The sequence below is a fragment of the Oncorhynchus mykiss genome, chromosome 24 (assembly GCF_013265735.2).
Source record: "Oncorhynchus mykiss isolate Arlee chromosome 24, USDA_OmykA_1.1, whole genome shotgun sequence".
NCBI lineage: Eukaryota > Metazoa > Chordata > Actinopteri > Salmoniformes > Salmonidae > Oncorhynchus > Oncorhynchus mykiss.
This window is the reverse complement of record NC_048588.1, coordinates 13,947,860-14,089,504: the sequence shown is the minus strand read 5'-3', so window position 1 is coordinate 14,089,504 and position 141,645 is coordinate 13,947,860. Positions and strand designations below refer to the sequence as shown.

The following is a 141,645-nucleotide window of genomic DNA, read 5'->3' as shown; positions in this document are numbered from 1 at the left end:
TTGATTTGTTAAAAAAGTTTGAAATATCCAATAAATGTCGTTCCACTTCATGATTGTGTCCCACTTGTTGTTGATTCTTCACAAAAAAATACAGTTTTATATCTTTATGTTTGAAGCCTGAAATGTGGCAAAAGGTCGCAAAGTTCAAGGTGGCCGAATACTTTCGCAATGCACTGTTTACGTGTGTGTGTGTTTCCAGGTTTGAGAGGAGCGCCAGGTTACTCCCTGGAACAGGCCCACCACCTGCCCATAGAGATGGACCCTCTGATTGGTGAGTGTAACCCTGAGGCCAGGCCAGACCATTGTACTGAATTCTAACTAAGTTATCCCTGTGTGTGTGTGTAGCCAACAACACCGGGAATAACAAGCGTCAGATCACAGACCTGGTTGATCAGAGCATCCAGATCAACACACACTGCTTTGTGGTTACCGCCGACAACCGCTACATCCTGGTCTGTGGCTTCTGGGACAAGAGCTTCAGAGTCTACTCTACTGAGACAGGTAATACTAACTACCATGGTACTACTGCACCATAATACTACTGTGCCTACACACATAGTAATAATACTGTCTCTGTGCTGCAGGTAAGCTGACCCAGATAGTGTTTGGCCACTGGGACGTGGTGACGTGTCTGGCCAGGTCAGAGAGCTACATCGGGGGAGACTGCTACATCGTGTCAGGGTCCAGAGATGCTACACTGCTACTGTGGTACTGGAGCGGACGACACCACATCATAGGAGACAACCCCAACAACAGTAAGTCAGAACATGCTGGGCCAATTGTGCACCGCCCTATGGGACTCCCAATCAAGGCCGATTGTGATACAGCCTGGAATTGAACCAGAGTCTGTAGTGACGCCTCTAACACTGCGATGAGACGCCCTTGCATTCTGGAGAGAGACGCGCGTGCATTCTGGAGAGAGACGCGCGTGCCTTAGACCGTTGCGCCACTCGGGAGCCCCCTGTGTAAAGAGAAGAAGCTCTCAGCTCAAACTAATTACACCACCTCATAGTGGAGCTGGGGTTTATAAAGGTAGATTATTATATTAAAAGTAACATTATTTGATCAGCAGTGAAACTCCTGGTTTCCATTCTGGTATTGAATAATGGACAGAGATTAGGAGCAGGGCTGGTGCCAGAACCAATCAGTTGGACAGGCATTTGTTTTCTATATGCAGGCCCGTTTTCTTTTCTTCAAATGTTGTTAATGTGTGTTATAACAAAGACCATTGGTAGCTCGTGAGTTTCAAGTTTGTTGAAGCTTACAATGTATCCTACTATTTCTCTACCTATCTGCATGCCAGTTATTTTATTTTGATATGCACATTTTCGTGGAACACTTTCACTTTATTAATAACGTTTTAGTTTTTTAAAATCATTTTCATTTGGTTAATCATAAAAGTCTGAATGAAAATAATAAAAATGTAAAAATGCAACTAATGCAAGAGCACCAGTCTCTGTCATATGGACACATCATACTTAAATAAATTAGAGCAGCAGTAGGCCAATAACTTCCATCATCAACTGAGTCAAATGGAAACGGCTGAAGCTGACAAATTAAAACAGTAGAAAATATCCTGATGAAAATGTTTTTTTTTTTCAATCGCATTAATCTTTCTACTCTGACTGTCCGCCTCCCTTTCCATCTGTCTCGACTTGAGCTAGTTAAGTGCAACATTGTGTCAACTCAGTAGGTTACGTGCTCAGGCGTTCTCCCCCTCAACGTTATCAGGACAGAGAAACCACACACATGCTCATTGTTCAGATGGAGGAGTCCAAACAAAAGACAATGAAAAAATTGGCAAAATTCCCATTGGTTATTTAATAAACCAAAACTTGTTTCTCACAAGTGTAGCAGGTTGTGAACTCTGCCAACAACGTTTCCACTCTGAGAATGAGAACGGTAAATACTGTAATACATGTTAACAGAAATGTATGTAACCAAATGACAGGGATTAATAGAAGATGTACTAGGCCTACTAGTTACATATGCATTAAGAAATTGATTTAAAAAACAATCAAAACAATTCACACAATGAACAATGTGCAAGAATTGACAGGAGACAGCTGAGCACATTCTGGAGAGTTGAGTGCATGCATTCTGGAGAGAGACGCCCGTGCATTCTGGAGAGAGACGCGCGTGCATTCTGGAGAGAGACGCCCGTGCATTCTGGAGAGAGAGACGCCTGTGCATTCTGGAGTGAGACGCCCGTGCATTCTGGAGAGAGACGCCCATGCATTCTGGAGAGAGACGCGCGTGCATTCTGGAGAGACACGCGCGTGCATTCTGGAGAGAGACGCCCGTGCATTCTGGAGAGAGACGCCCGTGCATTCTGGAGAGAGACGCCCGTTCATTCTGGAGAGAGACGCCCGTGCATTCTGGAGAGAGACGCCCATGCATTCTGGAGAGAGACGCCCATGCATTCTGGAGAGAGACGCCCGTGCATTCTGGAGAGAGACGCCCATGCATTCTGGAGAGAGACGCCCATGCATTCTGGAGTGAGACGCCCGTGAATTCTGGAGAGAGACGCCCGTGCATTCTGGAGAGAGACGCCCGTGCATTCTGGAGAGAGAGACGCCCGTGCATTCTGGAGAGAGAGACGCCCGTGCATTCTGGAGAGAGAGACGCCCGTGCATTCTGGAGAGAGAGACGCCCATGCATTCTGGAGAGAGACGCCCGTGCATTCTGGAGAGAGACGCCCATGCATTCTGGAGAGAGAGACGCCCATGCATTCTGGAGTGAGACGCCCGTGAATTCTGGAGAGAGACGCCCATGCATTCTGGAGAGAGACGCCCGTGCATTCTGGAGAGAGAGACATCCGTGCATTCTGGAGAGAGAGAGGCCTGTGCATTCTGGAGAGAGAGAGGCCTGTGCATTCTGGAGAGAGAGACGCCTGTGCATTCTGGAGAGAGAGACGCCCGTGCATTCTGGAGAGAGAGACGCCCGTGCATTCTGGAGAGAGAGACGCCCGTGCATTCTGGAGAGAGAGACGCCTGTGCATTCTGGAGAGAGACGCCCGTGCATTCTGGAGAGAGATGCCCATGCATTCTGGAGAGAGAGACGCCCGTGCATTCTGGAGAGAGAGACGCCCGTGCATTCTGGAGAGAGAGACGCCTGTGCATTCTGGAGAGAGACGCCTATGCATTCTGGAGAGAGACGCCCGTGCATTCTGGAGAGAGAGACGCCCGTGCATTCTGGAGAGAGAGACGCCCGTGCATTCTGGAGAGAGAGACGCCTGTGCATTCTGGAGAGAGAGACGTCCATGCATTCTGGAGAGAGAGACGCCCGTGCATTCTGGAGAGAGACGCCCGTGCATTCTGGAGAGAGAGACGCCCATGCATTCTGGAGAGAGAGACGCCCATGCATTCTGGAGAGAGAGACGCCCATGCATTCTGGAGAGAGAGACGCCCATGCATTCTGGAGAGAGAGACGCCCATGCATTCTGGAGAGAGACGCCCATGCATTCTGGAGAGAGAGACGCCCATGCATTCTGGAGAGAGAGACGCCCATGCATTCTGGAGAGAGAGACGCCCATGCATTCTGGAGAGAGAGACGCCCATGCATTCTGGAGAGAGAGACGCCCATGCATTCTGGAGAGAGAGACGCCCATGCATTCTGGAGAGAGAGACGCCCATGCATTCTGGAGAGAGAGACGCCCATGCATTCTGGAGAGAGACGCCCATGCATTCTGGAGAGAGAGAGACGCCCATGCATTCTGGAGAGAGAGAGACGCCCATGCATTCTGGAGAGAGAGACGCCCATGCATTCTGGGGAGAGAGACGCCCATGCATTCTGGAGAGAGACGCCCATGCATTCTGGAGAGAGACCCCCATGCATTCTGGAGAGAGAGACGCCCGTGCATTCTGGAGAGAGACGCCCATGCAGTCTGGAGAGAGAGACCCCCATGCATTCTGGAGAGAGAGACGCCCATGCATTCTGGAGAGAGAGACGCCCATGCATTCTGGAGAGAGACCCCCATGCATTCTGGAGAGAGAGACGCCCGTGCATTCTGGAGAGAGACGCCCGTGCATTCTGGAGAGAGAGACGCCCATGCATTCTGGGGAGAGAGACGCCCATGCATTCTGGAGAGAGACGCCCATGCATTCTGGAGAGAGACCCCCATGCATTCTGGAGAGAGACGCCCATGCATTCTGGAGAGAGAGACGCCCATGCATTCTGGAGAGAGACGCCCGTGTCTTCACCACACACCTCTCCGCTTCTTGTCTTAACACTTAAAATTACACTCAAGACACCTTATCTTCACACATTTTAGATCCTTTTCACTGAGCGCCTTAACTCAATAATCATCTAGGCCTATTGCCACGCGCTGCCCTGTTTGCTGGCTTCCCAAATAGCCATATTTAAAAATAAATAAGCTAATGATCCTCTGTGTCTACGTAATGCTCTATGGTAAAGTATTTTTGAATGATTTTATTTAGACAGGAGTAATCATATAATTTTGTCAAAATATCAATTTACTTTAGGGCAATCCAGCATCCGAACATTTTTCTGTGCATCCGCCAACTTTCCTTTCTAATTTGCAAGTGGCTGAAACCAGAGATCTGTAAATAATAACGAGATGCTCATGTCTCCACCCTAACCATGTTATTGTCCCAAAGGCAGGAATGCGGGCTACAAGTTTAGGTCTGAATATTATGCCCATGGAAGCGCATTTGGCTTATTCAGGGCAGATGTTAGCGAGAGTGAAATCTCTCGCTTAGCCTCTTCCTCTCTGCTGAAACTAGCGAGCGAAACAGCGCCGCTCTGTCTTACTAAATGTAGCCCATGTATCTGATGCTGTCTGGCCGGGTAAAGTATAGCATGCCATGCTCCTTTCGTCCAGACAGCATCAGATACATGGGCTACGACATGGAGACAGAGGGGCGCTGTTTTGCTCACTCGGATGTAAGGAGGTAAGGTACGGCGGGCCAGGCCCCCCGGCCCTGACAGGGAGGTGCATCTACTATATATGCAACTATATGTGTGTGTTGCTTTATAGTCAAAATACTCCAGATGTCTTGCTATTCAGCTCCAGAGTGTGATTTGATTTCTGCTGCTCCTCTCACTTAGTTCCTCATACTCACTGATTATCTGTGTTCAAAACAACCACTTCACCATTTGTATGACTGGACACAATAACAGTGTGTGGGTGTTGGTGTGTGTGTGTACGTGCAAGTGCGTGTTCTGGGGTCACATGGGGCTGTGGTTGAGGTGAGAGTTTTCTCATGATCTTCACTGAAGCTAATTAAGAATTTCAGATTGGTTTGTTCCAATTAGTAGATTGGGGCCGCGGCACTGTACTACATGAGGAAAAACTCCAATGGTACTCACACACACACACACACACATACACACACATACAAACACACACACACACACACACACACACACACACACATACACACATACACACATACGCACATACGCACACACACACACACACACACACACACACACACACACACACACACACATATACACATACACAACGCTTTCTGTACTGTGCACCTTCCCTAACAAAGGACTGTTACTTCTATGGAGAGAACTTCTACTATTCATATTCCTTATCAATCAAACCAGGTTGTTTGATATCAGATATGTAGTCCATTGTTGACACAGTCTCAAAATGTTTTGCTTATCAGCAATCAAGTTTTCAGGATAAATATACAGAAATACAGAAATCCTCATATGATGCAAAACTCAGCATCATGTGATGTAAAACACATCAAATGGGAATGATTTGTGTATTCTGTATCTTGAAAACTTAATTGCAGACAAGCAGAACATTTTGGGACTATGCTAACAATGGACCAATGAGACTAATACCAAAAGACAGTTTTCCTTTAAGCTGCTCATTTCTATAGATGAAACACATAGTAGTCTTCAGTAGCTACCTATATTAGCTTTTTAGTTGTATGATTTATAAAGCAATGAATCACTATCAGTTATGATAACATTTTAAGATTAAAGTGAATACGTTTTGTCAGACTTCAGTGCACAGCGCTCTAGAGGCTGTAGAAATGAAAAGTTAGGAGAGTATTATATTGGACAGTGTTGATGTTGTAAACCGCAGCAGGGAGAGAACAGTGCCCTCTAGTGTTGCAACTACATCGGCCTGCATCTGTCCTAAAACCTGGGGCGTCATTTATCAAAAGTGCATGCGCACACAAAAGACTCTAAACCTTGTGCGCACCAGTTTTCCTGTGAAGGTTGCGATTTATAAGTGTTGAACGTGATGGGAAAGATCACATAGCAGCATGTAGACTAATGTGTTTATTTTACTTTTATTATACGGTGCATTCGGAAGGCATTCAGACCCCTTGACATTTTCTACATTTTGTTACGTTAAAATCCTCATCAATCTACACACAATACCCCACAATGACGAAGTGAAAAAAGGTATTTATGCAAATAAAAAAAATAAAAAAAACATACCTTATTTACATAAGTATTCAGACCCTTTGCTATGAGACCCTACATTGAGCTCAGGTGCATCCTGTTTCCAGTGATCATCCTTGAGATGTTACACAACTTGATTGGAGTCCACCTGTGGTAAATTCAATTGATTGGACATGATTTGGAAAAGCATCCACCTGTCTATATAAGGTCCCACCGTTGACAGTGCATGTCAGAGCAAAAACCAAGCCATGAGGTCGAAGGAATTGTCCGTAGAGCTCCGAGACAGGATTTTGTCGAGGCACAGATCTGGGAAGGATACCAAAAAATGTCTGCAGCATTGAAGGTCCCCAAGAACACAGTGGCCTCCATCATTCTTAATTGAAAGAAGTTTGGAACAACCAAGACTCTTCCTAGAGCTGACCGCCTGGCCAAACTGAGCAATCGGAGGAGAAGCACCTTGGTCAGGGAGGTCACCAAGAACCCAGTGGTCACTCTGACAGAGCTTCAGAGTTCCTCTGTGGAGATGGGAGAACCTTCCAGAAGGACAATTATCTCTGCAGCACTCCACCAATCAGGCCTCTATGGTAGAGTGTCCAGATGGAAGCCACTCCTCAGTAAAAGGCAGATAACAGCCCACTTGGGGTTTGCCAAAAGGCACCAAAAGACTCTCAGACCATGAGAAACAAGATTCTCTGCTCTGATGAAACCAAGATTGAACTCTTTGGCCTGAATGCCAAGCGTCACGTCTGGAGGAAACCTGGCAACATCCCAACAGTGAAGCATGGTGGTGGCAGCATCATGCTGTGGGGGTGTTTTTCAGCGGTAGGGACTGGGAGACTAGTCAGGATCGAGGGAAAGATGAACAGAGCAAAGTACAGAGAGATCCTTGGTGAAAACCTGCTCCAGAGCGCTCAGGACCTCAGACTGGGGCGAAGATGCACCTTCCCAACAGGAAAGCGACCCTAAGCACACAGCCAAGACAACACAGGAGTGGCTTCGGGACGAGTCTCTGAATGTCCTTGAGTGGCCAAGCCAAACCCTGGACTTGAATAGAATCAAACATCTATGGAGAGGCCTGAAAATAGCTGTAGATAGATCATCTCAAGCTCCCCATCCCACCTGACAGAGCTTGAGAGAATCTGCAGAGAAGAATGGGAGAAACTCCACAAATACAGGTGTGGCAAGTTTGTAGTGTCATACCCAAGAAGACTCAAGGCTGTAATCGCTGCCAAAGGTGCTTCAACAAAGTACTGAGTTAAGGGTCTGAATACTTCTGTAAATGTGATATTTATTTTATAGTTATGCAAAAAAATCTAGGCTTTGTCATAATGGGGTTTTGTGTGTAAGTTGATGCGGGGGAAAAAACGATTTAATCCATTTTAGATTAAGGCTGTAACGTAACAAAATGTATAAAAAGTCAAGGGGTCTGAATACTTTCCATGTGAACTGTATAGGCCCAAATCATAATCATACTACAGGACATGTATCTCCATTTCTGACATGACTGGTTTATTTCCGCTACACAACCAATATTAGGCTACCATTTATCCATTGCTTATTCAATAGCCAAATATGATTGAAAGTAAATAGACCGGTAGCCTATTTCAATGTAACAGTAGGGGTAGGGTACAGTACTGCTTTGCGATAGGAGCGCAATATCATAGTCTCTTTAAATTCAGAGCCTATACCAAGGCAGGAGATAGAAACACAAACGTCTATTGATAAACAAAGTATTGTACAATGTTTTTTCCCTATAAGGTGTGCTACAGCATTTACAAACGTGTAGAATGCACGGCCAGTGTTTGGCAGGTGCTATAGGCGGGATGCATTTTTAGTTTTTTTTAAAGTAACTGAATAAGAAAAAAACATTCTGCCCACACCTCCACATAAATGTGATCGTATTTGACATTGCGCTTCCTTCAGAAACTGTCATGAGTCATGGCATATCCAAATCAACGTATCCAAATCATACAGCAAATGAGGGCGTTTATTTCGCTAAAAAAGGTGAATGGAGGTCGTTTACCAGGTGGGGTTGTAACACACTGTAATGGAGACGCAGGGAGTCAGGAAGCAGGTGGGGTTGTAATGGAGACGCAGGGAGTCAGGAAGCAGGTGGGGTTGTAATGGAGACGCAGGGAGTCAGGAAGCAGGTGGGGTTGTAATGGAGACGCAGGGAGTCAGGAAGCAGGTGGGGTTGTAACACACTGTAATGGAGACGCAGGGAGTCAGGAAGCAGGTGGGGTTGTAACACACTGTAATGGAGACGCAGGGAGTCAGGAAGCAGGTGGGGTTGTAACACACTGTAATGGAGATGCAGGGAGTCAGGAAGCAGGTGGGGTTGTAACACACTGTAATGGAGACGCAGGGAGTCAGGAAGCAGGTGGGGTTGTAACACACTGTAATGGAGACGCAGGGAGTCAGGAAGCAGGTGGGGTTGTAATGGAGACGCAGGGAGTCAGGAAGCAGGTGGGGTTGTAATGGAGACGCAGGGAGTCAGGAAGCAGGTGGGGTTGTAATGGAGACGCAGGGAGTCAGGAAGCAGGTGGGGTTGTAATGGAGACGCAGGGAGTCAGGAAGCAGGTGGGGTTGTAATGGAGAAGCAGGGAGTCAGGAAGCAGGTGGGGTTGTAATGGAGACGCAGGGAGTCAGGAAGCAGGTGCAGTTGGGGAGTTTAATGTAATCGAACCCATAACGATACAAAAACAAGGAATGCGCCTGAACATGGAAGCAGAGACAATAACGCCTGATGGGAAATAACAACTGAGTGCTACAGTATAAATAGGGGGAGTAATCAGGGAAGTGGTAAGGTCCAGGTGTGCGTAATGAAGGGTTGCCCGGACCGGTGGTTAGTAAACAGGCACTGTCTGACGCTGGAGGGGAGGAGCAGGAGTAGTGGTGACACACGTTCGAGAGCTCACAAATATAGTATAGCTCTGATTTAGCAATGAAAACATGCAGATATTTTGCATATGACAGTTTGATAAATCACAATAATTCGTTGCACAAACAAATCCCAGAATCTCCACATCTGCCAGAATTTAGGGAGGAATGTACATATTTAAATGAGGCCCCTGATCATTAAAATAACTTCCAGCTCAATCCCCCTCTGCCTCTCAGGCCCAGCTCGGCACATACCACTGAAATGTGAGGCAGTGTGGGGGAGGTAGGGGTGGGGTGCTTGTGTCGCCTGGCTGGCTAAGGGGGGTTGGGGGAAGGGGGGCGGGGGGCGGGCTCAGTGCTGGCTGATTGAATCTTTTGTAGGGCAGGTGAGCTGGATGAGTCCGTGGTCTCTCTGGAGGCTTTCTTTGACACATGTCCCATCAGCCACCTCACTGCTGTCCTAGGACTGTCATGTCTGCTCTGGTCCTACTCTCTAAGGGACTGGAGAGGAGAGGGGGATGAGAGGAGAGAGGGGGGAGAGGAGAGGAAAGAGGGGGTAAGAGGAGAGAGGGATGAGAGGAGAGGGGGAGAGGAGAGGAATGAGGGGGTGAGAGGAATGAGGGGGTGAGAGGAGAGAGGGGTGAAAGGGAGTAGAGGGGAGGAGAGGAGAGAAGGATGAGAGGAGAGAAGGGTGAAAGGGAGTAGCGGGGAGGAGAGGAGAGAAGGATGAGAGGAGAGAGGGGTGAAAGGGAGTAGAGGGGAGGAGAGGAGAGGAGGATGAGAGGAGAGAGGGGTGAAAGGGAGTAGAGAGGAGGATGAGAGGAGAGAGGGGTGAAAGGGAGTAGCGGGGAGGAGAGGAGAGAAGGATGAGAGGAGAGAGGGGTGAAAGGGAGTAGAGGGGAGGAGAGGAGAGGAGGATGAGAGGAGAGAAGGATGAGAGGAGAGAGGGGTGAAAGGGAGTAGAGAGGAGGATGAGAGGAGAGAGGGGTGAAAGGGAGTAGAGGGGAGGAGAGGAGAGAAGGATGAGAGGAGAGAAGGATGAGAGGAGAGAGGGGTGAAAGGGAGTAGCGGGGAGGAGAGGAGAGAAGGATGAGAGGAGAGAGGGGTGAAAGGGAGTAGAGGGGAGGAGAGGAGAGGAGGATGAGAGGAGAGAAGGATGAGAGGAGAGAGGGGTGAAAGGGAGTAGCGGGGAGGAGAGGAGAGAAGGATGAGAGGAGAGAGGGGTGAAAGGGAGTAGAGAGGAGGATGAGAGGAGAGAAGGATGAGAGGAGAGAGGGGTGAAAGGGAGTAGAGGGGAGGAGAGGAGAGGAGAGAGGGGTGAAAGGGAGTAGAGGGGAGGAGAGGAGAGAAGGATGAGAGGAGAGAGGGGTGAAAGGGTGTAGCGGGGAGGAGAGGAGAGGAGGATGAGAGGAGAGAGGGGTGAAAGGGAGTAGCGGGGAGGAGAGGAGAGGAGGATGAGAGGAGAGAGGGGTGAAAGGGAGTAGAGGGGAGGAGAGGAGAGAAGGATGAGAGGAGAGAGGGGTGAAAGGGAGTAGAGGGGAGGAGAGGAGAGGAGGATGAGAGGAGAGAGGGGTGAAAGGGAGTAGAGGGGAGGAGAGGAGAGGAGAGAGGGGTGAAAGGGAGTAGAGGGGAGGAGAGGAGAGAAGGATGAGAGGAGAGAGGGGTGAAAGGGTGTAGCGGGGAGGAGAGGAGAGGAGGATGAGAGGAGAGAGGGGTGAAAGGGAGTAGCGGGGAGGAGAGGAGAGAAGGATGAGAGGAGAGAGGGGTGAAAGGGAGTAGAGGGGAGGAGAGGAGAGGAGGATGAGAGGAGAGAGGGGTGAAAGGGAGTAGAGGGGAGGAGAGGAGAGGAGAGAGGGGTGAAAGGGAGTAGAGGGGAGGAGAGGAGAGAAGGATGAGAGGAGAGAGGGGTGAAAGGGTGTAGCGGGGAGGAGAGGAGAGGAGGATGAGAGGAGAGAGGGGTGAAAGGGAGTAGCGGGGAGGAGAGGAGAGGAGGATGAGAGGAGAGAGGGGTGAAAGGGAGTAGAGAGGAGGAGAGGAGAGGAGGATGAGAGGAGAGAGGGGTGAAAGGGAGTAGAGAGGAGGATGAGAGGAGAGAGGGGTGAAAGGGAGTAGCGGGGAGGAGAGGAGAGAAGGATGAGAGGAGAGAGGGGTGAAAGGGTGTAGCGGGGAGGAGAGGAGAGGAGGATGAGAGGAGAGAGGGGTGAAACGGAGTAGAGAGGAGGAGAGGAGAGAAGGATGAGAAGGGGAAAGACTCCAGGTGTCCAGGACCTCCCCTCTTTAACCTCTCCCCCAGCCGTCATCAATCATGGGACAGTGTGAGGGGAGGGGAGTTGGGGAAGAGGGTGATCTGTCGTCACAATATTTAAATGACAATTAACCAGGACCTTGCTGGCAGCAGCTGGGTGGGAGTCACTCTCATCATGATTGTGGTCAGTTATTTATCAACATAACAACACATACACTCAGTCAGTTCTTGGTTCATTACATTACTTTCAGTTGCTCCTTATAAGTCCATCCTCCAGTCAAGTGCACTCTGTTGCAACAATCTCAAGCAGTTGTGTGTTGTTATTAATAAAACCCAACTGTTGTGTTCCAGGTGACTACCCGGCACCGCGAGCTGTGCTGACCGGCCATGACCATGAGGTGGTGTGTGTCTCTGTGTGTGCTGAGCTGGGACTGGTCATCAGTGGAGCCAAAGGTCAGCAGAGACAGCTGGAGTTCTCTGTTCCCTGTGTAGTGCACTTCTTTTGACCAGGACCCAAGGGCTCTGGTCCAAAGTAGTGGTGTAAAGTACTTAAGTAAAAATACTTTAAAGTACTACTTATGCATTTTTTGGGGGGTATCTGTACTTTACTTTACTATTCATATTTTTGACTACTTTTACTTTTACTTCACTACATTCCTGAAGAAAATAATGTACTTTTTACTCCATACATTTTCCCTGACACTCAAAAGTACATTTTGAATGATTAGCAGGACAGGAAAATGGTCCAATTCACGTATTTATCAAGGGAACATCCCTGGTCATCCCTACTGCCTCTGATCTGGAGGACTCACTATACACAAATGCTTCGTTTGGAAATGATGTCTGAGCGTTGTAGTGTGCCTCTGGCGATTAAAAAAAGAATAATAATTGTGCCGTCTGGTTTGCTTAATATAAGCAATTTGAAATGATTTATGCTTGTACTTTTACTTTTAATACTTAAGTATATTTTTGAAATTACATTTACTTCTGATACTTAAGTATATTTAAAGCCAAATACTTTTAGACTTTTACTCAAGTAGTATTTTACTGGGTGACTTTCACTTTTACTTGAGTCATTTTCTATTAAGGTATCTTTACTTTTACTCAAGTATGACAATTGGGTACTTTTTCCACCACTGGTCCAAAGTAGAGTACTACAGTTTAATCTCCATCTAATAATAATAATTCATCTTGTATATAAAGTGCTTTTCTCGCACCCAAGGCACTATAGAAAAGAAGTACTATAAAATCGAAGTCACAGTATTTAAAAAACATAACTATACAGAACTGTCAAATATGTGAACCAGAACTGGGAAATCAGCTTCCTGGGCATTTCTGTCACCAGCTGGCTCTGAGAACAGACTATCTCTCTCTTCAGCTAGGATCGCAATGGGTATAGTCATAGCTATTAGCTGTGGTACATGGCTCTGGTAAGGTGATGGTAATGGTTAGTTATGGTATGTGAGTTGGCTGATAGGACTGTAATGCCACAGTACATCGATATCTTAGTTAGGTGTGGAACGTTGAGTAACATCCTTGAATAGTGTGTGTGCATGTGTCCATGCATCCGTGCGTGTTCGTGTGTAACTCTATCTTGCTCCCCCTCCAGAGGGTCCGTGTCTGGTCCACACTATAACAGGGGACCTGCTGCGGGCCCTGGAGGGCCCAGATAACTGCATGTGTCCCCGCCTCATATCTGTGTCCAGCGAGGGCCACTGTATCATCTGCTACGAGAGAGGACGTTTCTGTAACTTCAGCATCAACGGGAAATTACTGGCTCAGATGGAGGTCAACGACTCAACACGGGTAAGACCACAGATACAGTTTGTGCATAGTGAAAGTCTACACACGCCTTGCACAGTCTTCACATGTTACAGTCTTAAATGACATTTCACAACGGGATTCAGTGGGTGGGGGAGGGGGGGGGGGGGGGTCTACTGATCTACAGAAACTACTCCACATTTTCAAAGTGAAAGAGAATTATAGAACATTCACCAAATGAATAATAATATATATATATATATATATATATATATATTATTAAAGTATCTTGATTGCATATGTCTTCACACCCCATGGTGGAAGCACCTTTGCCAGCCATTATAGCTGTGAATAATTTTGAATAAGATTCTACCAACTTTGCATATAGGGATATATATATCTATATATATTGTTTTTATTTTTTGTATTGCTCAAGCTCAGTCAATTTGTTTAGGAATCAGTGATGAACAGCAATATTCAAACCTAGTGTACTACATAGTGACTAGGGTCTAAACATCTAAAGTAGTTTACTACATAGGGCCTAGGCTGTCATTTGAGGTAGATGTTATGATTATCACTATGATTATGTATTTATTTGAATGTAATGTATTATTATATCATTATTATGATGTGCTCCCTAGGCCATTATGCTGAGTAGTGACGGTCAGAACCTGGTGACAGGAGGAGACAACGGGGTGGTGGAGGTGTGGCAGGCCTGTGACTTCAAACAGCTCTACATCTACCCAGGCTGTGATGCTGGTGTCCGCGCCATGGACCTCTCTCACGACCAGAGGTTAGTCCTGTTAGTCTTCCTAGTCAGGTTTCCTCTAATACAGGATCAATGGTGTGTGTGTGTGTGTGTGTGTGTGTGTGTGTGTGTGTGTGTGTGTGTGTGTGTGTCTGTGTGTCTGTGTGTCTGTGTGTGTGTGTGTGTGTGTGTGTGTGTGTGTGTGTGTGTCTGTGTGTCTGTGTGTCTGTGTGTCTGTGTGGTTGTAGAGCAGTATGTAGGCTGTAGAACACTGAAAGGGCCTGTGTGTTTCATGCTTGTCAGGGTACATTTGGGGGAATGGAACGTTCGCAGTTCAGTGAGCTTTGTTTTCTTTAAATAGAACCAGTTGCCATAGAGACAACGAAATTGCAGTGAAAGGTCCTGAAAGCGTACTTGCCTTGGAGCAATACACACAAGCGTCACTTTCCTCACACACACACATACATCCACACACACACACACTCACTCACACATGCAAACACATACACCTATTGTTTGATGTTAGTAAAGTAGATTCATGTTTGGGAAATAACTAATGAATTACAATAAGCTAATATAATTATTAATGGGTCATATATAGAGGTACATTGTGTATGTATACACTGTACTGTGTGTGTCCCATCCCAGGACTCTCATCACTGGCATGGCATCCGGCAGCATTGTGGCGTTCAACATCGACTTCAACCGGTGGCACTACGAGCACCAGAACAGATACTGAGGGTTACAGAGACAACATGGACACTACTGTTAACTACTGTTGACCAACTATACAGATTAACCGCTGTTAACTACCTATACAAGTTAACTAGGGTTAACTAACTACTTGTTTAAGTGTTAACTAACCATACAGGTCAACTACAAGTTAACTAACTAACCATACAGGTTAACTAACTAACAAACTAACCATAAGCTGTTAACCAGGTTAGTAATACAGTGAGGTCTGAATAATGACTGTATAAAATAAATCATTCAAATACTGAGCTATATGATATGTGCCAAAATTATATTTTTTTATACTAATACAATTGCGTAGAGAAAGATATTTTGTTTAACAAGTAAACATTTTTTTCTCAAAAAGGTAGGGTTCAAAATGATTGCCATCCCTAAATATTCTTATAAATTCAGTAGTCAAAAGTTTAGTATTTGGTCCCATGTTCCTAGACCTTAATGATTACGTCAAGCTTGTGACTACAAACTTGTTGGATGCATTTGCAGTTTGTTTAGGTTGTGTTTCAGATTGTTTTGTGCCCAATAGAAATGAATGGTAAATAATGTATTCTGTCATTTTGGATTCACTAATTGTAAATAAGAATAGAATATGTTTCTAAACTCTTCGTAATTAATGTGGATACCACCATGATTACAGATAATCCTGAATGAATCGTGAATAATGATGAAAGTTACAGAGGGTCAAAGATCATACCATTACCAATAACAGGGGAGGTACGCATGTCTTGGGGTTATGATCTTTGACCTTCTGTGACAATCTGAAGTAGATGTCTTCTGATAGATTACATAAAAGATACCAAAATTCTGTTAGTTATTGGTAAACTTCAAAAGTTTCCAGTAATTCCCTCCCTTTGCAACCCTACTCCTACATTTTTGAAAAAATAACAAGTATATATTACTTGTTAAACAAAATCCTTTTCTCTGAGCAATTGTATTAGTATAAAATAAAATACATATTTTTTTTATCATACAACATAGCTCAGTATTTGAAATGTTTCAGTTATACAGTAAATATTGCTCATCTTTATCGAGGGTGTCGATAATTCCGTACCCCACCGTATATCATAATGCCTAGAAACAGACAGGTTCAAATATAAGTAGTATCAGAAGAATCTCTTCAGCTGAAGAGCTTAGAAGAAGAGCTCAGTCACAGAGCTATAGTGACAGTTTCAACACTGATTAAAAAAATAACCAATGTACGATTTTATTCAACTGGTCATATTTAAAACTGTGAAAAATACAAATAAACAAACCTACAGTTAATAACATTTATACAACATTTGTATGTCAAATACATATCAAACTTGGGACACTTTTCTAGGAAAAAAAGTAAAAACTGCTGTATATAAGGATGATGTAAGGAGTTTATTTCCAGAAAAGATTTGAAAAGAACAAGACGTCTCCATTTAGTCTCCATTTTGACAGTTGAACCATAATTCTCTGTTCCAAACCGCGACATGACTCTCTCACATGAAATCTTAGTTTGCTTCCCAAATGGTACCCTATTCCGTTTATAGTTTGATCAGTTTGATCAGGACCCATATGGCCCTGGTCAAAAGGCGTGCACTGTAAAGGGATTAGCGTGCCATTTGGGACAGAGATTTAGTTGGTTAGTAATAATAGCTGATAGTTTGTCTCCCATCAAGGAAAACAGTAGTCTATCAATGTACTTGTCAAAAATGACAAATTGTTCTATGTTCATGTGATAATGTGTTTAGATGTCTGTAAGGGCAGTTTCAGAACTATACTTATCGTGCGAAATGTGTCCATTGTAATTTGTTTCTTAATCACGTCTCACATTATCAGCAGGAAGTAACGCTCCTTGTAATGATTTCTGTACCATTTCTTGTTCTGTAACTATTGCATTTATATTTCAACAAAAGTAAGGGTTTAAAATGACTTTTATATACTTTTAAAATCATTACCACAGGCTAGTCAGATTTAGCACGGAATTCTTTAGTCGTCGTTGTTTGTATTTCCAGATAATAGATTGATAAGGAAGACTGTGCGAGACGTCATTTGTAGAAACTCTGGATGATCACTAGCAATACCATGAGTTTGTTAAAGCCTGCAATCCAGACCTGTTTGGTACTAACATTCCACTCATTGTACTCCGTGTTATATGCCAAACGTGACATGATGTTTGGCATTGCAAGTAATGGAAAGGAGTGGAATGTTAGCACAAACAGCCAGGCTAAGTGAGAGGCATGTAGCTAACCTGACCAAGCACAGGCTATCGTCATCCCAAAATGATTCTTAACTATTTTGAATAAACAGAAAACATTATAAGTTTGTTTCAGTGCAACAATGTAAAATATGCCACATGTGTGAGTTGACAGTAAGATGAAAAGGAAAAAAACAAATCACAATATGCAAAGAGTTTGGGTTTCCATTGTAATGGTACAGACAGCAGCCTAGCTAAACCAGGGACACCGCATGCAGAGAGCTACAGTAGCTGGATGGAATATCTATCTTACTTTACTGCTTTGGTTCATAACACCCATCAATATGAATTTGACATACTGGGTTTATTTTGAATATTTGACTTAAATCTTTGTGTAAGGAGGATTTTGGAGGATTTTGGAGGATTTTGGAGGATTTTGGAGGATTTTGCTAAATAAATGCATTTTATTTGTGTTGACATTGTTGCTTTAAAAAACACATTTTGATTATTTTTGTAAAATATTTTGTTGATTTGTATGTAATATATTTTTGTTGATTTAAGTATATCATGATTTTACAAGTTATTTGTATGTACATGTTGTTTTTTTGTGTAGATTGCAATGTCTGAGGCATTTACCTTGTGTTTGTTTGGAGCTGTTATACATTAACTTATGACAATATATAAAGATTGATGAACAGTAACATTTTTTATTGTTTTCCTTTTTGTTGTATTTATAATAACAATAAATAAAGCAAGCTCTTATGCGACTGAATTTTCAAATGTTAATAGCAGTTGGAACACAACTAGTAGTTTGTTTTTCCAATATTCTGACATATATAATTATAACCAGGCAAGTCAGTTAAGAACAAATTATTATTTACAATGGCAGCCTAGGAACAGTGGGTTAACTGCCTTGTTCAGGGGCAGAACGAAGGATTTTGACCTTGTCAGCTCAGAGATTCAATCTTGCAACCTTCCGGTTACTAGTCCAATGCGCTAACCACTGGGCTACCTGCCGCCCCAATAGAATATCTATATGTATATTACTCATATCTTAAACAACAAACAAATCAAATATAACCCCATGCACTTAAAAGGTATCTCAATAGTGGAAACTCAACATGCATGTGTTTGTTGTTTTAGTACTACCTTATAGATCTGGTACAGATTGTCCTATACTGCCATCTACTGGCTGGATGTTGTTATTGCTGCGGCTGTGGCTGCTGTTTGTAAATCCCAGATTGTCCGATTGTAGTCCCCCTGGAACGACGCAGTACAATGACCAGGCTCTCAGATTGAGGAAGTGGTTTATTCACAGGTTTGGCTTGGTGATGACCACTGTTAAAGGGTTGCTATACAGGAACAATGACCATTCACTACCATCATCAGGAAAAAATATGTGCTACTGGTGATGAATCCCGATCAAATTGGCTTCACATGTAGTCACTAATTCTTACATATCATTGGGTATCAATACATATTTTGCATAGCAACATAATTTCAATCTGTACTTTTTCATTCTCTCACAACAGAAATTTGGACAATTACATTCAGCAGATAGATAAACTTCACTTCCTCTGTTTCTATGATTAAAACTCGGTACTAACATAGTTAGCCAACTCACTGTGCTTCTCTCTCTCTCTAGACCTGCCAACTCACTGAGCTTCTCTCTCTCTCTAGACCTGCCAACTCACTGTGCTTCTCTCTCTCTCTAGACCTGCCAACTCACTGTGCTTCTCTCTTTCTCTAGACCTGCCAACTCACTGTGCTTCTCTCTCTCTCTAGACCTGCCAACTCACTGTGCTTCTCTTTCTAGACCTGCCAACTCACTGTGCTTCTCTTTCTAGACCTGTCAACTCACTATGCTTCTCTCTCTCTCTAGACCTGCCAACTCACTGTGCTTCTCTCTCTCTCTAGACCTGCCAACTCACTGTGCATCTCTTTCTAGACCTGTCAACTCGCTATGCTTCTCTCTCTATACCTGCCAACTCACTGTGCTTCTCTCTCTCTCTAGACCTGCCAACTCACTATGCTTCTCTCTCTCTCTCTAGACCTGCCAACTCACTGTGCTTCTCTCTCTAGACCTGCCAACTCACTGTGCTTCTCTCTCTAGACCTGCCAACTCACTGTGCTTCTCTCTCTAAACCTGCCAACTCACTGTGCTTCTCTCTCTAGACCTGCCAACTCACTGTGCTTCTCTCTCTAAACCTGCCAACTCACTGTGCTTCTCTCTCTAGACCTGCCAACTCACTGTGCTTCTCTCTCTAGACCTGCCAACTCACTGTGCTTCTCTCTCTAAACCTGCCAACTCACTGTGCTTCTCTCTAGACCTGCCAACTCACTATGCTTCTCTCTCTAGACCTGCCAACTCACTGTGCTTCTCTCTAGACCTGCCAACTCACTATGCTTCTCTCTCTAGACCTGCCAACTCACTGTGCTTCTCTCTCTCTCTAGACCTGCCAACTCACTGTGCTTCTCTCTCTAGACCTGCCAACTCACTATGCTTCTCTCTCTAGACCTGCCAACTCACTGTGCTTCTCTCTAGACCTGCCAACTCACTATGCTTCTCTCTCTAGACCTGCCAACTCACTGTGCTTCTCTCTCTAGACCTGCCAACTCACTATGCTTCTCTCTCTAGACCTGCCAACTCACTGTGCTTCTCTCTCTAGACCTGCCAACTCACTGTGCTTCTCTCTCTCTCTAGACCTGCCAACTCACTGTGCTTCTCTCTCTCTCTAGACCTGCCAACTCACTGTGCTTCTCTCTAGACCTGCCAACTCACTGTGCTTCTCTCTCTAGACCTGCCAACTCACTGTGCTTCTCTCTAGACCTGCCAACTCACTATGCTTCTCTCTCTAGACCTGCCAACTCACTGTGCTTCTCTCTCTAGACCTGCCAACTCACTGTGCTTCTCTCTCTAGACCTGCCAACTCACTGTGCTTCTCTCTCTAGACCTGCCAACTCACTGTGCTTCTCTCTCTAGACCTGCCAACTCACTGTGCTTCTCTCTCTAGACCTGCCAACTCACTGTGCTTCTCTCTCTAGACCTGCCAACTCACTGTGCTTCTCTCTAGACCTGCCAACTCACTGTGCTTCTCTCTCTATACCTGCCAACTCACTGTGCTTCTCTCTCTAGACCTGCCAACTCACTGTGCTTACACCAGGGGTTGGAAGCAAAAGTATTTTCCAATCGCATCGTTTTTAACAAAACCATTTTTTTTGTTCAGTTCCATTGATCTGACCAGCAAAATAAAGTTCTGAACCGGATTGAACCCCCAAACTAGTAGCAGTTTATATTGTTCCTTTCTGTTCCTTTTTAAACCTCTGCAATCATAGTTTTAAAAAAAACATTGAACTCAACATTAAATTATTTTACCAATCAGTGCGGATATAGTAGCTTGCTACGGAGCGAGCAAGCTGTAGTTGTTTACATGCATTGGACAGACAATTGTAGGGAGTGAGATGTGACTAGAATGTTGTGGGTGGGAAGAGAGGGTGGAGGAGGAGGCTTGAAGTGCTGGGCATCTTGTTTTGAACTGCATGATTTTCCGGTTTTCAGTTCTGTTCACTGAACCGGTTCCAACCCCTGGCTCACACACAGCAAGCTGAAAACTCAGGCAGCACTGAAAGACGCTGCCATAGCACCTCTGTTCTGACATACATTCACAATGTATGGATTGTTTATAGTTAACAATAGCTTGAAAAAGTCTGTGCTGTCTAATGTTGGTAAGAGATCCAGAACCTAATTGCACTTGGTCCATTGTGTTCAGGCCAATAATCGTACTTTAAATAGGTAATTATTTCACTATCAACATATTAACATATTAACTGAAACAAGGCCAATTTTGTACAATAATAAAAAGCCATGAAAATGGCTGTTAATACTCTACCAAATACACAACCTTTTTCATAGTCCATTACATGAGGACTGTACATGAACTGGCACACTGGCATAACAGTCATGGACAAAAACATAATCAATCAACCAATAGATATGGTATCGCAGAATGCCTGGATAGCTTCCAGCGCCCCTCTCTGGTCCTCCATAAAGTGTGTAGTATATTATGTCTACAACAGCACCAAGAACTGGAGAATAGCTGAACACTAGACAGTTGGATAAATAAAAGTGGACTGGACATGACCGTAGCCACATGTCCTTCCAGACACACGTAGATTATATCTTCACGGTACATCATCTTATTGAACACTCGGAAGCTGAGATCTTTCCACTTGGAAGTGTTTTTCTACACAATGAACTGTACACGTTGTAATGAATTGGGTGCAATATAACTTCACACAAATAGATACCTGACTTGATGCATACATTGTCAAAATGAATAATAATACACGGTATTTTGTTTATGTAGCACTTTTCAAGGACCCAACGTCATTATTATTATCATTATTATTTTCAAAATGTATGTTTAATCACATAAATACTTAAGATGCCCTATTTAGGGCGTATGAGGTCCCGTCAAGTCAAATGGAAGATTTTGATCTGTAGGTTAGTTGTGTTGCAGTTTAAACTGTCCTGTTAGCAGGTTGGTTGGCCTGCAGTACTCACTTCCCAACACCAGGGGACCTCAGTGGATCATTATTCAGTATTTGCTGAAATAAGGCTTAACTCTTGTATGTCTGTGTGGTGTCTTAAAAAGATAAGCGGATACAGATTCTCAGCCTTAGTAACCTCTCAGGGCCAGAGCAGAACCCATCCAGAATACACCTTTAACCTTGACCCTAACCTCTACCCTTTAACCCTAACCCCACCCTAACTGACCCCTATGCATGGCTCTGACCCCAGTGTATCTTAGGGTAAACTGACACTGTAGCCGGAATGGAAAATCAATGTTTAAGTAATTGGCAGGCATCTTGACAGAGTGTCGTCGTGAATACAGGGACATGGGCTAGTGTTAGTACAGGGATACGTGCCCCCTATCCTTCCTCGTTCTCCCTCCATCCTCCTCTCCCCTCTCTCTTCCTTCAGGGTCTAGAAGGGGGAGGTGGGGGAGCGGACGGTGTCAGCGGAGCTAGGAGAGGTGGGGGAGGGGCTGGGGGAGTAATCTTCTGACTCTGAGGTAAAGTCAGCGGGAGAGAGGGCAGGGTTATTGGAGCTGTGGGCAGAGCTTTGGCTGGCACTGGTGGGGAAGCCGGTTGGTTGGGGGCAGGGGCGGGGCTTCAACCTCACATCCTGCTGGTGTCTTAGTCTGAAATTCTGCCGCTCCTTATCAAGAGGGGTGGTCTGAGAGGGAGAGGGGAGAGAGAGGAGGGAGAAAGAGGACAAAGAGAGAGAGGCAGAGAGACGGGGATAGAAGGGCAAATAGAGAGAATCAGAGAGAGAGGAAGAGAGAGAGGAGGGAGAGAGGCAGAGAGACGGGGAGAGAGAAAGGGGGATAAAGAGGACAAAGAGAGAGAGGCAGAGAGACAGGGGGAGTGAAGGGCAAATAGAGAGAATCAGAGACAGGAGCGAGAGAGGAGGGATAGAGGCAGAGAGAGGGGGAGAAGGGGAGAAAGAGGCAGAGAGAGAGAGAGAGGAGGACATGCATTAGATGTCAGGGTTACATGTGAATAACCTAATGTTTTGGGCTGTACACATTCTGAACAGTCCTAAACACCTACACAGCCGTGACTAAGAATGACTAAGGGGGATCCTTACTGTGATAATAACAGTGTGGTGTGGTGTGATGGTGTGTGTGTCCCTACTGTGATAACAGACACTCCAGCAGTGGTGTTGCAGGCTTTAGGACCAGTGTTGAAGTGTTTCTTAATCTTCCCAGCCACAGAGAGCTGCTGGTCTTTCACTAATCGCCCATCATCCTGGAACACAGACAGAACCTCTGATAGAGCTGGTCAAGGAACACACACACAGGCACGCACGCAGACACGCAGACACACACACGCAGACACACATACACACAGTAGAACCTACCATATGTATGTTCTATGAGGTATGTTTTAGGTACTCACATTGACCCAGGGGTGATCCAGAACCTGCAGAGCTGCGTATCTCTGTTCCACCTTCACCTGCAGCATCCCAGTAATCAGCTCCTACAATAAATAAACTTGCTTATTTGTATTTATTTTTTACAAACATTTGTCAATAAGTGCAGGGATAGAACCATAGACCAACCTTAGCAGTGACAGACACGTTGTCCCAGGACGGGGAAGGGAAGTCTAGTTGTCCCGTTAGAATCTGGTCCAACAAAATCTCCTGGTCCTCACTGTTCCTGGACAAACACATGAAAGTAAGTAATTATCATCAGTATTATAATGTGATTTTCTATCTGGGTATACTGAAATACTATGAGCAGCACACTAAAACTTCAGCCGACATCAGAAGCTTTTACTATGAATGCGATCTCTGCAAACATATGGGTAAATGCCTTTAAACAGCTTATTGTCGGTTGTCTAGTGCGCTGAGTTAGAGCATGTCTGGGATTGAATCCCAGCCTATGACAAATCAGACATAGAGCAGTACTGACCCACTGAAGGGTTATAATGGTATTGTCTAGCTAGGTATCATAGAGCAGTACTGACCCACTGAAGGGTTATAATGGTATTGTCTAGCTAGGTATCATAGAGCAGTACTGACCCACTGAAGGGTTATAATGGTATTGTCTAGCTAGGTATCATAGAGCAGTACTGACCCACTGAAGGGTTATAATGGTATTGTCTAGCTAGGTATCATAGAGCAGTACTGACCCACTGAAGGGTTATAATGGTATTGTCTAGCTAGGTATCATAGAGCAGTACTGACCCACTGAAGGGTTATAATGGTATTGTCTAGCTAGGTATCATAGAGCAGTACTGACCCACTGAAGGGAGGGAAGCCACACAGCAGGATGTATGTGATTACTCCAGCTGCCCAGATATCAACCTTCAGCCCGTACCTGTCAGAGGACAACACACACACCTGTTAGATGACAATACACACACCTGTCAGAGGACAACACACACCTGTCACATATAGACGTACCCTGTCTCAGCGATGATCTCAGGTGCTACATAGGTGGGGGTGCCACAGACCAGGTAGAGGAGTCCATCCACCAGGCTAGCCAAGCCAAAGTCTCCCAACTTCAGAGACTTACTACCATCCTGATGCTCATACACCTGGGACATACAGTGAAGCATAGGCCGGGATTCAATGGAGGGCGCGTTACAGACTTTTAAAGGTCATCTATGGTTGAGTCGACATGCACAGCATTTCCCCTGAATGCAATCTCCCTGAACGTCAGGCGTTTAAAAGGTGCATTGTATGGTGTGCCGCACTTCAACACACCTTGCATTGAATCCCGGCTAGATATAAACATAAATGAACAAACACACAAAAGCATAATGTGTACACACACACACACACACACACACACACACACACACACACACACACACACACACACACACACACACACACACACACACACACACACACACACACACACACACACACACACACACACACACACACACACTCACCAGCAGGTTCTCAGGTTTGATGTCTCTGTGCACGATGTTGAGGCTGTGCAGGTACTTGATGGCACTGGCCAGGTTATACAGCATCCCACTAGCATCTCTCTCTGTGTATTTACTAGAGGAAGTGATGGCATCAAACAGGTCACCCCCCTGTGGACCGATACACACATTACACCTCACAACACGCAGAGTTGTAATGAACAGAACTGCTTGACTCTATCCTTAACAGGGTGTAATCTTTGAAACGCATGACCAGGTACAGCTCATCTTGAGCAGCTTGCCAGGGTCTAAGCTCAGAACCACTCAGCCCACTGTCTGTGCCCTTTCCTCTCTGTATCCCTCACTAAACCTGTCTCCAAAATCTACTGTTCTTCTCGCTCTCCTCAAACTCACCTTGACCAGCTCCATGACTAGGTAAAGCTCGCTGTAGGTGTCCATTTCCTCGATCAGCAGAACGATGTTGGGGTGTTTGACACGACGGAGGATGGACACCTCGTTCTGGATCATGTGTTCCTGGGGAATAACAACAAGGAATGGTCAGGTTACAGTTATTAATAGTATTCTTAATAGTACTGTAGTACAGGTAATAATAATATAACAATACTACTACTATCAAACTACTGGAGACCATGCAGTCATTTTCATTGGGGGGAGGATACACAAGGAAATATTCAGCGACTTAACGGTCTGCTACTATGAGCTGAGCAAGTCCCATGTTTATGCAAATTGACAACCATTCGGAAGAGGTAGGGTCTCACTAGCTCACTTTGACATCCTGCTTGATAGGCATTAGCGAATGTCATGTGTTCCGAAGATACACCCACAAAAAGAGAGCTCTGTGATTCCTTACTACTCTGTAGCTTTCGTTATAACCGGGCTGATATTGGAGTAGTTCTCACCTTTCCCCTACATTTGCCTTTGTTGATGATCTTCAGGGCGTATTCTCTGCCGGTACATCTCTCCACACATTCTTTAACCACAGCAAAGGTACCGTCACCTAAAGTCCTCCCCACCTTGTACCTCTCAGCGATGGACGGAGGGATGGAGGGACATTCATCACTCAGCAGGTTCAGCTCCGCTATCAAACCAGGCAAACAGGAGAGTTCGGCCATGTTTGCTACTGCACTCTCCTCTCCACAGTCCCCAGACTAATAATGGCTAAATGAAATCTGTATCGAGGAAGATCAGTGCTATAGCCGACAAATGCAGCGTCTACCGTAAATGCAGTTTCCGTGAGCGTGGGAGCATTGCCTTTAAATGTCAGTTGCGCTATAGTGCTGATCTTCTGCGTTATGGATTGAATCTAGGACTAAGTCTCTGTCCCATAGGCACCATATCGCCTATACAGTGCACTACTTTTACTTACTTTGTTTACTGACTTTTTTCTGCACTGGTCAAAAGCAGTGCACTATAAAGGGAATAGGATGCAATTTGGGACACTACCAATGCCTTCTAGCGCATGCTCAATGGGAAGACTGCCAATGCCTTCTAGCGCATGCTCAATGGGAAGACTGCCAATGCCTTCTAGCGCATGCTCAATGGGAAGACTGCCAATGCCTTCTAGCGCATGCTCAATGGGAAGACTGCCAATGCCTTCTAGCGCATGCTCAATGGGAAGACTGCCAATGCCTTCTAGCGCATGCTCAATGGGAAGACTGCCAATGCCTTCTGGAGCATGCTCAATGGGAAGACTGCCAATGCCTTCTGGAGCATGCTCAATGGGAAGACTGCCAATGCCTTCTGGAGCATGCTCAATGGGAAGGCTGCCCTTTAACATGTATGCAGTATGTCCTCTCTCCTCTCTCCTACCTTCACTTCCTGCTCCGTCTCCCTCATCCATGGAGCTACACACCTTGGTGGAGGCTAGAGACAGGGACGAGCCACTGTGTTGGGACCCCTGAGAGAGGGAGAGATCATAAATGCTTTTTGAACACATGGATGTTGACAGTTAGGGCATCTATAGACTATCTCTGGGGGACTATCTATAGGGGACTATCTATAGGGGACTATCTATAGGGGAATTTCAAAATGGGACTATCAATGGAGTATTATATATAGGGGACTCTCTATAAGGGACTATCTACAGGGGACTATCTATAGGGGACTATCTATAGGGGACTATCTATATGGGACTATCTATAGAGGACTATATATATGGGACTACATATAGGGGGCTCTCTATAAGGGATGTTTACATACACTTAGGTTGGAGTCATTAAAACTCGTTTTTCAACCACTCCACAAATATCTTGTTAACAAACTATAGTTTGGGCAAGTCGGTTAGGACATCTACTTTGTGCATGACACAAGTCATTTCTCCAAAAATTGTTTACAGACAGAGTATTTCACTTATAATTCACTGTATTACAATTCCAGTGGGTCAGAAGTTTACATACACTAAGTTGACTGTGCCTTTAAACAGCTTGGAAAATTACAGAAAATTATGTCATGGCTTTAGAATGGCTAATTTACATAATTTGAGTCAATTGGAGTTGTACCTGTGGATGTATTTCAAGGCCTACCTTCAAACTCAGTGCCTCTTCGCTTGACATCATAGGAAAATCAAAAGAAATCAGCTAAGACCTCAGAAAAACAATTGTAGAACTCCACAAGTCTGGTTCAGCCTTGGGAGCAATTTCCAAACAATAGTACGCAAGTATAAACACTATGGGACCATGCAGTCGTCATACCGCTCAGGAAGGAGATGCGTTCTGTCTCCTAGAGATGAACGTACTTTGGTGCGAAAAGTGTTAATTAATCCCAGAACAACAGCAAAGGACCTTGTGAAGATGTTGGAGGAAACAGGTACAAAAGTATCTATATCCACAGTAAAACCAGTCCTATATCGAGATAACCTGAAAAGCCGCTCAGCAATGAAGAAGCCACTGCTCCAAAAACGGCATAAAAAAAGACAGACTACGGTTTGCAACTGCACATGGGGACAAAGATCCTACTTTTTGGAGAAATGTCCTCTGGTCTGATGAAACAAATAGAACTGTTTGGCCATAATGTCCATCGTTATGTTTGGAGGAAAAATGGGGAGGCTTGCAAGCCAAAGAACACCATCCCAACCGTGAAGCACAGGGGGTGGCAGCATCATGTTGTGGGGGTGTTTTGCTGCAGGAGGGACTGGTGCACTTCACAAAATAGATGGCATCATGAGAGGGGAAAATGTTGTGGATATATTGAAGCAACATCTCAAGACATCAGTCAGGAAGATAAAGCTTGGTCGCAAATGGGTCTTCCAAATGGACAATGACCCCAAGCATACTTCCAAAGTTGTGGGAAAATGGTTTAAGGACAACAAAGTCAAGGTATTGGAGTGGCCATCACAAAGCCCTGACCTCAATCCTATAGAAAATTTGTGGGCAGAACTGAAAAAGTGTGTGTGAGCAAGGAGGCCTACAAACCTGACTCAGTTATACCAGCTCTGTCAGGAGGCATGGGCAAAAATTCACCCAACTTATGCTTGTGGAAGGATACTCAAAACATTTGTCCCAAGTTAAACAATTTAAAGGCGAAGCTACCAAATACTAATTGAGTGTATGTAAACTTCTGACCCACTGGGAATGTGATGAAAGAAATAAAAGCTGAAATAAATCATACTCTCTACTATTATTCTGACATTTCACATTCTTAAAATAAATTGGTGATCCAAACTGACCTAAGACAGGGAATTTTTACTAGGATTAAATGTCAGGAATTGTGAAAACTGAGTTTAAATGCATTTGGCTAAGGTGTATGTAAACTTCCAACTTCAACTGTATATGGGACAATATATAGGGGACTCTCTATAGGGGATTATATATATGGAACTATCTATAGGGGACTATCTACATGGGACTATATATAGGGGACTATATATAGGGGACTATATATAGGGGACTGTCTATAGGGGACTATATATAGGGGACTCTCTGTAGGGGATTATATATATGGGACTATCTATAGGGGACTATCTATAGGGGACTATATATATATGGGACTCTATAGGGGACTATATATATGGGACTATCTATAGGGGACTATCTACATGGGACTATATATAGGGGACTATATATAGGAGACTGTCTATAGGGGACTATCTACATGGGACTATATATAGGGGACTATATATAGGAGACTGTCTATAGGGGACTATATATAGGGGACTCTGTAGGGGATTATATATATGGGACTATCTATAGGGGACTATATATTTGGGACTCTATAGGGGACTATATATAGGGGACTATAACTAGGGGACTATCTAAAGACAGTCTGTAAGATACTATGGGCTCTGTTCAATCAGTTCCTTTTTAGCCGACATCCGCATATCGGTGGTGTTGGCGGTGTCGGAGGTGGAACTGCGTTAGAGCTGTCAAATCTACAAGCGACTCCCGGAATTGAAAACTAAAGCCGACATTGCCCTTGGCTGCATGGAGTCACATTAAGAGAAATCCCATGCAGCCTTGTTTACAAGTTCAAACACTGGAATGTGGGACGTAATCTACACCTTGATTAGGCTGATAGAAATCCTCATTATTATGTTTAATGATTTTCAGTTTCAGCGTCATTATTTCTGTAGGCTATAGCCTACACTTTCTCGTTCTGAGCTTCTAATGGGAGTGGGACGGGTGTGACTTTGTGGCAATGATCAAGAGCAGCTCCAATGCAGTTACACCTCCAATACCGCCCAGAACATTAGCTATGTGGGTGGCAGCTATAACCGGTTAACGCTTGATCCGATTGAATATAGACTTATGTTAATAAAGCGTTGTGATTATATTAGTAAAGCATTGGGTGGTCCTACCCTGCGTCGTTGGAGACTAGCAGGACTGGTGGGAGAGGGGCTGGGGGACTTCCCTGAGCGAGGAGTCGACAGCTGACTGCCTGCCGTCCCATTGGCTACAGTACAGACACAAGAGGTTAGAGGTCAGTGAAAGACACTGCTCATTCAGTTGGTTGCTGATAAGAAGGGCAAACACACATTGCTGAAAAACTACAGATGTTGATTCTGCAGGTGACTTATGCACCCACGCACGCACGCACAAAAACACACACACTCACAGGGCCATACCTGAACCTGAGCTTCGGCGTGAGCCTCCTCCTCTGGGTGAGTAGCGTCCCAGCAGAGAGGAGATCCGACCGTATGACGTCGACTTCACCACCCTACACTCTGGAGGGAGAGGACACACAGTCAGATATACCACACACACACACACACCTATACACACACACACACACACACTAATTACTCCCGTGACATTCTAATTGAAATGTTATGGTACTGTTATCATAATTATCTCACCACTCTCATCTAAGAGGAAGTCATCTTGGTAGCGAAACTTCTCTGGACCACAGGCCATAAAGATGTCATCGTCACCAAAGAAGTCCTGAAGGCATGTCACCTGGAACAGACCGACAGATAGGCAGTGTCAGTCACCTGGAACAAGGATACCACAAACAAACTAGTCTTCACATGACTTTATTATATTTATTATTGATATGACACAGACAGGTAGCCTGGGTACCAGACCTGTTTGTGCTATCATTCGAATCATTGCCACTCCTTGCCATATGCCACACTTCTGATGGTGTTTGACCTATGACAAGGAGTGGCAAGGATTGGAATGACAGCACAAACAGGTCTGGCACCCAGGCTACCGGTCTGTGTCATATCAATAATAAAGATAATAAAGTAATGTGAAGACTAGTTGTTTGTGGTACAATAGTACGCAATTGTACGCAAGTGTAAACACCATGGGACCACGCAGCCGTCATACCGCTCAGGAAGGAGATGCGTTCTGTCTCCTAGAGATGAACGTACTTTGGTGCGAAAAGTGCTAATTAATCCCAGAACAACAGCAAAGGACCTTGTGAAGATGCTGGAGGAAACAGGTACAAAAGTATCTATATCCACAGTAAAACGAGTCCTATATCGACATAACCTGAAAGGCCGCTCAGCGAGGAAGAAGCCACTCCTCTAAAACCGCCATAAAAAAGCCAAAACTACAGTTTGCAACTGCACATGGGGGCAAAGATCCTACTTTTTGAAGAAATGTCCTCTGGTCTGATGAAAAAAAAATAGAACTGTTTGGCCATAATGACCATCGTTATGTTTGGAGGAAAAAGGGAGAGGCTTGCAAGCCGAAGAACACCATCCCAACTGTGAAGCACAGGGGGTGGCAGCATCATGTTGTGGGGGTGTTTTGCTGCAGGAGGGACTGGTGCATTTCTCAAAATAGATGGCATCATGAGGCAGAAAAATGTTGCTGGTACAGAGACTAACAGACTGGGTCTATCTCTCTCTGAACTGTACTTCCTCCCCCTCCCCGTTTAATCTGAGCCTAGAAGAAAGTCTTTGTCCTCCCTCCCCATATCCCTCCCACTCCTCTCTCCCCCCTTCCCTGTAACCCACTCCTCTCTTCCTTCCCTGTATCCCTCCCCCTTCCCTGTATCCCTCCCCCTTCCCTGTATCCCCCTCGTCTCTCCCCCTTCCCTGCCTCCCCATCCTCTCTTCTTCCCTTTCCCTTTATCCCTCCCCCTACTCACTCCACGCTTCTCCCACCTCCTCACCCCCTCCTCCGTATCCCTCCACTCTCCCTACTCGCCCTGCCCCCTAACTGTTAGAACTGTTAAGACTCCATGGATTGAGGAGGAATTGAAAAACTGTATGGTTGAAAGAGATGGGGAAAAAGGAGTGGCTAATAAGTCTGGCTGCATATCTGACTAGCTGACTTACGGCAAACTGAAAAATGCTGTGACTAAACTCAACAAATAGAAGATAAAACTGTAATATGAAGCCAAGATCAATGATATAAAGAATGGAGTACTTTAAATGAAATTATGGGCAGAAAAACAAATTCAACTCCATGTTTCATCTAATCAGATGGCTTATTCGTCAGAAAACCATTTGATGTTGACAAATATTTGAATGATTATTTCATTAGCAAAGTGGACAGACTTAGGCAGGAAATGCCAACAATGAACAGTGAGCCATCGTACTCATACATTAAAACAAATTTTAAAAATGAATAAGCATTGTAAGTTTGAATTTTGTAAAGTTAGTGTGGGGAAATGATTGTTATCGATCAATAATGACAAACCTCCTGGCATTGACAACTTAGATGGAGAGATACTGAGGATGGTAGCTGACTCTATAGCCACTCCTATCTGTCATATTTTTAACCTGAGATTAGAGGAAAGTATTTGTCCTCAGGCCTGGAGGGGAGACAAAGTCATTCCGCTACCCAAGAGTGGTAAAGCGGCCTTTACTGGTTCTAACAGCAGACCTATCCGCCGGCTGCCAGCTCTTAGCAAACTGTTGGAAAAAATTGTGTTTGACCAAATAGCCAGCAGCATACCACTGCTGGCTTGCTTATGAAGCTAAGCAGGGTTGGTCCTGGTCAGTCCCTGGATGGGAGACCAGATGCTGCTGGAATTGGTGTTGGAGGGCCAGTAGGAGGCACTCTTTTCTCTGGAGAAAAAAAATATCCCAATTCCCCAGGAATGTCTTTCGGATGGGATATTAAATGGGTGTCCTGATTCTCTGAGGTTGTTAAAGATCACATGGCACTTATTGTAAGAGTAGGGGTGTTAACCCTGGTGTCCTGGCTAAATTCCAAATCTGCCCCTCAAACCATCACGGCCACCTAATAATCCCCAGTTTATGATTGGCTCATTCACCCCCCTCCTCTCCCCTGTAACTATTCTCCTGGTTGTTGCTGGAAATGTGTTCTCAGTAAACTTACCTGGTAATATAATGGATTTAAAAAAAATACAATGCCATTTCTCTGTAACCAAATGAACAACAGACTTATATTGACGGGTGTTCAACATGTACTCCACCGATGATTGGCTGAAAGAAACTGATAATAAGATTGTGGCAGCTTGTACTGTTAGATTTCAGTGCAGCCTTGGACATTATTGACCATAACCCGTTGTTGAGAAAATGTATGTGTTAGTGCTTTTCAACCTCTGCCACATTGTGGATTCAGAGCTATCTATCTAATAGAACTCAGAGACTTTTCTTTAATGGAATCTTCTCTAATGTCAAACGTGTAAAGTGTGGTGTACCACAGGGCAGCTCCTAGGTCCTCTACTATTTAATATTTTTACCAATGACCTGCCACTGGCATTAAACAAAGCATGCATGCTGATGATTCAACCATATGTGCATCAACAACCACAGCTAATTAAGTCACTGAAACCCTTGACAAAGAGTTGCAGTCTGTTTTGGAATGAGTGGCCAGTAATAAACTGGTTTTGACCATCTCTAAAACGAAGAGCATTGTATTTGGTACAAATCATTCCCTAAGTTCTAGATTCAGCTGAATCTAGTAATGAATGGTGTGACTGTTAAACAAGTTGAGGAGACTAAATTATTTGGTGTTACCTTAGATTGTAAACTTCCATGGTCAAAACATATAGATTCAATGGTTGTAAAGATGGGGAGAGGTCTGTCTGTAATAAATAAATGCTCTGCGTTTTTGACACCACACTCCACTAAGCAAGTCCTGCAAGCTCTAGTTTTGTCTTATCTTGATTATTGTTCAGTTGTGTGGTCGAGTGCTGCAAAGAAAGACCTAGTTAAGCTGCAGATGGCCCAGAACAGAGCGACACATCTTGCTCTTCATTGTAATCAGAGGGCTGATATAAATACTATGAATGCCAGTCTCTCTTGGCTAAGAGTTGAGGAGAGACTGACTTCATCACTTCTTCTTTTTATAAGAAACAATGCGCTGAAAATGTAAAAATGTTTGCATAATCAACTTACACACAGCTCTGACACACACACTTACCCCACCAGACATGCCACTAGGGGTCTTTTCACAGTCCCCAAATCCAGAAAAAAATCCAGAAAGCGTACAGTATTATGTAGAGCCATTATTGCATGGAACTCCATTACATCTCATATTGCTCAAATTATCATGGTTTCAAAAAACAGATAAAGCAACACCTCACGGCACATCGCCTTTCCCCTATATGACCTAGACAGTTTTTGTGTATGTCTTGATATGTAGGCTACGTGTGCCTTTTAAAATTGATGTAGTTCTGTTCTTGTCTATTAATGTTCTGTAATATGTCATGTTTCATGTTTTGTGTGGAACCCAGGAAGAGTATCTGCTGCTTTCGAAACAGCTAATGGGGATCCTAATAAAAAAAATATATATATAAAAAATACCCCCTCCTCCCCACCTCCTCTCCGTCCTCAACTTCCCCACCTCGCCCTCTCCTCTCACCCCCCTCCCCACTTCTCCCACCTCCTCACCCCTCACCCATATCCCTCCTCCTCGCTCCCTGACCCCCACCTCCTCTCCCCCCCCCCGTCTTCACCCTCCCCCTCCCCATCTTCACCCTCCCTGCATTCTCCTCCCTCCCCCAGACAGTCATATAGGCCTAAAGTAAAGCATGCAGTCCTAATGGATGTACATGAAAAATACTGACTCATACTTACAACATTCCCAATGGAATGAAATGCCTCCCACTCAGAGACAGGCTTTTATAGAGACAGGCTGTTTCAGAGACAGACTTGTTCTAAGACAAGCTACTGACAGGCTGTAGGGCAGGAGGTAGCCTAGCAGTTAAGAGTGTTGGGCTAGTAACCAAAAGGTCGCTGGTTAAGGTCCCGGAGCCGCCTAGGTGAAAAATCTGTTGTGCCCTTAAGTAAGGCACTTTTAAATGATTTAAAGTATGTCAAGATGGGGAATGTATTCATATCAATAACAGGTACAAATAGTCAGGTTGAATATGATTACAGGAGCAATCAGTAACAGAATATTAATGTACTGTAACACTAATCAAACAGACTAAGTAATCATACCACTATGTGTCTGGATATCTGAAATGAGCCAATAACCAGTATATAAATTTCACTGGGTGTTTATGAAGAGCAGAGTTCCAGCAGGCTGCTATATTACTACAACAGCATCGCAAATGGCACCCTGTTCCCAAATTAAAAGTAGTGCACTATTTAGGGAATAGGGTGTCATTTAGGACACAAGCCTGCAGCTGCAGTGGAGGAGATAAATTATGACTGGCTTCCGAGCTGCAAGTCAGCACAATATAGCTCCATTACTGTACTGTAGAAGCTCCCTAACCCACAGTTACTGTGGAGTCAGACACTTAGCAACACTACATGAAGCAACGCTCAATTCATCACTCAGCTTACATTAGTCCAGTATTCTCAGCCTGTATTTTCACCCCAGACAGATCACGTCAACAGGTCAACTTCACAGCTGATGTTCAGAAAACATTCAGGATTCAATCTGTAAAACGCTGTCAACAATTAGGTTTTTAAAGGCAATGTCACCACGTTTGCAGATATTGCATTCGTAGTAAATGTAGACCGGCTCAATTAGAATTGCTTTTAAATCGCACATTGTCGACAGTCGCGATCAGATTGAATCACGATCCTTGTCTGGCACTGTCTAAACAACGACAGAGTCCCTTTCCCAGTAAAAGGAATTGCTTTACTGTGCAGTAATAAGACAGCAACAACACAGTCATAACAGCAACAACACAGTCATAACAGCAATAACACAGTCATAACAGCAACAACACAGTCATAACAGCAACAACACAGTCATAACAGCAACAACACAGTCATAACAGCAACAACACAGTCATAACAGCAATAACACAGTCATAACAGCAATAACACAGTCATATCAGCAACAACACAGTCATAACAGCAACAACACAGTCATAACAGCAACAACACAGTCATAACAGCAACAACACAGTCATAACAGCAACAACACAGTCATAACAGCAATAACACAGTCATAACAGCAATAACACAGTCATAACAGCAACAACACAGTCATAACAGCATTAACACAGTCATAACAGCAATAACACAACAGCATCATCTGATCTGTCCATCCATGTTAGAAGACGAGAGCTGCTGAAGCCAAACATCGACAGGCAATAAACCTCAGGCAGCAGTGACATCTCTACCACATCACACCGGTGTGTGTGTGTGTGTGGATTGATTTCACAATCACCAATGAGAGGCCCAATCAAGGTCAACAGGCACACACACACACACCTAACAGTGAAACAACAGCCAGACAGAGTTGCCAAGCACTGTATAGTATAGTAGATCAACCCTGATACCCACTGTATAGAACTGTACTCTATAGCCCAACCCTGATACCCACTGTATAAAACTGTACTCTATAGCCCAACCCTGATACCCACTGTATAGAACTTACTCTATAGCCCAACCCTGATACCCACTGTATAAAACTGTACTCTATAGCCCAACCCTGATACCCACTGTATAAAACTGTACTCTATAGCCCAACCCTGATACCCACTGTATAGAACTGTACTCTATAGCCCAACCCTGATACCCACTGTATAGAACTCTACTCTATAGCCCAACCCTGATACCCACTGTATAGAACTGTACTCTATAGCCCAACCCTGATACCCACTGTATAAAACTGTACTCTATAGCCCAACCCTGATACCTACTGTATAGAACTGTACTCTATAGCCCAACCCTGATACCCACTGTATAGAACTGTACTCTATAGCCCAACCCTGATACCCACTGTATAGAACTGTACTCTATAGCCCAACCCTAAAATCTATTAGTTTCACTTAGGAGCACAGAGAGCATATTGGCCTCATAAACCAACAACTGAAGAAACAATGATATTGACCTGGAAGTGTGTGACTGGAAAACTCTTGTCAATACATTCTAATTCTATCATAATTATTTAATGAGACAGTGAAGTTAAACTGAACCGGATGAACAGGGTGAACCGCAGACATTACAGATGAATCCCTGAATGCATTTCATCTGCATGATATTGATGATAGAATATACAGCTACTATCTCCGGTCCTGTCTGGGCCATACGAGTACCCTGCACCATTCTCTAGCCTTCTTCAATAGCACTGACATACTGTTCTGCAACACTGAGCCACACACACAACATTCCCACTGCACCACTCTGCCGCATAGGCTGTTCCATAGCAACCAGCCCAGGCAACCAGATCACCATAGAAACCATCCAGGAGAGAAAAAAGGAAAACTACATCTGCGTTCTCTTTGATAGAACCTATATAAGAGAGGAGAGACTGACTACTAATAGGCATATCACAACTACACAACATGTTTCCCAACTCTGCTTGCATCTTTCTCATTCACTTCTCCTATTTACTCTCTCTAGGGGCTGAGTCACTGGCCTACTGGTGCTCTTCCATGCCGTCCCTAGGAGGGGTGCATCACTTTAGTGGGTTGAGTCACTGACATGGTCTTCCTATCTGGGTTGGCGCCCCCCCTTGGGCTGTGCCGTGGCGGAGATCTTTGTGAGCTTTACTCGGCCTTGTCTCAGGATGGTAAGTTGGTGGTTGAAGATATCCCTCTAGTGGTGTGTGGGCTGTGCTTTGGCAAAGTGGGTGGGGTTATATCCTGCCTGTTTGGCCCTGTCCGGGGATATCATTGGATGGGGCCACAGCGTCTCCTGACCCCTCCTGTCTCAGCCTCCAGTATTTATGCTGCAGTAGTTTATGTGTCGGGGCTAGGGTTAGTCTGTTCTATCTGGAGTATTTCTTCCGTCTTATCCGGTGTCCTGTGTGAATTTAAGTATGCTCTCTCTAATTCTCTCTTTCTCTCTTTCTTTCTTTCTTTCTTTCTCTCTCTCGGAGGACCTGAGCCCTAGGATCATGCCTCAGGACTACCTGGCATGATGACTCCTTGCTGTCCCCATTCCACCTGGCTGTGCTGACCTGTTGCACCCTCGACAACCACTGTGATTACTATTATTTGACCATGCTGGTAATTTATGAACATTTGAACATCTTGGCCATGTTCTGTTATAATCTCCACCCGGCACAGCCAGAAGAGGACTGGCCAGCCCTCATAGCCTGGTTCCTCTCTAGGTTTCTTCCTATGTGTTTGGCTTTTCTAGGGAGTTTTTCCTAGCCACCGTGCTTCTACACCTGCATTTCTTGCTGTTTGGGGTTTTAGGCTGGGTTTCTGTACAGCACTTTGAGATATCAGCTGATGTAAGAAGGGCTTTATAAATACATTTGATTTGACATTTGATTAGTAATCCTGAGTTCAGGACTCTGTGTGTTAAAGGGCTGTGTTCACGGGATTTATACCATATAGTCATCTGGTCATAAAGGCTATATTTCAAAAAGATTTAAAGATCATCCATTGGTCAATGTGTGAAAATGTCTCAGTGAAACTGTGCTCCTGAAACTCCTACTGACTTGGTTAATAAAGGATGTCAAACACAACAGACTGAGTCCCAGAAACCTACTAACTCTGCTAATTGCCTTATAGCCTATCCCTCTGAGTCTGTGGGGAAAGCTAAGCATGAGAACCAGGCATTAACCTCGCTAATAAAACAGTAATTCATAACCTACCAGCTTCCCATCCACGGTGTACAGTCTCTTGACGACCCCAGAGTCCATCTTGATGGCATCTGTGATGTCAGAGAGGACCTGTTCGAAGGAGTGGGCCGTCTTTTTGTTGAGGAGGATGCGGACAGCCTTTCGAGGCTTCACCCCGCTCCGGATGATGGTGACCAGTTTGGGCCGGATGAAGTCCTTACTCTCCCTGGTCTCCGGGGCCCCAGCCTTGGCACTGCCCAGGGAGGGGGGGCCACGTGCCGAGGCAGCTGTCTTCACCCCAACTGACCAGTTGGGGTTGACATTCTTAGTGTAGTCCAGCTTCCTGTATGGCTCTATGGAGCCACACACATAGCTCTCTCCTGCAGGTAGGCAACACACAGAGATAAGCCTACGTGGTCACAGCAACCATAGACTCACGTCACTGCATTCACCACGGAATGAAACAGCTATGAGATTTCAATTATAGAGTTTACAGACCTACTGGAAATATACTTGCCTATCTGCCTACTATATAGGCCTACTGGAGCAAGTTACTCACTGTACAGTGGTGAAACCCGGACAAATTCACAACTTATTTTGATCTTAGACTTCTACTGTCCCACCCCTTAGGGTTAGCTCCTCAATAGTGTCTCATCCCACCCCTTAGGGTTAGCTCCTCAATACTGTCTCATCCCACCCCTAAGGGTTAGCTCCTCAATACTGTCTCATCCCATCCCTATGCCTTAGCTCCTCAATACTGTCTCATCCCACCCCTAAGGGTTAGCTCCTCAATACTGTCTCATCCCATCCCTTAGGGTTAGCTCTTTAATACTGTCTCATCCCATCCCTATGGGTTAGCTCCTCAATACTGTCTCATCCCATCCCTATGGGTTAGCTCCTCAATACTGTCTCATCCCACCCCTTAGGGTTAGCTCCTCAATACTGTCTCATCCCACCCCTAAGGGTTAGCTCCTCAATACTGTCCCATCCCATCCCTTAGGGTTAGCTCCTCAATACTGTCTCATCCCACCCCTTAGGGTTAGCTCCTCAATACTGTCTCATCCCACCTCTTAGAGTTAGCTCCTCAATACTGTCCTATCCCACCCATTAGGGTTAGCTCCTCAATACTGTCTCATCCCACCCCTAAGGGTTAGCTCCTCAATACTGTCCCATCCCATCCCTTAGGGTATGGTTAAGGGTTAGCTTACCTTCCTCCAGCTGCTCCATGCCCAATATCTTCTTGGTCCCGTCAATAGAGTAGATGGTCCGGACCCCCTGGGGCAAGTTCACATTATCTGACAGGGAGCGGGTCAGATCGGCTAACAGGGCGTCTATAGACCGAAACCTGTCCTGGGAAATAGCGTAGACTATCCCTTTGAAGTAGCGGTCTCCGTTGCGGTAAAAGCGGACCTTCTTGGCCTTCTTCTCCGAGGCCAGGGACTGCAGTGTCCGGGTCCTGTACAGACTACAGTGGGCACTGTGAGTGGGGCTCGGCAGCCCGTTGTTCCTGGAGCCTCTGCGGGTGTTTCTCTGGGCTTTCTCCCGCTCGTCAAAGTGCTCCAGCTCCATTACTGTAGTGGTGTTACACAGAAAGAGCCAAATCAGGGAGGGGAACATTATGGACGAGACAATTTAAACCTCAAGCATATTTTCATTTGCAGAATAAACAAGCCATTCTTTAGTTTTAGTTGAATGCCATATAGGCCTACTGGGGAGAGTAGAGTCAATTGGATTTCTGCATGAACTCTTGAGGACGGGGCCGACATTCAGTGGTGCTGAATGGACAGCGCCGCAGGTGCGGTTCTGTTAGCTACCAGCTAGCTAGTCTGACAGGTAGGCTATAGCGGTGGCAGTAGTCAGAATGAACTCCCCGGTGACAGCGTGACAGCCACGTTGGCTAGCCAGATAGAATTTTGCTGTTTGTGGGCAGTTTGTCACATACTGAAAATTAGCTATTTCTGAGGGACATCAAATCTGATTGTAGGCTATAGCACGCTCGCACATGTCATGCTCTCTAGTTTCGTCCCCCACCCAATTGGCAATGTGATTCTAATCAAATGTAATGTTTGTTTTGATCATATTCATTTCTGACAATATAACTCAAGCTATTGTTAAATGACACGGAAGAACACATTATGGCATCTTAAAATATGCTTTGGGCAAAGAATTGCTTACCTTTAATTGAAGTCTGATGCAGTCAACCGCGTCAATTTTTTAGCAATTGCATATAGCAGCTCTCCAATAGACTGTGTCAGTGCTGATATGTGTAGTATAATGGCCTGAGCGATAGAAAAGGCATCCGTCCCTTTGTTGCCCTGTGATTGAGCAAGTGTACGCTGCAAGAGCTGCAGCTGGTTTCTGTGTCTTAAGCAGTGATTTCCAGATGGCCGTCCCTCATTGACATGCAGGCCTTCCGAGGGAAGCACCAAGCATCTCACCTCGCGAATGCTCCCTCCTCTCTCATCTTCTCTCCTCCCCTCTAGATGCGCTGAAACAAGGGGCGTGGTGCAGGCGGTCATTACACTGCTAGCCCCTCAGTGCACTAACTGCACTGACAGACACGAGGATTTTCAGCAACATTCTTGTTGATAACGCAGATAGATAGATACAGGTTTATGTGGCAAAATCCCTTTTCTCTTGACAATGCAGGGTAGGTTAGAGTTATAGACCCCCTCCACCCATAATCAGTGGAGTATTCCAAGAGGGTGTCCCAAATGTAATGGCAGCCTATTCACTATATAGTGCACTACTTTTGACCAGGGCGTAAAGGTCTGTACAAAAGTAGTGCAGTAGGGAATTGGTTCCATTTGGTAAGCAGACATGGGCATCTGTATGCTGGTGCTGAGGAGGATGTCCAGCAGTGTCTGAATTTGTGTACCATACTGCATGCACAAACACAGGGCAACCAAACCCAAACCTGTCTAACAATCTAATAATGATAAAGCTGTACACACACAGAGAGAGCGAGAGAGGGAGAGAGAGAGAGAGAGAGAGAGAGAGAACAGAGCTGATTGTCAGATCATTAACAACACCCTCAGGTTATGTACAGTACCCGTATTGATGATTTGGCAGACAGATGGAAAATACAGTTGTGACCTAATTGGTTGTCTAACTCAGGGGTAATGGTATAGGGAGACAGTGAGCTGTAATGTTGTCTAACTCAGGGGTAGTGGTATAGGGAGACAGTGAGCTGTAATGTTGTCTAACTCAGGAGGTAGTGGTATAGGGAGACAGTGAGCTGTAATGTTGTCTAACTCAGGGGTAGTGGTATAGGGAGACAGTGAGCTGTAATGTTGTTTAACTCAGGAGGTAGTGGTATAGGGAGACAGAGAGTTGTAATGTTGTCTCACTGAGGAGGTAATGGTATAGGGAGACAGAGAGCTGTAATGTTGTCTAACTCAGGGGTAATGGTGTAGGGAGACAGAGAGCTGAAATGTTGTCTAACTCAGGAGGTATGGTAGAGAAATTAATGTTAAATGAATTCCCAATTGGTAGTTACAGTCTTGTCCCATCACTGCAACTCATGTAAGGACTCGGGAGAGGTGAAGGTCGAGAGCCGCGTGACTTCCAAAACACGACCCTGCCAAGCCACACTGCTCGCCAGCTGCACCAATGTCTCAGAGGAAACACCAAATACAACTGGTGACATGAGTCAGTGACACTAGAGCGCGATGGGACAAGGACATCCCGGCCGGTCAAACCCTCCCTTAACCCAGACAATGCTGGGCCAATTGTGCGCCATCTCATGGGTCTCCCGGTAGTGGACGGCTCTCACACAGCCTGGGATCGAACCTGGGTCTGTAGTGACACCTCTAGCACTGCAATGCAGTGCCTTAAACCGCTGCACCACTCAGGAGGCCTGCTCCCTCAAAACTTGAGACATCTGTGGCATTTTGTTGTGTCACAAAACTGCACATTTTAGAATGGCCTTGTATTATACCCAGCACAACATGCACCTGTGTAATGATCATGCTGTTTAATGAGCTTCTTGATATGCCACACCTGTTAGGTGGATGTATTATCTTGGCAAAAGAGAAATGTTTCACTAACAAGGATGTAAACAAATGTGTGTACAAAATGTGAGAGAAATAAGCTTTTTGTGAGTATAGAAAAATGCTGGGATCTTTTATTTCAGCTCATGAAACATGGGACCAACACTTTACATGTTGCATTTATATTTTTGACTGCACTGGGCCTTTAAATTCTGTGAATCAAAAAATATCGAACTCCGTCTCATTTGAAGAATGAATTCCGACTTGTATGTTTCAGCGAGAAGCTCAAATATGAGATTACTGCATCTATGGATCTTCTCAACCTTCTCAGTGATGGACCGATGGTGTGTGACATACGTAGCCTACAATTTCATTTTGAGCAGAAGGAAATTCGCTCTGCTCTTTATCAAGAACCCATCAGAAGATACAGGGTGGCTTTCAGCGCTCCAAGCCATGTCTGTCTTGATCACAAATTGACAAAAACACAACTCAAATGTCAATCATGAACAAAATATACTAGGTCTTAAACTTCAAATAATAGTAGTGATATGGTATTGTGATTGAGGAGTAATGCAGCCTAATAATGGTGGCCTTGGCTTTCTACTCATTATTCCTTGTTAATAAAACAAACATGTATGCTTCCATTTGAAATTGCATAAACAATTTAAAGAAAACTTACTTGGATTGAACGTGATCCAACTAATTCGAATGAGCTCCTTTGCATTCAGGATAAATCACTTGGATAACGTGCTGCAAAACTTTTGAAAATAATCCTATTTCACTACCTTGATTTGATTGCCAGGTAATGTGAGTGGCGTTTGTGTGAAAATGCTCCATTATGTAGACAGACAGACATATGACATGCTCTATCCAAAACAAGGAAACGAATGATATACAACTCATTCTTCAATAGCTTTTTATTACATATCAGATATTTGGTTTATCATCGGACCGTGGGATTATTTGATCACATAGGGCCACAGAAGCACAGAGCCATTATTTTGAAAAGAATGCTGGTGTGCATTCAATGCCTGCATGATATTTCAAATTCACACCAGAAAGACAGTCTGCCTTCACTTAACCCTTAAGGGGAAATATTACTGAAGACAATTCATATTGAATCAACATCAGCCCAAGGTCAATCATGAATGGTAGACAGCATTACAAGTTAAATACAGTATGTTGAGAACATAACATGTACAGCGACACTAATCTTAAAACACACACTCCAAAACTTCCCACATACGTACAGGTTGTGCCAAAACAGTTTATGTATTTATAGCTGTAATTTTGCCATAATCAGGAGTCATAGTTTAAAAAAAATATATCCCTTTCTTTACATCACGTGAAAAAAAGTGTACTTTCATAGAAAATTAATATCACAGCTTTAACAAGTACAACCAAGATGAAAGTAGCGTGGCCTTGTTTGGTTAGAGTAGCATAGAGCATGTAGTAACTGGTTATTAAGGCATACGAAGCAAGCCAAGGATCATTCTCAAACCAGTTCAACACTCCACTGCTTCTACGTTTGGATTGATTCTTTCCTCTGCATTACAAAGTCATATGACAAGAGTATACCTTGTTCAATCTTATCCAGTACCCTCAACAGCTATACAAACTACACGTATTCCTGTGCATGCTTGGATTCATCTTGATTCACACATTAACATTATTTCATTGATTAAATGAACCCAAACATGTATTCTTATAGCACATAGTTAGCATGCTGCTGCTGGCTACAGTACTACTGCAGTAATGCTACTACTGTTACTACAGTATTACTACAATAGGTCAACAGCAGTAGTCTTGAAAAAAAAAAAAAAAAGAATCCTGTTATCAGTTTATATTTGTATCACATACGCGACTTATTCTATTCCAGTGTCTTGCACACATCATTTAGCAACCTACATACAATGTTCCTCCTAGTTATTATATTAATGACATTATAATGTCATACCATTCATTATAAAGATTGAAGTGCTTACCAGTTGTATCAAACCCTGGTAACATATCTATAGGCTATTAGTCAACTAGTATGTAAATATAAAATATTTATTGTAAATAATTTATAGATTTCTTTATAGAAGAATAAAAATGGTGTGTTAATTAAGGCTCTAAAGGAAAGAGAGGAGGACATGGGTGCGTCCCAAATAGCACCTCATTCCCTTTGTGCACTATACATTGGGAATAGGGTGCCATTTGGGACGTATGTCCTAGCCTCTACCCTCTAGGCACTAGGGTATCATCTGAAAGAAAACGGACACGTTTAATCAATATGGTCGTACCTCAGCCTTTCCCTATGACAGACTAGGCAAGTAGAAGTTTTGCCGTTTGGCTCACACCTATCCAGTCCTCTCATATCTACACCAGTGCTCTGTGGGCAGGACTGGGGTAAGTGTCATGGGGCTAGGGGTTGACTGTGTCCCAAAACAAACCCTATTCTCTATATTTCCAAAGTAGTGACTATTTAGGGAAAAGGGTGCCATTTGGGACATAAAACTTATTCCTGGATGGGGCCTATTTGTCCTGTTTCTCCACTTGTTTCTGGTTAGTGTTAGGGTCCTGTAGCTGGTAGTCCTGCAGAATGGCCACAGCCGTCTGTTTGCCAGTCTTCTTCACCGCAGCTTTAATGCCCAGGTTGTCAATGTTGAAGGCGGTGACTCCCATGTTAATGGCTGAGTTCACAGCATGGTCTGTGGCCTGGCCGGCTGCCACCCCATACCTTATAATCAATCACACACAACCAACTAGTGAGAGGGGGAAGGCTGAGGGGGTGACACAGGGGGGGTTGGGGTGAGGGCAATTATAGGGAAAAGAAAGGACAGCAACAACATGCAAGTAGGAATAAAGCCCCCACCCATTCAGAGCATGAATTCAACAGAATTATTCAAGTTGTCTGACTATTCCGTAATCTGTAAATATACAACTGATTATACTGTGGGGCTGGTGATTGCACATATAACACACATAAATGCAATAAGTGCATCAATTCATACGATGATTATGCATTAGGATTAGTTATATTGTTTTCAATGAAGTCAGGGAAAAGAATTGGTTAGTTAGAAACCAGAGAAACCAGAGAAATCAGAGTAAGCTTCATGATGAATTGCAGGTGCATAGCCCAGTAGGATAGAAGAGTAGACTGTTTAGAGAGTAGAGGTGAATCTAACAGCTGTACATTCAGACCATCCAGAAACAGAGGCTATGGCCATGCTGCTCGTTACTATGAAGGAGGGTTCAGTCAAGAGAAAATACATGTCTTCTTGTCATTAGGTGGGTCTAAGATGTTTTGTAGACCCCTAAATCTGAAAAATAAGTGGAAGAGGGAAATGTACAGTAAGTGCTTGCTTGTTTTTGCTTATAAAACACGAGTGTTTAGCAAAACCTGGTCTAGAAAGCAAAGTAACAGACATACACATCAGAGCTGGGTGGACAGGAGCAAATGGAAACAGTCAAGCAAGTAGTACTACCAATCACACATGGTGAATGAGCCAAGCACAGAACACATTCGGCAGGTAGCCTAGTGGTTAGAGCGTTGGGCCAGTAACCGAAAGGTTGCTGGTTCGAATGCCCAACCTGAGAAGGTGAAAAATTCTGTCGATATGTCCTTGAGCAAGGCACTTAACCCTAATTTACTCCAGGGGTGCCGTACTACTATGGCTGACCGTGTAAAAATAACACATTTCACTGCACCTATCCGGTGTGTGACAATACAACATATTTATTTATTTTGACATGGCTGCATCTCAAATGGTACCCTATTCCCTATATAGTGCACTACTTTTGACCAGGGCCCATAGGCTCATCGGGTGCCATTTGAGATGCACCCATGTTGATTGAGAAGAGCACAGACAACACACGTTGGTTGAAGTGTACAGAGAAAGACCTACTTATGCTTGACAGTGTTGACGGTTTCTGAGGCAACGGAGACGGTGATGTTCTTTGCTGCTACTTCCAAGCCAGTCCACATGGTAGCGAAGCCTTCAGGTAGAAACACAGGAACCACAACAATGACCACACTTGGTAGAATAGACACATCATCCATGTGAACCATCCTTAAGGATAAGACAGACCGATACGAACGTCGGCCATGCGTAGCAGGTGGCCGTCCCATCGCCTCTGACCACCAAACATCGGCAGTCATTATCTATTCATTTCTCGTAGATTCTACATTCTACGTTGAATCTCCACCGTCTGTTGACAGCCAGCGGGTGATCTACTGCGCACGGCCAACGTTGGTGTCGTTCTGTCTTGTCCTGTACAATCACTAGCCTAGTGACTATGACAACCACAACAGTGACTATGTGTACCTTGAACTCCACTGGCAGCCACCACCATGGCTCCATCGATGTTGGATCGTCCATCTTTGTCTTTCTTCATGGACTCTGGGACCAACTTGCTTCCATGTTTCTTCACATGGGGAGCCAGCTCCTTACCCACACACCCTGCCACCATACACACACCGTCCACTACAAACAACACACACCCCGTCATAATACAACGTCCACTATTGACACAACAGCACACACGATACACCCATCCACATCCAATCAGAGAGTCAACTCCTTCCAACACCTGAAGCAATCAGTCAGACACTCAGCTGCTTCTCACCCAGGAACTGGCTGACGCGGACAGCGCCCCCAGTGGCCTGTTTGGCTACATGCAATCCCTTGGAGACAGAGGGGCTGACATGGGCTGGCTTGTCCTCAGGGGTGATGTGCTCCCGCAGTTTCGAGGCCCCCTTGTGGATGGCTGTGCCAGTGAACTCAGCCCCCTTCACCAGGCCCCAGCTCAGCCACGATGCCCCTGGATGGAAAAGAACACAGTAGGTGTGAGTGAGTGATACACAGTATACAACTTTAACCCTAACCCCTACAGCCTCGGGTTAGGGTTGTAGGGGTTAGGGCCCTGGGTCTGACCTGTGAGGATGCCACTGGCCACCTTCTCACTCCACTCTGGCAGGTTCTTCTCCTCCTCTCTTGCTGCTGGGTCCTCTTCTTCCTCGAGGGGAGCGAGGGACACCTTCTGGCTCAGGTTGATGCTGTCTGCTGCCTCATTTGGAGCCTGCAGCAGCAGGACTTGTATTAATATGGTGTTTTGCAACAGTGGTTTTATGACACCTGCTGGTGCGTACGTACAGCATTGGCAGAAGAACAAAGTATGATTAACTCTGCTTCGTTGTCACGGTCCTCTCCGTTTTCTGTAACTTACCGCTGTTACAGGACTGGTTAGCCTAGCTGGAGCCTAGCAGACCCTGCCTCATAGTAACCTCCTGGTAACCTCAAGTGCCTTACCCTAACTCTCCTAGTAACCACCTAGTAACCCCCTAATAGTAGCCTCCTGCTACCCTAGGGTGCCTCCTCTCCCTCTATCCCCATCCTGATCACAACGTCTCATTCTCCTCTAAACAAAGACATGGTCACCAGACACATTTCAGATGTCCCCTTGCTTGAGGAAAACAGACAGAGGGGTAATGTTCTAACACCATCATTGCTATTCTCGACAAGACACAACCTCCTAAATGTACATATATTAAATATGTGATCATGAAAAGCCTACTTGCTTATTGGATTCCATTCCAGAAGCAGCTGTCAATGTGACAGGTAGTTTATCAACAACATGCCCTCAGTTAGAGCCTGGCTGAATACTGTTGCTCGGAGACAAAAACCACAGTCTGACTCCATTACTGTAGTGACTACGGAGGCTGTGTTGTGTTCTAGCCAGATAAGAGCATTAGCACACATTAATGCACTTCATCTGCCTGTTGTTCTAAATTTCCTAACTGCTGAGGTGTATTCAGGGAGCAAGCAGTGCAGTAGAGCCTTTAGTGTTGTATGCCAAATGGCACCCTATGTCCTACATTAGAGGTAGACCGATTAATCACAATGGCTGATTTCAAGTTTTCACAACAATCGGAAATCGGTATTTTTGGGTGCCGTTTTTATTATTATTTTTTTTTACACCTTTATTTAACTTGGCAAGTCAGTTAAGATCACATTATTATTTTCAATGACGGCCTAGAAACGTTCTGCAGGGGCAGAACGACAGATCTTTACCTTGTCAGCTCGGGGGAACCAATCTTGCAACCTTACAGTTAACTAGTCCAACGCTCTAACCACCTGATTACATTGCACTCCACGAGGAGAGTGCCTGTTACGCGAATGCAGTAAGCCAAGGTAAGTTGCTAGCTAGCATTAAACGTATCTTATAAAAAACAAGCAATCAACGACTGTCGTTGCTCCAATGTGTCCTTAACCATAAACATCAATGCCTTTCTTAAAATCAATACACAAGTATATATTTTTAAACCTGCATATTTAGCTAAAAGAAATCCAGGTTAGCAGGTTAATAGTCAAAGGTATATGGTTTAGAGAGAAATAGTCGACGCGTTATAATTCCTGTGATAACATGAACTTGAAAGGGGTTCCTTCATTATTTTACCGTTCATGTCTTCCATAGAGAACGTCTTGATCTACTTCAAATAAGGTCTGTGTTTCGTGCTTAAACCGCCTCTGCGTTTTGATATCCATGTAAATCTCACTAGGATAAGGTAACGTTTGTCAACATATTTTCATAAATCCACTCTACATTTTTTAAAATCTTTGCTTATATTTAGCCAATATTGATCAGAGTTACCTTGTCCTATGGATCTCTACAGTTATAAAATTGGCAAGGTGGTGTAAGCCTACACGAAACAGACCTTATTTTAAGTGAATCTAAAAAATATCCTATAGAATAAATGAATGAAGGAACCACTTTTCAGATTTTGCTAGAAGGTGTCATGGGAATTATGACTCGCACTTTGGTAGTCAATTCTTACCATGTCCATTATTAAAATAGGATTTCCTGCATATAGAAATTACAGTTTTTGTTTTCAACATTCATCACAGGTAACTTAAACTCTATTTTTATTCAAACAGTTGAGAGTATTTGTCTCCTAAGCAGACTCTCCAGTATCATTGTCACTTCAGAGCTGTGTGTGTGTTTTACAGATGGCAGAGAAAAGCAGAGCACCAGTGTGGGACTATTACATGGAATTGGCACCAGGGAAAGCAAGGTGTCTTATTTGTGATAAAGATGTAAGCATGGGGTCAGCAACGGCTAAATCAAAAAATACCACCAACCTGTGGAATCACCTTAAGAACACCCATCCAAAAGCCCATAAAATGTATTATATTAAGTTAAAATAAAAGTGATATATATGTATTTTTAAAATATTTTTTTTGTAATAATGACAATTGCAACAATACTGAATGAACACCTTTATTTTAACTTAATATAATACATATTATGGGCTTTTGGATGGGTGTTCTTATATTTTATAAATAAAAAAATAAAAAAAATAAAAAAAATTGTCCAATAATCGGTATTGGCGTTGAAAAATCATAATCGGTCGACCTCTATCCTACATAGAGCACTACTTGGGACCAGGTTCCATAGAGTTCTGGCCCGAGACCAGCAGGTGAAGTAGAGCACCTTACAGCAGCAAGCAGACATTTTCACATCAGAATAGAGCAGCATTTACATCATCAGTAGTTCTGGAATAACACCAGAAATCTCAACCAATCAGAGTCATTATTGAGGCTAGAGAGAGCAGAATAGCTTATGTTAATCTACTACCATACTAAATGGTACACTATTCTGTATGTTGTGCACTATTTTGACCAGGCTCTAGTCAACGGTAGGACACTATGAAGGAAATAGTGTTCCATTTTGGGCCAAATCCCTCATTTTAACCTTACATTCCACTGGGATCATTGGCAGGGATATAAGAAAACAAAGAACAACACTTGGAAACTGTCACTCTTCCTGAATCTGAACTGCTGATTAAGAATGGATGTAGGCAACCCTGTCATTCTTTTCATCCAGGGTCCATAACCTTCTGCACAAGGACACGTGTCATGGTGTGGTGGTTTGGCATTGCTTTGGTACCTTTAACATCTTTCAATGACTCAAATACTCCTGGAATTGACAAAAACATCTGCCAGAGATGCGTTTATTATTCTATTACCAGTCCTCGGGCCATTCAGCCAACCCCTAGACACCTTCATATGGGCCAGTCAGAGAGCAGGACCCTATGGGCCCTGGTCAAATGTAGTGCACTATATAGGGAATAGAGTATCATTTGAGACACAGCCTCAGCAGCTCACCTGCACCCGGAGGTCTGTCATCTGGGACAGCATGTCCTGGAACAGTTGTCTGTCTTCAACAGGCAGTTCAGAGGACAGCACAACGCCCACGTAGGATCCCGCGGCAGACTCCATCATGTCCGGGAACATGAACACCCCTGTGTTACACAGCAGGACAGGGGAGTCAGTGGCCATCAGTGGGTACAGCCAATCACACACCTGGAATACATGAACAGTATAACCCATCAACAGTACAGCCAATCACACAGGACAGTATAGGGAGTTTATATGGAACGACTGTCTGTCTCTCTGCTGTAACACAGATCTCTGAACCTGACCCGATGGCCACTGGGGTTTTCCCACCATGACATCATAGCGAACTCCTGCCTGGGATTAGGGCCACTGAGTCACTAATCACATGATGCAGGACACAGATCATTATCTGGCTGCAGTGCTTCTGATAGCCTATCCCACACACACAGGAGCCCAACCCTATTCTAAACAACACACACACACACATATATCTGTATGACAAGAGGGAGTTTATGAGCTGAGGCAGAGCAAACCATTGATGATGAAATTGTGTTAGAGTGCACAACAGATAGAGAGGTCAAGGAAACAGATTCCAAGAACCCTGTGATTTAGTCATACACTGAAATGCTGAATACAATAAGTGCTGACACTATTTTAAGGTCATTGTAAAAGGCAACACATAGACAGTGACTAGAATTCATCACCCCCCCCCCCCCCCCCCCATCCCTCTTACCTGCAGGAAGGCTGGTGGGCGGTTGGGCACTCTCTCTGACTGCTGGCTGGTGAACTTGACCATCCGCAGGTACCCTGGGTAGGAGGGAGCGCTGACCTGGCCGTCAGGTGTGACAAAGAATATCTGTACCCCGTGAGACAGGAAGAAGAGTTCCTCTCCATCCTCCCCCAGGCTCTGAGGAGAGGGGGACATGTGGCTGTAAAACTCCTCTCCTACCAGCGACATCTCTCCAGATTCTGTCCCGTAGGAGATAGTCAGGTGGCCATCAGCCGCCTGGGAGGAGTAGGCTGGGGGCAGATCCACAGGCACCACAGGCTGTCTAGTGGGAGAAAGAGGCAGGGAGGGAGACACAATGCCTCCCACAGCTCCAGCCTGGCAATTAGTCATTAGTAGCTTGGGTGGAGATGGCTGCTCTGGTTTCTCCTTCTCCAGTTTGGGGTAAAGGTAAGAGTTAGATGCTGTCCCGGGGACTCCATTAGAGGCATCTAGAGGTGGTGGGAGCTCAGGGTCTGGGCTGGTCTCTAGGACCGCCAATCGAGTGGTGATGTTGTTCAGAGTCTCCTGCATCTTGTGCTGCATCTGGCGGGCTGACTCCCAGGAGCACCCCACACACTCGTGCCCCTGTGAGGGCACACTGATGGCCCTGAGGAGGTGCTGGCGTCCCTTTGTGTACTGGGCCAGGGCCTGGGCCTTGTGGCCAGCTTCATCCTCGGTCAGGCCTCTGTTGATGCACTCAAATGCCTTCTCATAGCCGTCTTTGATCACCTGCAGCCTGGCTCTGTCAAAGGCATCTTGATTGGCTTCCTCCATGTCTGTCAAGACAACAAGAAAATACATACATTTTGACCTAGCTGGCAAAGGTGCAATGATACTAATTAATTATCAATAGCTAAATTCAAGGAAGCAATAGTTTAGAATCTTAACAACAGTTAACTATTTAGCTAGCTAGCATAGCTCGTTACGATACTTTTGCATAAGGAAGGCTGGCAGGCAAAAGCAAACATTACCATTACTATAACTACCTAGCTAGGTTTGTAACGAAAAAACAGTACTGTGTCTCATGAGATATCAGGCAATAACATCTAGCTCCTCTGCTTGGACAGCAAGCAAGCAAATTAGTTAGTAAGTTGTGTGTACTTTACTCTTGGTGTGTCGCTAGCTATCATGAAAACAAACATAAACTAGATCAAAAGCCATCTAATCTGATACATTACCCACTAACGTTAGACGACAAACTCTTGTCTAGTGAATGAGGCGATCAACGTCTGACGTCTGTCTTTTTAGCTGTTGGAGCTGGATTTCAAGCTTTGCTTACAGTAGGCTGTCAGTGTCATGCGCCTCCTTCTTCTTCTGTGGGTTTTATTTCGGACAACAACCCAAAAAGGTGTATTGTCGCCACCAACTGGACATATATATATATATAGAAATGTTGGTTTTAAACTGTCCAGTTGGTGGCGACAATACACCTTATATATATATATAATGACCTAAGGTGTATTGTCGCCACCAACTGGACAGTTTGAAATATTGTGTATATGTGTATATTTGTATCCATACGTAATAGTGAAACATCATTTAATCCATCCTATTAAAAAGAGTACATTGCCAAAACAAAGAGAACTCCCACTTCTTCCTCCTTTTAGTTCTCCATATCTCCCTTATCCGGCTCTAGGACTTGAGAGGGTAACTCCTTTACTGAGAAATCTTTCAGCCCCATGAACCGCCGCAATCACTATGATTTCTTTCTTCATGGACCTTCTCTCCACCTTGGCAGTGCCATTAATTACCATAACTATAAAAGTCCACCTCCCTAACCTTTAAAAAATGTTGGGCTCCCGTGTAATATGATCATTTCCACAACTTGGACAACTTGGACATCTCGGCTTCTCCTTTCGGGAAACACTTGCTACATGACTAAAACCTTTACAATGATCCGAACTCAATTGGTCTTGGGATAAATGCTCTGACTATGTAGTTAATATACCCTAACTGCACTTGAGTAGGGAGAAACACCAAATCAACAAACAAAATAACAGATAAACTCACTTTTCTTCATTCACCTACGATTCATCGGACGTGCATCAATTACTCCTGGAATATCGTTTTTTATCTTGTCAACATATACTTACAATATGCCAGATATAACCCCCTTGAGATGTGCCCTGTTCCTAAGAGACACTTCAAACTTATCAAATCGGGTGAGATGCAACACATATTTCTTCTGTTCCTCAGAAGCACAAAAAATCTAAACAAACCCGCCTCTAGTGATCATCACAACCTTCACTCTTCCCAGCACTCTCTACACCAGTTTGGATATCTCAAATGGATTCCTCAAGATTGGTAATTCGTTCAGCTGTTCCTCATTTACAAACCGTACTCCTACAAGATACAAAGTGACATTCTCTTCTCTGTACTCTACTTTGCTCCCCTTTCCTTTCTTTTGGACAATATTCCAATTCTCCTTGATTCTACCGCTATTAGATTTAGAATTCACTTCATCATCGGCTTCCGCCATTTTCACGTCCAATTTCTCCAGCCACCTCCACACGCTTGCTGTTCTGTTCGTTATGTGCCTCCAACAACCATGTTTGGCTAATCAACAAAATAAAATATGGCGACAGCGAGATCCCCGACCCCAAAGAGTTGAACTGGTGGAACAGTTTTGTAATCTTCTCTGTTAACATATTTTCTACGAGAGACAAACAGTTCAAAGTCATCAAGTAAGTCACGATGAGCCAGAAGAGGGCTTGCCTGACAAGGGCTACAGTTCTCCCCCTTTGCCCCAGCCTGAAAAAGTGAAAGCAAAACATAATCTGATAGGGGCATAGCTGCGGGAAGTATGTGTGCCCCCTCCACCCCCAAAAATATTATATTTTAGGGGGGTATTTTGCTCCCCTCTCTGCTAAGGAGATTTTTTCTCTGCTCATACATAAGTAATAAAAGCCTAGTGCACTAATTTGGTATTCTACATTTTATTTAACTAGGCAAGTCAGTTAAGAACAAATTCTTATTTTCAATGACGGCCTAGAAACAGTGGGTTAACTGCCTCTTCAGGGGCAGAACAACAGATTTGTACCTTGTCAGCTCGGGGATTTGAACTTTAATTTTGATTTATCAATCTTTCCAGCGGTTATGCATTAATTATTGAGTCATTGTTAGTTTTATACTTAAGACATGAGTGTTGTTAGCTTTACACATAAGACATGACTATGTAGTTGTGCTGTAACATGTTTGAATTTTGTCTCTTGTATAATCAATTCTATACATTAGTTTATACTGGATTATGCATACATTTTCGGTAACTCATTTCATTAGTTAGGTTCCAACACTCCCTCCATCTTGTGCCAATATCAGTTATTTTTAAGTCTTGGTTCCAATAGTTTATATACTTTTTTAAGAGACTGTCAATTGGGGAGGCTCTGCAAGGGTTTGTATGGCTTACCTATCATATGAGTATCCTTTTCTGATTCAAATAGGATTCCCTTAACATTGCTCTAATTTCCAATAGACTTCAGGTCGAAGTTGCATGAATTTGAAAATGTCTCCATTGGTCAGTCCAAAATGGCTTTTTAATTCTGTCATAGAAGTAATTTTATTTCTTATTACCAAGTAATTTACAGTTACTATGCCTTTCGTTTTCCATGTGGGCCAATTTATCATTGACTTCTGACAGCTACTTTACATTAGCGGCAGGGCTCCAAACAATTTTTTCCCAGTGCCAAGTAAGACAACTGAGATGGTAGTCAAAAAGTAAGCTATTTCATCGAACATATCCAGAGAATGCATGATTGATATTTTAATGTGCAAGAATTATCAGAATTATCATCTTTGTGCATATTGGCCTAGGATATAAACTATTATTGACCATGGACCCGATTCCCGCCCTGAGTTAACCGCGTAAATGGAATTCCCTTTTTAATGCACTTTTCTCACTATGCATATTCTGACCTTGAATTTAAGCATGAGATCGAATAAATGAAGGTGTGGCTGAGGTGTGTCTACAGATATACTGTATTCTGACGTTGACTTTATTCCCTAATAACTCCACCACCTTCACGCGCAAGGAAACCGGGGCGGCAGGGTAGCCTAATGGTTAGAGCGTTGGACCAGTAACCGGAAGTTCAAACCCACGAGCTGACAAGGTAGAAATCTGTCGTTCTGCCCCCGAAAAGGCAGTTATCCCACTGTCATTGAAAATAAGAATTTGTTCTCAACTGACTTGCCTAGTAAAATAAATAAAAAATTAGGTCTTGCCAACCTAGCGGTTACAGTGCACCCTTCTGTGCACTGTAATGTATAACTTAATTCGAGCTATTGATAAGAGCTAGATAAATGAGGTAGCCTAGTGGTTAGAGCGTTGGGCCCCTAACCGAAAGGTTACTTGATCGAATTCCCAAGCTGACAAGGTAAAAAATCATTAATTCAGTTAACCCGCAGTTTCCCGGTAGGCCGTCATTGTAAATAAGAAATAGTTCTTAACTGACTTTCATAGTTAAATAAAGATTAAATCCATCTGGATATGGGAATTGTAAATTACAATATCCCACAGTGAAGTTTATAAAATGCTGTGCCATTATGCAGAACTTAACTTGCAGGGCACTCTCAAATGTGTTTGATACAAACCAACCAGCTAGACTTTTTCAATCTTACATTTTCAGCTTCTTTGATGCTCTGTGGATAGGCCTGAGTAATCGATTATTCCATTCTTCCAGAAATCTTCCTGTAAAATCCCCCTCAAATGCCAGTTGGATTAGTTTAGTTTTCCTCGGGTGTAGCTTGCCTCTTCTGTGCTGACTGAACACGTTTGTCAACGTGTGTGTTCTTGAATGTAGCTGTGGACTCCCCAAAAATCAGCCCATGTTCCAGCCCATGTTCCAGTGCAGTAAGCACAGTCAGGATAGCAGAGAGAGGCCCAGAGAATCATTTCAGGATATCAAGAGGGGTTCATTTGTCCTCATTGGAGCCACAGTGGGTGATTTCAGTCTGCAAAAACTGTAGTGACACTAAACACAGCGTCCACCAAATCTGTTTAGCTTAGATCCAGCAGGGCTTTCACATTTTTCACATCTAAAAAGTTATGGCTCTCTGGGTCAAGTGCAAACAGGGCCTCCACCATTTAGCCCCCTTTGTGGAACCGGGCCAATATAGCCTACTATCATACACTCTTCTCCCTATTATAATTATATGTACAGTAATCTTCCAAAATTACCATGGGTTGAAGAACTGAATATGGCACTTTTCAGAATTTATCAAACCACCATTTTCTTTTGTGCATAAAGGCTCTCAAACCCTGTTTTTTATTAATCATAAATAATTTTCTAACCCTAAAAATCAGATATTTTTTTTATTTACCAATTGGTGCTGAAACGGAGACGAATATGCATATATTTAGATGTCTTTCTTTCATTGATCTAATATTCTGAACCCGTTCTCTCGATATATTCTATTGAGTCTGTCGACAAAATTCTAACTAAAAGGTACACCGTATTTAATGGAATGACTTAAGATAAATGTACTGAAACCCCTATTGAATGAAAACTTGAAGAGAAAATCTGTTGGCCAGCATGTGGGAGGGTTTTCAGCGGTTGAAGTACGTTTATTCAGCGCGCACAAGGGAACCACGCCGCAATGCCCATTATGCACCTCCATAAGGTAAGTCTAAATACCAACTACTGAGGAGTGCATAGGAAAGGCGTGCTTAAAAAATGTGTAATTTTCTAAGTTGTAATGGGGCCCTATCTGAGGAAGTGTGAACTCTAAACACTCTATACAGCTATATTGTTAACTCTAAATATGATCTTGTTACTAGATGTAGCATTAGGCATACTAGTAAAGTGGTGCTATTAACTCAATATTGACAGATGATTAATAAATAATATATTGACAGCCTGTGACTCTCCTCGCTGTAACTAACTAGTGCAACAGTAGTTGCTTTGAAAATTGTATTTTCATTTTGACAACTGTCGTATGCTTGTGCTTATCAGAATGCATCGCTCCCTCCTCCCCGAGCCAGTTGGGAGAGGGAGCGAGGCTCGCTCACAGAGCAGCCTTTCATAGCAGTAATCAACATAATGCATAAGCTATTACTTTGGACCAAATAATGGTTTTAGAACAATCTACAGGAACATTAGTCAAATCACTTCCGGTATAAGAGCAAAGCAATGTCGTTGTCGGTCTTTTTCGGTTTATCATTCCAGCTCTATTTGGGATACAACAAATGTATCCATAAAGGTGAAATAAAATAACAAATAAATAAAAATGCATATTGAAAAATTATTAATTATGAGAGGAGCTTGAGAGATGAGGGGAGGGCCTTCTATTGCTCAGTTTGTAGGTTGAGCATGGTTGCCTGGCTACCCAGACTCCTTGCTCCGCCAAACGCTACATCACTCCCTTTGGATGTTAAGTCTTCTTCGCAATAAGACTGGATCTGAGCATCTCCCCTACTCTTCACCGAAAGCGAACACATTTGGCGCCGTCTGATTGGTCCAGAAACATATTGGTTGGGCCAGAGCCAGAACACATGTGGGTAAAACCAGAGAGGAAAAGGCGAAGCGAGTGGGTTTATACTCTGCCCAAAATCTCTCCAGGTTAAGCAGATCAATAAATTATTAAGCAAGCGAAGAGTTTTTGTATGGGGGGCAATGAGAGACAGTGTCAAATTTAGTTTAAAGTTTCATGTTTTTGTTGTTGTTGGTATACATCGTCCAACCAAATGCTTACTTGGAGGTCATTTTCTCGACAATGTAACAACAATAAGAAATAATAAAAGCTAAGAATACGAAAATAAAGTAAATTGCTCAGTAGAATAGATTACATATTTTAGCATACGTGTAATACTGGAAGGCACAATTTACAGTTCAATATTTACACGTGGGGAAGGGGGTAAATGTATAAACTGAGGTTTTAGGGTCTGCTAAAAGCAGTTGTGATATGTGTGTAGCCTGGATGTATATGTGTGTATGTCTCTGTGTATGAGTGAGTGCATGTGTGCGAAGGTGTGGAGAATCAGAGCAGCTGGTCAGTCCTGTTCAATTTTTTTTTTAGTAGATAGAAACGGTCTCTGAGCCTGTTGGTATCAGACCTCATGCTCTGATACCGTCTGCCCGATGGTTAGGGAGAGAAGAGGTACCATAGATGTACAAGTAGATGTCCTGGATGGGTGGGAGCATGGTCCCTGTGATGTACTGGAGCGTCTTCACTGCCTGCTGGAGGGCCTTGCGGTCATAAACGGAGCAATTCGCATACCAGACCGTGATGCAACCGGTCAGGACACTCTTGATGGTGCAGCCGAAGTATTTGGAGAGGACCCGGGGCGGTAATCCGATTTTTTTCAGCCACTAGGAAGTAGAGACGCTGTTGCGCCCTCTTGAGAAGAGTGGTGATGTTGTTGGTCCTTGACAAGTCCTCTGTGATGTGGAGGCTGAAGTCCTCTGTGATGTGGAGGCTGAGGAACTCAAAACTCGTGACTCGATCTACTGCAGTCCCATTGATGTTGATTGGGCATGTTCCCTCCTCTGCTTCTTGAAGTCAACAATCAACTCCTTTGTTTTGCAGACTTTTAGTCAAGATAAAAATGAATGGCTATTTTGATACGCAAGGCTTATTTGATCTAATATAAGTTTTGTAATGCTTAGGTTGTTACGAGTGTACTGATATACAGTGCCTTGCGAAAGTATTCGGCCCCCTTGAACTTTGCGACCTTTTGCCACATTTCAGGCTTCAAACATAAAGATATAAAACTGTATTTTTTTGTGAGGAATCAACAACAAGTGGGACACAATCATGAAGTGGAACAACATTTATTGGATATTTCAAACTTTTTTAACAAATCAAAAACTGAAAAATTGGGCGTACAAAATTATTCAGCCCCTTTACTTTCAGTGCAGCAAACTCTCTCCAGAAGTTCAGTGAGGATCTCTGAATGATCCAATGTTGACCTAAATTACTAATGATGATAAATACAATCCACCTGTGTGTAATCAAGTCTCCGTATAAATGCACCTGCACTGTGATAGTCTCAGAGGTCCGTTAAAAGCGCAGAGAGCATCATGAAGAACAAGGAACACACCAGGCAGGTCCGAGATACTGTTGTGAAGAAGTTTAAAGCCGGATTTGGATACAAAAATATTTCCCAAGCTTTAAACATCCCAAGGAGCACTGTGCAAGCGATAATATTGAAATGGAAGGAGTATCAGACCACTGCAAATCTACCAAGACCTGGCCGTCCCTCTAAACTTTCAGCTCATACAAGGAGAAGACTGATCAGAGATGCAGCCAAAAGGCCCATGATCACTCTGGATGAACTGCAGAGATCTACAGCTGAGGTGGGAGACTCTGTCCATAGGACAACAATCAGTCGTATATTGCACAAATCTGGCCTTTATGGAAGAGTGGCAAGAAGAAAGCCATTTCTTAAAGATATCCATAAAAAGTGTTGTTTAAAGTTTGCCACAAGCCACCTGGGAGACACACCAAACATGTGGAAGAAGGTGCTCTGGTCAGATGAAACCAAAATTGAACTTTTTGGCAACAATGCAAAACGTTATGTTTGGCGTAAAAGCAACACAGCTGAACACACCATCCCCACTGTCAAACATGGTGGTGGCAGCATCATGGTTTGGGCCTGCTTTTCTTCAGCAGGGACAGGGAAGATGGTTAAAATTGATGGGAAGATGGATGGAGCCAAATACAGGACCCTTCTGGAAGAAAACCTGATGGAGTCTGCAAAAGACCTGAGACTGGGACGGAGATTTGTCTTCCAACAAGACAATGATCCAAAACATAAAGCAAAATCTACAATGGAATGGTTCAAAAATAAACATATCCAGGTGTTAGAATGGCCAAGTCAAATCCAATCGAGAATCTGTGGAAAGAACTGAAAACTGCTGTTCACAAATGCTCTCCATCCAACCTCACTGAGCTCGAGCTGTTTTGCAAGGAGGAATGGGAAAAAATTTCAGTCTCTCGATGTGCAAAACTGATAGAGACATACCCCAAGCGACTTACAGCTGTAATCGCAGCAAAAGGTGGCGCTACAAAGTATTAATTTAAGGGGGATGAATAATTTTGCACGCCCAATTTTTCAGTTTTTGATTTGTTAAAAAAGTTAGAAATATCCAATAAATGTCGTTCCACTTCATGATTATGTCCCACTTGTTGATTCTTCACTAAAAAATACAGTTTTATATCTTTATGTTTGAAGCCTGAAATGTGGCAAAAGGTCGCAAAGTTCAAGGGGGCCGAATACTTTCGCAAGGCACTGTAAGTGTGATGCCGGCAACTTTGAGAAAAAACATTTTATATCAGAGTTGTCTCTGTTGATATTCGAGATGTCTATGCATATTCATGAGGCTAGCATAGCATCTCACTTCTCATTTAATACAGGCGTTTGACGTCAATACCCCTCATCGAATATTTAAAAAAGTATTCAAATAGAGAGATGTATCCATCAATCCAAAGAGAGGAATAGGCGGGAGCTATTGTTAGGGCAGAGACACAAGCGTCTTGTCACTTTATCTATTATCTCTGGTTTGAAAATGTGTACTTGGCTTTGATCCTCTGATTGGTTAGAGACGATTCAATCGCTTATGACTGTTTTGTACAACGCCCCTAATCACCACGCACAACTTCAATAATGGCAGTCTCAAAAGACTGTATGTAGCGAACGACAGAGCAGCAGAAGAATTTATAAGAATTTAGTGTGAATCGTCAGGCTAAGCGCATGGTGCATGGTGCTTGCCACGCCAGGATAGTGGGTTCGATTCGTAGGAACACCCTTATGTAAAATGTAGGCACACATGACTGTACGTTGCTTTGGATAAAAGCGTCTGCCAAGTGGCATATGTAATATACACTGAGTACACCAAACATTTAGAGCACAAAATGGCTACCCAGACTATTTGCATTTCCCCCAATCCCTTTTACACCGCTGCCACTCTCTGTTGTTATCATCTATGCATAGTCACTTTAATAACTCTACCTACATGTACATATTACCTCAACTAACCAGTGCCCCCGCACATTGACTCTGTACCGGTACCCCCCTGTGTATAGTCTCACTATTGTTATTTTACTTCTGCTATTTAATTACTTGTTACTTTTATTTCTTATTCTTATTCATACCTATATATATTTTAACTGCATTGTTGGTTAGGAGCTTGTAAGTAAGCATTTCACCTGTTGTATTTGGCGCATGTGACTAATACGATTTGATTTGACCTTCCGAATATTGAGTTGCACCATCCCCTTTTTCCCACAGAAAGCCTCAATTATTTCTCTCAAATGTTGTGCACAAAGTTGTTTACATCCCTGTCTACATCTCATTTGCCAAGATAATCCACCCACCTGACAGGTGCAGCATATCAAGAAGCTGATTAAACAGCATGATCATTACACAGGTGCACCTTGTGCTGGGGACAATAAAAGGCCACTATAAAATGTTTAGTTTTGTCACACAATGCCACAGATGTCTCAAGTTTTGAGTGAGCGTGCAATTGGCATGCTGACTGCAGGAATGTCCCCCAGAGCTGTTACCAGATAATTGAATGTTAATTTCTGTACCATAAGCCGCCTCAAATGTCATTTTAGAGAATTTGGCCAGATTATCTGAGACCAGTCACCCGGACAGTTGATGAAGTTGAGGAGTATTTTTGTCTGTAATAAAACCCTTTTGTGTGGATAAACTCATTCCGCTTGGCTGGGCCTGCCCCCCCTAGTGGATCAGCCTATGCCCTCCTAGGCGCTGTCATGGGTCCAGAGATTAGGGTCTAATGAATTTATTTAAATTGACTGATTTCCTTATATGAACTGTAACTCAGTAAAATCGTTGAAATTATTGCATGTTGCGTTTATGTTTTTGTTCAGTATAGATGTTGGCAAAATACCTCCCTGCACGTTTTTACTGCAGATTAGGAGCAGTTTAGGAGGTGTGTGTCTGTGTTATTTATTTATTTAGACCACGTAGAACCTCTACATGACTGACTAAAATACAGTACATTGTGGTTTAGGAACTCTGTGACTGACTGACATGAGATAGATGCTTACTTGCACCTGAAAATAATGTTTTTTTTCTTATCACAGATAATTACAAAAAATACTTGGATCATAATCGTATCTAGAAAATTGCCCGTATCTGTTACAATACTCATTTTGTCCAACTACTCGGTACACTCCTACCTACTACCATACCTGTTCAAAGGCACTTACAATTGCGTCGGAAGTTTACATACACTTAGGTTGGAGTCATTAAAACTAGTTTATCAACCACTCCACAAATTTCTTGTTAACGAACTACAGTTTTGGCAAGTCGGTTAGGATATCTATATGCATGACACATGTAATTTTTCCGACAATTGTTTACAGACAGATTATTTCACTTATAATTCACTGTATCACAATTCCAGTGGGTCAGAAGTTTACATACAAGTTGACTGTGCCTTTAAACAGCTTGGAAAATTCCAGAAAATTGTGTCATGGCTTTATAATCTTCTCATAGACTAATTGACATAATTCGAGTCAATTGGAGGTGTACCTGTGGATGTATTTCAAGGCCTACCTTCAAACTCAGTGCCTCTTTGCTTGACATCATGGAAAAATCAAAAGAAATCATCCAAGACCTCAGAAAAACAATTGTAGACCTCCACAAGTCTGGTTCAACCTTGGGAGCAATTTCCAAACGCCTGAAGGTACCATGTTCATCTGTACAAACAATAGTACACAAGTATGAACACCATGGAACCACGCAGCCGTCATACCGCTCAGGAAGGAGATGTGTTCTGTCTCATAGAGATTAACGTACTTTGGTGTGAAAAGTGCAAATCAATCCCAGAACAACAGCAAAGGACCTTGTGAAGATGCTGGAGGAAACCGCTACTAAAGTATCTATATCCACAGTAAAACGAGTTCTATATCGACGTAACCTGAACGGCTACTCAGCAAGGAAGAAGCCAGTGCTCCAAAACCGACATAAAAAAGCCAGACTACGTTTTGCAACTGCACACGGGGACACAGATCATACTTTTTGGAGAAATGTTCTCTGGTCTGATGAAACAAAAATAGAACTGTTTGGCCATCGTTATGTTTAGAGGAAAACGGGGGAGGCTTGTAAGCCAAAGAACACAATCCCAACCGTGAAGCACGGGGGTGGCAGCATGATGTTGTGGGGGTGCTTTGCTGCAGGAGGGACTGGTGCGCTTCGCAAAATAGATGGCATCATGAGGGAGGAAAATTACGTGGATATATTGAAGCAACATCTCAAGACATCAGTTAAGTTAAAGCTTGGTTGCAAATGGGTCTTCCAAATGGACAATGACCACAAGCATACTCCCAAAGTTGTGGCAAAATGGCGTAAGGACAAGAAAGTCACGCTTTTGGAGTGGCCATCATAAAGCCCTGACCTCAATCCTATAGAAAATGTGTGGGCAGAACTGAAAAAGCGTGTGCGAGCAAGGAGGCCTACAAACTCAACTCTGTTACACCAGCTCAGGAAGAATGGGCCCAAATTCACCCAACTTATTGTGGGAAGCTTTGTGGAAGGCTACTCAAAACAAGATTTGACTCAAGTTAAACAATTTAAAGGCAATACTACCAAATACTAATTGAGTGTATGTAAACCTATGACCCACTGGGAATGTGATGAAAGAAATAACATCTGAAATAAATAATTCTCTCTACTATTATTCTGACATTTCACATTCTTAAAATAAAGTGGTGATCCTAACTGACCAAAGAGAGGACATTTTTACTAGGATTAAATGTAAGGAATTGTGAAAAACTGAGTTTAAATGTATTTGACTAAGGTGTATTTAAACTTCCGACTTCAACTGTACATTATTTGTCTTGCCTATTCACTATTTGAATGGCACTGTCTCTTTCCTATCACCTACTTTGACTGAAGTAGATTTAACAAGTGACATCAATAAGGGATCATAGCTTTCACATGGTCAGTCTATGTTATGGAAAGAGCATGTTTTGTATTCTCAGGACCCCTCACGCTCTCTCCCTCAGGCCTCAGGTAATAGCACAGCTCTCGTCAGACACAACAACATGTACAGTAGCTACAGTGCATGCAGAGAGGATGGAACAGTTTATTACGTTTAAGTCAGTGCAACTGCAGTGTCCTGTTGACTTTTGCGAGTGATTCAGGTGACACAGTGAAAGACATTTGGGAAAAAAGGAAATAATAAAGAAAGCAAGGGAGTACACTATAAACTCCAAGGCATTTTTTTACAAAAACACCTGTAGTAACTTCAACTCAAAGTCAATGAAAAGTCATTATTACTTAAAATGTTTATGGTATGGACTCAAAACTAAATGAGAAGTCCCACCAACTACATTTAAAAAACATGAAATATTAACTTTTTTTCCAACACGCTCTACTGCAGGTTGATTAAAAAAATAAATAAGACCACAATAGAGTAAATTACCGAATTCAACAAGTATATCTCAATCACTAACAAATACAGTCATGGGTGGTAAACTTTACAATTCAATCCAAAAGGCAAGGCACACTGGGAAGTTATTGGGGCGGGGCTAAGCGTAACATTTAAGTATACCTTATTTCCGGAATCCTTGGGACGTCTTATATACACAATCTACGCGACGGCCCTACCCCCTCCCAGAAAGGATATACAACTCTCGCATTTAAATTGGTTCACAGCAATTGCTTTGTTGTGCACCACCAAATATTTTACAGCACAGGTAGCTAATTTCAACCAGAAAGTGTATTTTGCTAGGTCAATTCACAGCATGGCTTGATTTGTTGTTGGGCCAAGCGTACAGTACACGTGCCACACTCATTACATTAATTTTACCCGTGGCTTAGCTAGCTGTTGTCAACATTTCAATTGTGAGTCTTTCAGTTTCAACTGCAGTGTTGTCATTTCGAGCTCGCGAGGCACGAGGGTAAACTAGTTTAGAAAAGTAACAGTGGGTCGATCTCTGCTGAGTAGACAACAGAGCCAGAGATGGCTATCGCCCACGTCGCTACAGAGTATGTGTTCAGCGATTTCCTCCTGAAGGAGCCGGGTCAGGCAAGGTACCGCGCCGTGCGCACTGAGCTAGCCATGGACAAGATGGTGACGTGCGTGGCGGTGGGACTCCCTCTCCTCCTTATCTCTCTAGCCTTCGCCCAGGAGGTCTCTGTGGGTGAGTAAGGTCACGGTGTGGGGGAAGCTACTTGTGTGTATTAATGAATCACTAAATTATGATGGTATCACTTAGTGATTATTCAGTGTGTGTTTTCTGTCTTGTCTCCCAGGTGTTCAGATCAGCTGTTTCCCTCCAGCTAACTTTTCCTGGCGTCAGGCCATGTATGTAGACTCCTACTGCTGGGCAGCCCTACACACTCACACACTACCCTTATGGCTACACAAGGTAACACACACACACACACACAGCCATACACTTATGGCTACACAAGGACACACATAGGGAACTAACACTTAACCGTTCTCCTCTTCTCCTTCCTCTCGCCCTTTGTCCACCCTCCTTTCTCTCTCCCTTCCCCCGCTCTCTCAGTTCTTCCCCTATATCCTGCTGCTGGTAGCAGTAATTATGTATAGTCCAGCGGTGTTCTGGCGTTTCTCTGCCTCTCCTCTGCTTCAGTCAGACCTTAGCTTCATCATAGAAGAGCTCGACCGCTGCTACAACCGTGCTGTCACTCTGGCTAAACGCATGGCCACTGCTGGGGAACACACAGACAGGTAGGCTAACTAGGTTGTATTCATTAGGCACCGAACCGAAGAAACAGACTGAATGGCTGGAATGAAATGAATGGAATGTAGTCAAACACATGGAGAACGTTTGAAGTGTTTGATACTGTTCCATTAATCCACTCCAATGGGTCTGTCCTCCACCACTGCTAACTCTCTCTGTCTCTCTCTCCAGTGGTGCGTCCGACCCTACTGAGGGCTGTTTCATGTACCCGGTGGTGGAGCAGTATCTGCTGACCAAGAGGAGGAGTGTCGTGGTGTTGTGGCGCTACCTGCTGTGTCGAGGCCTCAACCTGCTCACCTTGCTTCTGGCCTGTGTCTACCTGGGCTACTACCTCCGCCTCGCCTCCCTCACTGACCAGGTAACTAACCCTGACCCTAACTTATTGATCTTGTGCTGTGAGTTATCTGGCTAACTTATTGGTTCTACATTGTGATCCTGCCCACAGTTCGGCTGTTCCCTGCGCACCGGACTCCTGGCCAATGACACCTCAATCCCCGACCAATTACAGTGCAAGCTGGTCGCCGTGGGAGTATTCACTTTGCTAAGGTTTTTACACCACCTTTTTATCTTTTAGCCAGTCATTTTTGTTGTTCCCTTTTTAAATAAGGTTTACTGGATTGTGATTTCAGCTTTGTTAACCTGCTGGTGTACGCCATGCTGGTTCCCGTGGTGATATACTCCGCTCTGCGCCCCTTCTTTCAATCACACACCCATTTCCTGAAGTCCTACCAATCACTGCCCACCATCAGTGTTCTGCCCCTCCCGCAGGGCCAATGGGATGACCTGACGCTCTACTTCCTCTTCCTGGAAGAAAACCTCAGCGAGCTCAAGTCCTACAAGTACATGAAGGTGGTGGAGTTTCAAGTTTTTATTGTTACATGCACAAGTACAGTGAAATGCCTATCTTGCTTGATCTTTCCCAACAATGCAATAATGAATATTAGTAGTACTATAGAAAATGGTAAAGGAGAACAAAAACACACTAGAAATAAGAAGAACATAAGTAAGTTAGCTATATACAAGATCAGTTCCATGGTCAGTGCCAACACCATATTTACAATGTTCAGGCATACTAGTGTGGCAGGGGTAGATATGTATAGGGGTAAGGTGACTAGGCATCAGGATAAACAGAGTATGGAGCAGAATATGATTGTTAATGTGAGTGTGTGTAGAGTCAGTAAGAATGTGTGTGAGAGCAAATTATGTCTTGGGAGTGTGTAGGGTGCATAGACTTAGTGCAAAAATAGAATGGCCAATGTAGACAGTCTGTGTAACCATTTTGTTAGTTACTTAGCAGTGTTATGGCCTGGGGATAAAGAGGAGCCTGTTGGTGTCAGACTGGTTTCTCCAGTACTGCTGCGTGGAAGCAGAGAGAACAGTCTGACTTGCGTGGCTGGAGACTTGAACAATTTTCCAGGCCTTCCTTTCACACCGCCTGATACAGAGGTCCTGGATGGCAGGGAGCTTGGCCCCAGTGCAGTTGCCATACCAAGCAGTGTTGCAGCCAGTCAATATGCTCTCAATGGTACTGCTGTGTAACTTTTGGGGGGATTTGAAGGCCCTGCCAAATCTGTTTCTCTATGTGTAACTGTATAGCTCTGTGTTGTAGGTGTTGGAGTTGTTGAGGAGGAGGGGGGTGTGTGAGGGGGAGGACTTTGACGCCATGGAACTGCTTCAGATGCTATGTCTGGTGAAGACTGATGTTACGGACGGAAAGAGGAGCACCGCAGCTACCTTCAATGCTAGTGACAAAACGACCAATACAAATGCTAGCCTTGATGCTAAAGCTAATGATAACCCTATTGCTAAAGTTAGCCATATTGCTAATGCTAACCCTGCTGCTGGGGAGGCTAGTAGCAAGGCCCCAACCCCCAGCCCAGCTTCCCCAGACTCATGCCAAAGCCAGACCAGTGCCACTGAAATGACAGGTGAGTCTGAAAGGATGAGGATGGGGAGAGGAAGCAGAATTGGAATTATGGGAAATTAAATTGCAAACTGAAATTCATAATGTTCTGTTTCCCGCCAGAATTCTCTGCTTTGTTGCCAGGCAACAGTGCAATGACAGGCGGAAAGCGGAGTGACGAGGGGGCGGTCCGACAGCGAATTATCTGATCGTTGCCATGAAGGAACAGCCCCAATGGGTTGTGGGACACTAGAAACCAGAGGTTCTAATACCCAGAGATCCAACAAGCCTTTATCTAAACGACTCAGACTAAGGTGAACCAGATGTCTTGATGTCAATGGGACAGAGTTGTATTCAAATCAATCTTTATTTTCCACATGTGCCGAATACAACAAGTGTAGACTTTATCATGAAATGCTTACTTACAGTGGAAGTCGTAAGTTTACATACACCGTAGTCAAATACATTTAAACTCAGTTTTTCACAATTCCTGACATTTAATCCTAGTAAACATTCCCTGTCATGGGTCAGTTTGAATCACCACTTTATTTTAAGAATGTGTAATGTCAGAATAATAGTAGAGAATGATTTCAGCTTTTGTTTCTTTCATCACATTCCCAGTGGGTCAGAAGTTTACATCCACTCAATTGGTATTTGGTGGCATTGCCTTTTAAATTGTTATTTGGGTCAAACGTTTCGGGTAGCCTTCCACAAGCTTCGCACAATAAGTTGGGTGAATTTTGGCCCATTCGTCCTGACAGAGCTGGTGTAACGGAGTCCGGTTTGTAGGCCTCCTTGCTCGCACACGTTTTTTTCAGTTCTGCCTACACATTTTCTATAGGACTGAGGTCAGGGCTTTGTGATGGCCACTCCAATACCTTGACTTTGTTGTTCTTAAACCATTTTGATGCAATCTATTTTGTATAGTGCACCAGTCCTTCCTGCAGCAAAGTACCCCCACAACATGGTGCTGCCACCAACGTGCTTCAGGTTGGGATGATGTTTTTCGGCTTGCAAGGTTACCCATTTTTCCTCCAAACATAACGATGGTCATTATGGATATAGATACTTTTGTACCTGTTTCCTCCAGCATCTTCACAAGGTCCTTTGCTGTTGTTCTGGGATTGGTTTGCACATTTCGCACCAAAGTACGTTCATCTCTAGGAGACTCCTTCATGAGCGGTATGATGGCTGCCTGGTCCCATGGTGTTTAAACTTGCATACTATTGTTTGTACAGATTAACGTGGTACCTTCATGCTTCCAAGGATGAACCATACTTGTGGAGGTCTACAATTGTTTTTCTGGGGTCTTGGCTTATTTCTTTAGATTTCCCCATGATGTCAAGCAAAGAGGCATTGAGTTTGAAGGTAGGCCTTGAAATACATCCACAGGTACAACTCCAATTGACTCAAATGATGTCAATTATCATATCAGAAACTTCTAAAGCCATGACATACATTTCTGGAATTTTCCAAGCTGTTTAAAGGCACACTGAATTTAGTGTGTGTAAACTTCTGACCCACCGGAATTGTGATACAGTAAAATAATGTCTGTAAACAGTTGTTTAAAAATTACTTGTGTCATGCACAAGGTAGATGTCCTAACCGACTTGCCAAAACTATAGTTTGTTAATTAACAAGAAATTTGTGGAGTGGTTGAAAAACGAGTTTAATGACTTCAAGTGTATGTAAACTTCCGACTTCAACTGTACAAGCCCTTAACCAACAGTGCAGTTCAAGAAGAAGAAAATATTTACCAAGTAGGCTAAAATAAAAAGTAACACAATGAGGCTATATACAGGGGGCACCAGTACCGAGTCAGTGTGCATGGGTACAGGCTAGTTTAGGTATTCTGTACATGTAGGTGGGGGTGAAGTGACTATGCATAGGTAACAAACAGCAAGTTGGGGGGGTCAATGTAAATTGTCTGGTGGCGATTTTTATAAATTTCCAGCTGTCTAATGGCTTGGGGGTATTTCATCACATTCCCAGTGGGTCAGAAGTTTAACATATACTCAATTAGTATTTGGTAGCATTGCCTTTAAATTGTTTAACTTGGGTCAAATGTTTTGGGTAGCCTTCCACAAGCTTCGCACAATAAGTTGGGTGAATTTTGGCCCATTCCTCCTGACAGAGCTGGTGTAACTGAGTCAGGTTTGTAGGCCTCCTTGCTCGCACACACTTTTTCAGTCCTGCCCACTAATTTTCTATAGGATTGAGGTCAGGGCTTTTTGATGGCCACTCCAATACCTTGACTTCGGTGTCCTTAAGCTAGGAGTTCTTCGGCTTGCAAGCGTCCCCCTTTTCCTCCAAACAGAAGTATGTTCATTATGGCCAAACAGTTGTATTTTTGTTTCATCAGACCAGAAAACATTTCTCCAGAAAGTAGTCTGGATTTTTTATGGCGGTTTTGGAGCAGTGGCTTCTTCCTTGCCGAGTGGCCTTTCAGGTTGTCGATTTATAGGACTCGTTATACTGTGGATAAAGATACTTTTGTACCCGTTTCCTCCAGCATCTTCACAAGGTATTTTGCTGTTGTTCTGGGATTGATTTGCACTCTTCACACCAAAGTACGTTCATCCCTGGAAGACAGAACGCATCTCCTTCCTGAGCGGTATGACGGCTGCGTGGTTCCATGGTGTTTATACTCGCTTACTGTTTGCACAGATGAATGTGGTACCTTCAGGCGGTAGTTAATTGCTCCCAAGGATGAGCCAGACTTGTGGAGCAAAAACTTTTTTTTTCTGGGGTCTTGGCTGATTTCTTGATTTTTCCCATGATGTCAAGCAAAGAGGCACTGGGTTTGATGGTAGGCCTTGAAATACATCCACAGGTACACCTCTAATTGACTCAAATTATGTCAATTAGCCTAGCCAAGCTGTTTAAAGGCAGTCAATTTAGTGTATGTAAACTTCTGACCCACTGGAATTGTGCTAGATTATTTTGCTGTGCCTATAAACAATTGTTGGAAAACGTCCTGTGTCATGGAATTGTGATAGTGAATTATAAGTGACTTGTGTCATGCACAAAGTAGATGTCCTGACTGATTTGCCAAAACTATAGTTAACAATACATTTGTGGAGTGGTTGAAAAATGAGTTTTAATGACTCAAGCTAAGTGTAAGTAAACTTCTGACTTCAACTGTATATTCACTTTTATTACTCTAAATACACGTGGAACTGCATGAAAATCATGCATGTCACACATTGGCCCCATTTATTAATTGAAAGACCCAGAACTGTTATTTTTACATGTGGTGCATGCAGAATTGAGAAGTCATTTTTTAGTCCAGAAATATACTTTCTGGGCCCGGAAGCCAGCTTGTGATGCATGTTTTTGTGGATAAACAGAAAATATATATATATATTTTTATTATCAAATACGTTTGCAGCATCATTGTTTCCCCTTTCGACAGTGTACACATTGGCTGACATTAGTGACGTAACAGGAGGAATGGGAACCTAAAGGCAGTCTAATAGCCGTTTGGGGGAACGGGAGTGACTCACACACAACTTAAAAGTACACGTAGAAATACATTTTTAAAAATAAAGTAAATGGTTATTGGATGAACTCGGTGGGACAAACAGCCATTGCTTCAAACGTTCAGTTACAATTCACCTTAACCAGTCCACATTTTGTCATCGCCACGTTCAGCAGGAGAGACAACGTTCTTACGTTCATATAGAAATGTATGATATAGAACCAATATACTTCTCTGGTATGTAGAGTAAGTAATCACATCAGCTAATTGAATATCTATCCGCAACGTTCCACAACGCTGAGGTATCAGCTACTTAACCTAACGATCCGGAACACACCCCTTTACGAAAGTAGCACAGGCTGCCTACGAGGCAACGAACTGGTAAGGAAAAGAAGCATTCACGACTGACGGACATACAATTAATAGTTTTAAAACCAAGACAAGTCGGTAGTAAATGATAGCAAAGTGACAATTCAGTTTCGGTTCATAAATGATCGTTCGGTTTTAAACACTTGTTTGCGTGAACACGCTACAGTTCCCCAGTGTTTGTTTACATGGTCACTTGACAGAAATACGATCTAATAATAGTTCATAGGGATTCAACTTTAGGTACGTTTATCACTAGATATGCTTATGTTTTACAATAACTTTATATATCCATATTCCTTGGAGCATTGATCAAGTTGACAACCCCTCTGAGAGACACCAACACACAGATCGGAGTGGTTTGAGCAGGGCCGCCGATTAGCCATTAACCTCTTTGAGTGTAGGGGGCAGTATTTTGATGTTTGGATGAAAAACGGACCCAAATGAAACTGCCTATTTCTCAGGCCCAGAATCTAGAATATGCATATAATTGTCAGATCAAGATAGAAAACACTCAAGTTTCCAAAGAGTATAACATAACTGATATTGCAAGTTGTTTTTCATGAAAGCGCCCGATTAGCCATTAAGGGGTTGCTCTATGTCACAAAGGCAGGATAGTATCTAGGATACTGATGCCAGCAACTCTCCTGGCCCACCTTTACTTTGATCACACCGACTGCGTCATTGCATTTTTGATACACCAGAATTACATTAATTTCCAATGAAAAGCTGCGTTTGCCTTGTGTTTAGTTAACCGCTGCGTTGGTTTCCAAACGTGCCTGCAGCAGCCGAGACACAACATCTGACCTATGTCGTCGCCAGAGATCGCTTCCCTGTCCTGGGGACACATGAAGGTGAAGGGCTGCTCCTCTTCCTATAAGGACTGTAAGGTGTGGCCCGGGGGTAGCCGCGCATGGGACTGGAGAGAGACTGGGACGGATGTAAGTTAAGACATGGACTGTGTCTCAAATGGCATCTTGTATGATGATGATAACGATGTGACTGACTGTGCATAGCATCACCCTGGAGTGCAGCCTGCAGATCTGGAGGAGGTGCTTCAGAAGGGTGTGGCGACTCTGGTCATCGGGCGGGGCATGAATGAGGCGCTGCAGGTATCCCCCAGCCCCATACACACACTCTTCCCCTACTCGTTTTCATGACACTTTCCCAAGACCTACACCATTCACCCCAAAGATTGTTTATTATATTGACAAGATATTAGTGCACTCTAACAATGGGAAAATGTTCTTAAAGATGGAAGGCAGGCAGGAGGAGGTGAGATCAGGTGGGAATATTCTAGCCAATAAGAGGGCAGATAAGCTTGTGAACAATAGGCCATCGCGATATCTTCTTTGTATCTCCCATTATAGCGTCTGACGGCAATAGGCTCCATTTTATTTTCCTTCATTGGCGGATTTTTCCAACTCTTAGGAATCCCCACCCAGTTGACTACTTTAAAATGTTGGAAGCCTTCAATGGCAATGTCCAACAGGCACAACTGATAGTCGTTTTTGGGTTGCCGAAATGCCAAGGGCGTCCACTTATTACACTGCATTCGTAACAACCTATTATGAAACTTATTTTCAATCAAATAAGAACAATTACATTTTTTTAAATCAAATTCGACACTCAAACCTCCATACAAAAATTCCTCAATTCGTGTGCTTATTTTGGGTGGAGTAAAACCTCTCGCTTCCTCTCTGTTTACCCTATCCTTCACTTTCCCTTGCCCCGACAAACATACTTTCACCGTGTACATTACCCTTCCTCAGCCCTACACTTTCCCTAGCCACTACACAATTCCCCTGATTTCTCTCTCTGGCCTTGTTCAAGATGCATTAAAACGGATGTAACATGGGTAAATTGTGAATGACTGATCTACAAATAATCTTGAGTATTTATGATGCAAGGTGATTTGTAGATCAGTCAGTCTTGACTCGCCTTTTAAACTCCACCCATAAACTTGTTAATTTGTTTTACCCCCTTTTCTCCCCAATTTTGTGGTATCCAATTGTTAGTAGTTACTATCTTGTCTCATCGCTACAACTCCCGTACGGGCTCGGGAGAGACGAAGGTCAAAAGCCATGCGTCCGCCGAAACACAACCCAACCAAGCCGCACAGCTTCTTAACACAGCGCACATCCAACCCGGAAGCCAGCCGCACCAATGTGTCGGAGGAAACACCGTGCACCTGGGAACCTTGGTTAGCGCGCACTGCGCCCGGCCCGCCACAGGAGTTGCTGGTGCGCAATGAGACAGGGATATCCCTACCGGCCAAGCCCCCCCTAACCCGGACGATGCTAGGCCAATTGTGCATCGCCCCACGGACCTTTCAAAACCCAGAAATCAGACCTGTATGATGCAAAACCCAGAATCATATGATGCAAATTGCATCATACAGGGATGATTTCTGTATTTTGAAAGTTACATCTTGAAAACTTGATTGCTGACATGCAAAACATTTTGTAACTATGCTAACAATGGACCAATGAAACAAATACAAAAATATCATTTTTGGGCAGAGTTTTCCTTTTAAAGATGGCTGCAATGTTGAACTCTGCGCTCTCTCTCTAAGGTCCCGTCCTCAACTGTGGACTTCGTGAGACAGAGAGGAGTGGAGCTGATAGTTCTGCAGACAGAGAAGGCCATCACAGAATACAACAACCTGGTTGGCCAGGGAGCCAAGGTGGGTGGCATCTTCCACTCTACCTGCTGATGACATCATACTACAGGTGGCCAGTAGGAGAACTCTGAAAGCCTGGTGCGATTCAACATGTCATATTCATTACAGCACATCATAGCAAAATGTTTTGCAATGGACAAGTCCATGTAGTCCCTCCCTGTTTGGTGCCTGATGAACACAAACCTGGGGTGCATTAGCGAAGTGAAACATTCAGAACACCGTAATGAAGAGCTAAAATGACTTGCTGTGAATAAAGGCTTGTTTTTGTCATCTGGTTTCATTTGTCATTCAAAGAAAAAAAGTGGTCCTTAACTATAGCAGGAATAGCAACACACAGATCAGACAGGTGACCTCAGTGATTCTCTTGCTCAGTCTCAGGATGAAATCCCAAATAGCACCCTTTTTCCTTTAGTGGTCAAAAGTAGTGCACTATATAGGACGCATCCTCAATCTAGTTGAGCAGTCAGCCAGGGGTGGCACACAGTTACACACTAACAATATAAACATATTGTTTAGTAAATATGTATGCAGTAAGGAACAGCCAATGGCTGAGGACTAGAGGGTCAGGGGTGGGAGAGGGAGAAAACAACAGACAAGATATTGGAGAGAGAAAGCGAGATGGATGCTTAGAGGTGTTTGTCAGCGGCGGGCAGGTTTAGGCATGATGAAGACCTTGACAGGTTTGCCGAAGGGAATGGTTCCCTCAGTGGCACCCTCTGCTGGCTGGAGGCCTTCAGTGCTGCTGTCGCTCCACACCGCCTTACAGAGACGAGATGAGCTGTAGGCCAGCAGCAGCCTCACCTCGATCTGACACGCCTCTGAGACAGAGAGAAAGGGGCCGGGGGTGAGTTTGTGTCCTCACCAGTCCATGCAGAGTAAGACGGACTAGTGGGGGCACACCCACATTCTAGCTATGTGCTGTGAGACCGGAAGTGTGTGTCCTCACCAGTCCATGCGGAGTGAGACAAGTAGACCTGTGTGATGAGGCGGTGGCGGTGTGGTCCAGGACTTCTGAAGTCTCCAGGTTTAGGCTGAATCACATGATACTGGCCATCTGGATACAGCACCTGGAGAGAGAGAGAAAATGTGTGTGTGTGTGTGTGTGTGTGTGTGTGTGTAAAAGACAAAGCAAACTATTACAACTTGGACCAACACTTCATACATCAGCAGGAGAAAGGGCACAGCGTATATACATACCGCTAGGGTCCTGGACAAAGGGTTCATTCTGATTCTCTACCCTTCACCCGGAAATGTGCAGGTGTATCCAACTTATGCATTTACATTGGATTGGTGCAATGTGTGTTTAAGGTAGTAGTTTTGGAATTGTTAGGTTAGATTACTCGTTGGTAATTACAGCATTGTCGGAACTAGAAGCACAAGCATTTCGCTACACTCAAATTAACATCTGCTAACCATGTGTATGTGACAAATAAATTTGATTTGATTTGCATGGCTTGAGGGAGTTTCCACTATATTCTAGGTAAGGGTGAGTGTACGCTTTGGGAGAAGGTTGGAGAATCATAACCCAGCCAAGGGGTGTGTGTACTTTATATAACAGGGTGTGTACCTGTACTTTGACAGTGTTGTGGGGGTCTTGCACGTGCTCCAGCGTAGCATCGATGTCTAGTGCCACCACCAGGCCAGATGTGAAACGCAGTGGGTTGTCAGACTCTCCTGTCGGCTCGATGATGGTCGCCGACGCACGCTGGACCTGCCAGCCAATACAAACCACACCTGGGTCAAATACCTGTGTGTGTGTGTGTGTGTGTGTGTGTGTGTGTGTGTCTGTGTACCTGTTTAGGTAATTGAAGGTTTAAGAAGCCACTCTGTCTCAATGTGGTCTGAAGGATCTTGACTAGTTCTCCAGGCTTGCAGGCCGACAGCTTGGGACTCAAGTCCAACAGCTTCCCCACAAAACTTTCCTGAAGGTGGGGCAGCTCCACCACAAACAGCCTGGAGGCATAGAGGTCAGGATCCATCAGAATACCAAAAGAAAAGGGTGTGCTTTCTGCAAGGTCAAAGTTGCCACCTTGTGGCGATAAATTAAAACAACAATTCAGTTCAACAATTCATTTCAGATGCATCAGTTTCTGTTTGTCTTATATAGGACAAATAGTCTGTCTTATGTTTTCAAAGATGTCAAAAGTTGATTAAATAAAACAGATTAAATAGGTAGATTAAATGATGGTTAAAAAAGAGATAATATACCTCTGAAAGGATTCCACCTCCTGAAGGAACTTCTCACAGACACTGATGAGAGGTTCAACTCTGCAGAGAGATGAGAGGGGTTGAGCTGCTTGACAGTTATAGACATGGACGGTGGGGGTGTTTGTGTGTGTACTAACCCTCGTCTGGTACGGGCAGTCAGGACTAGCTGTAAGGCCTTAGCCTGTAGTCTGACGTGGTGTATGGTGGCCACCTGTCTGTTCTCCAGACCACTATATAGGAACTCCAGTTTATATGTCTCCTCCAACATCTACAAAAACACACACACATCACATTAATATCTAGGGGTAACGCCAATGACTGAAGACATACACTGAGTGTACAAAACATTGCTCTTTCCATGACATAGACTGACCAGGTGACGCTTATTGATGTCACTTGTTTTATCCACTTCAATCAGTGTAGATGAAGGGGAGGAAACAGGTTAAAGAAGGATTTTGAAGCTTTGAGACAATTGAGAGATGGATTGTGATTGTGTGCCATTTAGAAGGTGAATGGGCAAAAATATGTAAGTGCCTTTGAACGGGGTATGGTAGTAAGTGCCAGGCACACCGGTTTGTGTCAGCATCCCTGTGGAATGCTTTCAACACCTTGTAGAGTCCAGGCCCCAATGAATTGAGGCTGTTCTGAAGGTATGCAACTCAATATTAGGAAGGTGTTCCTAATGTTTTGTACACTCAGTGTATATGCTCCTCTTCCCGCCGGAGATCGGGGTTCAATCCCCCCTTCAACCTGTATCCCCCATTTCAAGTGTCTAAATAAAGTGAAAAATACTATTTAAAAAAACACAATAGTTTGTGTGTGTGTGTACCTGTTTGGCAGCAGCAGTTGCCATGGCGTTGTGTTTAAGGCAGAGGGGGACGGCCATAGTCCACAACTTCTCCTGCAAGGCCTGTGGGAAGGACACAAGGAGGAGACAAGGGGATGAGGAAAGGCAATACGTTTTGGGCATTCTGGTCAAATGTAATGCAGACAGACACCAGTCTATCCAGATGCAGAAACACACCTTGGTGAGCAGTAGTTGGCAGCGGAGGTAGGTGGCAGAGAAGTCAGCAGCTCCTGCCAGCTCTGTCTGTAGCTCCCCCAGTCTCTGTAGGTCTCTGAGAGGATACACACACACAAAATATTCGCTTCAAAAATTGTTTGAAATGTTTTGATAGTATTAGTGTGTATGTATGTACCTGATAGTAAAGTTGAGCAGGTCCTGAGCCCCGGGGTCCTGTAGGTTGTGTATAGTGCTAATTCTGCTCAGACTCTGTTGGAGGAACAGTTGAGCAGACTCCACACTGCCGGAACCTTCTATACCACTCACACCTGGGGCCTGCGTCCTCCCTGGTAACTACACACACACACGCACACACAAAATCAATAAACTGGGTGGTTCAAGCCCTGAATGCTGATTGGCTGACAGCCGTGTTCTATCAGACCGTATACCACAGGTATGACAAAACATGTATTTTTACTGCTCTAATTACATTGGTAACCAGTTTTTAATAGCAATAAGGCACCTCAGGTGTTTGTGGTATATGGTCAATATACCATGGCTAAGGGCTGTATCCAGGCACTCCACGTTGCGCCGTGCATAAAAACATCCCTTGGTATATTGGCCATATAGCACATCCCCTCAGGCCTTATTGCTTAATTATGACACAGTGGGTCTTAACATATATTGGTGAAAAGGGTGTGTGTGTGTCTTACCCTGAGAGGAGGTACTAGGTGAGAGAGGCTGTCCCGTAGGTAGGTGTAGTGTCTAAAGGTGTGGTCTGAGAACAGAGCTGTCATGGTGGGACAAGACTGAGCTGCGTTGAACACCAGCACCAACACTGCAATATCTGTTACGCTAGGTCAGGAACACACAACACAGAGGTAGGTATAGGTGTGTGTGTGTGTGTGTGTGTGTGTGTGTGTGTGTGTGTGTGTGTGTGTGTGTGTATGTAGGATACAGGCAGGGTCGTCCATGTCTGGTTCAGGGGTGTGGAAGTAGGGGTGAGTACTGAGCAGCTCTGGAACCAGCGGTAACACCAGGGTTGGATGACGACAACCTAGAAACTTTAGACACCTAGAGAGAGAATGAGAGGGATAGAGAGAGAGATGATGAGAAAGAGTGTGTTGAGTTTTAAAAGCGTTTTTATTGAATCACTTGCAAAGTGATACACACAGACACACACAGACGCTTACTTCCAGACAGAGTTGCGGTCGGTGGGGTACTTGGTGAGGTTTTTCAGCAGCTCCAGCAGGGCCAGTTGGATACACTCTTTAGTCGACACATTGGTGAAACACAGCAACTCATGTAGCGCCTCTCTGATGTCACGAGACGAATCCTACACAAGTTACACATTTCAGTTATTATTTTTATTCTTTAAAAAAAATGGATACAGCACCAGTCAAAAAGTTGACACACCTACTCATTCCAGGGGTTCTTTATTTTTACTATTTTCTACATTGTAGAGTAATAGTGAAGACATCAAAACTATGAAATAACACATGGAATCATGTAATAACCCAAAAGTGTTTTAAAAAAATATATATATATTTGAGATTCTTAAAAGTAGCCAACCTTTGCCTTGATAACAGCTTTGCACTCTTGTCATTCTCTCAACCAGATTCATGAGGTAGTCACCTGGAATGCATTTCAATTAATAGGTGTGCCTTGTTTAAAGTGAATTTGTGGAATTTCTTTCCTTAATGCGTTTGAGCCAATCAGTTGTGTTGTGACAAGGTAGGGGTGGTATACAGAAGATAGACATATTTGGTAAAAGACCAAGTCCATATTATGGCAAGGACAGCTCAAATAAGCAAAGAGAAATGACAGTCCATTACTTTAAGACATGAAGGTCAGTCAATTCGGAAAAAAGTTTCTTAAAAGTGCAGTCACAAAAACCATCAGGCGCTATGATGAAACTGGCTCTCATGAGGACTACCACAGAAATGGAAGACCCAGTTACCTTAGTTACCAGCCTCAGAAACTGAAGCCCAAATAAATGCTAACCAGAGTTCAAGTAACAGACACATCTCAACATCAACTGTTCAGAGGAGACTGTGTGAATCAGGTCTTCATGGTCGAGTTGATGCAAAGAAGTCACTACGAAAGGACACCAATAAGAAGAAGAGACTTGCTTGGGCCAAGGAACACAAGCAATAGACATTAGACCGGTGAAAATCTGTCCTTTGGTCTGATGAGTCCAAATGTGAGATTTTGGATTCCAACCGCCATGTCTTCGTCAGGCGTAGAGTAGGTGAACAGATGATCTCTACATGTGTGGTTCCCACCGTGAAGCATGGAGGAGGAGGTGTGATGGTGTTGGGGTGCTTTGCTGGTGACACTATCAGTGATTTATTTAGAATTTAAGGCACACTTAACCAGCATGGCTACCCCAGCATTCTGCAACAATACGCCATCCCATCTGGTTTGCGCTTCATTTGTTTTTCAACAGGATAGGCTGTGTAAAGGCTATTTGACCAAGAAGGAGAGTGATGGAGTGCTGCATCAGATGACCTGGCCTCCACAATCACCCGATCTCAACCCAATTGAGATGGTTTAGTTTTTGCGACTGCACTTCAAGAAACTTTCAAAGTTCTTGAAAATATCCAGATTGACCGACCTTCATGTCTTAAAGTAATGATGGACTGTCGTTTCTCTTTGCTTATTTGAGCTGTTCTTTACCAAATATGGCTATCTTCTGCACCCCTACCTTGACACAACATAACCGATTGGCTCAAAGCATTAAAAAGGAAAGAAATTCCACAAATTAACAAGGCACACCTGTTAATTGAAATGCATTCCAGGTGACTACCTCAGCTGTTTGAGAGAATGCCAAGAGTGTGCAAAGCTGTCAAGGCAAAGGGTGAATACTTTGAAGAATCAAAATCTATTAAGATCTATTAACACTTTTTTGGTTACTACATGATTCCATGTATTATTTCATAGTTTGATGTCTTCACTACTTTTCAACAACGTAGAAAATAGAAAAATAAAGAAAAACCCTGGAATGAGTAGGTGTGTGCAAACTTTTGACTGGCACTGTATATTCTAACATTTAGACATTTTCTTCTTTCCTTGTAATTGTGGGTGTGTGTGTGTGTGTGCATGCATGCGTGCGTGTGTGTGTTGGCACGTGCATGTGTGTGTATGCGTCTCCATATGTGTGTTGGTCTGTGTTACCTCTAGTACAGCCAGTACAGTATCCAGCTGGTCTTCTCTCAGGGTGATGTTAGTAGAGATCTGTCTCAGGACGTGGATGGACTGCAGCCTGACTTCCTCAATCTCATCATTAAACATGTCAACCAGGAAGTCCAGGCACTTCTCGGCAAAGCTGGCAGATGATTGGGCAAGAGCAGAGAGTGCATCCACAGCAGCAATACGCACCTCTACAGATAAAACACACATAGGCACATTATAATTTACACACATAAAACCCATGCGCACACAAAAACAGCCTCCACAGCCTTCACAGAAACAAACAAAACATAACACACACAGAGACAACCCCAAACACACTTACCGACACACACACACTCTTACCGTACATCTCGTCCTCCAGTCCGTGTACGAAGGCTCCACATGCCCCCGAGGCGATCAGGTTGACAGCTGAGGTGTCCACCTTCTCCTTGGGAGCATCATCAGCCCATTTCCTCCCCGAGGAGAACTCACCTGACGCATAGAGCTCCTTGGCACGCTCATGAGCAGTACGTTTCCTCTGAGATATATACATATATAACATTATTATTAATATATTGTTGTGTTGTAATTTGAAATACTTGCTACATCAGAAGTGAATGGTTATATGTAGGAGGAATGTATATGGTGGGGTCAACGGAGGTTGGATATGAGCTAGGGGCTTGGAATATTACTGAGTAAGGGAAAAGGCAATGTGGGTATAAATGCTGGTGGAAACATGTCTGTCTTTTCAGCTGTTTGACCCAGTGGGTGAACAAACTTGGTTTGAGCTTCCCTAGTTGTCTGATGGTTTATTTAGAACCTGAGTAAAAACTAACAATATATTACACTACCATTCGAAAGTTTGGGGTCACTTAGAAATGTCCATGTTTTTGAAAGAAAAGCACATTTTTTGTCCATTAAAATAACATCAAATTGATCAGAAATACATTGTAGACATTTGTTTTTCGTTTTCTTACCTCTTTTTTCTCTCCAATTTCGTGGTATCCAATTGGTAGTAGTTAGTCTTGTCTCATTGCTGCAACTCCCGTACGGACTCGGGAGAGGCAAAGGTTGAGAGCCATGCGTCCTCCGAAACACAACCCAACCTAGCCGCATTGCTTCTTGACACAATGCATATCCAACCTGGAAGCCAGCCGCACCAACGTGTCAGAGGAAACACCGTACACCTGGCGACCTGGTCAGCGTGCACTGCGCCCAGCGACTCCTGTGGCGGGCCGGGCGCAGTGCGCGCTAACCAAGGTTTCCAGGTGCACGGTGTTTCCTCCGACACATGTGCGGCTGGCTTCCGGGTTGGATGCGCGCTGTGTTAAGAAGCAGTGCGGCTTGGTTGGGTTGTGTATCGGAGGACGCATGACTTTCAACCTTCGTCTCTCCCGAGCCCGTACGGGAGTTGTAGCGATGAGACAAGATAGTAGCTACTAAAACAATTGCATACCACGAAATTGGGGAGAAAACAGGGTATAATTCACACAAAAAAAAAGAAAAAAGAAAGAAGGCCAGCATCCCAGAGTTACCTCTTCACTGTTGACGTTGAGAATGGTGTTTTGCGGGCACTATTTAATGAAGCTGCCAGTTGAGGACTTGAGAGGCGTCTGTTTCTCAAACTAGACACTCCAATATACTTGTCCTCTTGCTCAGTTGTGCACCGGGGCCTCCCACTCCTCTTTCTATTCTATTTAGAGCCAGTTTGCGCTGTTCTGTGAAGGGAGTAGTACACAGCGTTGTACGAGATCTTCCGTTTCTTGGCAATTTTTCGCATGGAATAGCCTTCATTTCTCAGAACAAGAACAGATTGACAAGTTTCTGAAAAAGTTATTTGTTTCTGGCCATTTTGAGCCTGTAATCGAACCCACGAATGCTGATGTTCCAGATACTCAACTAGTCTAAAGGCCAGTTTTATTGCTTCTTTCATCAGTACAACAGTTTTCAGCTGTGCTAACATAATTGCAAAAGGGTTTTATAATGATCAATTAGACTTTTAAAATGATAAACTTGGATTAGCTAACACAACGTGCCATTGGATCGCATGAGTGATGGTTGCTGCGCCTCTGTACATCTATGTAGATATTCCATAAAAAATCTGCCATTTTTAGCTACAATAGTCATTTACAACATTAACCATGTCTACACTGTATTTCTGAATAATTTTATGTTATTTTAAGGGACAGAAAATGTGCTTTTCTTTCAAAAACACAGAAATTTCAAAGTGACCCCAAACTTTTGAACGGTAGTGTATGTACTGTATTATATTACATCTAGATTACATAGAGCTCATCGACTGCTCATCGAGCCGTACGTTTCCTCTGAAATATACATTATATTAAATAAATTACAAATAAAATGCTGTATGCTTCCTCTGAAGAGACATTTTACACACACACACACAGTGTACGTACCCTGAGGTCTGACATCAGCTTCTTGTCCAGAGTCTGCTCTAGGAAGTGAGGACTGACCTGCAACATGTTACCCTGAGGAAGAGAGGAATGAGTGGAGGGGGAGGAAAGGAGAACCATGACTATCTGAAAAGTAAGATGTAATTTTTTTGTGTGTGTGTGTGTACTCACCAGTGTTTTGGCGGCCTGCACCCTGACCACCCAGGATCCATCAGAAACCATGTGACTGATCTTCCCAAACGAGTCGTCGACCAGACGGACTTGCTCATTGGACGACGGAATCGGCACAATGCTGATTGGACAGATGCCACCTTTATTCATCAATCACACAGCAGTTTTCACCCCCCCCCCAGTCAGTGAGTGTGTGTGTTCAGTGTTGGGCTTGTTTGACATTGCAGCCGACATTGCAGGCGACTGCTGACTGATGATCTACAAAATCGACTTGCATCATAAATAACCACTCATTATTATTTGTAGATCAGTCTGGCAGTCACAATTTACCCACAATGAATCATGGATTTGGTGATCATGAACACAGCCAGTGTGTGTGTGTGTGTGTGTACATGTGTGTCTATGTCTTACCTCTCTGGATAGAGCTGACTCAGGACCCACACCATCTGAACGGCAGCCGAACGAACCTGCTCATAGTCATCACACAGCAGCTGACAGGCCTAGACATACAATTAAAGAGAAACGCTCACACAAAAGAACCTAGCGGCTGGGAAAGAAACACACGCATGCACACTTTACCTGATCATAAATGGTCTGTTGAATCTTCAGTCCCCTTTCATGCAGTTGCAGCTGAAAGGAAGAGCAGAACATTTAATTATCAATCAGTCAATATATAATCTATCTAGCCTGTACACATGCCAATAGTCTAGAGAGGCGTCCTATATGTTTGGAGTAGGCATCCAGCTAACTTTCACCCGTCCTGTATTTTCAGAGCAGTGCAGACTATCGAGAGGCCTCTCAATATCCACTCAATAGACTGAAGCATTGTTTTGGGCATGCATTCTAAGTGAGCATGCTAGGATGTATATTGGGACATAACAGGAGGAAGTATGGTCATACCATGGCTTTGATGGCCGCCGTGCGCACCCTTGGGTCCTGGTCTGCAAAGTAGTCACTGATGAGGCTCTGCGCGTCTCTCACACACACTCCACCAGACACCCCTGGAAGGAGGAGGAAGGGAGAGTGGAAAGTAGTCACTGATAGCACACCGCTGCTGCACATCCCAAACACATCTCTCAGACATGATGATGTAATGAGGGGACTACTGGTTCAATTAAATTAAGTAAATAAACATGTCATGTAGTAAATGTTTTTATTGTTGTTGACTCAACTACCCTGGTTAACCCAAATAAATATACACACCTGGAGCACTGCCCCCAATAACAGCTGGAACCAATCCCTGTCCATCTTTATTTAGGGGCGTGTCCACGTTTCCTAGGCAACCCAGGAGTTGTAGGCATTTATTCCTCACACCGAAATATGTGTCTGACAGGTGCTGAGAGAGAAATGAGAGGGATAAGATGAAAGAGGGGGGTGAGAGAGAGATCGATGAGAGAGAGTGGGAAGAGAAAGAGGATGAGAGATTGATGAAAAAACGTGCAGACCACGACTGTATGCGTGTTACCTTGTAGGCCACCTCTATGAGTCTGTGTCTAACAATAAGGCTTTCTGGGAGCTGGGTGCCGATGACCAGCAGAGTGTCCAGCAGCTGAGCCAGGACCTGATGGGACTCTGGACACACACAGAGAAGAAAACACAGAGACAGACATGGACTAGGTCAGAGAAGATATGGGAAAGAGTGTGCACAATGTACTAAGTGTGTGTATCAGAGTGTAACTTACTCTCTGTGTTGAATGTGTTGAGAGTGTCATCTAGGATACTCTCAGGGTTGAAGTTCTGGGTCTTACTTAGCAGGCCGATCAGAGAGGCAATCTTCAGCCGCACAGAGTTATCCTGCTCCTACAGAGACATAAATACAAAAACAGTTATCACTCTTCTACAGCAAGACACAGGAGCAAGGTGAGGGAAAGAAGGGATGGAAGAAGAAGAGGCAGAAAGGATAGATGTAGGAGGGTAGAAAAGAGGGACCATTGAAGGAGGGGCGAGGATAGCTGCTCTTAGCAACGCAGGTGTATTTACAGTGGGGCAAAAAAGTATTTAGTCAGCCACCAATTGTGCAAGTTCTCCCACTTAAAAAGATGAGAGAGGCCTGTAATTTTCATCATAGGTACACTTCAACTATGACAGACAAAATGAGAAGAAATAAAACCCAGAAAAATCACATTGTAGGATTTTTTATGAATGTATTTGCAAATTATGGTGGAAAATAAGTATTTGGTCAATAACAAAAGTTTATCTCAATACTTTGTTATATACCCTTTGTTGGCAATGACAGAGGTCAAATGTTTTCTGTAAGTCTTCACACACTGTTGCTGGTATTTTGGCCCATTCCTCCATGCAGATCTCCTCTAGAGCAGTGATGTTTTGGGGCTGTTGCTGGGCAACACGGACTTTCAACTCCCTCCAAAGACTTTCTATGGGGTTGAGATCTGGAGACTGGCTAGGCCACTCCAAGACCTTGAAATGCTTTTTACGAAGCCACTCCTTCGTTGCCCGGGCGGTGTGTTTGGGATCATTGTCATGCTGAAAGACCCAGCCATATTTCATATTCAATGCCCTTGCTGATGGAAGGAGGTTTTCACTCAAAATCTCATGATACATGGCCTCATTCATTCTTTCCTTTACACGGATCAGTCGTCCTGGTCCCTTTGCAGAAAAACAGCATGATGTTTCCACCCCCATGTGTCACAGTAGGTATGGTGTTCTTTGGATGCAACTCAGCATTCTTTGTCCTCCAAACACGAGTTGAGTTTTTACCAAAAAGTCCTATTTTGGTTTCATCTGTCCATATGACATTCTCCCAATCTTCTTCTGGATCATCCAAATGCTCTCTAGCAAACCTCAGATGGGCCTGGACATGTACTGGCTTAAGCAGGGGGACACGTCTGGCACTGCAGGATTTGAGTCCCTGGCGGCGTAGTGTGTTACTGATGGTAGGCTTTGTTACTTTGGTCCCAGCTCTCTGTAGGTCATTCACTAGATCCCCCCTGTGTGGTTCTGGGATTTTTGCTCACTGTTCTTGTGATCATTTTGACCCCACGGGGTGAGATCTTGCGTGGAGCCCCAGATCGAGGGAGATTATCAGTGGTCTTGTATGTCTTCCATTTCCTAATAATTGCTCCCACAGTTGATTTCTTCAAACCAAGCTGCTTGCCTATTGCAGATTCAGTCTTCCCAGCCTGATTGCAGGTCTACAATTTTGTTTCTGGTGTCCTTTGACAGCTCTTTGGTCTTGGCCATAGTGGAGTTTGGTGTGTGACTGTTTGAGGTTGTGGACAGGTGTCTTTTATACTGATAACAAGTTCAAACAGGTGCCATTAATACAGGTAACGAGTGGAAGACAGAGGAGCTTCTTAAAGAAGAAGTTACAGGTCTGTGAGAGCCAGAAATCTTGCTTGTTTGTAGGTGACCAAATACTTATTTTCCACCATAATTTGCTAATAAATTAATTAAAAATCCTACAATGTGATTTTCTGAATTTTCTTTCTTCTCATTTTGTCTGTCATGGTTGAAGTGTACCTATGATGAAAATGACAGGCCTCTCTCATCTTTTTAAGTGGGAGGACTTGCACGATTGGTGGCTGACTAAATACTTTTTTGCCCCACTGTACATACACTCCTTTCAGTTGTATTGGGTTGCACAAAAACAGTCCTCGCGAAGCCAGAAGTTAAATACAATTCCAATTCAACTTATTGTGCCGGTGGGCAGGAAGGTTGGTCATTTTGATGGGTGGAATTTGTGACAAAATATCTAAAGATTATTAAACAGAATTTCCAAACTGGTCTGTTGTAGACCCACTCCTTCTCTGCTTACCTCATGTCAAAATAAAAGTCCCCCAAAAGTTATTCATTTTTTGCCCACATATGGAGCATGTGCAGGACTTTTATTTTGACATGAGGTAAGCAGAGAGTACATCGGCACAAATGTAATAGTATTAAACTTCTGGCTTTCCACTGATTGTTTGTGTGCAACCCAATACAATTGAAAGCAACGCTAGTGTATGTAAATACACCCGCATTGCTAAGAGCAGCTAGGGAGAGGAGGGCTGCTTTACGTTGTAATAGTGTTCCAGGAGGAGAGATGGGAGAATGATGAAGGATAGAAAAAGAAGAGAGAGGACGGAAGGAGAAGATGGAGGGATGGAAGAAGAGATGTGAGGATGGAAAGATTAAAGCCAGGGCTATCATACCTTGTAGTAATGTTCCAGCAGTATGCGCACAACCCCTTCCACACTCTCTGCCTCCACGGAGCTGCGGGCGAAGTGCAGCAGGTACTGCAGGGCATCAGTGGGATTGGAGGCCTTACACAGGTCAATATGCAGCGCTGCAGACTTACTTGGCTTGGTCAGACGGAGCTTCTTGGCTGGAGCCTCCTCTTGGGGAAGCTGTTGATCAACAGAGACAATGGATTACCTTTTAATTATGTGATGTGATATGGATCTGGACAGCCAAACGGCATATCTAAAGCTGTAGGGATCGAACTATAGCAAGGATTTAGACAAAGCTAGCCAGGTACCAGATCCCTTTGTACTCTTGCCTACTCTATTGCTGTCCTTTTCATGATTTGCATAATCATAACACAAACAGACTGGTACTCAGGCTAGAACACTATTGCAAATGTACACCAGCTAGCTAACTAAAAGGAGCTACCACTGGCCATTTGTTCAGATCCATGTGACCCAACATAGCTAGTTAGCAACGATTCTACGAGCCCTATATAATATCTCTAACTACCTAAAGTTAATGAAATAGGATGCACTATGTTATCAAAAATATTATTGTTATCAAAAAATATTATTGCGGGATGCAATACGTTAACAGTTGGTTAGCTAGCAACGAAACACTCACACAGTCTGAGTCTTACGTTAGCTAGCTGGCTTGCTAGTATTGTAAGAACATCGACAATTAAAATGTGAATATTTCGGTTTTTTTTCGTAACCATGCGTCTACCGACCTGAACAACTTTGGAGAATTCCTCGTAAACTCGCTTTTTGAGATGTGCTGCCATTTCCAACGAAATTAACTAGCTTCCAGTATTTTTTGTTGTTGAAAGCGCCCAGCACCATCGTAATCAAGCATCGACGGAACTCGCAATTATGGGTATAAATATACTTCCGGTTCCTTAACTATTTCTTTCCTGTCAGCGGCCTCAGGCAAAATGGCGGTGCAAATCTCCAAGAAGAGGAAGGTTAGTTCACGTTTCTTACCAAAATGGTCTTTGTAACTGATGCATTTGTAGAAAATTGGGATTCCATGTGTTAGCAGCATGAGTACGGAGTTGATTGTCGTATTGATCGGTGTCCTCGTCCTCTAGTCTAAAGAGGATTGACAAAGATGTTACCTACCAGTACAAAGAATCCTCACTTCGCTAGAGAACGTGCAAAGGGGTGCCTTTTATACCGTACTAGCGATTTAAGTATAGCCATAATGGTACCATTCAAAAAATGTAATTGCGAGTCTGATTGTCAGTGGTGTGTAGGTAGATTGGTGATCGGTGTCCAGTTGGCTAATGTTAACGTTACGTAGGTGGCAGGCTACTTCATTTTAACATTGGCACTACCCAGTTAGAGTAAAAGTACTCCGTAATACTCTGTTATAGTAACTTGCTGGCCAGTGATGTCACCAACAGTTGCAGGTTCGCTAGCGGCTATGGGACTACTACAAGCATGTTCCCTACAACCTAGCTAACGATATACTCAATTTGTGTGCCTGGTTAGTTCGTCGCGGACGGAATCTTCAAAGCCGAGCTGAACGAGTTTCTGACGCGCGAGCTTGCGGAGGATGGGTACTCCGGTGTGGAGGTGCGTGTAACCCCGACCAGGACCGAGATCATCATCCTGGCCACAAGGTAACGTTACCGGTATGTTGGTAGTTAGGGGGTTATACTGTCTTGAAAAGGTGTATTGTTGGTACAATAATGAATTGGTGTAGGGTTGTGCGGGTATCAAGATTTCCGTGGGGAACCTGTGCCATCCCGTGATATATGGTATTACCGGTAGTGCACAAACGTTAACGTAGGATTTCTTTGTAAATAAGAATTTGTTCTTAACTGACTTGCCTAGATAAAGGTTTTAAAAAAAGGCGCAAAAGTCCTCATCTTCACTTAAGAAATTCTAACAAGTGCTAAGGAATTCTCATAGTGGATGCTAGGTAAATGCTATTGAGCACATGCGAACATTTCCTACTAGGACAGACAATGGGGCTCGTGCAAGTATCTCAACGCTGTTTGCAGGAAGCACAAAATAAATATTAGGTGGCATGGATGCTGTTAACAAGAAGCTTGGTCTTTGTTAGCCAACGTAGGCACTTCTCAGTAAAATGCACATGACAGCCTGCTTGGAGTTTGCTAAAAGGCACTTAATGGACTCTCAGACCATAAGAAACAAGATTCTCTGGTCTGATGAAACCGAGTCAACTCTTCTGCCTCAATGCCAAGGTCACGTCTGGAGGAAACCTAGCACTATCCCTACGGTGAAGCGTGGTGGTGGCAGAATCATGTTGTGGAGATATTTTTCAGAGGCAGGGACTGGGAGACTAGTCAGGATTGAGGGAAAGATGAATGGGGCAAATTACAGAGATCCTTGATGAAAACCCGCTCCAGAGCGCTAAAATTGATTTGAATTAAATGGATCATCTTGGGTTTTAAATATGAAAACTTGTTCAATTCAGCTGGAACTTTCAGGAACACTAGATGACTAACTGATTGCATAGAGCGTGTTTAGTAATAGAGTGCCATTGTTGTTTCAGGACCCAGAATGTTCTGGGAGAGAAGGGTCGTCGCATCCGGGAGCTGACCGCTGTTGTTCAGAAGAGGTTTGGCTTCCCTGAGGGCAATGTGGAGGTAAACAAACACTACAGTTGCATACATGTACTCATTAGACATACTCCCTAACCACAATATCAGGGAGCTGAGAACTGTGGTTCAGCAGAGGTTTGGTTTCTAATGGCAGTGTGGGGAGTAGAAGAATATGATTGTGTGAAGTTTAAATGAAAACAAGTGTGAATTCCACAGATTTTTACATAGGGAAGATTTGAAATGTGTTAATGAATGTAAAGCAACTAACCTCAAGTGTGTCTGAAGGTAGAATCTGACTGGAAAAGCTCCTTCAGTGATGATACGATGACGAGTCGGAACGGGACACAGTCAGTCTCTGGGGTCGCTGGGTCAGGGTCACGTTCTGTGTCTCTGGGTCCAGTTCCCCAGCGCATCGTGTCTCTTCAATTGAAGACATCGAGGCATTTGTCTGAGAAGGACTGAATCCAGTACAGGAAATGTGTGGATTCATATGGTTTCTTGTTAGGTAGTCCGGTAGCTAGTTGGCTAAGATGAAGGTAGTCAGGGATGCATGAAGTTGTAAGCGTTCTAGAGACGGTTTCTACCACAATTAAGAATGTGAATTGCGAGGCTACGCTTCTCTGCTGTGGTGGTTCCGCGGCTCACATTGCAGCACCCGCATCAAGCTGTAGGCTGTGTAGCCTCTTTGTATTTGTAGAAGGTTAACCTCCTCCACTCTCTCCCCCTCTAGCTGTACGCTGAGAAGGTTGCAACCCGTGGTCTTTGTGCCATTGCTCAGGCGGAGTCTCTGCGCTACAAGTTGCTGGGAGGTCTGGCTGTACGTAGGTAAGACTAACCCTGGCCGCTGACCTCCAACCTGTTGCACTTAGACACTGATCTAAGGTCCGTTATGCATTAACCTTCAGTGGTGCAGGTTTCACTCTTAATGGTACAGGTTAGGATTTGGGAAGGTAAGCAGGTTCTAGATCTGTTCAGGAGAAAGTTGCCAGAAAACTACTCCACTTTCTTAAACTTCCTTTCTCATGACATACAGTAGAATGTCTCCCTTCAGTGATGATACGATGACGAGTCGGAATGGGACAGTCTGTCTCTGGGTACACTGGGCTGGTGTCACGTTCTGTGTCTCTGGTTTCAGTTCCCCAGAGAGGCAGGTCTCTTCAGTTGAAGACATCGAGGCATTTGTCTGAGAAGGGCCAGGAAAATGGCTCATAATGTCAGATGTGATCTCACAGTCCTGTATAAGTTGATGTGTATTAAACCCATTTTCTTTCTCATATCTCTCCCCCCCCCCCCCCATTTTTGCTCCACCTTTTGTCCCCCCCCCTGCCTTTCTTCCTCTCTCTCTCTCTCTCCCCACACACTCTTTTCTGCGCACTCTTCACCATCTCTCTTCTCCTACCCCCCCTCCCCTCCCAGAGCTTGCTATGGTGTGCTGAGGTTCATCATGGAGAGTGGCTCTAAGGGTTGTGAAGTGGTGGTTTCTGGGAAGCTGAGGGGTCAGAGGGCCAAGTCCATGAAGTTTGTTGATGGCCTGATGATCCACAGTGGAGACCCAGTCAACTACTACGTAGACACCGCTGTACGCCACGTCCTGCTCCGACAGGGTAAGTACCAAATCAACCCCTAGACACTACACTACTACTCTACCCCTAGACACTACTAATGGTTAGACAAAGTGAATACCAAATCAGCCCCTTATACCCTACCCCTAGATTATTCTGATCTGTCAAGGTGAGTCTCATCAACAGCAGAATTTTTGGTCTGTTGCTTTTTAAAGGTGAAATATTTTCCTTCAGTGATGATACGATGACGAGTCGGAATGGGTCGCGGTCGGTCTCTGGGGTCGCTGGGTCAGGGTCACGTTCTGTGTCTCTGGGTTCAGTTCCCCAGAGCAGCGTGTCTCTTCAGTTGAAGACATCGAGGCATTTGTCTGAGAAGGGCAGTCATATTAGTCAAGTCATTATGATCAACCTCTTACTTGCTATATCACACATGTGCTAACCCTATTCCACAGTGCCTTCAGAAAGGTTCAGAGCCCTTGACTTTTTCCACATTTTGTTAGGTTACAGCCTTATTCTAAAATTGATTGGTGTTTTTCCCCCCTTTAATCTACAAACAATACCCTATAATGACAAAGCGAAAACGATAAAGCTAATTTATTACAAGTTTAAAAAATATATATATATATTTATGTAAATATTCAGAACCTATACTCAGTGCTTTGTTGAAGCAGTGATTACAGCCTCAAGTCTTCTTGGGTATGACACTACATGCTTGGCACACCTGTATTTGGGAAGTTTCTCCCATTCTCTGTGTTCTTGGGAACCTTCAATGCTGCAGAAATGTTTTGGTACCCTTCCCCAGATCTGTGCCTCGACACAATCCTGTCTCGCTGCTCTACAGACAATTCCTTTGACCTCCTTGGCCTGGCTTGGTTTTTGCACTGGCAATTGTGCGACCTCATATAAACTGGTGTGGGACTTCCCAAATCATGTCCAATCAATTGAATTTACCACTGGTGGATTCCAATTAAGTTGTAGAAATATCTCAAGGATAATCAATGGAAACAAGGCTGTAATGTAACTGTGGAAAAAGTCAAGGTGGCTGAATACTTTCCGAAGGTACTGTATACGTTTCACTGTTCAACGTCTAGGTACGCAGAATAACCGTTGGGTAGAGGGTCCGTGTAAGCACCGATGTGTTCATGTATGCGTTTTTTGTCTGTTTCAGGTGTGCTAGGCATCAAGGTGAAGATCATGTTACCATGGGACCCCAGTGGTAAGATCGGCCCCAAGAAGCCTCTGCCAGACCATGTGAGCATTGTGGAGCCCAAAGACGAGACTATCCCCTCCACCCCTGTGTCGGAGCAGAAGGGTGCCAAGCCAGAAGCCCCACCAGCCATGCCACAGACTCCTGTACCCACCGCATAGTAGACAGGTACTATAACCTAACACTAACCCAGCCACTGCATAGTAGAAATGTACTGTACTATAAATGAGTGGTTCTCAGCTGGTTTTGCCTCGGGACTCAAATTTAACCAGGTTACCTCAGTTGTGACTCAATTTGCATTGTGGGGGAAAACTAGATTGATAATGTAATTGTTGAGGAGGCTTGTGGTCGTGAAAGGACTCTCCATAATAGTGTCATTTAAAATGCTGCACGAAAGTGTCTATCTCAGAGTGTGATACACTTTGTTTACTTTCAGGGTGACTATTAGTTTAGTGTTAGTTTACTCTTCCCTTCAGTGATGATACGATGACGAGTCGGAACGGGACGCTGCCTGTCTGGGGTCACTGGGTCAGGGTTACGTTCTGTGTCTCTAGGTTCTGTTCCCCAGAGCAGCACGTCTCTTCAGTTGAAGACATCGAGGCATTTGTCTGAGAAGGGCTTCTTGACTTTATCAAATATCTGCGTCCCAAGTGGTACCCTGTTCCCTTTTATATTGCACTACTTTTGACCAGGACCCATAGGGATCTGTTCAAAAGCAACAGTGTGTATTGGGAATGGGGTGCCATTTGAGTCTGTCAATATACTGGTGCCTGAATAAATATTTCTAGACTACGTTGAGCATGTAGCTAAGCTACTGTGTGTGTAATTCATAAACTGTGATTCAGGCAGGTTTAGGTCTGGTATCCTAATGTCTGTTATTCTTTTTCTTCCAGGTGTCATGCATTGTTTGTAGATGGAAGCAGGATCCTGCATTTTCTGTACAAAAATAAAACCTGGAAAATACACCTTTTTGTTGTCTGTCTCAACTTGTGAAGTATTCCTGCTCCCAAACATGGCAATTAATTAGTTAATAATTGGTTGGTTTATGGTACTTTTGGAATTGGAGAATGGCAAGGAGTCTGGGTAGACGGGTAAGGAAAAGCTACCCCAATACGAAAAAAAACCTAACTCTTCATAACGGTCAGTACCAACAAAGGGCCTAAAACGTTAATAAACGGGGCCTGTTTTAGCCCATGGTCATGTTCTAAAACTCGCTGTCATGCATAGTAATTCCCTGATGCGCTATAGGACATTCAACAAGTAACTATCCCCTATCTGAAGGACAACTGAATACTCTTCTGGTAATTAACCCTGATATCAAATCATATACTGGCCTTTCCACACTCGGGTTGTGATTATTTACTTGTTGCTAGTAGCTTATTTTATACTGAACAAAAATATAAACGCAAGCTGCAACAGTTTCAAAGATTTGACTTGAGTTACAGTTCATATAAGGAAATTGGTCAATTGAAATGCATTCAGTATGCCCTAATCTATGGATTTCACGACTGGGAAAACCGATATGCATCGGTTGGTCAGATACCTTTTTTTTTTTTAAATGGCCTCGGCATCTCATGGTGGCATCTGCATTCACATTGCACATTGATAAAATGCAATTGTTTTCATTGTCTGTAGCTTATGCCTACTGTTACATTGTTACTTGTTTATAGTAAGTGAGTGGATGCGTGCATATATAGTGTTGAGGTGCCGAAACGAAAGAACAAGCCACAACCAACATCCAACAGTGTTTACATGGAGAGTCTCCTCGATGTATGGGGGACAGGTGTATTTGTCCCTGTGACACCTGAGCCCAGGTGTGTCCCATTTCGCTGATGACCCATCCAGCTCTGCCCACTGATGTCATATACATGGTCTGCTGTTGTGAGGACAGTTGGATGTACTGGCAAATTTTCTAAAGCCTCCAATGTTTATGGGAAAGAAACTAAAATTCAATTCTCTGGCAACGGTTCTGGTGGATGTTCCTGGAGTCTGCATGCCAATTGCATGCGCCTTCAATTTGCTACATCTGTGGCATTGTGTTGTGACAACTGCACATTTTTGCGGCCTTTTTATTGTTCAAAGCACAAGTTTCATGCTGTTTAAACCATGGCCTGTTCGAGTGCCTCAAAGCTGGGACTGAGAAGCTGTTTTTCAATCTCAGGGAGACCAGACTGTTAAATAGCCGGCCTCCACCCAGTACCCTGCCCTTAGTCACTGTCATTAGCTGGCTACCACCTGGTTACTCAACCCTATGTACATAGTCATGGGCTCACTGGTCACTTTAATGTTTACATACTGTTTTCGTAATTTCATGTTTATACTGTACCCTAGTCAATGCCACTCCGACATTGATCGTCTTGATATTTGTATATTTCTTAATTCTTTATTTTACTTTGTGAATTGTTAGATACTACTGCACTGTTGAAGCTAGGAACACAAACATATCGATACACCCGCAATAACATGTTAAAAATGTGTGACCAATAAAATTATCTTTGAAACATGGGATCAACGTTTATATTTGTGTCCAGGGTACTTTCCCTGAAGAACTGCGCACCTTTGGGGAAAAACATGTAATTCAGTACAAACCGTCACGCACACCCGCCCAGAGCCTTGCCTGGGAGATGCCGAGACCATAGAAATAGTGATGCCTGAAACTCCGTATTTGACCACGCCCACACACATCTAGGCGCAACTGAGGTTGTTCGATTACCGGGCTATGGCCCGAGACATGACCAGGCAGAGGAATGAGCGCTCTTCTCAAATTGAACAGTAGTCATACCGCCCGACCCTACATCATTAACACACGTGCTTGGCATCATGCCCCTTGTGCTGTTGTCTGTACCCAATAATGTTTGTACCATGTTTTGTGTTGCTACCATGTCATGTGTTGCTGCCATTCTATGTTGTTTTATGTCTATCTTTATGTTGTGTTGTCTCTTATGTGTGTTTTGTCCAAAATGTGTATTTAATCCCAGCCCCCGTTACCGTAGGAGGCCTTTTGCCTTTTGGTAGGCCGTCATTGTAAATACGAATCTGTTCTTAACTGACTTGCCTAGTTAAATATAATTACGCCGGGAAACCCGGCTCATGCCCCGGAGGCAGCCTCGTTACAAAATGCAATCACTTTTCACCCGCTTTAAACTCCTCCTACATGGTGAACCGGGCCATCTTAATCGAATCCCCTCACTTGCTGTTCCTTGAGCTTGTTCGAGCGAGACGTGTTGACATTATCCAAAACATTTCCCACAACAGTCAGGAAAGAAAATGAGTCTTCCAGACTCCAGATCGCCGGGCAAACAGTCTTCTCCGGGGCTACAGGTAAGGAAAAGGTGTTCATTGTGAACTAGTAATTCAGTACAAGCATCTGGAATGTTTGGATGAAGTTGTTAACTTCTTCAGCTTTTCGATTACCTTCAGCCTGAGACGGTATAAAGTAGCCAAAATGTTCTCTCTCTCTAGGTAATGAATACAGTCTGCTTTGTCACCGATTTACGAGTTTGTTCTAAAATAGTAGCCTTATGATGACATGTGTATTCTACACTGTTGCGATCTCACGCAAATCTGGGCCAGTAATTCACGAAGCGTTTCAAAGTAGGAGTGCTGCTCCAGGAACAGTTTTGCCTTTTATATCATAATTAATATGATTATACGGGGGACCTGTTCCTAGAGTAGCACTCCTACTAGAGTAGCACTCCTACTCTAAGAACTATAAGTTCTTGGCTCTCATACTGACAAGTGTGTAGGGTGTTGCTGCTCTGCTGACCAGGCAGGTAGGCACATCCTTGAGACGACAGTATTTATCTACCGTGTAGTAAGTAGTTGGACGATTCCTTATCTCACACTGAGTCAGTCCACCTCTTGAGACAAATAGCTTAGAAATGGACCTGCTGACTGATTGCCACATTGTTATGTAGGCGGTGTCCCTACTTCTTTCATCACATAATTAAATAGATTATTTGAAACAATGAATTGAATGTTTATTTGTGCTTCATTGATGTGAAGTGGGCCTTGACCATACTCCGTTCCTAGCCCGTTCCCTAACAGTTCCTAACCCTAACGGTCACTATCCCTAACCTATATCCCTCCCTGTACCTAACCTTCGCAGTCTCCCTGTCCCCAGAGTTGTTCTGTAGTGCAGCTGAATGTGGGTGGTCATGTGTTCACCACATCTCTGTCTACGCTGCGTAAACACCCTGACTCCCAGCTGGCCTTCATGTTCAGTAGTGGTCAGCAATCCAAACTGCCCACCGACGCCAAGGGACGCTACTTCATCGACCGCGACGGGACGCACTTCGGAGCCATTCTTCAGTTCCTACGCACCCAGCGCCTGCCCACAGAGAGTGTTCTGGAGGTTTGTGACAAACACACACACTAGCCCATATGTTGGAACCCTGAACCAATGAGGTAGCCCATCATGCATTATCATCCCTGAGATCTTTTGCCCCCAGTAGTGACGAAACTTCATAATATGAGAGTCCTACGTGTGGTTGTGTGTAACAGGTTTACCAGGAGGCGCTCCACTATGACGTCAGAACCCTGGTGAAGCAGCTGCAGGACTCAGCCCAGCTGTTTGGAGAAACAGTGGGGAGGCAGCAGTTCATCTCCAGGGTCCCCAACTATTTGGAGAACCTGGAGGTACAATAACAATACCTAACGATATAATAACAATACCTAATGCCTGGGGTGATCCAGCAGCCTAAGCCGCTGTCTCTGGATTACATGTATTGAACTATTGTGGCGAGTATGAGTTTGAATCCGACCCAGTGCTCTAGCACTCTCTCTGCGCCCATCTACTCTATCTATCCTGTCCAGTAAACACAACAAATGTGAATGGAGTGGGACTGACCCACTCCTTAAAAAAATACAAAGACTGCCTCTACATCGTCCCTGTCAAATAACTGATATCAATTAATGAGATATTATTTTTGGTCACTGTTATATGACTACCAGGTGTTGGTGAGAGTGGCCCGAGCAGAAGCCATCGCAGCCCGTCACTCTGCTGTCATCGTTTGTGTTCTGAGGACCGAGGAGGACCTGGGTCGCTATGACCATGCCGTCAACAACCTGGAGGAACAGGAAGTTGTGCGGTTCGGACCGTGGAAGGTGTGTAACTGTACTTGTTTCAGTGTGTGTACATATACATAAACTATTAAGTACAGGACTACTACTGATGCCACAAAGGCACTTTCAACTGGAAAAATAGTTTTTTCGTGACAGTTCCTCTTTAAATGGTGCTGGGGTTTCTCTTTCAAATACTCGTTTCAATGTCCCACGATGGGATTTGCTGGATAGGAGGATCACTACGGAAGAACCAGTCACACAACGTGTTACACGGCTAGCTATCGAGACCTGGTTACCCCACGCTGCAAAACATAAGCTAACTTGGTCAGCTCGCTGGAAAGCAAGCTAACTACACTAGCATTCATACTTGCACAGCGGCAGTGTTACTAGCTCCCTTCTCGTTTATTTTAACCTACGTTCACTCGTTTGTGCTAATTAGCTTATACAGACACTTTAGTCTTGTGGCTCTACTGTCGTGGGAGACTATCAGCCTGAAGTCAAAAACCGCGCCCACGCGGTTCCCTTTGGCTAGCACTGTGCTAGCTAAAACGCACCTTAGCCACTTAAGGTAGCTGCTAGCTAGCTAATGCCTTACTAGCCTCGTGGCTATAGCGTTCATACTATGCTAACTAGCCATTAGCCGCAAGGCTTCTAATAAGCTAATCACTGGATCCACCACATTCTTGCGCTTACAGTTCCATAATTGCGAGAAAGGATTTTCACTTTTTTGTGCTTCAACTGCTTGGAAGGGAACATGCTCAGGCAGCACTCGACGACCCCAAGTACTGTGAGCACTGCAAAACGCTGACTAGGGCGGGTTTGAGGAGGAGGCTCAATCGTACCTCGGTCACCCCCTCTTCACTGCAAATCCACCGGCCGAGGATGAGCTTCAGCTCCACACAACCCCGACCCCATTTGTGGCGAGGTTATGGATTCAGATTGTCATTGGGTCTACACTCATGTAGCCTTAATTAATTAATGCATCTTTCAAAAAATGCACTTTTTTTGTAGAAAGAAATGTTGGAACACATGAAAAGGGGCTGAGATACAGGTCCAGAGACTGAAGAGGAAGCGCACCCCACAATTGTATTTATTTATTCTGGTTCAATGAACTAAGTAGATCATAGACACCAATGCAATAGCAACTGGCTATGGCAGACACACTCAGTTAAATATACTGGAACAACAACAAAAAATGGCATGGTAAACCGCCTTAGTGAACTATGCTATATATGTATGTGGAAACCCCTTCAAATTAGTGAACTCGGCTATTTCAGCCACACCCGTTGCTGACAGGTGTATAAAATTAGGCACACAGCCATGCGATCTCCATAGACAAACATTGGCTGTAGAATGGCCTTACTGAAGAGCTCAGTGACTTTCAACGTGGCATCGTTGCACTTGCAGCTGCCTGGGTCAACTGCAAGTGCTGTTATTGTGAAGTCGAAACTTCTTAGTGCAACAACAGCTCAGCCATGAAGTGGTAGGACACACAATCTCTCACAACGGAACCGCCGAGTGCTGAAGTTCGTAGCACGTAAAAATAGTCTGTCCTCGGTTGCAACACTCACTACGAAGTTCCAAACTGCCTCTGGAAGCAACGTCAGCACAAGGACTGTAAGTCGGGAGCTTCATGAAATGGGATTCCTGGCCGAGCAGCCGCACACAAGCCTAAGACTGCACACAAGCCATTGGACTGGAGCTATTTTTATTTTACCTTTATTTAACTAGGCAAGTCAGTTAAGAACAAATTCTTATTTTCAATGACGGCCTAGGAACAGTGGGTTAACTGCCTGTTCAGGGGCAGAACGACAGATTTGTACCTTGTCAGCTCGGGGGTTTGAACTTGCAACCTTCCGGTTACTAGTCCAACGCTCTAACCACTAGGCTACCCTGCCACCCCAATCACGCTTTACCATCTGGCATTCCGACGGTCAAATTTGGGTTTGGCCGATGCCAAGAGAACATTACCTGCCCCAATGCATAGTGCCAACTGTAAAGTTAGGTTGTGGAGGAATAATGTTTTGGGGCTGTTTTTCATGGTTCGGCTAGGCCCCATAGTTCCGGTGAAGGGAAATCTTAACGCTACAGTATACAATTACATTGTAAACTATTCTGTGCTTCCTACTTTGGCAACTGTTTGGAGAAGGGCCTTTCCTGTTTCAGCATGACAATGCCCCTGTGCACAAAGCGAGGTCCATACAGAAATGGTTTGTCTAGATTGATGTGGAAGAACATGACTGGCCTGCACAGAGCCCTGACCTCATCCATTGAACACCCTTTGGAATGTTGACTGTGAGCCAGGCCTAATCGCCCAACCTCACTAATGCTCTTGTGGCTGAATAGAAGCAAGTCCCCGCCGCAATATCCCAACATCTAGTGAAAAGCCTTCCCAGAAGATTGGAAACTCTTATAGCAGCAAACCAACTTCATAATAATGCCCATGATTTTGGAATGAGATGTTTGACTAGCGTGCCTCAGGGAGATGATGGACCTGTGTTACTAACACCGCCGGTACCTCCCTCTCTGGAAAGAAGGGCTTTTCTGCCTCCATTCTTCAGAAGACGTACAAAGCCTCGGCTCAGTCACTCAACGTGACCTCTTTATTGCTAGCTTGCCAGCAAAAAGTTACTGGAAGAGGTGGGGGAAAAAAAATGAATTTGGACATTTTAAGGCTGTGGTTGTACCATGAGTGGTGAGAGCGAGGGCACTTTGGTTAAGCTTGTCCAGCTTGACAGACAAATAAAAAGTGGGCCTACTCGATACACCGGTAACACGCAAGGAGTGGTTTGGTCCCGCTGCCGTGTGTCAGAAGTGTAACATTTGTATGAAAGAAGGCGACGACATCTGGCAGACCTGGGCCCTGTTGCCGCCTGTTGGTTCCTGCAACTATCCTTCCCAGCCTCGCAGCTGAGATGGGGCAACAAGCTGGTTTTGAAGGACCGAAGCCCCTGGCGACACAGCAGACTGCCAATACCCAGGTTCGAAACTTGAACCAGGGTAACCCTGGGGGTAAACAGTCTTTTGCCGCAGCAATGTTCCGCCCTCTTAACCTCCCTAAGGGGGGCAAGAGGGGTCGACCAACCTACTATTTTCCACATTGTAGAATACTAGTGAAGACATCAAAACTATGAAATAACACATATGGAATCATGTAGTAACCAAATAAGTAGCCACCCTTTGCCTTGATGAAAGTTTTGCATGCTCTTGGCATTTTCTCAAACCAGCTTCATGAGGTAGTCACCTGGAATGCTTTTCTATCATTCTTGAAGGAGTTCCCACATATGCTGAGCACTTGTTGGCTGCTTTTCCTTCACTCTGCGATCCGACTTATCCCACACAGTCTCAATTTGGTTGAGCTCGGGGGATTGTGGAGGTCAGGTCATCTGATGCAGCACTCCATCACTAAAAATCTTGGTAAAATAGCCCTTACACAGCCTGGAGGTGTGTTGGGTCATTTCCCTGTTGAAAAACAAATTATAGTCCCACAATGCCCAAACCAGGTGGGATGGTGTATCGCTGCAGAGATTGCTGTGGTAGCCTGCTGTTTAAGTGTGCTTTGAATTTTAAAAAAATCACAGACCGTGTCACCTGGAAAGCATCCCATACCACCACCTCCGCCATGCTTTGATGGGAAATACAAATGCGGAGATCCGTTCACCCACTCCGCATCTCACAAAGACACAGCGGTTGGGACCAGAAATCTCCAATTTGGACTCCAGACCAAAGGACAGATTTCCACTGGTCTAATGTCCATTGCTCGTGTTTCTTGGCCCAATCAAGTCATCTTATTGGTGTCCTTTAATAGTGGTTTCTTTGCAGCAATTTAACCAAGAAGACCTGATTCACACAGTCTCCGCTGAACAGTTGTTATTGAGATGTCTGTTACTTGAACTCTGTGAAGCATTTATTTGGGCAGGTAACTCTAATGAACTTCTCCTCTGTGTCTTCCAATCCTCTGGCGTCCTAATGAGATCCAGTTTCATCATAGCTCTTGATTAAATTTTCCGGATTAACTGACCTTCATGTCTTAAAGTAATAATGGACTGTTGTTTCTCTTTGCTTATTTGAGCAGTTCTTGGTCTTTTACCAAATAGGTCTATCTTCTGTATACCCCCTACCTTGTCACAACACAACTGGAAGGAAAGAAATTCCCACAAATGTAACTTTAACAAGGCACATCTGCTAATTGAAATGCATTCCAGGTGACTACCTCATGAAGCTGGTTGAGAAAATGCGAAGCTGTCAAGGCAAAGGGTGGCTACTTTTAAGAATCTGAATTTGTTTAACAATTTTTTTGGTTACTGCATGATCCCATATATGTTATTTCATAGTTTTGATGTCATCACTATTATTCTGCAATGTAGAAAAATAGTGAAAAATAAAGAAAAACCTTGGAATGAGTAAGTGTTCTAAATCTTTTGACCGGTAGTGTGTTTCCTTTGCAGCAGCACACGTTCATGGAGAATCTGCACTTTACCCCCAAGCGCCCTCCTCCCCTATACTCTCCCCTTTGCGCCTGTTCAGGTTCCAGCCAGGAAGTCCGCTCTCCCGGCACCCTTATCAGGCGACAGAGACCCAGAGAGCTATCTGGTACTCCCAAGTCCACAATGTTCAGGCTTTCTCCTCATCCTTTTTTTTTTTACCCTGCGCTTGGCTCACGCAGTTGGGCCACTGCCTGCTCTACCTCCTTTTACTGGAGCGAGCGGCTGAGGATACTTTTGCTGTTGTTAACCTTCCTCCCCGGAGTAGGGCCAAGACAGATCAGACACTGCTTTAGTGCAAGGGTGATATCTTGTTTTTTTTTCTCTGTTAAGCAGAGTGATGGAACAAGGCTTATCCCTCATCTTAGAGCCTCTCGACAGCCAGGGAAGCTCTGGTTGCCAGAGATCACCCTCCTGCTTTACAACCAGCTCTGGCAGCTACCATTACCCAGTGATCTTTTGGCCCAAGCGAACAAGATTTTCCACCCTGCCCCAGGAACCATTGCCCTCTGGGCCTGGCCCATGAGAGGATGAATCTGAATGCGACAAAGTTTCCACTCCGAGTCAATGAGACTATCCAGAGTGCCACTGTATGGAACTAGTGGTGCGTTTTTGATTTTGATCCCATTGGATAGTGGAGGCTGTTATACTGGCGACCCCACATACATTTGAGGTTTTACCGACTGGATGTCACTGCACCTTTCTTTGGCGCATACTGCCCTCAGTGTCGGATCCTGAGGATTGATCATGTCGGACCGTGATACGGGAGTTGGGCATATCCCATAGTGAGACATCGAATCAAGTATTTGAAAGCTAACTCCAGGTTAATTGCGTAACCCCGGTTCTCTGAGAATATTGGTGAGATGTGCGAGCGAAGAAGAGGCATGCTTGAGATTGATCAGAGTGTGGGGAGAGTGGCGCCTTATAAAGAGGGAGGGACACCTCATTCGCCATTCAACCTATCTGTCACACAACCCAATGTTGTGTGATTGGTTCTGCCGTAGCGATCCGCCTATCCAGTGAATCCCATAGTGAGACATCATTCTCACTCATATTCTCAGAGAACACGGGTTACGCAAGTAACCTTGAGTTATGTTTCTCTCATTGTTTGTGTCGCTACAGGCCCCTCCGACTGCCATTGACCTGTTGGACTGCATCAAGATGGATGTAGAGGCCAGGGGATACAAAGTGAGATACGAGCCTCACAGCTCAGACAGAGGCTTTTTGTTCAAGACCAATGATGGCTTCCTGTACAAACTCATCTTCACTTGGTGGTAACAGAATGACAAGTGTGTGGTGTAGAACATCTATGGTGGCCTTCTGATTCTCTACCCTTCTCCAGAAGTGTGCACTCCCCCTCATGCATTTAAAACCATTTGATTTGTGTTAACAAGTCTGGAAGGTCTTTCCACCATATTTATTACACCAGTCCGTTCCTTTTAAATCCACAAGGACTGTATGAGTGCTCACTTCACCCTTCACGTTCCCAGACAGAGACGTGCACAGAGATCCTATTATATTAGAATCTATTTAGAAAATAATTGGATCATATTGAAGTTCTAATGTGTCATTCTATGGAGGTGTGTGTGTATGTCTAGATGTATGCTCCCCTATGTATTTATTTGGACAGTGAAGCCAAAACGTTTAATTGGGATCTATACTCCAGCATTTGGATTTGAGATCAAATGTTTTATATGAGGGTATTTTCATACATATTTACTGTTTTATGTATCTAACCCCCCCCCCCCCCCCCCCCCCCCAGTGTGTAACACTGGTTAACCCTATCAACCCCGATCAGCATGTCAAACCAAAAACTGTTTTTTCAAAATGTTTGCTAATTTATAATACAAAAAAACTACAGCAATATCACATTTACATAAGTATTCTGACTCTTTACTCAGTACTTTGTTGAAGCACCTTTGGCAGCAATTACAGCCTTGACTCTTATTGTGTATGACTCTACAAGCTTGGCACACCTGTATTTGGGGAGTTTCTCTCATTCTTCTCTGCAGATGCTCTCAAGCTCTGTCAGGTTGGATGGGGACTGTTGCTGCACAGCAATTTTTAGGTCTCTCCAGAGATGTTCAAGTCCAGGCTCTGGCTGGGCCACTCAAGGACATTTCTTGGTATCCTTTCTCAGATCTGTGCCTCGACGCAATCATGTCTCGGGGCTCTACGGACAATTCCTTTGACCTCATGGCATGGTTTTTGCTCTGACATGCACTGTCAACTGTGTGACCTTTTATATAGATGGGTATGTGTCTTTCCAAATCATGTCCACTCAATTGAATTTACCACAGGTGGACTCCAATCAAGTTGAATAAACATCTCAAGGATGACCAATGGAAACAGGATGCACTAATTTCGAGTCTCATAGCAAAGGGTCTGAATACTTATGTAAATACGTTTTAAAATTATTTTATACAATTGCTAAACATTTCTCAACCTGTTTTCGCTTTGTCATTATTGGTTATTGTTTGTTGCGGAGGTAAATCTTTCTTAAATCCATTTTAGTCTGTAACGTAGCAAAATTAAAAAAAGTAAAGGGATCTGAATACTTTCCGAAGGCACTCTATATTTACCCTCACAATGAAGTGTTTTACAATTATTATTTTTTGGGGGGGACCACCAAGGTTACAAGTAGGACACAACAAAATTTGCTTTCATGAGTTTATTGACAAATGTCAATTAAAGTATCAACACGATAATTTTACTTGATATGAATGCTGTAAGTAGTGACGGTGACAACTGTGGAGTTTGCGACATCAACTATCTAAGCTTATTATAGACATTGTCTCCTGGGGTTTCCTATGATCTTCTATGTAGAATGATACCTTACCTTCTAACCAGTGGCGTAAAGTACTTAAGTGAAAGTACTACTTATAGTTTTTAGGGGTATCTCTACTTTACTATTTATATTTTTGATAACTTTTGCCTTACTACATTCCTAAAGAAAATTATGTACTTTTTACTTCATACATTTTCCCTGACACCCAAATGTACTCGTTACATTTTGAATGCTTAGCAGGACAGGAAAATTGCCTAATTCACACACTTATCAAAAGAACATCCCTACCTACCCTGATCTGTCATTCTCACTAAACACATGCTTTGTTTGTAAATGATGTCTGAGTGTTGGAGCATGCCCCTCTCTATCTGTAAAATTAAAAAAAACTGGAAAATGATGCCATCTGGTTTGCTTTATGTAAGGAATTTGAAATGATTTATACTTTTGATACTTAAGTATATTTAAAACCAAATACTTTTACTCAAGTATGACAATTGAGTTATTTTCCCACCACTGCTTCTAACGACTCTTGTGTAGGTTGTGAGAGTCATAGAGCAAGACGTTGGTTGTTGCTCTAACCATCCGGACTCTTGTCTCACAAACACAGCTGTTGCTCAGCCATTCATGACATCAGTGGAATGGAACTTTGGCTAGAATCCTGGCCTAAGTATTTTGGCAATCACCCATTTTTGTCTATGCAACATTTTAAAGGCAATGTTACCCTTGTGGCAAAGATCGCATTCAAAGTAAACTCTGCAGATATTGGCTCAATCCTTTAAATGTCAAATGCGCTACAATGTGGCTGAATGCTGGCCTTAGCCATTGCTCAGCTTGAACTTGTATTTTTGCTATTACAGTAACTAACACCTGACACCATACACACAACAGAATGTGTATCATGATGAGTAACCTTGCTTGGGACCTTGTGGTAGACTGTTTGAGAGAGACCTGGGTTAAATCTAGTCTGTCCTCAGATGGGTCTAGAAGTGTCACAGAGGCTGTTTGGTCATTTGGTGAACCACACTGGCATGTGGATTTTACCTTGTGTGAGACCAGAAGACTTGCGTTAGCTCCCCCGAGATACAAACAGATTACACCCTGGAACTGTTTTGTGGTTGTGCCCTGCTCAAGCGCTTAACAGCAGGAGATGGCATCTAGGATAAAATACCAACAGCTCTCCATTTGCCGGTTCACATCCACCAGATTATTCCATTTAGACCAAGGATTCAAACAAGCAACCCTCCGGTTGTTGGCCCGCCCCTCTAACCTCTAGGCTACATGCAGCACCGTAGTTCAGCAAACGATTTTTGCACTTACCTGATCAAGATGGTCCGGTTTTCTGAATGGCTGAACTGAGGACTCTCAAAAATGTCAAACATGCATCAGCATAGAGACCCACTCTGACTCTGTCATCAGTCAGCCCAGATCATGGATTGTAAAAAACTGAAAGATGGTGCTCAAGTCTCTTGAGGTAGATGCTGCTAAATGTGTGAAATTAATCGACTTACTTTCTAAAAGTTCTGGTTCTGCTGGTGGGAATGTTTTCTCCGCTGCTGTGGAGAAAACAGACAACGACACACAAACTGACAGATTTAGCTTACTGCTGCCATTTACAGTTTGCCTGTATATCGTATGCTAATTATTTAGATAAAAAGCAGTAGCAATGTATTTAATCCAGTTTATCAAATGCAAGTCATGTATTACAATGAAACACAGAATTCATGCATAATAATTGCTAAATCATGTTTTAAAGGTCAATTCGGGGACTGTATTTTAATAGTTTTATCTGTTTATTCGCGTCTGAATTTGTCTCGCCAGCCAGCCAGTGGGTCTTAGTTTATGATCTGGCAGAGGGAGGGACTGCCAGATCCTTAATGTAGCCATTGAACGTATTATACAGCCAATACATTAAGGAACTGTCCCTCTCTCGACGTAAAGGCTCCTACCTTCATAAAATCATTCATAACCCCTTCATGAATATTGCAGTATCATTCATAATAACCTTCAAACCAAATTAATACCCGATGAAGATCCTTTCAGGATCAAAACGTTATTTGTTTGTGAATAAAGGTACCTCGTGGAGCTTATGCGTGTGCGGGCTCTATTTAATACAACATCAATCACATGTAATTTAAAACGAAAGTTCTGTTTTCATTACAGTATTGCTATTATTATCATGTTATTTTTATAGTAGAAATATCTGGTGGGATTGAGCTGGGTGGTGTTACTCACGAGGTTTAGTTCTGCGTCATCCAGATCTGGGTTAAAATAGTATTTTAAATCTTTCCAATAATTTGAGCGTTTGCTTGAGCCTGCCTGCCTGACGTGCCAGATTGATGGGCTTTGCAATTTTGGGACTATTCCATGTCCATCAAAATAAGGGAAATAATACATAGAAATATTGATTTTGCTAAGTTTAATACATGATTGGTTGAAGTTATTCATAAACATTTGCTACTCCCCTGATAACGTAATAAGCAGAAAAGTTATTACGGTAACTTGTCAATTTATTGTGTTACGTTCTGATTTTATTTAGAAAATTGATGTCATGAATAGTTTCATAAAGGTTTTATGAATGCCAATCTATAATCAAGTAAAGTATTACCTGTGTGTGTGTGTGTGTGTGTGTGTGCGTGCATTTCAATGTACTTTTTAGTGTCTACTATATGTATGAGTATTAAATTACTTTGGTGTCTGTCTGTGCATGTGTGTACAATTCAATGTGTGCTTGTGAGCAGGGTTGGGGAGTAACTGTAGTCTGATAAATAATAAAAACACTTGAATAAGTAACATTACACATACTTTTGAGAAAAAATATTATTTTAAATTCAGAAAGTTTTTTAAATTTCACCTTTATTTAACCAGGTAGGCCAGTTGAGAACAAGTTCTCATTTACAACTGCGACCTGGCCAAGATAAAGCAAAGCAGTGCGACAAAAACAACAGAGTTACACAAACAAATGTACAGTCAATAACACAATAGAAAAATCTATGTACAGTGTGTGCAAATGTAGAAGAGTAGGGAGGTAGGCAATAAATAGGCCATAGTGACTAAATAATTACAATTTAGCATTAATACTGGAGTGATAGATGTGCAGATGATGATGTTCAAGTAGAGATACTGGGGTGCAAGAGGGTAAGTAATAATATTGGGATGAGGTAGTTGGGTGTGCTATTTACAGATTGGTGGTGTATAGGTACAGTAAGCTGCTCTGACAGCTGATGCTTAAAGTTAGAGAGGGAGATATAAGGCTTCAGTGATTTTTGCAATTCGTTCCAGTCATTGGCAGCAGAGAACTGGAAGGAAAGGCCGAAGGAAGTGTTGGCTTTGGGGATGACCAGTGAAATATACCTGCTGGAGCGCGTGCTATGGGTGGGTGCTGCTATGGTGACCAGTGAGCTGAGATAAGGCAGAGCGTTACCTAGCAAAGACTTATAGATGACCTGGAGCCAGTTGGTTTGGCGATGAATATGTAGTGCGGGCCAGCCAACAAGAGCATACAGGTCGCAGTGGTGGGTAGTATATGGGGCTTTGGTGACAAAACGGATGGCGCTGTGATAGACTACATCCAATTTGCTGAGTAGAGTGTTTGAGGCTATTTTGTAAATGACATTGCCGAAGTCCAGGATCGGTAGGATAGTCAGTTTTACGAGGGTATGTTTGGCAGCATGAGTAAAGGAGGCTTTGTTGCGAAATAGGAAGCCGATTAAATTTAATTTTGGATTGGAGATGCTTAATGTGAGTCTGGAAGGATACTTTACAGTCTTACCAGACACCTAGGTATTTGTAGTTGTCCACATATTCTAGGTCAGAACCATCCAGAGTAGTGATGCTAGTCAGGCGGGAGGGTGCGGGCAGCAATTGGTTGAAGAGCATGCACTTAGTTTTACTAGCATTTAAAAGCAGTTGGGAGGCCACGGAAGGAGTGTTGTATGGTGTTGAAGCTCGTTTGGAGGTTTGTTAGCACAGTGTCCAAAGAAGAGCCAGATTTATACAGAATGGTGTCGTTTGTGAAAAATACATGAAAGCTGTTTTCTCAATGACATTCAATTCAGCATTTAAAGTTAAGTTTATCACTTGAGCAATTCTGAACAGAAGTCAGAGATCACTATGATGACGCACCAAATGCATTTGGATACTTTTTGTCTTCTTTTCATGCCTTTTAAAGAGATTCTTCTATACTTTTTGTATACTTTTTAGCCAGTAGTTTTGAAAGTAGTGCTCACGAGCCAAAAGTGGTCCCCAGAAATTGCGTACTATGTCAAATACTGTATGTGCACCACGTCATTGCTCTCTCTTGATCTGTTGTGTGTGCACATCTTGCTGTCTTTTCACTCAAATGGCAAGGGGCTGAAGCTCCTTATCTTGAACCGGAATTGCTAGGTGGCTGGGCCATGTGGGAGGAAATGCCGGGATAAGGGCGCAGCACAGCTTCCAGTAAAATAGTAACATTCAAACTATGGATTTCATGGCTAATTAAGGTAAGGTGGTAATTCTGTCCATAGATTATGCATGTATGAAGTGCACATTTACACAACCAGCCCAAAGCGGGAGGTTTAAAAAAATCCAGAGGATGTCTTTAAAGGCCTAGTGCAGTCAAACATGATTTGCCTATGTTTTATATATTTCCACACTGAGGTTGGAATAATATTGTGATTTTGCCCTTTTAGTGTAAGAGCTGTTTGAAAAGACCGCCTGAAATTTCAGCCTGTTTCTTGGTGGGATGGAGTTTTGGCCTGCCTTGTGACATCACCAGGGGCTAAATTGGTTAAGAGTCCCAAACCTCACTGCAAATAAGAGCATGTTTTCAGTTTTCCCCTCCCAATTCAGACCACTCCCAGACAGTCCTAGCAAAATTACTGCTTGAGAAATTGCACTCTGCTGAGAAGCAATTTTATTTTTTACCATTTTAATTTAAAACAATCACAGTAAGGTACTTAATTGTTACCCATAAATGATTTGCATTGAGGAAAGTAATTCAAGAATAAGTTACTGAATTTAGGTAATCCGAAAGTCTACACCCAAATCAAATGTATTTATATAGCCCTTCTTACATCATCTGATATCTCAAAGTGCTGTACAGAAACCCAGCCTAAAACAGCAAGCAATGCAGGTGTAGAAGCACGGTGGTTAGGAAAAACACCCATGAAAGGCCAAAACCTAGGAAGAAACCTAGAGAGGAACCAGGCTACGAGGGGTGGAGATTATAACAGAAAAATGCCAAGATGTTCAAATGCTCATAAATGACCAGCATGGTCAAATAATAATCACAGTAGTTGTCGAGGGTGCAACAAGTCAGCACCTCAGGAGTAAATGTCAGTTGGCTTTTCATAGCCGATCATTAAGAGTATCTCTACCGCTCCTGCTGTCTCTAGAGAGTTGAAAACAGCAGGTCTGGGACAGGTAGCACGTCCGGTGAACAGGTCAGGGCTCCATAACTGCAGGCAGAACAGTTGAACACCCTCCCCTATCCCCCATTTTGCTGCCTTAAAATAAAAGGGATTCAACTAGATTTGTTTTTCCTACAGATCTACACAACCTAATAACATTTTCAATGTGAAAGAAAGTTTTTTATTCCTCAAAATATATAATTGGTTGTGTGAGTGAGTATTACTATATGAAGTGCATGAGTTTGTTGTAATTGGCAGTGGGTGGTGGTATGTGCATCAAATTGAGGGAAGTAGTACATACCCAGCTTTGCCGATTCCAGCTGTGAGTCAGGGCACTCGGCCGACGTCATGTGACCCGAGTCTGGGCCGCCTTAGGCAGTATTACTTATGGCTAGGATGCGGTGGTTGAGCTCGGGCCGATTCCGGTGTGAGTTATCTGGCCCAAATGTATTACTTGGGGCTCGGGCCGATTGGGGCTACTCTCTGGCAGATGATTACATGGGCTGCTTTATATAACATTTAATTGTTTATTTTTCCATATTTTCTCATTGTTTCTGTGATAAAAAAAATACAATGAACATTTAAATTAAATTATTTTAAGATTCCTGTTTTAAGTAGTATTTTGATACTTTTCAAGGCAATTGATAAGCATTAAAAACTTTGTGGATGGAGTCTCCCGAGTAGCGCAGGTCTAAGACACTGCTACAGATGCTAGTTCGATACCTGTGCCTGCAGCGACCGGGAGATTGGCCCAGCATTGTCTGAGTTAGGGGAGGGTTTGGCCGGCCGGGATGTCCTTATCCAATCGCGTTGTAGCGACACTTGTGGCGGGCCAGGCGCATGCACGCTGACACGGTCACCAGGTGTTTCCTCCAACACCATTTTTTTGGGGGGGTGGATAGGTATAATTTCTATACATAAAATGTATAATAGTAATATTTAAAATGACTAAATTGGGTAATTTTGTATACATTTATTTACATTTGCATCGAGTCGCTTCTGGGGGGATTTTGGTAAGATGTCGGCTGAATTCCGGTAGACAGAAACGGCCCGATGTACTTGGGACAATTCTGGGCAGTCATTCATTTTGATTCCGGGCTGAGTCCGACACCCAATTCCGGGCCGATTCGATCAGTTCAGGCCCCCCAGAAGAGGACCACTTCTGGGCCAATTCCTCATTGCAAACTGGGTAACATTGATTTTGGTATATTGTCACATGATTCTTTTTTGATGAATTACATTATTCATCAAAAAAGTTGTTACTCACCGGTTAATGTTATAACTTATTACATTTAGCGGAAAAAGTTAACCGTTCAACATTTTATTATATTAAATCGGCAAGTTATTACATTAACCAGTTTTATTACATAAAAAAATCAAAAAAGTTATTACAAATAGAAAACTTGTTTATTCCATCAACCGTTGGAAAATGTATTACATTAACTGGTGTTACAGACCTCACTGACCACTTTACTCGCCCTAGCAGAGCTGGTTAGACTTGTTTTCAAATTATCTGGACAGGTGAGGGACTATACCATAAATAACTGTGTTACTGTTTTTGCATGTACAAGACACATTCAAGAAACACCCACATCTAAGCACGCTTCCAAGACGCAAATCTCACATTTCTTAATGAGGGCGAGGAAAACCGAGGCAAAATCAGCCAATCCAGCCCGTCTAACTTAAATGGGTGTACACTCCAGTTAAAACCAGACCATACTCACAAACGTTTGCTTAAACCGAGGTTTATACCTGGGTCTAAAATGGCTAGCTGCTATAGCTTTTCTCTTAGGCCGACCTGGCACAATTAGCCATTATGCTGTGGACGACCAACTGAGCACATTAATTATATCAAATTGTATTTGTCACATGCATAATACAATAGGTGTAGACCTTACAGTGAAATGTTTACTTACAAGCCCTTAACCAACAATGCAGTTTTAAGAAAATACCTGTGGGAAAAAAAAGATAAGGATAACAAATAATTAAAGAGCAACCGGTAACAGAATAATGAATCAACCTATCATAGACCTTACATAGTAGAGCCACTATCCAATCATATTTGTATATTTGTTAAACAGGTCAACTTGGCCACCAGAGGTTTATTTTGGTACCTGTCTCGGTCTAAATTTCTGACCCGGCACTAGCTGTATGTACCTAATAAACTGTCCGCCGAGTGTGTTGCATGATGCTTCCTTGACTAGGCTACTGTGACGTTACACAACATTCAAAAGGCACGTTTTTGCATATGATCAAATTCCACATTTTGCTTGTCCATTTCACACAAATCCATATACTATTACAGAAGGAAGTAAAGGATTATATAACATAAGTTTGGATTCATACATTGTAAAACTCAAAGGCAAATGTCTCTTGTGGTGTTATCAAATAGCGATAATTTACCACCACTGCTATCCCAGACTGATGACGTAAGTGGTTAACTCGACAGTGATGGGATATGAATGTGACAAAGTAGCTGATTATAAAAATGTATCTAAAACGTTCACGTCCATGTAGCCCCATAATATGCAATATATGGTAATTAGGACCTAGCAGTGTGTTTGTAAACAAGCCTGGAGAAAGAAATAGGTCCTTATTAAATGTATTATTATTCTTTATTTTTTTAAAGGTTGTGGCTGCACTTCCCTTCTCAACACGCTAACACAATGTCAGGAACTAGTCACTCTAAACTGTGAGCCATTTGTCCAGACCCATTTCCACACGTGATCTAGTTACTTTGATTATCAGAACGTGCCAGTGGACTTCTGGTAAGGATGCTTTGGTGAAAATGTGTTGGCTCACGTCCAACTACATCACTGTTTTCTAATGGGAAGATACGGCATCTGTAACCAGATATAATTATGTGCTTTGCCGATCAGGGTCGTGGCTCCTTTTTTCCTCAAATTGTTATCCTTTTTCTTCTCCTTCTTTCTAGGCCTACAGTACACTTTCAGAGCCTACCCTCCCTGAGGGGATGACGGAAGGGTTATGTCCCAAATGGCACCCTACAACTTTTTTTCATACTTTTTACAGGATGGATGGAATACATTGACCAATGTGTATTATAAATACATCATGACCCTCACTGGATTATTTGGGTCAAACATATCTCACAGTGACCCTGGTTCAAGCCACAGTTCAACACATTGATTGAAACTGTCTCTATGTTCTATTCTCTAAGCAGATAGCTTCTCGGGGCTTGATCTAACATAAGTTTACATATTCTTGACCATATCATGATTTTCACTCTCAGGTCACAGGTCAAAAATGTGTGTTTATAGTTTCTCATTGTTGCATCATTCACACCAGACCAGTCTGAAGGGAGGCAATTAAGCCTAATGACACTCTGCACCTCCCTGGGACTAACCCTTCAATTGGTGTAACGAGAGACAAGACGGTGACCAAGGGCTACCTCTGTGGTTGTTTCAGCCTCTCTGGTCTCACAGGTAGGTGTTTCTAAATTGTTTTCAAGGGAATTGAGAGATACAGTGGACTAATGACCTGTTCTCTGAAGACTGACAGACAAATTCAGTAAACATGTTTTCTTGCTCAATTGACCAGCTTCTACATACTACACCCTAAGACATGAGGATAATGGACAGGCATTCAAGTCATCTACTTAGCATCCCAATGTCTTTGGGGTTTTATGTGGTATACACTTTGTTATATCTCAAACACACAATATTACATACAGTTGTTTACCATCCCTTGAAGATATAACCATAGAAATAGGGTGGCAGATTATTACCCATTTTGAACCACTGAAACCCCAAAGGAATTGTCTTTGTAATGACAGAAATGTTCAGCAAGACTAAAACAAGTGGCCTTCTGTCAAGTTTCAGGTATAAGGGTATTGTGTTTCAGTCATCCCTAACCCAATATTAGTCAGGCCTGTGTACTACAGATGTAGGATCTTAAAACTATAAAAGTCTGGGCCTCCGAGTGGCACAGTCGTCTAAGGCTGTGCTAGCTGTGCCACTAGAGATCCTGGTTTGAGTCCAGCCGGTCACAGCCGGAGACCCATGGTGTGGCGCACAATTGGCCCAGCATAGTCCAGGTTAGGGGAGGGTTTGGCTGGCAGGAATGTTCTTGTCCCATCGTGCACTAGCGTCTCCTGTGGCGGGCCGGGTGCAATGCATGCTGACATGGTCGCCAGGTGTACGGGGTCTCCTCCGACACATTATGTCAAGAAGCAGTGCGGCTTGGCTTGGTTGTGTTTTGGAGGATGCACGGCTCTCGACCTTCGCCTCTTCCGAGTCCGTACGGGAGTTGCAGCATTGGGACAAGGCTGTAACTACCAATTGGATACCACAACATTTGGGAGAATTCTTTTTTATAAAAGTCTAAGCCGTTTGGGTGGGTTGTAAGCGAAGATGTGAAAATGTTTTATGATGGTCACACCATATTTGATTTGGAATTTTAGGACCCCTTTAGGTATATATATATAAAAAAATAGACAAATTATTTCATAAAATATTGAATTTGACCTTTATTACTTTAGCCCAAAGAAACACAATGAATAACATTCATGAATGGCAAAAAATACAGTAAAAAAATTAATCACAAGGAATACGATTTTAAAGTGTCTGTCCCATATCTAGGAGATATAAGACAGCTCAGGAAATGTGTTTTTTTGGCACAAAACTACCTCCATACTTTCATTAATTTGTATGGGTTACATTCGGACGAGTCTGTGACACTTGTGAGCAAAACGGAGAACTAGTGAGAGTCTCATCTTTCCAAAGTGGGGTCATATTAGTTTGTAGCTCAAACGGTACAGACAGAAGTTGGCACATCAGCATTATCATCCCGTGACACTTGTGGGGACATTCAAAGATAGACATTTTACTTATCGGTACCACCTCAACATTTTGGGGAGCATGATGCCCCTGGCTGGATGGGTTGTGTCAATCAAGACGTAAGCTGACATGGGGCCTGTAAACAGTCCGCTGATAGATGATACGGACCACTTCAATATGAACTTTATGAAGGTTATAGTACTTTGTACAAGACCCATTTTTATACGCTCCGACAATATTTTACAGTGAATTTTGCAATTTAAATGTTTTCATTACATACATTTTTATCATTAATTCATGCAAAAACTGGCTACTACTAGCCCTTCTCTGATTCACTTCCTGGAGCTGAGCAATGGTAAATAAAATTGCACAGATGTGAGCTAAACTTTGCTGAAATCTTCCATTTTGTGAAAAGCCTTTAGAGACAAAGAAAAATGTACCCTTGTGGTCCAATTACTAAATAGGAATTTGGCCATGCTCTAAACAAGGTCTGTTCAAAATGTAGACCCAAAAAACTTGAACTTGAACAACATTAACTTGAAAATATAAAAATTGCACAGAAGTGAGCTTAACTTTGCTGCGATCTTTGCATTTTGTGGAAAGCGTGAATATGAACTTCAACAATATTACCTTGCTACATAAACAAAATCCTATTCTATCTCATACCTCATCTCATAGTCAGTCCTATAGACATGGTCTCATTAGGAAGGTAACCTCCAGAGTGAGCAGTGTGTGCTGAGGGGTTCACCTGTCTATCACTCCATACATCTCACACGTTGCTATGGCAGTTGAGATACTCAGATACTGCTCCATAAAGGAGTGGTGCGGAGAGTGGAGAAGTGTCATACCTACTGTAGGTATGATCTGGTCTGCTCAGGTGGAGGTGATCTGCTCTGGCCTTTAGAAGAGAGATACAGAGACCATACAAATACACAGACCATACGAATGATCATCTTCAAGGAGAACCTACTTTGAAGACTTTGAAAATACTTACTTTGTTTCGATTAATCATCTAACTAATTCAGTTAAATATTGTTTAGGATTACTCTCTAACTTTTAGTTAAATTAAGTGAAGTGAAAATATATATATAATGCTTCATGCTCACCAGAATGTGATACAGGTTGAATACTGGTCTGTGTGCTCACTGCATTGTAATGTAGGTGGCTGCTGAAACTGGGTGGTTTTGGGTTGACTTGTTTGACATCTGAATACCAACAACATTGTTTGAAGGAGAGCTATCATCGTTGAAAGGCTGTCAGACTGCTGTATGGGTGGGAGTTACTGTTCAAATGTAATCAAATTGTTTTTTAAATAGACCAACCAACAAAACTTGGACAAACTGATCATTCTCAGGCCCTGTGTACACTAGCCATGTGTGCCTGCTGTCAATGACAATGGAGTTCAACTCCTCCCAGCAGATAGTGTTTGTGCTGCATGGACTGAACGTGACACAGACAAACAAACACATCTACTTCTCATTAACTCTCATCCTATACATCTTCACCATTTTTGTGAATCTGATACTGATCGTTACCATTTTTCTGGAGAAAATGTTGCATGAACCTATGTATTTATTTCTCTGTAATCTGTGTATTAATGGTATCTATGGCGCTTCAGCTTTCTACCCAAAGATACTTTATGACCTTTTATTTGACTCTCATGTGATAACATACCCTGGGTGCATGACCCAGATATTGGTAATCTACTCCTTTGCTTTCTGTGAATTCACCAGCTTGACAGTGATGGCATATGACAGGTATGTTGCCATCTGTAAACCGTTACAATACCACTCTATCATGACTACTCGAAAAGTGTGGACACTGCTTCTTCTTACGTGGCTTTTCTCATGGCTAGAAAGTAGCATTGGGATGGGACTAACAGCTAGGTTACCCCTCTGTGGCGTCGACATCGATAAACTCTACTGCTCAAACTGGGCCGTCGTGAAGCTCTCATGCGTTGACACCACTCTGAACAACCTCTACGGTTTCATTCTCACGTTTTCTCATGTTTCTCAAACAATACTCATCCTGATATCCTACATGAACATCATCAAAGCGTCTTTGCGTTCCCGTGTGCAGAGGAAGAAGTTCATGCAGACCTGTCTGCCTCATCTGATCACCCTCACTAACTTCACCATATCCCTCACCTTCGATGTGATGTACGCTCGCTACGGCAGCAACACCAGCCTGCTGGCCCTGAGGAATATCATGGCGGTGGAGTTCCTAGTTGTGCCTCCTCTGGTGAACCCTATCATATATGGGATGAAACTCACTCAGATTCGGAATAGAGTTGCACAGATGTTCAACCGGAAAGTTGCTGCCCTAATCTAAATCTATTGTGGTGATGACCTTGTGTGTATCAACATATCTTTCTTGTTGATCTATAAAGCTATATTGACCATTTTCATTTGTAATTTTTCATGGACATAAAGCAGGAAAAGGTGCAAATCTCGCTCACAATTAAATTCTTGGTGCTTTATTTTATCTAAATATTAAAATAATGATGTTCTAGCAGTCAATGGCCTTCGTCAAAATTATTTTTCATGGATGTTGTGTGGAATAACTTTGCCCCTCTTATTTGTTGTCAATGACTGAGATTCAGGTGTTTGGCTTCATGGAGCCATCTTGTTACCTTGACCAACAAACTCAAAATAGCTGCATATAGCCAACTTTATATACAGTGCATTTGGAAAGTATTCAGACCCCATGACTTTTTCCACATTTTGTTAGGTTACAGCCTTATTCTAAAATGGATTAAATGTTTTCCCCCTCATCAATCTACACACAATACCCCATAATGGAAAAAAACAATGTTTTTTAGACATTTTTGCAAATGTATAAAAAAGGTGCATCCTGTTTCCATTGATCATCATTGAGATGTTTCTACAACTTGATTGGAGTCTATTGATTGGACATGACTTGGAAATGATTTGGAAAGGCACACACCTGTCAAGTGGTGGAAAAAGTGCCCAATTGTCATACTTGAGTAAAAGTAAAGATACCTTAACAGAAAATGACTCAAGTAAAAGTGAAAGTCACCCAGTAAATATTACTTGAGTAAAATACTAAACGTATTTGATTTTAAATATACTTAAGTATCAAAAGTAAAAGTATAAATCATTTAAAATTCTTTATATTAGGCAAACCACTTTTGTTTTTTAAATTTACGGATAGTCAACGGCACACTACAACACTAAGACATAATTTACACATGAAGCATTTGTGTTTAGTGAGTCTGCCAAATCAGAGGCAATTGGGATGAACAGGGATGTTCTCTTGATAAGTGCGTGCATTGGACCATTTTCCTGTCCTGTTAAGCATTCAAAATGTAATGAGTACTTTTGGATGTCAGGGAAAATATATGGGTTAAAAGTACATTATTTGCTTTAGGAATGTAGTGGAGTAAATGCAGAAGTTGTCAAAATATAAAAAGTAAAGCATAGATACCCCAAAAACGACTTAAGTAAAAAGACTTTAAAATACTTCTTAATGACTCCAACCTAAGTGTATGTAAACTTCCGACTTCTGTATGTGGGTGTCGGCTATCGCCGGTTAACGCTTGATCTGATTGAATCTAGGCCTTAATTTCACCCCATTGTTGAAGCACAGACTTTAACATTGATCTTGTGTCTCATCCTCTCACTGATAAACAGGCATTTTCATATCTGTTGAGAGTCCTTTAGGTGCCTTTTGGCAACCTCCAAGCGGGCTATCATGTGCCTTTTACTGAGTAGCTTTCGTCTGGCCGCTCTACAATAAAGGCCTGATTGGTGGAGTGCTGCAGAGATGGTTGTACTTCTGGAAGGTTCTCCCATCTCCACAGAGGAACTCTGGAGCTCTGCGGAGTGACCATCGGGTTCTTGGTCACCTCCATGACCAAAGCCCTTCTCAGTTTGGCCGGGTGGTCAGCTCTAGGAAGAGTCTTGGTTACAAACTTCTTCCATTTAGGAATAATGGAGGCCACTGTGATGTTGGGGACCTTCAATGCTTCAGAAATGTTTTAGAATCTGAACCTGCCTGCCTGACCATACTGCTAGCCCTGACCTCGAGCCTGCCTGCCTGACCATACTGCTAGCCCTGACCTCGAGCCTGCCTGCCACCCTGTACCTCCTGGACTCTGACCTTGTTATGATTCTTTGCCTGTCCATGACCGTTCTCTTGCCTGCACCTTGGATTTGAAGAAATATCAGACTCAAACCTTCTGTCTCCCTTGTCTGCATCTGGGTCTGTGCCCTTATACTTGTGTAAAGTCAGCTGAGGGAAGGATTAAGTTCACACAGACATGTGTGCCACATTTATTGACAATGGTTATTTTCATTAGTGACCCTGTTTGACATTTTGCTAGGGGGGAATAGTGATGTTAATATTACGCTAAATATGCATAATGCAATGGGTGTACAATTCCTTGTTATACCACCTGTCTTAAACCCTGTCAAAAATGGACTTAACCTACAGATAATTCGAAGGGCAGTTTTTAGAAAGTGTAATCCACATAAAATCATTGATATGAGAGGTTCGTTACATGTTACACAACAGGGCGACTTCCTGATATCACAAGTCAACTAAATTAAAGGTATAATCTGGCAAAACTGTTGCAAGGTTAAATGGCCCCTAATTTCTTTGTATCAATCGCACTCTTCCGGGAAAGGGATTTACAAATATTTCAGCACACTTCAGGGGGTAAATGGGCAATGCACAACATTTAAATGCTTTTGAACTGGGTATGGTAGTAGGTGCCAGGCACACTTGTGTGTGTCATGAACTGCAAAGCTGTGTTTTTTTTCACACAACAGTTTCCCATGTACAAAACATTAGGACCACTTTCCTAATATTGAGTTGCACCCAGTTCAATTGCACTAACATTTTGTGTCTTGCCCATTCACCCTGAATGGTACACATACACAATTTATTTCTCAATTGTCTCAAGGCTTATAAATCCTTATTTAACCTGTATTCTCCCCTTTATCTACACTGATTGAAGTGGATTTAACAAGTGACATCAATAATGTTCTGAAGATTCAAAATTAAGACATTTATTGAAAATGAACTACAGAAATATCCAATTTACATAAGTATTCATTACATTTTAGAATCACCTTTGCCAGCCATGACAGCTGTGAGTCTTTCTGGATAAGTCTCTAAGAGCTTTGCACACCTGGATTGGATAATATTTTTGAAATTCTGTCAAGTTTGTTGTTGATCATTGCTAGACAGCCATTTTCAAGTCTTGCCATAGATTTTGAAGAATACGCCCAGAATTCATTGCAACACTTCTCCACCGGGCTGACTCCTTTCCAGTGTGTTTTGGGTTATCAGCCAGCCCTGGCTCTGTGGACTCTGAGCCAGACAAGTGGTTCAGGCACACAGAAGAGGCATGGAACAATGCCGTCAGGAGCAGCAGGCGGATCGCCACTGCAGTGAGGCTCCCGTGTTCCATCCTGGTGATCGCGTCTGGCTCTCTGGGCTGTCCCCCTGGCTGGTGTTGTCCAACAGCTGGAGCCGCTTGTTGGGGGTGGGTGGTAGTGTCACGTCTACTTCTCTGTGGCACTCGAGATCACCTGTCTACTAACCACCGGTCCTGGCAACCCTTAATTACGCACACCTGCACCTTATCATATTCATTTTTGTTTTAATTTAACTAGACAAGTCAGTTAATAATAAATTCTTATTTACAATCACGGCCTAGGAACAGTGGGTTAACTGCCTTGTTCAGGGGCAAAAAGACAGATTTTTACCTTGTCAGCTCAGGAATTCGATCTAGCAACCTTTCGGTTATTGGCCCAACGCTCTAACCACTAGGCTACCTTCCCTGATTACTTACCATTTATCTAGCACTTTGTTCTTTCAGTTATCAGGTAGTTTTGTTTTCCTTTTAGACGCTGCTCTTGTTAGTTTTCATTAAACTCACGCTGCACTTGTTTCCAGACTCCCTGTGTCTACGTTACACATACAACTAAACAATACAACATGCACAAGGACTACTTTTAACAATTGTTTGACATATTCACTGAAAAGATATAAATTGCTCAGTTTAGAAGATTTTTACTGTCAATTGAAATAAATTCATTAGGCCCTTTATCTATGGATTTCACATGACTGGGAACATAGATATGCATCTGTTGGTCACAGATTCCTTTTTAAGAAAAGGTAGTGGTGTGGATCAGAACCAGTCAGTATCTGGTGTAACCACCACTTGCCTCATGCAGCGTGACACTTCATATAGAGTTGAGTTGATCAGGCTGTTGATTGTGGAATGTTGTCCCACTTCTCCTCAAAGTCTGTGTGAAGTTTCTGTTCACAATATTGACATCAACAAACCGCTTGCCCACACGACGCCATACTGCCCGGTATAGTTGAAACAGATTAATAGGTGAGGTGCACACTTCTCCAGCATGCCAGTGGCCATGGAAGGTGAGCCTTTGCCTACGGAAGTCAGTTACGATGCCGAACTGCAGCCAGGTCAAGACCCTGGTGAGCTTCCCTGAGACTGATTATGACAGTGGCAAAAATTATTTGGTTATGTATACACAGTTTCATCAGCTGTCTGAGTAGCTGGTCTCAGACAATCCCGCAGGTGTAGAAACCAGTTGTGGAGGTCCTGGGCTGGCATGGCTACACGTAGTCTGTGGTTGTGAGGTTGGTTGGATGTACTGCCAAATTCTCTAAAATTACATTGGAGGCTGCTTATGGTAGAGAAAATGACATTCAATTATCTGGCAAAAGCTCTGGTGGACATTCCTGCAGTCAGCATGCCAATTGTACGCTCACTCAAAACTTGAGACATCTGTGGCATTGTGTTGTGTGACAAAACTGCACATTTTAAAAAGTGGCCTTTTATTGTCCCCAACACAAGGTGCACCTGTGTAATGATCATGCTGTTTAATCAGATTCTTGAAATGCCCCACGTCAGGTGGATGGATTATATTGCAAAGGAAAAAGGCTCACTAACAGGGATGTAAACAAATTTGTGTACAACATTTGAGATAAATACGCTTTTTTGTGCAAATCGAACATTTCTTTGATATTCGATTTCAGCTCATGAAATATGGGACAAACACTTTACAAGTTGCATTTATATTTTTTGTTCTGTATATTTTATCACTCTGTTATCGTGGAATTGCCCGGTACCAATCCACCATACTTGTCAGTAAGCATGGCTCAGTATTGAACAGCCTGCTGTAATTTCATGCCCAACCCACCTTGTGGAGAGCAATCCTCCAATAGGTTTTCACTTAATCTTTTACCTATACTACTCATATTGTTAAGCAATGACTATCACATACATTCAGTCTAGAACCATCTTTCTAACCAGTAGACAGCAGCTGGTCATCATCCTCTCTACGTGACAAATGTTCTATGCACAATAAGCTGACAATAGGAATTGATTTAAGATGGTCATACCATGGATCATTTAGATATTTGATTTAGAATTTTACCGAAACACTGTCACATTCATAATAATGAGCGGACCAAGGCGCAGTGTGAGTATAGTTCCACATATTTTTAACCTCCGTGAAACAAACAAAACAATGAAGAAACATGAAGTCATGACGTGCATACAGGCAACTAAACACAAACATTATCCCACAAGACACAGGTGGGGGAAACGGTTACCTAAATATGATCCCCAATCAGAGTCAATGATAAACAGCTGCCTCTAATTGGGAACCATATTAGCACCAACATACTAGAACACCCCTTAGTCAAGCCCTGACCTACTACACCATAGAGAACCAAGGGCTCTCTGTGGTCAGGGCGTGACAAACGCATTGAATAACACATTCAGAAATAGCAAAAAAGTTAAAAAAAATACATAATAAGGAATACGGTTTTGAAGTGTCTGTCCTATATCCAGGAGATATAAGAAAGCTCAGGAAATGTTTATATATTTTTTACACATACAGTAGCATCTTTGTTGAACGTCTCCTCTGGCTGGTTATTTGTGATACCACAAAACAGATATGATACTGCACATCTTTCACCTATACTTTGCACTATTTAATTATTAGTTAGATTCCAGGCCTATGAGCGATGAGAGAGGAAGGCACAGTTTTCCTGTGGCAGAGACTGGGAGACTAGTCAGGATAGAGGGAATGATAAACGGATCAAAGTAGATCCTTGATGAAAACCTGCTCCAGAGCTCTCGGGATCTCAGACTTGGGCGAAGGTTCACCTTCCAACAGGAGAACGACCCTAAGACATGCAGGAGTGGCTTCGACGCAAGTCTCTGAAATTCCTTGAGTGGCCTAGCCAGAGCCCGAACCCGATCGAACATCTTTGGAGAGACCTGAATTGCTTTGCTGGAATGCTCCCCATCCAACCTGACAGAGCTTGAAAGGATCTGCAGAGAAGAATGGGAGAAACTCCCCAAATACAGTTGAATATTTATTTAATTTGAACTTTTAAAAAAATTGGCAAGTCAGTTAAGAACAAATAATTTTTTTCCAATGACGGCCTACCAAAAGGCAAAAGGCCTCCTGCAGGGACGGGGCTGGGATGAAAAATACAAATTAATTAAATAAAAATATAGGACAAAACACACATCACGACAAGAGAGAAAACACAACACTACATAAAGAGAGACCCAAGACAACAGCATGGCAGCAACACCTGACAACACAGCATGGTAGCAACACAACATGGCAGCAGCACAAACCTACAAACCTCAGATTTCCCACTTCCTGGTTGGATTTCTTCTCAGTTCTTTGCCTTCCATATGAGTTATGTTATACTCACAGACATCGTTCAAAAAGTTTTAGAAACTTCAGAGTGTTTTCTATCCAAAACTACTACTAATATGCATATCTTAGCTTCTGGGACTGAGTAGCAGGCAGTTTGCTCTGGGCACCTTATTCATCCAAGCTACTCAATACAGCCCCCAACCATAAGAAGTTGCTGTTTTGACGTATCCTCAAAATGACATCTGCTGCTTTAGACTGAAGGGTCATGTCTGAGTTATTGCTTTCATATCCACAAATAAGAAGCTATTTTCTTAACTTTCAGAGTGCGAGCTGATCAAGGGGTCGAAAATGTAGACATTGCCAGATATTCACTGTCCGAGGAACAGGCCGTGGAAGCTTTATTGCTGGCAAAAGTGTCCATAACCAGAGGTAATTTTATTATTTTTCTCTCTTCCTCTCTGCCTGTCTTGATGTACATGGAACCTGTATCACATGCACAGTTTGGAGGAAGAAGGATACCTTGACCTGTCGAATTTTATCCACCTCTTCTGTGTGGGATATTTGTCCCTACCTTGTCTGCGGGCAGATCTGCAACATTTCACAGAGAGTTGGAATAATCACCCTTTAAGTACAGAGGATAACCTGACACCTCACCAGCTGTGGCATATCAGAATTCTCCAAACACCTATGCACATTTTTGTTTTTGCCTTAGCACTACACAACTGATTCAAATGATCAAGTCATCATCAAACTTCAAGTGGTATTTATGTCTAATAATGACATTATCTTCTATTGTTTGTCCTCATGTGTCTGTTTTTCTGCATAAAGTTATCTTGGGCCACTTAGTGTGGATACCAGGTGAGACAACACACACACAATAACAGTCTCTCTCCTTCACTTCATCCCTCTCCCCCTTCTCCCTAAATCCTCTAGGTTGTATCAGCTGTGTCGGTGAACCCCTCCCGCATCTGAACTGGCTGACACAGAGGGCACAGCATGATCATAGGTGAGAGGCCAGGTCAACAGGAAGTATTATTAAAGAGATGCTTTACATTGAAATACAGGTAGAGATGTAGTAGTCCCATAGTTAATGATCCAAGGTAAGTTTTGCATTTCACCTCCTGATGATTATGATGACTGATTGTGTTAGAAGATAAAAACAAGGCTTAATCATGCTCTCTCTCTATCCATCTCTCTTGTCTGCAGGTATGTTTTGATGTGAGAGAGGAAGCCAGTTTGCCATGTTTCTGTCGATATTATGGAGCTAATTTGGAATATTTTTTGCCGTTTTTGTGACTGCAATTTCCGGGCGATTTCTCAGCCAAACGTGAAGAACAAACGGAGCTATTTCGCCTACAAAAATAATGTTTGTGGAAAAAATTAACTTTGGCTATCTACCTGGGAGTCTCGTGAGTGAAAACATCCGAAGTTCATCAAAGGTAAACGATTTAATTTGATTGCTTTTCTGATTTGTGACAAGGTTGCCTGCTGCTAGCAAGGCATAATTCTATGCTAGGCTATCGATAAACCTACACAAATGCATGTCTAGCTTTGGCTGTAAAGAATATTTTGAAAATCTGAGATGACAGGGTGATTAACAAAAGGCTAAGCTGTGTCTCAATATATTTCATTTGTGATTTTCATGAATAGGAATATTTTCTAGGGATATTTATGTCCGTTGCGTTATGCTAATTATTGTCAGGCGATGATTACGCTCCCGCATGCAGGATGGGGAGTCAGTAGAGTTAAATCATGTTTCTAGTCTATTGCATAGGTACAATGTGTAATCATTGTTGTCCCAGGAGCAGGAGTGGTAAACACGGTTGAAGTGTATAATTGCAATGCAGATACAGTATCATTCAAAGAATGGAATTTGATACACCTGGTATTGGATATGACGGAAAAATAATGTCTCAGAGATTCATACCTGAACCACACCTTTATTTGCCAAGGAAGAGTACATGATCGGTGAATATATTCACTGTACAGGCTACAATGTGGGTCTCATGCGTGGTTATAACTACAGTACATGCATATAGGACTTGCATACTTGGCACAAAGTTATTATATTCTATTCAATCCATAGGCTTCATTAATTCCTTTCAGATTTTTTTACCTTTATTTTACTAGGCAATTCAGTTAAGAACAAATTCTTATTTTCAATGACGGCCTAGGAACAGTGGGTTAACTGCCTGTTCAGGGGCAGAATGACAGATTTGTACCTTGTCAGCTCGGGGATTTGAACTTGCAACCTTCCGATTACTAGCCCAACACGCTAACCACTAGGCTACTTGAAGTTGATACAACAACTATGATAGCTAAGGTTCATAGATTGGTATGAATATTAGTTTGGAACCTAACGTTTTGGGGTGCATACACAGATCGGCTACTTACTGTAGCTAGCTACACATCCATAGGCATGCAGTTATGTGTATCCTCCACTACACAATAAGCAAGTAAATAGTTAGCTATGTTACATCAGATGCATTGCGCGGCAAGGCTAACTTACACAATTGTACATTCAATTTGCAGTAAATGCTTTAGCTAGCTAGATTCTTTACATCCACTGTTTTCCAAGACAACAGCCTGGTTTGCTAGTTTTCTCAGGAGTCCCTAAAACATTAAACAACACAAATTACAATGTCATACTGTACTCATGTCATAACACTAGCTAGCTAGCTGGCTAATGTTAGCTAGTCAGTTAACTTCCTAAATTGCTATTTTTGTAAATTAACTTTATGACAAATTATATGCACAATCATTTGTATCTACATTAACTAACATATTCCTCTCAATTGTAAATGTTTAGCTTCCTCTGTAATATTCTGTCAGCCATCTTCATCGAAGAAAGCTTGCGTCAAATTTGTCAGTGGAACCACTCGATATGATTGGTCATATAAAAACCTTGGGACCCAAATGCACAATGAGTGCTCCGCCTTGTGGTGGTCTTGAGCAATGAAGCCATGACGCTTGGTCCCTGCGGTGTAAGCTCGCAACTTTTAAAGGAGGAACCACTGTATATACAGTCGTGGCCAAAAGTTTTGAGAATGACACAAATATAAATTTTCTCGATGCCTCAGTTTGTATGATGGCAATTTGCATATACTCCAGAATGTTATGAAGAGGGATCAGATTCATTGCAAAGTCCCTCTTTGCCATGCAAATGAACTGAATCCCAAAAAATATTTCCAATACATTTCAGCCCTGCAGACATCATGTCAGGGATTCTCTCGTTAACACAGGTGGGAGTGTTGATGAGGACAAGGCTGGAGATCATTCTGTTATGCTGATTGAGTTTGAATAACAGACTGGAAGCTTCAAAAGGAGGGTGGTGCTTGGAATCATTGTTCTTCCTCTGTCAACCATGGTTACCTGCAAGGAAACACGTGCCGTCATCATTGCTTTGCACAAAAAGGGAAAAGATATTGCTGCCAGGAAGATTGCACCTAAATCAATCATTTATCGGATCATCAAGAACTTCAAGGAGAGCAGTTCAATTGTTGTGAAGAAGGCTTCAAGGCGCCCTAGAAAGTCCAGCAAGCGCCAGCATCGTCTCCTAAAGTTGATTCAGCTGTGGGATCAAGGCACCACCAGTACAGAGCTTGCTCAGGAATGGCAGCAGGCAGGTGTGAGTGCATCTGCACGCACAGTGAGGCAAAGAATTTTGGAGGATGGCCTCGTGTCAAGAAGGGCAGCAAAGAAGCCACGTCTCTCCAGGAAAAACATCAGGGACAGACTGATATTCTGCAAAAGGTACAGGGATTGGACTGCTGAGGACTGGGGTAAAGTCATTTTCTCTGATGAATCCCCTTTCCGATTGTTTGGGGCATCCGGAAAAAAAGCTTGCCAGGAGAGGACAAGGTGAGTGCTACCATCAGTCCTGTGTCATGCCAACAGTAAAGCATCCTGAGACCATGTGTGGGTTGCTTCTCAGCCAAGGGAGTGGGCTCACTCACAATTTTGCCTAAGAACACAGCCATGAATAAAGAATGGTACCAACACATCCTCCAAGAGCAACTTCTCCCAACCATCCAGGGACAGTTTGGTGATGAACAATGCGTTTTCCAGCATGATGGAGCACCTTGCCATAAGGCAAAAGTGATAACTACGTAAGTGGCTCGGGGAACAAAACATTGATATTTTGGGTCCATGGCCAGGAAACTCCCCAGACCTTAATCCCATTGAGAACTTGTGGTCAATCCTCAAGAGGCGGGTGGACAAACAAAAACCCACAAATTCTGACACACTCCAAGCATTGATTATGCAAGAATGGGCTGCCATCCGTCAGGATGTGGCCCAGAAGTTAGTTGACAGCATGCCAGGACGGATTGCAGAGGTCTTGAAAAAGAAGGGTTAACAGTGCAAATATTAACTCTTTGCATCAACTTCATGTAATTGTCAATAAAGGCCTTTGACACTTATGAAATGCTTAGAATTACACCTCAGTATTCCATAGTAACATCTGACAAAAATATCTAAAGACACTGAGGCAGCAGACTTTGTGAAAATGAATATTTGTGTCAATCTCAAAACTTTGGGCCACGACTGTATATAAACATGACCAAAGGCATGTGGACACCTGCTCGAACATCTCATTCCAAAACTATGGGCATTAATAGGGAGTTTGTCCCCCTTTGCTGCTATAACAGCCGGTGCTAGTCTGTGTGCCAGCTATCTGACAGATGGCCAGATACCATTTTGAAATAAGGAATCTTGTTTGTCCAGGGTCACTGTGAGATATGTGTGACCAAAATAATCCAGGAACGGTCATTATGTAATTATAAGACACATTGGTCAAAATATTCCATCCATCCTGTAAAAATGATGAAAAACAGTTGTAGTGTGCCATTTGGAACAACTTCTGTCATCTCCTCTGGGACGATAAGCCCTGAAAGTGTACTGCAGGCCTAGGGAAGCCCAGAGTGATATTAAAGGTCCTCACATTTACCTGGGCAGGAAAGATCCGGGCCTAGGTTTTAGACAATAGCTAGAAATCAGGGTCCGGAGTTATTCTGTTTTCCCTGATTAGTGTAGACTACCAGGCTAGAGGGTCCCAACACATATATTGTTTTAACGGGATCAGAGGCTACTAACACAGCCGGTTCAATAAAATAACATTAAAGATGTCTTCTTCTGATGTGCTGCATTATCCTACCAAACTTCTCTCTTTATTTAAGAATGTCCCTCTGACCATGTGCAACAGTGTTGGACCCTCTGAACACATCAACAATCGTCACCCATGAAGCATTGTTACCACGAAAGCCATAGCCCTTGCAAAGCAAGGGAAACAACTACTTCTTGGTCTCAGAGAGGGTAACATCTCCGATTGAACGCTAGAGTGCAACGCCAACTAGCTAGCCATGAATTACTGTATTTCTAGAGTATTTAAGAAAGCATTTTGAACATTTACATTTAAGTAATTTAGCAGAAGCACCTATCCAGAGTGAGCAATTAGAATTAAGTGCCTTGCTGAAGGGCACATCAAAAGATTTTTCACCTAATTGGCTTGGGGATTTAAACCAGCAACCTTTCCATTACTGGCCCAACGCTCTTAATCACTAGGCTACCGGCCCCATGGAGGGCCTGTGCTACAAATGGTATCTGTTTTTCTCTATAGGTTTCCTTGACCGGGAATATCAAATTTCCCCTATGTATTGGGGACTATTTGCATATGACACCGAGGCAGGCACTTTTTTTTTCATCCCACAAGTGTAAGAATCAAGTGAGGAGCTGAGTTTCAGGAGTTCATCATGGATTAGAAATGGTCAGTCTAAACGTTACATCAATTTTATCAATTTAATTAGCATTTTAATACAATAAATAATGAGTGCAGGATATAAAGTATAATATTGTTTGATTTAGGCTATGAATTATGATATCCGGAGAATTAATAGCTATCTATATACAGCAATGGGAAAATTTATCACTGCAACATGAACAGGTCAATGTTATCAATTTAGGTTGTCTGGTCTTTGTGATTTCATTGTTTTAACTTATATTGAAGTTACAGTACTATAGAGGATTTGCTCCTCTTCTTCAAACATTGACAGCACACCTTTACCATCTACCAGGACCATGGAAAACTCTACTCACTTTAAGGTCTTTAGGCTTGCTGCATACGGTGATATCGGACAATTGAAGTATTTCTACTTTGCTGTAGTAACTGTTTTATATTTTGTCATCATTCTTGCCAATGCTTTACTTATTGGAGTTATCTGCATTGAAAGAAGCCTTCATGAACCCATGTATCTGTTTCTATGTGCTTTGTTTGTTAATCAGTTATATGGGAGCACTGGTTTGTTTCCTGCTCTCATGTTTTACTTGCTGTCTGACACACATGATATTTCCCTTCTTTATTGTTATCTCCAGATTTATGTGTTGTACACATATGCTATAACAGAATTTAATAATTTATCAGTTATGTCCTATGACAGGTACATCTCTATTTGTTATCCTCTACAGTATAACAATATTATGACACCTAAAATAATTTCTGGCTTAATTCTGCTGTCCTGGTTGTATTCTTTTTTCCTCAATGCCATCGTTATCTCCCTGAGTTTGCGACTGCAATTTTGTGGTAACATTCTAGACAGAGTGTATTGTGACAACTACTCAGTCGTCAAGCTTGCCTGTTCAAATACTACGCTGAATAACATATGGGGTCTTGTTGGCACTGTGGTTTATATTTATTGTACTATATTTCCTACCATATACTCATATGTAAGAATTCTACAGGTATGTTTAAAGTCTTCTAAAGAGACGAAACAGAAAGCATTTAACACCTGTATGCCACATATAGCCTCTTTGCTGAACTTCTCCTCTGGCTGTTTATTTGTGATTCTACAAGGCAGATATGAAACTGCACATCTTCCACCTATACTTCGCACTATTTTATTCGTTTATTTTCCAATATGTCCACCACTTTTCAATCCTTTAATGTATGGCATTAGGATGGTTAATATCAGGCAGGCTTGTAAAAAGGTACTAGGCCGTTACACTAAAACATAACCTGGTGGTAATTTTTTGTAACATTTAATTATGTGTTTTGTTACTAATAGTTGCTATAATTGACTGTACAGATATGTGTCATTTTGGAATAATTTCTCTGTAGCCCAAATATTATTGTGAAGTATTGTAACAGAATGTTTTGTGTCATATTAGCTAGTCAACTGCATAACTACAGAGCAGCAAGGGGAGTGGCCCTCCCTACCTTCAAGCTGTGCTCAAATAGATGCTAAGTGGGATCCTTGGGACGACCCTACACCCCAACCCGTTATGCCTCTTCTGTTCTCTTGGCCCTGGTCTCTTGGCCCACCGTACAAACATATTTTTGCAACATATATGTAACGTTTGCTTACGTTATTCTAGCAGTAATGGCTTATGACAGGTATGTCTCCATTTGCTTAATTCTTAAAAATACAGTTAAAGTCAAAAAGTTTTAGAACACCTACTCATTCCAGGGTTTCTTTATTTGTACTATTTTCTACATTGTAGAATAATTGTGAAAACATCACAACTATGAAATAATATATATGGAATCATGTAGTATCCAAAGAAGTGTTAAACAAATCAGAATATACTTGTAGGGTGGCTACTTCTTCAAAGTAGCCACCCTTTTCTTTGATGACAGCTTTGCACACATTTGGCATTCTCTCAACCAGATTCATGAGGTAGTCACCTGGAATGCATTTCAATTAACAGGTGTGCCTTGTTAAAAGTTAATTTGTGAAATTTCTTTCCTTCTTAATGCATTGTGTTGTGACAAGGTAGAGATGGTATAGAGAAGATTGCCCTATTTAGTAAAAGACCAAGTCCATATTATGGCAAGAACAGCTCAAATAAGCGAAGAGAAACGGCAGTCCATCATTAGTTTAAGACATGAAGGTCAGTCAACCCGGAACATTTCAATAACTTTGAAAGTTTCTTCAAGTGCAGTCACAAAAACCATCAAGCACTATGATGAAATTGGCTCTCATTTGGACCGCCACTGGAAAGGAAGACCAAGAGTTACAGTGCCTTGCGAAAGTATTCGGCCCCCTTGAACTTTGCGACCTTTTGCCACATTTCAGGCTTCAAACATAAAGATATAAAACTGTATTTTTTTGTGAAGAATCAACAACAAGTGGGACACAATCATGAAGTGGAACGACATTTATTGGATATTTCAAACTTTTTTAACAAATCACAAACTGAAAAATTGGGCGTGCAAAATTATTCAGCCCCTTTACGTTCAGTGCAGCAAATTCTCTCCAGAAGTTCAGTGAGGATCTCTGAATGATCCAATGTTGACCTAAATGACTAATGATGATAAATACAATCCACCGGTGTGTAATCAAGTCTCCGTATAAATGCACCTGCACTGTGATAGTCTCAGAGGTCCGTTAAAAGCGCAGAGAGCATCATGAAGAACAAGGAACACACCAGGCAGGTCCGAGATACTGTTGTGAAGAAGTTTAAAGCCGGATTTGGATACAAAAATATTTCCCAAGCTTTAAACATCCCAAGGAGCACAGTGCAAGCGATAATATTGAAATGGAAGGAGTATCAGACCACTGCAAATCTACCAAGACCTGGCCGTCCCTCTAAACTTTCAGCTCATACAAGGAGAAGACTGATCAGAGATGCAGCCAAGAGGCCCATGATCACTCTGGATGAACTGCAGAGATCTACAGCTGAGGTGGGAGACTCTGTCCATAGGACAACAATCAGTCGTATATTGCACAAATCTGGCCTTTATGGAAGAGTGGCAAGAAGAAAGCCATTTCTTAAAGATATCCATAAAAAGTGTAGTTTAAAGTTTGCCACAAGCCACCTGGGAGACACACCAAACATGTGGAAGAAGGTGCTCTGGTCAGATGAAACCAAAATTGAACTTTTTGGCAACAATGCAAAACGTTATGTTTGGCGTAAAAGCAACACAGCTGAACACACCATCCCCACTGTCAAACATGGTGGTGGCAGCATCATGGTTTGGGCCTGCTTTTCTTCAGCAGGGACAGGGAAGATGGTTAAAATTGATAGGAAGATGGATGGAGCCAAATACAGGACCATTCTGGAAGAATGGGACGGAGATTTGTCTTCTAACAAGACAATGATCCAAAACATAAAGCAAAATCTACAATGGAATGGTTCAAAAATAAACATATCCAGGTGTTAGAATGGCCAAGTCAAAGTCCAGACCTGAATCCAATCGAGAATCTGTGGAAAGAACTGAAAATTGCTTTTCACAAATGCTCTCCATCCAACCTCACTGAGCTCGAGCTGTTTTGCAAGGAGGAATGGGAAAAAATGTCAGTCTCTCGATGTGCAAAACTGATAGAGACATACCCCAAGCGACTTACAGCTGTAATCGCAGCAAAAGGTGGCGCTACAAAGTATTAACTTAAGGGGGCTGAATAATTTTGCACGCCCAATTTTTCAGTTTTTGATTTGTTAAAAAAGTTAGAAATATCCAATAAATGTCGTTCCACTTCATGATTGTGTCCCACTTGTTGTTGATTCTTCACAAAAAAATACAGTTTTATATCTTTATGTTTGAAGCCTGAAATGTGGCAAAAGGTCGCAAAGTTCAAGGGGGCCGAATACTTTCGCAAGGCACTGTACCTAAAGAGTTTTCATTAGCATTTTTCGTAGCTGTCTACATACAGCCACAGACTGATGCTGCCACTTCTAGTGGCCGGGGACTTTAATGCAGGGAAACTTAAATCCGTTTTACCTAATCTCTACCAGCATGTTAAATATGCAACCAGAGGGAAAAAACTCTAGACCACCTTTACTCCAAACACAGAGACGTGTATAAAGCTCTCCCTTGCCCTCCATTTGGAAAATCTGACCATAATTATATCCTCCTGATTCCTGCTTATAAGCTAAAACTGAAGCAGGAAGCACCAGTGACTCAGTGGTCAGATGAAGCAGATACTAAGCTACAGGACTGTTTTGCTAGCAGAGACTGGAATATGTTCCGGGATTCTTCCGATGGCATTGAGGAGTACACCACATCAGTCACTGGATTCGATGATGTCGTCCCCACAGTGATTGTATGTATATACCCCAACCAGAAGCCATGGATTACAGGCAACATCTGCCCTGAGCTAAAGGGTAGAGCTGCAGTTTTCAAGGAGCAGGACTCTAACCTGGACGATGAACCATCAAACAGGCAAAGTGTCGATACAGGACTAAGATCGAATCATACTACGCCGGCTTAGACGTTTGTCGGATGTGGCAGGGCTTGCAAAGTATTACAGACTACAAAGGGAAGCACAGCTGAGAGCTGCCCAGTGACACAAGCCTACCAGACCAGCTAAATTACTTATATGCTTGATTCGAGGCAAGTAACACTGAAACATGAATGAGAGCAACAGCTGTTCCGGACAAATGTGTGATCACGCTCTCCGCAGCCGATGTGAGTAAGACCTTTAAACAGGTCAACATTCACAAGGCCACACAGACAGATTACCAGAACATGTACTCCGAGCATGCGCTGATCAACTGGCAAGTGTCTTCACTGACATTTTCAACCTCTCCCTGTCTGAGTCTGTAATATCAACACGTTTCAAGAAGACCACCACAGTCCCTGTGCCCAAGAACACTAAGGTGACTTGCCTAAATTACCACCAACCCGTAGCATGCACTTCTATAGCCATGAAATGCTTTGAAAGACTGGTCATGGCTCACATCAACACCATTATCCTAGAAACCCTAGACCCACCCCAATTTGCATACCGCCCTAACAGATACACAGATGATGTAATCTCTATAGCACTCCACACTGCCCTTTCACATCTGAACAAAAGGAACACCTATGTGAGAATGATATTCATTGACTACAGCTCAGCGTTTAACACCATAGTGCCCTCAAAGCTCATCACTAAGCTAAGGACCCTGGGTTTAATCACCTCCCACTGCAACTGTATCCTGGACTTCCTGACGGGCCGCCCCCATGTGGTAAGGGTAGGTAATAACACATCCGCCACTCTGATCCTCAACACGGGGTCCCTCAGGGGTGCTTGCTCAGTTACCTTCTGTACTCCCTGTTCACTCATAACTGCGCGGGCAGACATGACTCCAACACCGTCATCAAGTTTGCCGATGACACAACGGTAGTAGGCCTGATCACCTACAATGACGAGACAGACTATAGGGAGGAGGTCAGAGACCTGGCCGTGTGGTGCCAGGACAACAACCTCTCTCTCAAAGTGATCAAGACAAAGGAGATATTTGTGGACTACAAGAAAAGGAAGACCGAGCATGCCCCCATTCTCAGTGGAGTAGTGGAGTAGGTTGAGAGCTTCAAGTTCTTAGGTGTCCACATCACCAACAAAGCAAGATGGTCCAAGCACACCAAGACAGTCGTGATGAGGGCATGACAAAACCTATTCCCCCTCAGGAGACTGAAAAGATTTTGCATCCTCAAAAGGTTCTACAGCTGCACCATCGAGAGCATCCTGACAGGTTACATCACTGCCTGGCCTCCAACCGCAAGGCACTAGAAAAGGTAGTACATCACTTGGGCCAAGCTTCCTGCCATCCTGCCATCCAGGACCTCTGGATGTGGCTGTTTAACAGTCTGATGGCCTTGAGATAGAAGCTGTTTTTCAGTCTCTCGGTCCCTGCTTTGAGGCACCAGTACTGACTTCGCCTTCTGTATGACAGCGGGGTGAACAGGCAGTGGCTCGGGTGGTTGTTGTCCTTGATGATCTTTATGGCCTTCCTGTGACATCGGGGGGTGTAGGTGTCCTGGAGGGCAGGTAGTTTGCCCCCGGTGATGCGTTGTGCAGACTACGTTGTCAATACCCTCTGGAGAGCCTTATGGTTGTGGGAGGAGCAGTTGCCATACCAGGCGGTGATACAGCCCGACAGGATGCTCTCTATTGTGCATCTGTAGAAGTTTGTGAGTGCTTTTGGTGACAAGCCGAATTTCTTCAGCCTCCTGAGGTTGAATACATTTGCTGTCTGTGTGGGTGGACCAATTCAGTTTGTCCGTGATGTGTACACCGAGGAACTTAAAACTTACTACCCTCTCCACTACTGTCCCGTCGATGTGGATAGGGTGGTGCTCCCGCTGCAGTTTCCTGTAGTCCACAATCATCTCCTTTGTTTTGTTGACGTTAAGTGTGAGGTTATTTTCCTGACACCACACTCCGAGGGCCCTCACCTCCTCCCTGTAGGCTGTCTCGTCTTTGTTGGTAATGAAGCCTACCACTGTAGTGTCATCTGCAAACTTGATGATTGAGTTGGAGGCGTGCATGGCCACGCAGTCGTGGGTGAACAGGGAGTACAGGAGAGGGCTCAGAACACACCCTTGTGGGGCCCCAGTGTTGAGGATCAGCGGGGTGGAGATGTTGTTTCCTACCCTCACCACCTGGGGGCGGCCCGTCAGGAAGTCCAGTACCCAGTTGCACAGGTCCTGGTCGAGACCCAGGGTCTCGAGCTTGATGATGAGTTTGGAGGGTACTATGGTGTTAAATGCTGAGCTGTAGTTGATGAACAGCATTCTCAAATAGGTATTCCTCTTGTCAAGATGGGTTCAGGCAGTGTGCAGTGTGTTTGCGATTGCGTCGTCTGTGGACCTATTGGGGCGGTAAGCAAATTGGAGTGGGTTTAGAGTGTCAGGTAGGGTGGAGGTTATATGCTCCATGACTAGTCTCTCAAAGCACTTCATGATGACGGAAGTGAGTGCTACGGGGCGGGGCGGTAGTCGTTTAGCTCAGTTACCTTAGCTTTCTTGGGAACAGGAACAATGGTGGCCCTCTTGAAGCATGTGGGAACAGCAGACTGTGATAAGAATTGCTTGAATATGTGCGTAAACACAGCAGCCAGCTGGTCTGCGCATGCTCTGAGGACGCGGCTGGGGATGCCGTCTGAGCCTGCAGCCTTGCGAGGGTTAACACATTTAAATATTTTACTCATGTCGGTTGCAGTGAAGGAGAGTCCACAGGTTTAAGTAGCGGGCCGTGTCAGTGGAACTGTATTGTCCTCAAAGTGAGCAAAGGAGTTGTTTAGTCTGTCTGGGAGCAAGACATCCTGGTTCGCGACGGGGCTGGTTTTCTTTTTGTAATCCGTGATTGACTGTAGACCCTGCCACATACCTCGTGTCTGAGCTGTTGAATTGCGACTCTACTTTGTCTCTATACTGATGCTTAGCTTGTTTGATTGCCTTGCGGAGGGAATAGCTACACTGTTTGTATTGAGAAAAACTAAGGGATAGGCTGAGTTATTGACAAATCAAATATCAGATTTTACGTGTCCATTTAAACCCCTGTAAATAGTTGCTTATCAACTTGAAACGTGTTGTCGCTATCATGGATGTCCTTAAGATGAACCACACTGAATTTGATATTGACATCTAAAACAAGGAAACTATTCTTTGCAGATGTAACGCTAATGCTCAAAATCAAATGCAATAATCTTCACCTCATGAAACATATGTCTGATTAACTCCAGACTGCTTTGTTATCCAACTGATCTTGTGTACTTTGTCATCCTGTGAATCCAGTTGAAGTTGGAAGTTTACATACACTTAGGTTGGAGTTATTAAAACTCATTTGTCACCCAATCCACAAATTTCTTGTAAACAAACTATAGTTTTGGTAAGTCTGTTAGGACATCTACTTTGTGCATGACACAAGTAATTTTTCCCAACAATTGTTTACAGACAGATTATTTCACTTTTAATTTACTGTATGACCATTCCAGTGCGTCAGAGGTTTACATACACTAAGTTGACTGTGCCTTCAAACAACTTGGAAAATTCCAGAAAATTATTTCATGGCTTTAGAAGCTTCTGATAGGCTAATTGACACCATTTGAGTCAATTGGAGGTGTACCTGTGGATGTATGTCAAGGCCTACCTTCAAACTCAGTGCCTCTTTGCTTGACATCATGGGAAAATCTAAAGAAATCTGCCAAGACCTCAACATTTTTTTTGTAGACCTCCACAAGTCTGGTTCATCCTTTGGAGCAATTTCCAAATGCCTGAAGGTACCATGTTCATCTGTACAAACAATAGTACGCAAGTATAAACACCATGGGACCACGCAGCCGTCATACCGCTCAGGAAGGAGACGCATTCTGTCTCCTAGAGAGGAACATACTTTGGTGCAAAAAGTGCAAACAATCCCATAACAACAGCAAAGAACCTTGTGAAGATGCTGGAGGAAACAGGTGCAAAAGTATCTATATCCACAGGAAAACGAGTCCTATATCGACATAACCTGAAAGGCCGCTCAGTAAGGAAGAAGCCACTGCTCCAAAACCACCATATAAATGCCTGACTACGGTTTGCAACTGCACATGGACACAAAGATCGTACTTTTTTGAGAAATGTCCTCTGGTCTGATGAAACCGAAATAGAACTGTTTGGCCATAATAACCATCGTTATGTTTGGAGGACAAAGGGGGAGGCTTGCAAGCCGAAGACATCATCCCAACCGTGAAGCATGGGGGTAGCTGCATCATGTTGTGGGTGTGCTTTGCTGCAGGAGGGACTGGTGCACTTCACAAAATAGATGGCATCATGAGGTAGGACAATTATGTGGATATATTGAAGCAACATCTCAAAACATCAGTCATGAAGTTAAAGCTTGGTCACAAATGGGTCTTCCAAATGGAAAATGACCCCAAGCATACTTCCAAAGTTGTGGCAAAATGGCTTAAGGACAACAAAGTCAAGGTATTGGAGTGGCCATCACAAAGCCCTGACCTCAATCTTATTGAACATTTGTGGGCAGAACTGAAAAAGCGTGTGCGAGCAAGGAGGCTGTCACACCCTGACCATAGTTTACTTTGCATATTTCTATGTTTTGGTTGGTCAGGGTGTGAGCTGAGTGGGCATTCTATGTTTCATTGTCTAGTTTGTCTATTTCTATGTCTGGCCTGATATGGTTCTCAATCAGAGGCAGGTGTTAGTCATTGTCTCTGATTGGGAACCATATTTAGGTAGCCTGGGTTTCACTGTGTGTTTGTGGGTGATTGTTCCTGTCTCTGTGTTCTCACCAGATAGGGCTGTTTCGGTTTTCGTTACGTTCTTTGTTTTGTAGTGTTTGTATCGATTCGTGTTTTACGTTTGTTTATTAAAAATGGATCGCAATCTACACGCCGCATTTTGGTCCGACTCTCCTTCACATACAGAAAACCGTGACAGAGGCCTACATACCTGACTCAGTTACACCAGCTCTGTCAGGAGGAATGGACCAAAATTCACCCAACTTATTGTGGGAGGCTTGTGGAAGGCTACCCGAAACATTTGACCCAAGTTAAACACTTTAAAGGCAATGCTATCAAATACTAATTGAGTGGATGTATACTTCTGACCCTACTGTTATTCTGACATTTCACATTCTTAAAATAAAGTGGTGATCCTAACTGACCAAAAACAGGGAATTCTTACTAGGATTAAATGTCATGAATAGTGAAAAACTGAGTTTAAATGTAGTTGGCTAAGGTGTATGTAAACTTCCGACTTCAACTGTATATACACTCCCTCTGCCATTTGTCTTTGTCGGTCATTGTAAATGTTACTTGTTTTCCTGAGAGGAATCTCTCCTACTATTTCCTGAGTACTTGTCACTTTGGGTTCGCCCTGTGCCTTTTTGTTAATGATGATATATTTTGAGCACAACAGCGTTTGGGTTTCGTCCCGCTTTGATCTATGGTGCTAAAATAAATTCAGTAGTTCTAAACCTGTGACTGCCTACACCAGTAACACATAATTTCTCTGTATCTCATAGATGATTTAAAACATTGCATCAAGTTTATCATGTATTGACACTGAGAATGTTTTATTTCATTTTAGGTACCCGGTCTTTATAATTCACCAAATAAAAATGGTTCTGTTCTTGGACTGTTCTGGTTTTCTACAGTTTCCAGTATTTGGGTGAAAAATCATATTCTGCTGGCAGACGTTTGGATTTGTTAATACATAGAGTAAATTTAACCAAATTAGTTGCTTGTTATAAACTCATTACAGATCCATCTCTATGGAGTGGTTACATGTTGACACAAACTTCAATCCCATGTGAGCACAGACTAAGATATATTTAGAGGCTAACATGACAAGTTCTTAGGGCAGTATCCCTCTGTCAAGCAAGAAGACGTTTCATGGACCAAAGCTAATATCTTTCTTTCACGCAGATGTCTAATTTCAAGATATAATTGGGATCTTTAATTTTGAAGAGTAAGAGTTTGAGGGAGGATGTGAATGTATTTTAAAATGATTCTTTAGTCTGAGCCTACACAGAATCCAACAATTCACATGCATTCATTCACATCAATACACACTCAAGCCTCGTAAGGACTAAGAATTGCTGTTTTGACCAAAGAAAGGAAATTAACGAAAGCTATGGAGAACTCAACGCAAGTTGAGTTCTTTTATCTATGTGGCTTACAAGAGACATTTAACAACAAATCAGTCTATTTTACCTTGTCTCTTATCACATACCTTCTCATCATCACTGGGAATCTGACTCTGATCATAACAATCATTCAGGAGAAAGGCCTCCATGAGCCCATGTACATCTTTCTGTGTAGTCTATGTGTCAATGGATTGTACGGAACCACTGGTTTCTACCCCAAGTTCTTATTGGACCTTCAGTCAGATGTTCAGGTGATATCTTATGGTGGATGTTTGACTCAGGCCTATGTAATATACACATCTATCATGTGTGAAGTTTCAATTCTAACAGTGATGTCTTACGACAGGTATGTGGCAATATCCAGACCATTACTCTACCATACCATTGTGACATCTTTAACTGTTAGAAAGTTACTCTTATTGTCTTGGTGTTATCCTTTATTTATAGCACTCATAACAGTTATTTTAACTGTCAGAGTTCCTTTGTGTGGATCTCGCATTGATAAAATCTTCTGTGACAATCCGTCTATATTGAAGCATTCATGTTCACCCATAACCATCAATCATATTTTGAGCTATTGTATAATAGTGCTTCATGTTTTACAGATACTTTTCATTGCCTTTTCTTACTGTCAGATTGTAAGGACTTGTGTAAAGTCAGCTGAGGGAAGGATTAAGTTCACACAGACATGTGTGCCACATTTATTGACAATGGTTATTTTCATCACAGTGACCCTATTTGACATTTTGCAAGGGTGGAATAGTGATGTTAATATTACACTAAATATGCGTAATGCAATGGGTGTACAATTCCTTGTTATACCACCTGTCTTAAACCCTGTCATATATGGACTTAATCTCCAGCAGATTCGAAGTGCAGTTTTTAAAATGTGTAATACACATAAAATCATTGATATGACACATTAGTTACATGATCTTACACAACAGGGAGACTTCCTGATATCAGAAGGTAACATCTGCCAAAACTGTTGCAAGGTTAAATGGGCCCTTATTTCTTGATATCTATTGCCCTCTTCTGGGAAAGTGATTTACAAATATTCCAAGAATAGAGTAATTGTAGCACACTTCCTGAGCAGGAAAATGCCTCACCAAGTCCCAAATGACACCATATTTCCTTTAGAGTGCACTACTTTTGACCAGAGACAAAGTAGTGCACTATGAAGGGAATAGGGTGCAATTGGTAGCACAAATATATTACTCCTTATGCAGTTACTCTTAAATATTTATTGTCCGCACAATAAGAAAAAAAATGATGTCAATAATTCCTGTGGTTACAGTTCTGTAAAAATATTTTTTTTAAATGTTATTGAGTTGTGATAGGCCTCTTCCTCACTGCATCTCTCAAATAAATGTATATTCACGACCGCTTTGGAAGGCAATTAATTGTTTTATTGGTGCAATAACAATAATATGCATGTAACTAGAAAGTATGGTTGAATGTAGGCTACACATTTGGAGTGATATAAATTCCATATACAAGAAATACTGAACAGAAATATCAAATTCTGAATTTCCATTTAATTTAAACACTACACTTGTATTTTTCTATCCTAGTTGAACATACTGTATATTCAATACTCATATTCTGAAAAAAGGATGATTTTTACTGTCTTATAATGGTATGAATTGTTGTTTTAGTAATGACAAGTATGTTATGTATAGCTTCAGGCTGTAAATCAAACAATTTACACTTGTTATTGGACAAACCTTGCATCTTGATTTGGATGACATATTGACTAGCCAACCATTGATTGTAGCTTTGCATTACCTTCCCTGTCT

General features: G+C 43.2%; 11 protein-coding genes and 4 non-coding genes across 33 annotated transcripts in view; 12 read left to right on the top strand and 3 right to left on the bottom strand.

Moving 5' to 3' along the window:
- Positions 1-17,719, top strand: part of LOC110503343 (neurobeachin) — a 330,014-nt gene extending 312,295 nt beyond the window's left edge. For all 6 annotated transcript variants that reach the window (XM_036961703.1, XM_036961702.1, XM_036961698.1 and 3 more), the window contains 7 exons: positions 200-271; positions 346-501; positions 585-755; positions 11,876-11,977; positions 13,134-13,330; positions 13,927-14,078; positions 14,682-17,719. In XM_036961703.1, coding sequence (XP_036817598.1) covers positions 200-271; positions 346-501; positions 585-755; positions 11,876-11,977; positions 13,134-13,330; positions 13,927-14,078; positions 14,682-14,772 — 941 coding nt within the window. In that variant the 3' untranslated portion in view covers positions 14,773-17,719. The remainder of the gene's footprint in view (positions 1-199; positions 272-345; positions 502-584; positions 756-11,875; positions 11,978-13,133; positions 13,331-13,926; positions 14,079-14,681) is intronic.
- Positions 17,720-18,242: 523 nt separating this feature from the next.
- On the bottom strand, positions 18,243-40,318 carry LOC110503808 (serine/threonine-protein kinase DCLK1). 8 transcript variants are annotated; one of them, XR_005039355.1, is made up of 17 exons: positions 39,930-40,317; positions 38,963-39,325; positions 37,788-38,134; positions 29,705-29,804; positions 29,474-29,572; positions 29,207-29,301; positions 26,224-26,311; positions 25,314-25,492; positions 24,808-24,927; positions 24,418-24,564; positions 23,921-24,054; positions 23,757-23,834; positions 23,075-23,171; positions 22,912-22,992; positions 22,648-22,761; positions 19,032-22,186; positions 18,243-18,963 (listed from the first exon to the last, which is right to left on the bottom strand). XR_005039355.1 is itself a non-coding variant. In XM_036961705.1 (16 exons), the coding sequence occupies exons 2-16, from the start codon at positions 39,321-39,323 to the stop codon at positions 21,935-21,937; spliced, it is 2,286 nt and encodes a 761-aa protein (XP_036817600.1). In that variant the 5' UTR covers positions 39,324-39,325; positions 39,930-40,318; the 3' UTR covers positions 18,243-21,934. The 8 variants fall into 8 exon arrangements, 3 of the variants coding, with proteins under 3 accessions (XP_036817600.1, XP_036817599.1, XP_036817601.1); XR_005039357.1 differs by having other exon boundaries at positions 19,369-22,186; XR_005039356.1 differs by having other exon boundaries at positions 18,243-19,403; positions 19,526-22,186.
- Positions 40,319-42,645: 2,327 nt separating this feature from the next.
- Positions 42,646-52,007, bottom strand: LOC110503807 (spartin). Of its 6 annotated transcripts, none has more exons than XM_036961589.1 (8): positions 51,856-52,007; positions 50,642-51,453; positions 49,897-50,094; positions 46,666-46,810; positions 46,358-46,552; positions 46,057-46,215; positions 45,637-45,727; positions 42,646-45,051 (listed from the first exon to the last, which is right to left on the bottom strand). In XM_036961589.1, the coding sequence occupies exons 2-8, from the start codon at positions 51,449-51,451 to the stop codon at positions 44,988-44,990; spliced, it is 1,662 nt and encodes a 553-aa protein (XP_036817484.1). In that variant the 5' UTR covers positions 51,452-51,453; positions 51,856-52,007; the 3' UTR covers positions 42,646-44,987. The 6 variants fall into 6 exon arrangements, with proteins under 6 accessions (XP_036817484.1, XP_021438022.2, XP_036817483.1 ...); XM_021582347.2 differs by having other exon boundaries at positions 42,646-44,468; XM_036961588.1 differs by having other exon boundaries at positions 42,646-44,468; positions 51,784-52,001.
- Positions 52,008-63,457: 11,450 nt separating this feature from the next.
- LOC110503806 (pannexin-1) lies at positions 63,458-67,525 on the top strand. The gene is made up of 8 exons (XM_021582344.2): positions 63,458-64,789; positions 64,902-65,017; positions 65,162-65,346; positions 65,531-65,717; positions 65,805-65,905; positions 65,989-66,208; positions 66,969-67,287; positions 67,386-67,525. Exons 1-8 carry the CDS (start codon positions 64,609-64,611, stop codon positions 67,469-67,471), a joined length of 1,395 nt encoding a protein of 464 aa, XP_021438019.1. The 5' UTR covers positions 63,458-64,608; the 3' UTR covers positions 67,472-67,525.
- Positions 67,526-70,290: 2,765 nt separating this feature from the next.
- On the top strand, positions 70,291-74,062 carry aamdc (adipogenesis associated, Mth938 domain containing). 2 transcript variants are annotated; one of them, XM_021582343.2, is made up of 4 exons: positions 70,291-71,124; positions 71,895-72,050; positions 72,126-72,221; positions 73,685-74,062. In XM_021582343.2, exons 2-4 carry the CDS (start codon positions 71,919-71,921, stop codon positions 73,823-73,825), a joined length of 369 nt encoding a protein of 122 aa, XP_021438018.1. In that variant the 5' UTR covers positions 70,291-71,124; positions 71,895-71,918; the 3' UTR covers positions 73,826-74,062. The 2 variants fall into 2 exon arrangements, with proteins under 2 accessions (XP_021438018.1, XP_021438017.1); XM_021582342.2 differs by having other exon boundaries at positions 71,860-72,050.
- Positions 73,620-87,835, bottom strand: ints4 (integrator complex subunit 4). The gene is made up of 24 exons (XM_021582340.2): positions 87,678-87,835; positions 86,914-87,108; positions 84,445-84,562; positions 84,228-84,334; positions 83,966-84,098; positions 83,663-83,763; positions 83,342-83,392; positions 83,174-83,262; positions 82,763-82,883; positions 82,595-82,666; positions 80,541-80,715; positions 80,181-80,386; positions 78,197-78,339; positions 77,962-78,077; positions 77,717-77,850; positions 77,200-77,357; positions 77,025-77,118; positions 76,830-76,910; positions 76,138-76,268; positions 76,001-76,060; positions 75,586-75,745; positions 75,360-75,503; positions 74,739-74,859; positions 73,620-74,610 (listed from the first exon to the last, which is right to left on the bottom strand). Exons 1-24 carry the CDS (start codon positions 87,729-87,731, stop codon positions 74,432-74,434), a joined length of 2,943 nt encoding a protein of 980 aa, XP_021438015.2. The 5' UTR covers positions 87,732-87,835; the 3' UTR covers positions 73,620-74,431.
- rps3 (ribosomal protein S3) lies at positions 87,776-93,253 on the top strand. The gene is made up of 7 exons (XM_021582341.2): positions 87,776-87,911; positions 88,441-88,571; positions 89,471-89,564; positions 90,250-90,344; positions 90,936-91,123; positions 92,250-92,456; positions 93,182-93,253. Exons 1-6 carry the CDS (start codon positions 87,882-87,884, stop codon positions 92,447-92,449), a joined length of 738 nt encoding a protein of 245 aa, XP_021438016.1. The 5' UTR covers positions 87,776-87,881; the 3' UTR covers positions 92,450-92,456; positions 93,182-93,253.
- Positions 89,828-89,976, top strand: LOC118944122. Its single transcript, XR_005039443.1, has one exon. It is a non-coding gene; the product is annotated as a small nucleolar RNA SNORD15 (small nucleolar RNA).
- LOC118944120 lies at positions 90,565-90,711 on the top strand. Its single transcript, XR_005039441.1, has one exon. It is a non-coding gene; the product is annotated as a small nucleolar RNA SNORD15 (small nucleolar RNA).
- LOC118944121 lies at positions 91,310-91,458 on the top strand. Its single transcript, XR_005039442.1, has one exon. It is a non-coding gene; the product is annotated as a small nucleolar RNA SNORD15 (small nucleolar RNA).
- Positions 92,759-92,905, top strand: LOC118944123. Its single transcript, XR_005039444.1, has one exon. It is a non-coding gene; the product is annotated as a small nucleolar RNA SNORD15 (small nucleolar RNA).
- Positions 93,254-95,475: 2,222 nt separating the features above from the next.
- Positions 95,476-103,542, top strand: kctd14 (potassium channel tetramerization domain containing 14). Its single transcript, XM_021582339.2, has 5 exons — positions 95,476-95,609; positions 96,412-96,642; positions 96,792-96,926; positions 97,242-97,394; positions 102,959-103,542. The coding sequence occupies exons 1-5, from the start codon at positions 95,556-95,558 to the stop codon at positions 103,112-103,114; spliced, it is 729 nt and encodes a 242-aa protein (XP_021438014.1). The 5' UTR covers positions 95,476-95,555; the 3' UTR covers positions 103,115-103,542.
- Positions 103,543-115,954: 12,412 nt separating this feature from the next.
- Positions 115,955-117,144, top strand: LOC110503340 (olfactory receptor 4E1-like). Its single transcript, XM_021581706.2, has one exon. It carries the CDS (start codon positions 116,203-116,205, stop codon positions 117,142-117,144), a length of 942 nt encoding a protein of 313 aa, XP_021437381.1. The 5' UTR covers positions 115,955-116,202.
- A 12,372-nt stretch (positions 117,145-129,516) lies between these two features.
- Positions 129,517-130,502, top strand: LOC110503339 (olfactory receptor 2A25-like). The gene has a single exon (XM_036961076.1). It carries the CDS (start codon positions 129,570-129,572, stop codon positions 130,500-130,502), a length of 933 nt encoding a protein of 310 aa, XP_036816971.1. The 5' UTR covers positions 129,517-129,569.
- A 9,331-nt stretch (positions 130,503-139,833) lies between these two features.
- Positions 139,834-141,645, top strand: part of LOC110503338 (olfactory receptor 1D2-like) — a 9,357-nt gene continuing 7,545 nt past the window's right edge. Inside the window, exon 1 of the mRNA XM_036961075.1 lies at positions 139,834-140,737. Coding sequence (XP_036816970.1) covers positions 139,834-140,737 — 904 coding nt within the window. The remainder of the gene's footprint in view (positions 140,738-141,645) is intronic.

Excerpts from the sequence above, each read along its gene's own strand:
- LOC110503808 (XM_036961704.1), bottom strand. The coding sequence starts at position 39,323 with ATGGAGCTGGAGCACTTTGACGAGCGGGAGAAAGCCCAGAGAAACACC. Across the intron at positions 22,993-23,074 it reads ACGTGTCTGTCACTGCTAAG|GAGCTGATTACTGGGATGCT; the intron begins GTTGGTCTATGG and ends TATTTATTGTAG. Across the intron at positions 22,187-22,647 it reads CTGGAGTGTCTGTTATCACA|ACCACCCCTCTTGATAAGGA; the intron begins GTAGGGACACAC and ends TCTCCCTCTCAG.
- LOC110503807 (XM_021582347.2), bottom strand. The coding sequence starts at position 51,451 with ATGGAGGAAGCCAATCAAGATGCCTTTGACAGAGCCAGGCTGCAGGTG. Across the intron at positions 46,216-46,357 it reads CCGCGTCAGCCAGTTCCTGG|TGGACGGTGTGTGTATGGTG; the intron begins GTGAGAAGCAGC and ends TGTTGTTTGTAG. Across the intron at positions 44,469-45,636 it reads GTCAACACTGTCAAGCATAA|GTATGGGGTGGCAGCCGGCC; the intron begins GTAGGTCTTTCT and ends ATTGATTATAAG.
- LOC110503806 (XM_021582344.2), top strand. The coding sequence starts at position 64,609 with ATGGCTATCGCCCACGTCGCTACAGAGTATGTGTTCAGCGATTTCCTC. Across the intron at positions 66,209-66,968 it reads AGTCCTACAAGTACATGAAG|GTGTTGGAGTTGTTGAGGAG; the intron begins GTGGTGGAGTTT and ends TCTGTGTTGTAG. Across the intron at positions 67,288-67,385 it reads CAGTGCCACTGAAATGACAG|AATTCTCTGCTTTGTTGCCA; the intron begins GTGAGTCTGAAA and ends GTTTCCCGCCAG.
- aamdc (XM_021582343.2), top strand. The coding sequence starts at position 71,919 with ATGTCGTCGCCAGAGATCGCTTCCCTGTCCTGGGGACACATGAAGGTG. Across the intron at positions 72,051-72,125 it reads GGAGAGAGACTGGGACGGAT|CATCACCCTGGAGTGCAGCC; the intron begins GTAAGTTAAGAC and ends GACTGTGCATAG. Across the intron at positions 72,222-73,684 it reads GCATGAATGAGGCGCTGCAG|GTCCCGTCCTCAACTGTGGA; the intron begins GTATCCCCCAGC and ends TCTCTCTCTAAG.
- ints4 (XM_021582340.2), bottom strand. The coding sequence starts at position 87,731 with ATGGCAGCACATCTCAAAAAGCGAGTTTACGAGGAATTCTCCAAAGTT. Across the intron at positions 83,263-83,341 it reads AACAGACCATTTATGATCAG|GCCTGTCAGCTGCTGTGTGA; the intron begins GTAAAGTGTGCA and ends TTGTATGTCTAG. Across the intron at positions 78,340-80,180 it reads CTGTACTGGCTGTACTAGAG|GATTCGTCTCGTGACATCAG; the intron begins GTAACACAGACC and ends TAACTTGTGTAG.
- rps3 (XM_021582341.2), top strand. The coding sequence starts at position 87,882 with ATGGCGGTGCAAATCTCCAAGAAGAGGAAG. Across the intron at positions 88,572-89,470 it reads ATCATCATCCTGGCCACAAG|GACCCAGAATGTTCTGGGAG; the intron begins GTAACGTTACCG and ends TTGTTGTTTCAG. Across the intron at positions 90,345-90,935 it reads GGAGGTCTGGCTGTACGTAG|AGCTTGCTATGGTGTGCTGA; the intron begins GTAAGACTAACC and ends CTCCCCTCCCAG.
- kctd14 (XM_021582339.2), top strand. The coding sequence starts at position 95,556 with ATGAGTCTTCCAGACTCCAGATCGCCGGGCAAACAGTCTTCTCCGGGG. Across the intron at positions 95,610-96,411 it reads AGTCTTCTCCGGGGCTACAG|AGTTGTTCTGTAGTGCAGCT; the intron begins GTAAGGAAAAGG and ends CCCTGTCCCCAG. Across the intron at positions 97,395-102,958 it reads TGCGGTTCGGACCGTGGAAG|GCCCCTCCGACTGCCATTGA; the intron begins GTGTGTAACTGT and ends GTGTCGCTACAG.
- LOC110503340 (XM_021581706.2), top strand. The coding sequence starts at position 116,203 with ATGACAATGGAGTTCAACTCCTCCCAGCAGATAGTGTTTGTGCTGCAT.
- LOC110503339 (XM_036961076.1), top strand. The coding sequence starts at position 129,570 with ATGGAAAACTCTACTCACTTTAAGGTCTTTAGGCTTGCTGCATACGGT.